We start from the raw sequence: 141,945 nt of genomic DNA, 5'->3' as shown, positions 1-141,945 counted from the left end.
TGTAAGTGGTAAAAATTATATCAAAGACCTAAAAAGTGTCCCCAAATTCTAACTCAATAAATAGATAATATATAAATAGGGCGTGATATCCACACATCACTTTTTACTTCTCTCACATTTTTTTCGACCGTTGGATCAGATGAATTGAACAAGATCAACGGACAAAAATTAACAAAGAGTGTGTGAGAAGTAAAATGGGCTGTGTGGCCACACAACCCTCCACACACCCCTATATACATATGCACAACAAACTTTAATCAGACATTACATTTGTAGCCATCTTTCTTTTTATAACAAATGAATATTTCCTTGTTATCATTTCACAGAGAGTCCACAACTTTTCTTTTTTAAGAAAGTGAATGATTATGGCTCTTACCGTACTATTTTTCAGTACAAAATAGACATTATGGCTCTTACCGTATTATTTTTTAAGAAAGTGAATGATCAAGACCGTGGACAACCCACTTCATTTTCGAGGCTCTTCAATGCATTTGTTCATGGACAATTTCCCTACCCATTTCTTGCAGCAGAATATTCATTTCTATGAGCATGCTTTCTGAAATTGATATGAGGCTAATCAGTTGAGAACTCTAATTCCCACTGTACGAAAACCACAAGCATCTGAACATTCTTTTTACAATATACACAGTCTCCTTTATGAAAACACGCTATATCAAGAAACATCTCTTTCTCGCTTTCTTCAAACCCACTGTAACTTAGTTTCAACTCTTTCTGGATATTTTTCCTTGAAAGTTCTTTCAACGTGATCCATTCATCTAAACAATTGTCTTAGCTCTCACAGCAAAGGATGAGTAACCCAAATTTTTAAGAGCTAATGGAATGCCTTTATATAATATGTTATAGAAGTGTTAAACGTGAAAGCAGGGTGTTTAGTTCCAAGTTCCTTCATCAATGATTTAGGGAATAAATAGGTTTGTGTTTCATGTTGGGGCCTATGGGTTGTGGAATAAATTTCAAGTTTTGACGTACTACAAAAATGGGATGGAACAATTTCTGGTTCAAGTGTCCAATGCATAAATTGGTGAAATTTTTTTCGTAATGTGCATGTGGTGTGCATATGGTGTGCATGACTATATCCTAATATGAGAAGCGGGAATGTTCACTTGTATGATGCACGTATGTTGTGCCTCATAATTTAGCGAGTATGACCACAACCTAGTTGGCCTTGGCGAAAAACCAAATTAAGAAAAAGCTTAGAGGACATTAAGGGTCATGCGTGTCCATGAAATAACGACAACGAGTATCACATTTTCCACTTGCACGGTTAAGTGATAGTTGATATACGTAACAAGACTTTTCAAACTGCCACTGTAACCTTATATATGAAACAATTATGTTTTAATTGTATCCACTATACCAATAGGTTGCCGTTAAAGTTTCTTATTAATGCGAAAAGCAACTCGTTGCTCGATCTCTAGTTCTGTGCATATCATGTACGTACTATACATATGATGCGCATATAATGTATATGGGGGTTACGTCACAAGTGATGAAGTCATTTTTCTGATTAAAAAAAAAAAAAGAAAAAGCTGTGAGCTTTGGGTTTTTGGGTTGGCTCAGATCTGTGAGCCTATCATGTGCATGTCGTGTACATATAGTGAGCATATCTTGGAAAATTCATCCAACAAAACACCAATTTTTAGTAAACACCATCACAACATTCAAACAAGGTAAGGAATCCCAAAATATAGAAGAAGGAGAAATTGATTAAATTTTGTTTTGCTATTACTTCATACAACCTCTGGGTTTATCCTCCCTTTCCCCAAATATGAAAAAGCTCACTTATTTAATCCCACTAATCTGCAAATATTGGAAGGAAAAAAGCAAACAACAAATGGGTTTTCTTATTCTTGGTAAACAACAATGGGTTTTCTTGTTTTGGTGGGTTAATCCTCATGCCCAAGATGTTCGTGGAGAAAGAGAGAGACAAAGCTTTGTTCCTAGCAGACACCGTATGTGGACTAGCAGTTAATGACTGGGTTTTGGTCCCACCCTCGATGCGAGCCCAATGGTGGTGGTCTCGAGCCTCGATTGATTGCCGTGTTGCCGAAAAATGACCGGAAAACTTGCGGCATGCTTGAGTTTCAATCCCAATGATTGGGAATTAGATTCTTGACAAGCTTAGGTATCTTGGACTCATGAGGATGAGATAAAATTGGTGGTGGCTTCATTTTGGAGAGTGTTTGTCGGGACGGCTCTGCACCGTGTGTGCATAGTGAGAACAGGAGAGAGAATGCTTGAGGGAGAAAGTGAGAGAAGAGGGAGGGAGAAAAAGGGTAGAGAGATAGAAATAAGAAAATGAGAGGAAATAATCCATTTATATATGAGGGCAATTAAGTCACTTTAAGTTGTAGAAAAAATCATATTTTTGTCCAATTGTTGTGTATGGTGTGCGTGTCACATCTCAGCCCGGGCCCCCACCACATCCCGGGCTCAACTCCACCGTAGCACGATATTGTCCGCTTTGGGCCCCGACCACGCCCTCACTGTTTTGTTTCTAGGAACTCACATGAGAACTTCCCAGTGGGTCACTAATCCTAGGAATGCTCTTGCCCGAACTCGCTTAACTTCAAAGTTCCGATGGAACCCGAAGCCAGTGAGCTCCTAAAAGGCCTCATGCTAGGTAGAGATGAGAATATACATATAAGGCTTACATGATCCACTCTCCTGGGCGATGTGGGATGTTACAGTGCGCGTACCATATGCATATTCGAAAAATTCTATTTGTATTCCAAGATTAAGAAAATGTCATATTTTTTTCTATTTCCCCAAAAAAAAAAACATTCCTAAAGAAAGTTCTATTGAGTAAGAAAATAATATTTTGGTTGCCGACCATCAGGGCCCTCTCTGAGATTTTGGGGGGCCCGTGCAAAATTTGTAAAAGGGGTCCTCCGTAAGATAGTTTTAAGTTTTAAAAAAGTATGACAATGTATTGATGCTAGAAAACATTCACTTAAATCAAAACAAAGCCACTTAGTACTATGATCTAGTATCATTCATCTTCACTTGTATGTAAGAGGTCTTATATTCAATTCTCGCCAAAAGAGAATTTGAACCACATTATTGTTAGCCCATTGTGAGACTTAGCCCACTCCCCCACCCTCTTAGCGTAGATAATATCGTTTGTTAAACAAAAAAATAAAATCAAACTTTAGTATTCACTGATTGCATGTTTACAAATGTCCTTAATGATAAGTAAAAAGAGCTACAAAAATAACCTTCACTAAATAATCAAAAGCCGTTTTATCTTAAACAGCCAAATATGAAAAGAAAAAAAAAATCAGACCTCTAACTTTAAAGTTCACTTGACTATATAACGTTGTTATATTATACAATTAAGAAACTGTCTCTTTTCAAGGTGTTATTATTGACACTCAAAAAATCTCATTGTATTCCAAGTTTTTATGTTTAGAAAAAAAATTACTTTTATAAGAAGTGCACAATACGGTTTAAAGTGCTAACAAAAACAATTTTATAAATATATAACATTATTACATGATGTCAGATGACAAAAATTTAGGAGCTCCTTCAAATTTGAAGCTATGTGCGACTGAACTTTTCACTCTCCCTCAATGGCTTCTGCAGTCCATGCTGCTGAATTTTTTAGTGTTTACTGTCAGAAAGTTACCTGGTAATTTCATGCCCTTGGAACTTTGTGCATATCATCTTCTTGTAGTCAACGACAGTTGCTATATATATATATATACACGCGCGTGCGTGCGTGCGTATGGTCTTACTGTCACGCGCGTGCGTGCGTGTGTATGGTATGTTTACTGTCCACCGGGTAATTTCATGCGTGTGTGTGCGTATGGTCTGTTTACTGTCCACCGGGTAATTTCATGCGTGTGTGTGCGTATGGTCTGTTTACTGTCTACCGGGTAATTTCATGTCTTTGGAACTTTGTGCATATCATCTTGTGGTCAACGACAGTTGCTATATATATATATATATGTATATATGACTAAATCAGACCATATACGTGTGTGTATACAAATGTCCTTAATGATGAGTAAAAATAGCTACAAACATAATCTTCATTAAATAATCAAAAGCAGTTTTATCTTAAACAGTCAAACATGCCAAAAAAAATTAAAAAATCAGACCTCTAACTTTAAATTTCACTTGACTATATAACGTTGTTATATTATAAAATTAAGAAACTTTCGTTTTTCAAGGTGTTATTATTGACACTCGAAAAATCTTTTTGTACTCCAAGTTTTTATATTTAGAAAGAAAGAAAAAAAATACTCTTATAAGAAGTGCACAATGCAATTTAAAGTGTTAACAAAAACAATTTTATAAAATATATAATATTATTACATGATGTCATATGACAAAAATTTAAAGGTTCCTTCAAATTTGAAGCTACGTGCGATTGCATCTTTTTTTCTTCCTCAACGCCCTTTGCCGGCCGTGCTGCTGAATTTTTTAGTGTTTACTGTCAGAAAGTTACCAGGTAATTTCATGCCCTTGGAACTTTGTGCATCATCTTGGGGTCAACGACAGTTGCTATATATAGACACGCGCGAGCGCGTGCGTGCATGCGTGCGTATGGTCTGTTTACTGTCTACTGGGTAATTTCATGCGTTTGTGTGTGAGTATGGTCTGTTTACTGTCTACCGGGTAATGTCATGCCTTTGAAACTTTGTGCATATCATCTTGTGGTCAACGATAGTTGCTATATATATATATATATATATATATATATGCGTGTGTGTGTATGGTCTGATTTAGTCATATATATATATATACATATATATATATACATACGCGCGTGTGTGTGTATATGGTCTGATTCAGTCTCTGCAACCGCTCAATCTTGTGCTGCTACACTTTCATGGCTTCTTCTTCTTCTTCTTTGTGTTCTGATGCTACCATCTCCCCTCAAGAAAAACATGATGTGTTTCTGAGTTTCAGAGGCGAGGACACCCGCAATAACTTTACTAGCCATCTTTATGCCGCTTTGTGCGGGAAAAAAATCGAAGCTTACAAAGATTACCAGCTCGAGAGAGGAGGAAAAATTGCACCTGCCCTTGTTGAGGCAATTGAAAAATCAAAGCTTTCGGTAATCATTTTCTCAAAAAACTATGCTTCTTCCACTTGGTGTCTCGATGAACTTGCTCATATCTTGCGATGCAAGGAAAGTAAGGGGCAGGTTGTTATACCCATTTTTTACGACATCGATCCAACAGATGTGCGAAAGCAGCAGGGGACTTATGCAGATGCATTTGCTCAACTCGAACAACGTTTCAAGGACAGTTTGGACAAGGTGCACAAGTGGAGGGATGCTTTGAGAGAAGCAGCCAGAATATCTGGGTTTGATAATTCAAACAAAGCCGGGTAAGCAACTAACTCTAAAGCTTGTATTAAAATTTAGGTAAAATTAGTGTTCCATCCCTTGCTACTAATGTTTATAGATAGAAGTCTTATTAGTTTTCAAATTTTGATTGAAATCCCTATTAGTAATGTATTAGTGAATTTAAATGTCAGTTACATAAATTTTTTAGATAAAAATTAGTAGTTAGGATTTTAATACTCACACCTTTATTAAATACCTAATTAATTTTCAATTTAAATTATTTCCACAATAGAAAAAATAAGATTAAAATAATCTTGTACTCATTAATTTTTTATAAAATATTTTTCTCTTTTTAATTATACCCATTCATATAATTTTTCGATTAAAAAATGAATCCATTCATATAATTTTTTCAATATTTAATCTTAAATCTATTTTTTGCTACTAATCTAAAACCAGATTAATGAAACCTTTTTGTCAACCAAAAGAAAGTGAAAAGACATTTTTATCTTTTATCACAATAAAAAAAGTTAAGGACAATAATGTAATTTCATAAAACAAAATTTTTGTTAATTTTTTTAAACCTCACCTACATGTAAGTTTATCATTTTTAATTTAACAAATAAAAAATAAAAAACAACCTCCCTCCCTCCCTCTTCACTCCACGTTTGCTCTCACTCTCTTCCTCTCTCCTTCAATTTTAATAACTAAAGTAAAAAAATTCATACACTTTGTGTGTGGGCATATACTAGTGTTCATTGACAGAGGTATTACTAGTTTTCAAATTTTGATCGAAATCCCTATTATTAATGTATTAGTGAATTTAAATGTCAATTACATATTTTTTTAAAATAAAAATTAGTAATTTATTTATTGTTTTAATACTCACACCTTTATTAAATGCCTAATTAATTTTTAATCCAAAACATTTCCACAATAATAAAAAAAAAAGATTAAAATAATCTTGTACACATTAATTTTTTATAAAAATATTTTTCATTTTTCAATCTTAAATGTACCCATTCATATAATTTATTCAATTTTAATCTTAAATGTACCATTCTTAAATATACCAAAGTAAAATGTATTATTTGTTAATATAAAATGTACCATTTTTTATATAAAATAGTACGTTCAAATTTTTTTTTTCTAATTCATTTTTAAACGTATATGGGTATATTCTTTTTCATTCATTTGAGAATATGTCCATGTCAAGCTTAATGTACCCATGTTTGGATACAACAATTTTTAGTTAATTTTGATGAGTGTAAGTTGTAACCATGTTTATATATATGTACAATATATTGGAGAGTATAATTTAAAATCTCATTAATATAAACAACTACAACTACAAAATTCAAATTGTAATTTAAAAAATATAATAACCTATATAGGGACCGCATCCAAAATCTTTAAAAAAATATAATAACCTACATACGGACTTTATAAAAAAACTAAAAACCAACCTAGGGACTGCATACAAAGTCTTCCTAAAATTTATATGTGATCATTTGATTCATGATAATATCAGTTCAAGTATAAGTACTAATTAACTATCGGTTATCCTCGTAATGATATATGCCAGGCCAGAGTCTGATTTAGTTCAGAAAGTTGTCAAAGATATTTTGACCAAATTGAATCGCGAAGCATCAAGTGATTTAACGGGCTTCGTTGGAATTGAAAGCCGCATCGAGGAAATTGAATCATTATTATGCATTGATTCACTCGACGTTTGCAGTGTAGGTATTTGGGGCATGGGTGGTATTGGCAAGACCGCCCTTGCTGATGCCATATTTCATCGACTCTCATCTAAATTCGAAGTTGCTTGTTTTGTTGCAAATGTCAGGATGAAATCAGAGGAAAAAGATGGACTAATTCACTTGCGAAATACACTTCTTCGTAAGATATCAGACGATAAGAATCTAGATATCGAGACTCCATCTATTGGATCAACTTTTCTACGAGAAAGGCTCAGCCGCACAAAGGTCCTCATTGTTCTTGATGATGTGAGCGACTCAATCCAAATAGAAGTTCTAGCTGGATATCATGCTCGATATGGTCCCGGAAGTAGAATCATTATAACAACTAGAGATAGGAGCCTGCTTAAGAAAATTGTTGAAGATGATAAGATATACAGAGTTAACGCGTTTAAACGCGAGGAAGCTCTTCACCTCTTTCATTTGAATACTTTCAAAAATAACACTCCTAGAACAGATTATACAGAGTTGGTAGAAAAGGTGGTAGATTATGCCGGAGGCAATCCGTTGGCTCTTAAAATTTTGGGTTCGTCATTCGTTTGCTGTGAGAGCAAAGAAGCTTGTCTGGATGAATTGATCACATATAAAAAATTCCTAAGCAAAAACATTCAGAAAGTGTTGAAACTAAGTTACGATGGATTAGGAGAAAACGAGAAGGAGATATTTCTTGATATAGCATGTTTTGGTAAATTGGAAACTATGTACATTGTAAAAAGGATGTCTGAGGCTAGTGGTTCCCGTGCAATGGGAATTAGAGTTCTCAGCAATAAGTCTCTCATATCGATTTCAGACAGCATGCTCATAGAGATGCATGTTCTGCAACAAGAGATGGGGAGGGAAATTGTCTGCGAACAATGCATTGAAGAGCCCGGGAAAAGGAGTAGGTTGTTCACTGCGGAAGATGTCTATCATGTACTGAAAAATAATACGGTAAGAGCCATAATCATTTGCTTTCTTTTTGGTGGAATTCATTCACTCTCTTAAGAAAAATAATGAACTTTCTGTGAATAGATACCAAGGTAAAACGCATTTGTTATAAATCGTGCACACTTCGAAAAGATGTATAACCTAAGATTGCTCATTGTTGATAATTCTAGCTTTGACAATGACTGGGAAAATTTAAGCGTTTCTCTTCCCAATTCTCTTAGTTATCTTTGTTGGGTGAAATATCCTTTGAAATCTTTGCCATCAAAATTTTCTCCAGAAAATCTCGTCGAGTTTCAAATGTCCTACAGCAATTTGGAGTCTTGGAGTGAAGCCAAGGTATATACACGTCAACATATAAAATTATAAATATATATATGTAGATATGTGCTTATTTTAGTTATTGTAGAAACTGTGATGCGGAAAGTTACAGGGTTAGTTGTTAATGCTTGCCATTTCTCCTTAATTTGTTACAGAAGCTTGGAAACTTAAAGGTGATGGATCTTAGTTACTCCATACATCTGACTGAAGTTCCAGATCTCTCTCAAAGTATGAAAATCGAGCATATAAATCTTATGGGATGTACAAGTTTGGTTGAAATTCCTTCGTATTTTCAGTATCTGGACAAGCTTACTGATCTTAACCTGGGACACTGTTCGAATCTCAAATATCTTCCGGAGATGCCAGGAAATATCGAATTCTTAGATTTAAGGAGAACCATGATAGAGGAATTGCCTTCGTCAGTTTGGTCTAACGAAAAAATTTCTTCGTTGCATATTCAATGGTGTGAAAACCTTAAGAATCTTCCAAGGGGCAGTTGTGAGTTGAAGTTACAGGATTTGCGTTTATGGGGCTGCTCGTCTCTCGGCAAGTTTTGGGAGCTTCCTCGGAATATGACAGAGTTAGAGTTGACAGAGACAGCAATAGAAGAACTGCCCTCATCTATTGAGCATCTCTCTTGTCTCCAGAAAATTGATCTGGAAAGTTGCAAAAGGCTCATTCATCTCCCAACGAGCATTTGTAAGTTGAATTCTCTTGAGAGACTTAACCTCACCAGTTGCTCAAAATTTGAATACTTCCCAGAAATATTGGAGCCTATGGAGCACCTTAACTTTCTCTGTTTATCAAAAACCATGATTAAAGAGCTACCCTTGTCGATTAAAAATCTAATTGGGCTTCAGACATTACAGCTCTACCAGTGCAGAAACCTTAAGTCTGTCCCGAATAGCATCTACAACTTAAACTCACTTCAAACTCTCACGTTTGGTGGTTGTTTGAAGCTTAAAATGTTGCCTCCCTTCTCGGTAGGTTTGCGCTCTTTGGAAGAACTGAACCTCAGTTACTGCGGTATATTAGAAATCCCTGATCACCTCGTTTGCTTAACCTCGTTACGAGATTTGGACCTAAGTGGAACCATGATCCGGAGCATACCTGCAAGCATCAAACAAGCTTCTCAGCTGTCTGTCCTACGCTTAACCAACTGCAAGAGGCTGCAATCTTTACCAGAGCTCCCAGGGGTACTAATTCATGAAAGGCAAGGCAGCTCGCCTCAGAATGCAGCACCGACATTAAGGTCTTCGCTCACACAATTGTGCTACGATGAATATGAATTTTTCCAACGCCATCACGAGCAACTTGGTTTCTGTAATTGCCGAGGAGTTTGTGATGCGTTTGTTGCAAGTGGAAGCAAGATTGTTGGCTCTTATATAAGGCACAAGTGGAACAAGTTCCTCATACATGCAAAAGGGAAAGCAAGAAGCTGCTTTATTCACCTGTTTACAAGGTAGAAGTACTATTTCATCTGGATTCATTTGTTTGTTGAGAAAAGCACGGTGTGGAATACAAAAGCACAAACTTGATCTTACAAAAAGCTGCTTCTTTTAAGCTTTGATTCTCTGTTTAGTCTATGAAATCTTTGTAATTCTGTTTCTGTTTTATATCTGTTGTTTTTAAATTTGTATCAATGGCTTGTCTTGGTTCTCTACGTAGTTTTGTAGTTATAGTCAAGGTTGAATGTTGAGATTTGAAGTCGAGAGTGTGAAATTGGAGAATGAAATTCTTCGAAGGACATGTTTATTTGTAAGGAAGGATTTGCAAGAAATTGATATTATTCTCATTTTTTTCTCACACCGAGTTATTGCTTTTGCGTTCCAAATGGACGTGCAGCACCAATTCTTATGCTACTTGTAACCCATTTGTTGCTAACGACCTTCCTTCAACCGTAAATATGCGGATAGTTATGTCAAGTCATCCATCCGTTACAGACATACTTAAAAGAGACCTTTTACATTGGAATCCATCAAAATGAACCCGTGTGAATCCCAAATGCAGAAAGTCCCGTTGTCTGTTAACACAGACAAATAACAAGGCACAGTACTTGTTTAAAAGTGATCAATAAACTCGACCCCTCTGGCTCTCTCCCTCTTCACCTCTCTCCCCAAAAGCCTAACCCTCTCCACAGATCCTCACCCTGCATCTGTGCAACCCTCAAATTCCAAGAGATTGAAATCCACCTTTACAATGAGAGACAGAAGCAACAACCCGAGGCCATTGCAGAAGGGGAGGTTCCTCAGCATCTAAGCCATCCAGACCGTGCAGGCGTTGGAGAGAGCCCAGAAAACCAGAGCTTTTCAAACCATGTTTTCGACCCCGAGTTCTGGCGGTGGCTGAAGCTCAATATGATGGCCGTCCTCCGCAACCTCCTCCGCCATGACAAATGCTTCTTGGCTCTCAAGGTTTGCTTTTGAAGTCTTACTTGCAGTTCAGTTTTGTTTTCAGTTTGTTTTTCCATAAACTTAATTTGAATGTTGAATTGGGTAATCTTCAATTCTAATCCCATTTATATAAGAATTCCAATAAGCCAGTCTGGCTCTATACAACATGTCGACATGATGCGTTGAGAGAACCTCAGTTCTCCCCAAATTCTTCAACTTTGATCCTATTTAATATATATCAACATGGTTGATTGTTTTAATATGTAGAATCATCATTTAGAGCTTAGACTTTATGTTTCTAGCCCTGGTTAACTGCTTCATTTTACGTTTTAAGACTAAAGTTTAATACTTTACAACGTAACACTGCAGCTCTAAAGAACCATTCTATAACCTAGATAATCAACAATGTCAATAAATTTGATAGGACTTACTGTTATATCATTGCTTCGTCATTTGATAGGAGTTACTGTTATATCATTGCTTCGTTGTTTGATACAGGTCTTCGAAGACGTTCATAAGGAACATTGCTACAGGCCACAGGTTTCACTGTATTCCGATGTGATTAAATTAATTGCTAGCAATGGATTGTTTGAACAAGTTGAACTTCTATGCTTGTACTTGAAAAAGGAAACTAATTTACAGCCTGAAACTAATTTACATTGATAAGTTTTAACCTCCCTAAACCTGCGTTCGAGTGTCATTGCTTGATGAAAGAGGCGGGGTGTGAACTCGATAGTCATCCTTTAGAATACTCATTAATGGTCTAGAGTCGATGGGAGAGACAGGTCGTTCGGGTATTGTAAGGCAGGATGCTTAAAAGATTTATGGGGACTCTCTGGGGTTTGTAAAGGAGAATAAAGAAATGACAGTGAACCATCAGTGACTGTTGGATAGATCATATGATGTCTTCGGTCAGGAAATATGTAAGAAACTCTAGTTGCATTTCATGTGATTACCGTTGAGATCAAGTTAGTTCCTTGTAGGACTTTGTTTGGAGAAGCAAGCAATTACCTGCATGTTTTCACTCATTTTTCACTCTGAGTTTCAGTAGTACAGAATAACATATACCTTGGAACATAAGCATTCCAAAACTCATTTTTTCTCCCTACTTTTCAGTTTTATGATCGGTATAATGGATTGCTTTAGCACTTCTTAGTAAATAGTTTGCATACTGACATGGTGCTATTGCATTAGTTGCCTATGTCGGGGTGTTCGCATATTAAAGTAAGTACTTTCCCGAGCAAGAACATAAGACTTATGCTGCACAGTTGGTTAGCTGGACGGATTTAATGACAGTAGAACAGAAAGTGCTAGACAAACTAGAAATAAGGGTGCAACAGCAGAAGCTCGAACTGAAATTTAGAGAACTGCAAGATAATTCAAGCGTATAGAAATTTGAAGACCATGGCTAATGCAACGGAAGTGCCTGCTATTACTAATGTCTGTAAGTGTTTGCATTGTGTAAGTCACTCAAGCTTCAGTACATATGAATGACTTAATTTTCTCTGAATTCCTCTGTTATCTCTAATATTTCTCAACCCGTCTCATATTTCCTTTCGTTTTACTTTTACTGCTTATTTTCCTTCCCTTTCTAATACTCTGCATTTTCACATGTTAATTGGTAATCCATCTCTGAAAACAACTAAAAAAATAAAGCAAATATAACCACTAAAGTCGGATTATACCGAAGAATCGAGGGGCATAACTTTACTTTTAAATAATTACATGTTCCATCAAGTACTACACTTTCTACGCATCATATCCTTAAAGACAAAACTGGGACCTCGTATTCCCATTTTTTCAACTTTCTCCTACAATTTTCCCTTCTTCTTTTTGACCACAAACCTAAACTTTATATAGGAAAGCAGAAAAAACTGAAGTGACAAAGGGACACATGACCATGAGTTGATCTATGTTCTGTTTCAGAACTGTTTCCCTTCAAATGTCTGGCCAAACTGCCAGTTTGCTGGAGCAACATTGTAAGATGTTAGTGTTCTTCCACTACTTACAGTTACCTCGAACGAAAGAGGCTGCCCTTTAAGATTGACATTGCTCTGCCAGTTCTGTCCCCAGTTCCTGGCCATCGGTATCCACCCGGTCCTTGAACCCTTCACTTTCACAGCAAGAACCTCCCCATCTGAACCTACATTGGTGATCAGGACTTGGTAGAAGTGAGAACTCCCACCCACCAGGAACCTTATCCCTCCAATTCTCTCACACTTCACCCTGCACACAAAAAGTCACAGAGCTTCTTGCTTAGTGCAAGATATCGCAATCAGAATCCAAGGAATAAAAGCGCCATTATCAGCACTCCAAAAAAGACATCTTGCACTGATCAAAGTACAATTTTTGCTTATGCTTTATAAGTGCAGTTGGATCATGGATGCCCTTTTTGGAGTACAAATAGCAATTCCTTGAAAAATTCTAACTTTCTCCATTACCTCCTATATTGAACTGGCACAATATCGGCTTTTTTCTTTGCAATTTCACCAAATGCTGCCTCAGACATCTCAAAGTGTTCATTGGGGAAATTGCACCAGCCACCATAATCTTTTGAGAGCCCGAAATTCGGAGGGCAGAAATCTGTAGCAGTGAGAATAACAGAGGGGCTCCCTTGCAGGCACCACAAGATGTGGTCAACACATCTCAGTTCGTAACAAGCGCCGCAGGTACTCCCTTTGTTGAACAAAATGCCACTCAGCCCAGCACTGTGCTTCCCATAGCTGATCCTGTGAAGGTCACCATAACCACACGCACCTTCTGCAACAAATAAAAAAAAAAAGACATTGAAAAACTCTAAATCCAGAGAGAAACAAAAACTTACCTATAACTGGGATGCCAGTGTGGCGATTTCACAAGTCAATCAAGCACTGCAGAAAGTTAGTTTACACGAAATTTGTGTTATTGGCCAGGGATAATGTACTGGCATCCCGGTTGCAGGGACATTCTTCTCAGAAACATGTAGTATTATTCAATCAAAAACGTGTAAAGTTTGCAACTTTTTTGCCCCAGAAGCATAGTTCCGTTGCCGAGCGGGCACCTCGGCAAGTTTGAAAGTACTTAGATTAATTTACATTTCAATAACGCCCAATAAAAACAGTTTTCAGGTAAGCTCAAGCAATTTCACGAAGCAGTTTTCAGGTGTCTTATGCAGTCTAAAACTCGAAAAGTTTACAACCTTTTTGCTCCAGAAGCAAGAAGAGTACCAGTAATGATGCAAAAGACCTTGAAAGACTGCAAATACGGAGAAAAACTTTCCTGTAACTCAACAATTAGGATGCCATTATAGCGGTATCTCAAGTCAATCAAGCAAGGTCATGTATTTGAACTTTCGGCACAACAGTGCTTGATTGATTTAGAATACCGCTACATCGACATCATTCTTCTAGTAAACATGGAGCAAAATTAATCAGTAAAACATTAGAAAAGATTGAAACTTTTTTGCAGCAGAAACAAGGAAAGTACCAGTAATGATGGACCCATCAGTTTCGTTGGAATATGTTGCAGTGGCCGTCTTCCATTCTTCTTCATCCTGGGCAGCAGCAATGCTGCCGCACAGTAAAACCCAGAAGAGAAATGCAGCTGCTTGAAGTTGAAGGGCTCCTCCCATTTGAGAAAACGAGACCTAATAATCTACGGGAAGCAATGGCTTGTACTTGAAATCAAATGGGTTGCTTTTACTTTTCATCTCCTTTTGATGCAACTGGATTGAAGAAGGACGAAGAAGCAACAAGAAAGCTTTCCTCTTTCTGGGGCGAAATGACCAGAATCTCCCTGCTGAGATAAAGGACAAATAGCAGCCTACAATGGCGTCCACAGTTCACATTGGGGGCACATTCTGCGAGGGAGAAAGATAGAGGGGTATGATGGTCAATGAGTCAATAGGGTTTTGGACCCTATTCCATGGAAAAGATGGAAGCTTTAGTTTACTTTCTTGTGCTTTTTAAGCGGGGAATTGAGACTCGAAAGGAAGCTTTGGCGCCAGCATTTGGCTCCTCACTCTTGGTGGCAGACACAGATACGGAAAGCATTGAAACAAATGTTTATAAAGGAAATTGTTATTAGTACTTTAAAATTTTCATTTCGCATTCTAAACTTTTTATAATTAGAAAGAAAAATACATTTATAAGGAGTGTAGAATGAGATTTTTGAAGTACTAATAATAGTTTCCTTTATAAAAATGAAAAACAAATTCCAAAGATTCTTTTAATTTGTTTTTCAAAATCAGATGAAAGGTCTATGAGAACAATTTATGTGAAACGTGTTTACATCAATATTGGTTTCTAAAGCAATATGTATAGAAATTTGTATTTGACACTGTACTATTAGATGTGTATATATAAACTTATACACGACACTATATTGCGGGTGGGCGTGGGTTGAGTCAGATTCATTTTTGGTGGATCCAAAATTTTTATTTTTGATGAGTCCAAGCCAATTCAGGTTTATGCATTTTTATTAGTGAAAACGGCTCATTTGGATCCATTTGATACAATATGATTCTTATGAGTCCAATGTTTTCGTTTTTAATCATATGTCACATAGCAAAACAACTACATGAAAAAATTTCTATGTGTTTCCTTTACGAACAAATTATGTCTAACATATCCAATACCAATAAATGTTCTAAAGAAACAAGTTTCATTGTTTTACTTCTTAGGGTTAAATAGATATAGAGTTATGGATTATGGGCTTCATTGTGCACCACTAATAAAAATGACAAGTATTAAGACAATCCTTAAACAGTCCGGGGCGAGCTACCTGCACATAAATATGGACTCAATTTTGGACTCGTTTTTACAACCGAACAATATAGCCTGGGTCCACGAGTCTAAAGACTCGTATGCCCATACCTACATTGTATTTAGACCAGTCAAACAGGTCGTGTTTGTTGTGTTCGTGTTATACTCGTTATCTTAACAGATCGTATAGTGTCAAACTCGTTGACACGCCCCAACCCAAATATCCAAATGACACTTGGATGACACATGATGGCCGACACTCGAAAGTGACGAAAGCCATGAATATATAAATATGCAAGAACATAAGGGAAACATGTATTCCAAAAGTCATACAACAAACAACAATCATAAGGAATATACAAACGCTAAAGAAACAATAATAATGTTCTGAAGTTAAACATGAACGAAACAGAATGTCCAACAATCACAAATCCAAAAAAAAAAAAATGGAAAAAGAAAAGTGCAAGAATATGTCTAGAGCATACCACTAAACGGAAGTACTAGTGAAAGGTAAGACATCAAGTTACACTTATTCATAAACATTGAAACAAGTATTTATAAAAATGAAAAACAAATTCCAAAGATTCTTTTAATTTGTTTTCCAAAATCAAATGAAGGGTTAGGATTCCTAAGAGTGAATTTATCCTTTATGTGATTTAATGATTCGAAAGAGAGAATTCATCCCTTAACGGTCATTTGATTCGGTAATAGTAATAAAGATAACGAATCCAACAATTGATCCATTTTTTAAAATTGTGTTTAATGGAGAACAATTTATGTGAAACGTGTTTACATCGACGTTGTGTTCTAAAATAATATGTATAGAGATTTATGCTTGACACTATATTATTAGATATGTATATACAGACTTATACATGACATTGTATTAGAGGGGGCGCAGGTTGAGTCGGGTTCATTTTTGGTGAATTCAGACTCGACTTGTTTATTTTGTAAACAAGTTTGAGCTGGTCCGAATTTATGTATTTTAATAGCAGAACCGGCTCATTTGGATTCGTTTAATATGATTGGATTCCTAAGGGTCAAACATTTTCGTTGTCAATCATATGTCATATAACAAAACAATCTCTATGTGTTTCCAATACAAAGGAATTACATCTAACAAAGCCAATACCAACAAATATTTTAAAAGAAGAAGTTTGATCCTTGTTTTACTTCTTAGGGTTAGATAGATTTAGGAGTTATGGATCATTGGCTTCACAACTGTAGACCATTAACAAAATAGCAAGTGTTAAGACAACTCTTAAGTGGTCCGGGCCAAGTTACTTACACATGTGAAACATGGACTCAATTTTGGACTCGTTTTTACACAAGTTGGCATAACATTGTGAAAGTTAGACTGATTTTTGTGCAAATATACTTTTTGCAAATCATGCAATTGTATATTATTTTAAACAAAAAATATACATATAACATCATATTATTAACACAAACGATCACGATGACAGTGAACTTATACCATAAAAATTGTTCTCCTTGACATGGCTTGAATTAGTCGCTAACTTGCTATTTCATCAAGCCGCCATGTGAAACCCACAAGACGATTGCCCTCTTTATCATGTTGCAGGCCTCATTCCGTAAGCCCGTTGCATTAAAGCCCACTTCTATATTCTCTAGGCTCCAATGGAGCTCAAACATTGAAAATGTGATTCTATGGACACCCGGGAACTGTCTAGACTCACAAGTATTGCTTATGACGAACAGAGAATTGTCTTTGAGTTGGTATCCAACGACTAACTCAGATACGATTCTTCGATCGCGAGACCCTCTTCCTCCCCATCTGGAGGAGAAATTTTCTATACATCGTTGCCGGATACAGCAGCTCCTCATTGTGAGTGAGACCCATGAATGTTGACCTCACCCGTTGAGAAGCTGTCACACGCGACAGTCCTAATAATCACTTCTTTATACCTAAACGCGACAGTCCTAATAATCACTTCTTTGGACCTAAACCCTTTAAAACCAAAGAAAAAACAAGCCGAAAATTGGGTGCACACAAAAAAGGAGCGACTAGGGAGCAAAACTTTTGGGTTTATAAAATGAATATCACTGTGAGGTTTTCTGCGTTTCCGTGTTTCCCAAGTTACAACCTTGATGTTGATGGAGTATGAGGCTCACACTATGATATCTTTCAACGGAACAATGCAGCTGACAGGGGTGTTGTTGCCTTTCTCCCGAATGACAATAGAATTGTCGCTGGTAACGGTACTGCCGCTGCTACCATTACTGGCAGTGCTGTTGCTGATGTTCTTATTAGTAGAGTGATACAGATTGAATGTTGCCTGATCTAGTGTTCCTTCTCTGTAAACAAACACACTGTCATCTTCTTCCATTTTGCGCCACTTCCGGTTTCTGTCGCTAATTCGATGGAGATCATGGAGCGGCATGCCTCTGCAATGTACAAGACAAGTAGAATCAAAACCTCAGTTTATACTTTTCAGATAAATATCTTATCTGGCACTTTATGACAATGAAATCGGCAAAAATGCAGGAATATAAAGCTGTTAAATACATCAATTGTAGACTTCGCGAAGATTAATTAAGTCCATAATCTGCAGTTTATTTCAGACATTATAATTAAATTATTGAATAAGAAAACAGTTTTGTAAACATATAAATCACATTATTTCTTATCTTATTTGTTATTTTTTATTAAGTTACATATATTATACGGAAGGAACTCATAACGCAAGTAATTAAGAACGTTTAAACCTACTCCAGAGTTCCTATGTTTAATTCCCCTTCCATAATATCATTTGTATAAAAAATGAGACATGTGCACACGACTACTTGATTACTATCAATATGATTATTAATCAAATAGACCGCAATTTTCGTACCCCTCTTTATTCACAACATTTCAAATCGAACATTTTATCATTTTTATTGGCAACCAAGGAAAACCATTTTGCACCATCTCAACCGAGCATACATTGCATCACGTCCTTCGTAGGATTGAAACAAATGAAACTCACATACGTATCAAAGGAGTGACGCAACACATGGTCATTCTAAAAACAGCATTACTTGATAAGATCAAACAAGTAGCTAAACACAACCCGTTGTTTGATATATCAATCTTATCATACCATAACTTCAATAAAATCATGTATAAGTTTCTAGTTATTTAAACATATATTTTTTATCAAGTGATGCTCACGGCTGGCCCTGAGAACTTGGGGCCTTAAGCGAGCTTTTGAAGTGGGATCCTAATATTCTCTGATCTCCGACCTTTTGTACATTGATATGTAAAATAATAATAATAATATTAATAATAAATAAATAAAAATAAATTGGCAAGATACATGAAAAAGTTTATTTCTACATCAAATATCATTAAAAATTAAGAAAAACTAACAAAAAGTCCAAAAAAACTTCTCTTTTAATGAAAAACCCTCTTTAAAGATATAGTGAATAGTATTTATAAATGTGATTTTTTGTTAAAAGTAAATAGTATCGAAAGTATTTTGTTAAACCTCTCTACAAATTAAAATGTATAAACACCACTTAAATACTACACGCCTTACATTTTTAGACAGAAATGTATAACTGAATTTACGTAATCCAGTTTTTCAACCAATTCATTTTCAATTGCCAATGATTTTATTTTCTGATATTTAAAAAAAAAAATTGGGGACCCTCCGATGTGAGAGCCTTAGGCGGGCCACTGCCTCGGCTACCCTTAGGCCGGCTTGGTGCTACTAAAACACAATCACAAATGAGTGTCTAGTTATATTCCAATTTCAATTATTAAACACGTGTCTATTTATGATTTATGATTTGTTTTTCAGCATCAGCTGCTTTTGAGAGAAGCATGGTTGTATATATTTTTTCAACAAATTTTTGGAGGACTTGGTCAAAAATTGCCCCCACATGTTTTTCGCCGCACAAAATTACAAAGAAGCCCAAATCCTATCTATCAACGTCACACACCCACAAACACTCGCAAACAAAAAAAACACTCATGCACTGCACAAACCCAGCAAAAATAAAATCAGCGAAAAACAAGGAAAAAATAAAATACAATTAATTTAATTAATTAATTAAAATAGAAAATCGGGAAGAGTAAACAAAAGAAACGGCACTTCACTCACCTTACATGGAAGAGATCGGAGATGTCGCTCATCCTGAGGTAAAAGTTAACGGCGTCAATAAACGCCCGGTACGTATAGATATGAAGCCCGTCGATTCTCGGGTACGGCAGCCTCGGCCTCGGTAGCGGCGCCTCCGCGGGGGGAGCCCACTTGCTCCGCCAACCTCCGGCTGAGGAGAACACGTACTCCTTCGTCGCCGCCGCCGACGACGACGGCGGAAGCCCCACGAAGCCGAGGGTCGCCATGATCGGCTCGAGCTCGTCGTGGGTCATGATGGGCTTGAAGGTGCGGGTGTACCAGAGCGCCAGCTTCCGCGTGCAGCCGCGCATGTAGTCCTCCATTTTTGGAAAAATCTGGGGAGGAAGGGAGGAGAGCTTGAAACGTAGGGATTGGGGAATTTGGGAAATGGGAGGAGTTTTGGAGGGGTTTGTGGTGTGTGGGTGTGTGGGTGTGTGGGTGTGGTGTGGTGGGAGAGTATTTGAAAGAGGGGTAGTAACTTGCCACTCAAGTTGGAGGAAATTACGGAACGACGACTGAAGATGCAAGAGTGTCTTGAGGGTGTATCTGGGATTTTGAAGCGGTGCGGTCTGTTTTTTTTAATTTTTTTTAATGTTTTTGGTGCTCAGAAAAAGGTGGCTAAAGATTGGATTTTGTGTTGTGAGATATGGGATGTTATTTGTGAATGAATACGATAATTGATGGGAATTTTTTTTTTTGGTCAAAATAATTGATGGGGGTTGAAGTCTATAACTTTTTTGTAACTTTTTGGAGATTTTGTGCCGTAATGGATGGATGTCTATTTATGGTAAACGAATAGAAAGGTCCTTGATTTAGGAAATTGTCTGGTGGATATTGTCATACCATTCCATTGTATTGTGTTATTAACGTATTTTGTTGTTGACAGTTTTCCATGCCTGCACTAAGCATGTTGAAATAGATTATCAATACATTCGAGAATTGGTTGTTGCCAGTTTAGTTCAAGTGCAATATGTCTGCAGTTAGGATCAAATTGCTGATATACACACTAAAAGTATGTCCAAGAAAAGGTTTCTGTTTCTACATACCAAGCTTTCACTTGGAACCTTAAATTCTTCCCAGTTTGGCTTGAGGGGGTGTAAAGATGAAGATGTCAAATCATGACTATAGTTTGTTACTAGTTTGTTATAAGCTGTTATTATTTGGTTAGTTTGTTATGGGGATTTGTACATAGCCAAAGGCTATATATTAGGTGTGTAAAATTCATTTGGTAATTAATGAAAATATTCCTTTTACTTTTGCTGTGAGAAAACTGCTTTGAGAAGCCTTCATCTTCTATAGAAAATTGAACAATATTTGGCTACTTAAAGATAAGTAGGAACTCCTACTCAAAATTTCTCAAAATTGTTCGTTGTCAATTTATAGAACTTCATTTTTATAATCATAACCGTTCATATTATAAATCACCATATAAAGATCGTCTCTACAAAAAAATCAATTAAAACTAAGGTCATTTAGTCATCAAACTGTTTTAAAAAAAATGAACGGTATTGGTAAAAGCATTACAAACCGTCTATGTATTTGCTACAATAGATTGACTAAACGATCTTATTTTTAATTTATTTTTGTGCAGAGATGATATTTACAATGTAATTCATAGTATGAACGGTTCTGATCATAAGCACAAAGCACTGTGAATAAAATACTAAGGTTTGGTTTGGTACTGAGGTGATTCTGAAAAAAGCTGGCATAAAAAAAAGCTGAGAGCTGTTTTTGTGTTTGGTAAACATTCAGCTTTAGCTTTTTTTCACAGTTTTGGGTAAAAAAAACCAAAAACAAGAAGCTGCAAAACTCAGCTTTGAAAAATCGGTTTTTTTTCACATCTGTTTTACATAAAGTTTACCAAACACTATAATACTATTTTTTTTTTCAAAAGCACTTTTACAAAAAAGTTAACCAAACACTCAGCTGCTTTATTTCACAGCTGCTTATTTTCAAAGCACATCAATACCAAACCAACCCTAAGAGTTTTGAGTAGGAGTTCCTACTCATATTTAAATAGCGAGTATTGTTTTGGAAAAGAGAAATTTTATTTAAACTCATCTAACCTCTTTCTATACCCAACTTAAATTTTAAATGTTAATTATCCATTTTACCCTATTGCATAATTACTATTAAGTACAAAATGAAATTAATAATAAAAATTAAATTTATCAATAGACCCACATACTATAACTAACCCCTAACATCACTCTTTGTTTATTCTACGTTCATTCCGACTAAAACCCTAATAGCTCTGATAGAAAAAAACAAGATTTTCTATTCATGGATGGTGATTTTGAAGTTTTTAATTCTCTAACTAAGGTATGACTCGATTTTTGGATATTTTGTTTGTTTGCTTCTTCTTTGGATTAAATTTCATACTTTTTATATTATATTGTATTTGTTTTTCTATACCGTTTGTATGCGCTCCAAAACACCAGTGCAAGGACTTTTGATTAGTACTGCAAAGACATAAAACTTGATTCTTGGTGCAAATAAAGATTGCTCAACGTTAACCACGAACTAGCGGGTGGCATGTCTTGCACCTTTTTTATTCGAAATAGCTCCAATTTGTTTATTTGTTTATTTGTTTATTAACATAGCAGCAAAACATCTAGCCCTATGTCACTTCAAAGTTTCTTAAAAAGTACATGAAAATGCTCGATTTAAAAAGGACTGAATTGGAGCTTGCATAACATTCTCTTGGCAAATTCAAGTCTATGCAATGATCTCTTGGATCCTAAGTCCATGGATGGGTTGTGGTAATAGAAAGAAAAAAAGCAGCCATGAAAATGCTAATCCTATACGGCAGATGCAATTATAGGGGGCAAAGGACTTCTCTTTGAAGAAAAAAAACATTCAATTAGAGATGTTATTTTATAAAGAGAATGAGCGTAAAGATAATTTTACATTTTGAATTGGATTTGAGATGGTAGTTTATGTAATAAATTTGGGTTTAAAGAGATATTAATTCTTTAATTAAAAAAAATATATAGGTGAATAGAGTAAATTGAGTGTAGAAAGATGTTAGATAGGTTCAAATAAAATTTCCCGATAGAAAATTCTGATCTCTCTCACTTATTCACTCCGAGTCACTACGATGTGTAATGTCACTTGGTCAATCGACCTCCATCTTCGTTGATTTTTGTTTTAAATAAGAATGAATTGCCTTGTCTCTCTTAATTCACGGCAGGGGAGGGGATGCTCGAACTCGGTTCAAGCATCTTTACTATTTAACCCCCTTTGCTGCTTGGTTTTTGGTTGTTTGATGTCGCTTGCCCTGGTGTAGGCTTCTTTGTACTGGTGGGTATCTTTGCCCAGGAAATGTGATTCCTGTTTTCCAAAAAAAAAAAATAAATAAATAAATAAATTCACTCCGAGTCACTGAAACACACTAAACAAGAACAAAAGGAAAAAAAAAAAATGGAGCTTCGTCTCCATCTCTGCATAATCTCTCTGCTACTGCTCTCATCAAAATCAACGGCCATACAATCCGACGACGATCCGATAATCTCGCGGTTCCAACGATACCTCCGAATCAACACGGCCCACCCAAATCCCCAGTACCGTGAAGCAGCGGATTTCATTCTCTCCGAGGCCAAGTCACTCTCCCTTGAATCCCAGACTCTCGAGTTCGTCCCCGGTAAGCCGCTCGTCCTCCTCAAATGGCCCGGCTCCGATCCCTCCCTCCACTCCGTTCTTCTCAATTCCCACACCGACGTCGTTCCGGCCGAGCACGACAAGTGGGTACACCCCCCTTTCTCGGCCAACTTGGACTCAAACGGCGACGTTTACGCCAGGGGGTCCCAGGACATGAAGTGCGTCGGGATGCAGTACCTGGAGGCGATTCGACGGCTCAAGGCTTCTGGGTTTAAGCCCAAGAGGTCTGTTTATTTGTCGTTTGTTCCTGATGAGGAGATTGGGGGACACGACGGTGCCGTGAAGCTGGCTGAATCTGATGTTTTCAAGGGATTGAACGTCGGAATTGTGCTTGATGAAGGTGAGCTAATCAGACATTATGATTCTGCTCACTGTTACTAGTTCTTGTTAATTATTTGTTGTTTGCTTACTATTTGCTAGCCATGTTGTCATCTGGGTAATTGAAAATACTAGTGCTTTTTACGGTTTTTGTTATTGCTAGTGATTTTATCATCTGGGTAAATCAAAAGAGTAGTGCTTTTTAAGTTTTTGTTATTGGTTTGCTATTGGCTAGTGATGTTATTAGCTGGATAATTCCGCCTCCTAATCAGTATCTGGTATTGAGTTGGTAATTGCTAGCCTTTGTGTCATTTGGGCAACTGATTGCATTGGTGATTTCTAAGTTTTATTATTGGTTTGGTTAAGTGGGTGTTCTAGTGCTTTCGTTGTGTTGGTTTGCTGTTTTCTAATGATTTTGCTATTTGGTAAATGGGTGTGCTCGAAAAAAAAACAGGGTTGGCGTCGCCGACTGAGACTTACAGAGCATTTTATGCGGAGAGGCGTCCCATATGGCTGGTGATCAAGGCTACTGGGGCTCCTGGTCATGGGGCTAAGCTCTATGACAACACTGCCATGGAGAATCTCTTGAAAAGCATTGAGAGTGTGAGGCGGTTCCGGGCTGCGCAGTTTGATTTGGTAAAAGCGGGATTGAAGGCTGAAGGCGAGGTCATCTCTGTTAATATGGTGTTTCTGAAAGCTGGCACCCCGACTCCAACTGTAAGTTGAATCACCTTGGTGCTGGTTTCTTCATGACTTGATGCTGGCTTAAATGGAGTTCTTGGTTTAATAGAACTCTTTCTTCTCTTGGATTAACATAAGTTTCAGAACTTAAACTTAAACATCAGTAAGGAATATTCATGTTTAGAATTTAATGTTTGGAGGGACCTAAGGGAATTTTGTTACAATATGCAATACTGCATTGTTGATTCGCCTACGCATGAATGAAACTGGATGTTGTTGTTTGCTCCTTAATCAGCAGAATCACTTGTATGTGCTATTGAACTCATGCCTTCTCATAAATCTCACACTCATCTTCTGGGGCTATAGTGTAGGAAAGGATTTTCATTGGAATTCTTAAATAATATTTTTTTTTATAAAGAGAATTCTTAAACAATTGATTCATAGACACTTGCAACACATTTTAGCGGACGACATTACACTATCACTTCAGACATAAGCGTGTGATGAAATGTGCATGTATCACTTGATATTACAAGAGCAGAACGTAAAATGTTAAGCTTGATTTGGCAAGTGCCGAGATTCATTCTTGCAAAAGTTGGCAATGAAATTATCGTAACCTGGGATCATAATGTTCCTCACTTATGCAGTCATAATAACAACATTTCTGATGAAAAATGCTCTCCCTTTTTGTCTGCCAGGGTTTTGTCATGAATTTGCAGCCATCTGAAGCGGAAGCAGGCTTTGATATTAGGGTCCCACCAATTGCTGATCATGAGTCTTTGGAGAAACGGATAGCTGAAGAATGGGCCCCTACTTCACGCAACATGACATTTAGGGTAATTAGCACATTGATCTTATCTTATCAAGTACAAAATTATTGCATACTTTAAGAACTTAGAAGTTATATATGGTAAATCAGTATGAAAAACACTTCAATATAGTCTTTTAATAAATATTAAATACCGTAATAAATAGGCAGCACTAAGAAACCGATGTAGTGTTTACAATGGTTGCAGTGCACTAATGAGTGATCGTTTAACCTCCTGATCTTGCTTGATCAAATAATGGACACAAAGTTACAAACGTACCAGTGTAACAGTGGTGTAATGTCCTTGTGTTGTTGCTCCTCGCATTGCCAGGAAAAGTCATCAGTGGTCTTTACCTGGTATTCTGTGTTTTAACTATTTAAGATATGTTGTCCATTAAGTTTGTCCGAAGCTCTTAAAATGTTCAGGCTTTAGCCTAGGTGCATTGCGTCAGTGAGAAGTACGGACTACTATGATTACAGAAGACATAATATTTAAAATTTTCGGTCTGATCAGATCAGAAAATACATGTTTCCAATTCCCATTCAAAATGTTTTGAAAATGTATATCCATCCCAATTTCGGAATCGGAATTTGTTGATTTAAAAAATTTGGGAGTTGTATGACTCATCTATACCAAGATCAAAAAAAAAAAAAAAAAAAAAAAAAAAAAAAAAAACTTTTCCATGGCTTTATAGTTCTCCAGTTCCTAGCCAATTTTATTCGGATTTCGGAATTCGGTTTCGGATTTGAATCGAACGGAATATTTTGGAATATTTCTCTACTTATCTTTGTAGCATGGGCAGTTGAAGCAGAAGGTTTCGGTGCTTGATAAGTCGGGGAAGCCAATCCTTACAGCAACTGACAGTTCAAACCCCTGGTGGGCTCTTCTTGAAGATGCTGTCAAAAAAGCTAATGGGAAACTTGGTAAGCCAGAGATTTTTCCCGCTTCAACAGATGCTCACTACTTCCGGAATCTAGGCTTGCCAGCAATCGGATTCTCTCCAATGGCCAACACTCCCATTCTTCTTCATGACCACAATGAGGTGAGTAGCCAGCCTGATATTTTGTTTGTTCTGTTTACATGTGCATCCGTAAGTGTTTATGAACTTGTCTCTCTGTGGTTTTTATTTTGTAAGTTAGTCTGCAACCAATTAGTTTAACCATAAAAGATCATCCTCTTGCAGTTTCTGAACAAAGACGAATACTTGAAAGGAATTGATATTTATGAATCTATTATCAAGGCGTATGCATCTTATGTCGATCATGGGAAAATCGCGGGTTCCCGGGATGAGTTGTAAAATACCACAACGCGTATGGATCTTTACTTGTCTCATGAGACGATGCCTGGTGTTTTTGCATTTTTGTAATATAATGAGATGAGAAATGCTTTGATACTGGATGTAACAATAAGGCGGAAGGGAAGAAGTTTGCCTCACGATGCACAGGGCCTATTATTTACAATACTGGTTGATGTAACTTTTACCCTTTAGAAACATGGTTTTCGGAAAATGTATTGGTTGTATGATATTCCCAATTGGATAATGGTCCTGTTTCCCTTTATGCGGAATCTGATTGTCCCTCTACTTATGATTAATGTATCTGAACCGTGCAAACATTATAATCGGAACTTCATTTTCTGTATCATCAAATAAAGATGGTATGTGCTACAAGTCACTCAATTTGGAGATTTTCAAGCCGTTCATCTGCATCAAACAAGTATTATCCTTCCAAATTTACTATTGGTTAAATATGTTTTGGTACTATGTGGTTTGCTCCATCGGACATGTGTTTACCTGTACTTTTAATTTCACTAATTTAGTACGATTACCTTTCAAAATGTGCTCATTCAGGTGTAGTCGTTAGTGTGCCCGTCCACAAGCCCCCAGGTTCTATTTGTTATTGTATAGTGTTATCTACAGACTTATTTTACTTTTCACTCCTCTTATTTTCGGTCATCGGATCGAACCAATTGAAGAAGATTAGTAACAAAAATTAACAAGTGTTGTTATTATTGCTTCAAAAAAGTAATCTTCTACTCTTTTGTGGCAACAAAAATAACATAGACGTAATTACTATTTTGAAGTGCTAATAACAATATTAAAAAAAAAAAATTCTTAAAACTTAGATTAAGATATGTACAAAAGGTTACAGGGATGATGTGTTGTTGGTGTTGAGTGCGTGAGACATGTTACATGTCATTAGAGTGATTCTAGTTTTTGCATATCTCGTTCATTTTGTTTGTAAGTTTGAATTAAAATTTTGTTGTGCGTAGGCTTTTGTCACCAATGAGACGAGTAAACTAGGTTTATGTTTCGAAACCATAATATCTTTCCTAAATATCTTTTCCTAAAAATTTAAATATTATGGAATTCAATAATATATTGGAGGAAACTCAGAGTTTATTATTGGAAACGTTGAAGCTGATCAGATGCTGGGCAGCTTGCCCGAGAAACCATTGTTTTCAAGAAAAAGTCAAGTGGGACAGGTTGTTGGCAACATACGGAATCGAACCGATGAAGTTGTTGAAGCTGAGATCTAGTCGGTTGAACCGTTCCAACCGGGTCAACACAGTTAGAAACTCACTCGAGCATTGGTTCCTTGAGATAGAGGTTGTGGAGCAGAGTTAGGTTGGAGAAACAAGCAAAGATTGGATTGGAGAGTTTGTTAGACCGAAGTCTTAAAATCCATAATTGAGTTAACCGGCCGAGCGTGTTGTGCGGGACCTATCTTGTGAAATCCCGTTCTCGGATTTCATGATTTAATTAAGTATTTTGTATTTGTGTTCATAGTTACAACACATCTATATTTATGGAGTATAATTTTTTTGATAAGTTAAAAAGACGAAAATGCCCCTAATTGGCTAAACGGAATTATACGAGGACACACTTTATCCTTCCATGTTTCACTGTATTTCTTGGCATATTTGGATAGAACTCGATCCCATGAACGTGCAGGTGAAACTGTTTGTGAATCAGAATTATAATGAAGGAATTATAAACGAGCAAAGATAAGGGCAAAATGGTCATTGGACCATTAATTTCTAGAAGACTTTAACAGTGATCTGGTGTAGAAAAGCTACATGTGTGGCTGTGACTGGGGGAGGAGAGAAAGTAACCAACAAGGAGAGGAGGAAATGAGAGAAATGCGGGAAGTTAAGAAGCAGCAAACCCGAATCATTCCTCAGACCAAACTTGCCCATCGTGACTCGGTTCCAGACCTGTTTTCTGCACAGATTTTCCAAAGCGATTTTGTTGACTTTTTTGGCGAATCGTGACTATCCACCACCACCACCACTCAGCACGCCGACCTTACCTATTCCTTTCCCATCCAAACCCAACTACGTTTAACCCCAGTTCATGAAGAACTCCGAGGGCTTCTTGGTGTCGATTCATTGTTTCTGTGAGCCATATCATCGACCACCACCACCAAAATAATTCTCATGAACCTAAGAACAAGGCCCAATCATTGGATGGGGGCGTTGGAGCACTGGTGAAGGCAAATCAACAATCACCCATTCCAGGGTTTACGGTGAGCCACGTTAGATTTTAGATGTTTTTCGGTTGAATTGGACCTTGGCCCAATTATGAAAACTCTTCCTTATGGTATATTCTACAATCCTGTGAAATTTGGTGATTTTTGGAGTTGGTCCGATAACTAGATGAGGCAGCGCATGGCCAGTGGATTGACTTCATCTTTTTAGATTAAATTCGATACTCTGCTTACAAATTTGACATCTGTCCAATGAAATTCCATTGTTCAAACCTAGTTTTGTTAATGTATGCCACTTGAATATTATAGAAAACAAAACTTCGACTGTTGGAATGTCACCAAACTTTAGTATGTTATTGTTGGTAATAATTAAGAATCTTAGGAACTTACGGATAGGAAATCCGGTGAGCAGATCTTCTAGACTAAATTACTAGGGTTGATTTTGATCAAAATATTCTTAATCATTCTTAAGTACTAAAATTAGCAATTACTAGAGAGCCAGTGTAGCCCAGAAGGCTTATCTTGGTTAGTGAGTTATCCTAGGTGTTGTGCACCTTGATTTACGTGCAAGTGACATCTTATTGTAATATACATATTTATTGAACTTCCAGATGACACAAATGAAATGTATGATTGCTAGTATAGAAATGCGAGCTTGGAATCTTATTAGAAGTATCATGTATAACTTATATGCTTGTATGACAAGATGGATAGTAGTCATAAGAAGTTGATAGAGCAGGTGCTTACAATGTAAATCATAGGGGTTGAGGTAGGGGCAGGTTGTGTGTTGATCTAAATACTCTATGTAGTAGTGGTACATGGATGATCTTGCTTGGTATATCTGTGATAGGGGACCATACATATTTGAGGGGTGATCATGCTTGGTATATCCGCGATGGGTGATCACTGCCTGCATGATTAAACTATGCTTATGGTTCTGCTTGGTTTATTCGCAATAGGGAACCATACGCATTATAGGAGTGATCATGCTTGGTATATTTGGCAATAGGTGATCACTACCTAGAGCTATAGGATACAGTTATGCTTGGTATATCCGCGATGGGGACCTATACATATGTTAGGGGTGATCATACTTGGTATATCCGCGATGGGTGATCACTACCTACATTATTAGACTATGCACATGATTTTGCTTGGTTTAGCCGCAATGGGGGACCATACCCTTTCTAAGAGTGATCATGCTTGGTATATCCGCGATAGGTGATCACTACCTAGAGTTAGGATATGGTCCTGCTTGGTATATCCGCGATGGGGACCATATGTATTTCAAGGGGTGTTCATTGCCTGGACGATTAGATTATGCCCATGGTTCTGCTTGGTATATCTGCAATAGGGGACCATACGCATTCTAGGGGTGATCATGCTTGTTATATCCGTGATGGGTGATCATTGCCTACCTAGGGTTATGAAGATTAGTTGTACTTGGTACATTTCGATAGGTGACCATAATTTAATTGGATTCCGTTGAGTGGTCCGGAATCTTTACTCTTGCTCATTTCCTTAAAGTTGGTCTGGAACCTTAGATTCAAGTGAATGAGAATTATTCATAGTAGACATCGTGTTTATAAATTAGTTTACCATGTTATTACTTGGAATCCAGGTAGGGAGTTATGTAGAGTTCCTTTATTAAATTTTGTGAAATGATATGTGATCTTATTGATTGATTAACATAGTTAAATCATAATACTGTGCATCCTTGATTCAAGGAATTGATTAATGGATGTGGTTATGGAATGATGTTGGAAAGCATGTGATATATGTGAATGACGAAATGACAAATCTTGGTTAGCTTTTGGTTGTTATGTAGTGTGGTACTCTATGTTTTCTGCTAGAAAATGCATTGAGAAAGTTCAGAGTTAACAAAAGGTGAATTACGAATGGCTTGATCCCTATTTAGGGTACGTAGGCAATTTAACCTGAAGGTTAGATGCAGCCATGAAATAAAAGAAAGTGATTGTGTGGTTGAGTCATTGACTGTGTTTTGATCTTGTCTCGGAGGCTAGACACGATAGATAAACATAGGTTGGTGACATCACGTATCGATCATGGACATATCTCGGGATCGGGGCGTGACAGACCACAAGACTTAAGCCAAAGAGGTGAAGGGAGCAGATGTAGGAATGGTTGTCTTCGCAACGAAACCCACAGTAGTAGCACTAAAACTCATTGCCATGACATTTCTACAAAATAAAATAAAATAAGGAATGAGAAGAAGAACAATGGGGTTGTTCTAACAGTGGGTTGGACAACAGCAATTAGTGGTTTGGGAATAATTGTTTCTTCCACAGTGAAATCTGATAAGTGATATTTCGAGTAAGTGTTTACATAATCTTTTTCGCCCGAAGAGATGATTCATCATAATAATGAGTCATCACTGATATCAACACATCTGATATTGCCAAATGTTTGAGAGTACTTCTATTCAATCATTTTCCGCAAATCAAAATGTTTAGCTACTAGTAGCATCTGAGCCAGATCTTAACCAATATATCTTGCAGTTTTTCCGGATTCTCTATTCTGTGCATTAAAATGTTCCGACTCTTGAATGGATTTCTCAATTCAACATTGAGCTGACCCTACTTGTGTCAAGGACTAGAAGACGAACAATCAAATCCATTATATATCAAATAAGAGATAAATAAATCGAAATGTTTTTCCCGAATTTTTGAAGAAAGTATGATATTCATTGATACGAAAACACGTACAAATGGAGAATATGATGCTTATATGGGCCTCGATAAAAACCTTGTCAGAGATTTCAACTCGGTCTAAGGGAAAAATAGTGTCCCGCACTAATAGTTATCCTCACCATAATGTAAAGATTACATTTGATTATCTTCTAACAAAGCATCTAAGATTAAATCTGGGGGAAATGCAACCCACCTATCTTCACTTGAAACACCCAAGCCAGCACGAGCTAGCCTATGAGCTACCTTGTTTGCTTCCTGATGCACGAAGTTCAATGATGTTCCATCCAAGCTTTGTATAACTTCTTTAACGTCGTTAATTATAGGTCCCAAGAAGGAACAATCAATCTCTGAATGACTCACCACTGCAATCACAACACTCGAGTCTCCCTCCAAAACCAAATTTGAATTAGCAGTTTGGAACTCCACTAGAAGCTCTGCTGCTCGTCTAGCCGCAAGCATTTCAGCATGTAGTGGCGAAGCTACATTTCAGAAATGCCCAGAAACTGCAGCAATAATGCTGCCCACCCAGTCACGTATAACCACACCGTATCCTCCCCGTTGTGACCTTTCATTCCACGCTCCATCGAAGTTACACTTCAACCCTCTTGAACTTGGTTTAGTCCACCGTTGTCGTGTCTTATTTTTAGTTGATCCACCTGGGGAGTGGAAGCTTTCCATGCCAAAATAATGCATTTCCATATACTTGACTCCAACATGAGGCTTAATTCAAAAGCCTGTTTGGACATATTTTGTGCAGCACCCAAGATCCATGCTCTGAAACTAGTAAGTGGTGCCTCACGAATTCGTGATTTGTGCAGCACCCGAGGCCACTTCATACGTCCTCAACACTCGTTTAATATTACCACATTCTTCAAGCGTCCCATGAGCAAATTAGAAACTATCATCCACAAAGAGTAAGTGATGAATCATGGGGGCATCTCGGCAAACTCTAGTCCATTTTCCCCTCACAGCTTCCTTCATGAGCAATGCCAATTGACCTTCCGCACAAATCACAAACAGAAATGGCGAAAGTTGATCACCTTGCCGAATACCTCTTTTAGGTTGAACATAGCCCACCGGCTCTCCATTAATCTTGAAAGAATATGATATGGAATTGATAAAACCATAATCAACTGAATCCATTCCGCTAAGAAGCCCAATCTTTGCATCATTTCCTCCAAAAAGTTCCACTCAAGGCGGTCATACGCCTTACTGATGTCAAGTTTTAATGCCATAAGTCCATTCCACCCAGACAGACGTACGTTTATGCATGTAATGAGCAATCTCTGCAGCCACTAAACTATATTTTTCAATCTATTTGTAAGTACCTTGGCCACAATCTTATATAATAAATTGCATAAACTGATAGGCCAAGGATGACTCAGAATTAAAGTCACCTGCGTAAAATTCACTTTCTGTAACATTTCCCTGACTGCAGTAAGGACCTGACTCTATTACAGACATCAACACCAACAATCCCTCAATGTTTCTGACAAAACCCGGAGCCTTCGTAGGGTGCATTTGAAAAATTGTGGACTTGATTTCCTCATCGGTAGCAGGTTGCATAAGGTCTTCATTCATTTCAGGTGTGACTTTAGGGGCAATATTCTCAAGTAGCACAGCCATGTTCTCTCACCCATTTGTATTAAATAATTTTGAGAAATAATCCACCGCAACCTTCTCCATCCCCGGTTTATCATCATGTCAATCTCCATGTTAGTAAGTTAGATATTAGATTAACCATCGATAGGGTTCGAACACTAGCCGTGATACAAGGACACAACACCTTTTCACCAATGTGACAAAGGGCTTTTTTTTTTAAATTTAGAAAAACTTGCATATGTACAAAAAAATCGATAGGAAAATAAACACCGAAACCCAGAACACAAAACATGAGATTCGGCGATCGGATTTCAGGCATTGGTAAACCACCCAAAGCAATTTGATATACAATTCGTAATTGGTTTCCGTTATTTAACAAATAACTTCAGTGGTTATCAATGGATATAAAAGGACAACTAAGATAATTATGAAATCAGGTTTCAAGATAAGTGACAAACCGAGATGAATGTATAAAAAATAAAAGTGAGTCAAAGTTCATGAGTTTCTACCCATTTTTTATTTGGTACCAACTTCCAAAAGGCTTTGTTTGTGCATTACCTAATTGTTGGAATTAAATTCGCACGTTGGTGGAATAGTTGTAAAAGAACGGTAAGTAGCTAAGGACCTGAGGGGGTTTATGCCAAACGCTCTTCCATTATCAAGTTAGTACGTAAATATTTGAGACTCAAACAGCAGGTAAAAGAGTAAGTGTGCTAAAATTGCGTTATCAGAGACGAACTCTAAAAGAGTGTGTTTATATCAGTCGAGATAGAGTCATTTTGAGATATGGAGTCTGTATTAAACTAGGAGAATCACAAAGGATATCTAGAAGTAGATATTGCATCATTTTAGGAGTATAATTACTTTGCATACGCAATCCTTAGATTGTAAGCATTCCAAGAATATAGGAAACATGACTAATTCCTTGTTGAATCAGGTTTTTGTATCTTGCAGAAGAAGCATCTCAACGAAGTTGTTGGACTTCGCTCCATAGCTCTGAAACATGATGATGGTAACATTGCTGCTCTATCTGTGTAGCTTTGATGCAGAAGCGGTTAAATCCATAACCGGACGTCTGAGGTATTCGCATTTTGATCCACTTTACTTCGGCCCTGAAAAGTCATGGTCGCATAATGCCCCTAACTATGCATCTAAAATGAATGTTCTCCTTCAAAATGGATAGTTATCCACAGATCATGACTTTTGGAGTAAATTGGAATACATACCGTCCCAAATCTTTCTAGCAATTTGACGTAACCCTCAAACTTTTGACGTTTTAGATTCCTATGTGCTGCCTCAAAAGCTATGATGCGAAGACATCAACGAAGATAGATCTCATGTTACTTGTGTATAACAAACAAGAGATGTCTCTTTGCATTAACAAGTGGCTTCGTCTTTCGGAAAACCGAATCTTGAGGCGAGGCGTTACAAATTCAACGGCGAGATTACTTAGCAGCTGCTATCTAAATACTTCGAGCACTTATATTTTAATTTCGTTACAATATGCAATTTAGGTTACGCATTGTATTTCAGTTCGTTTAGCTTTACGCAATTTAATTCATCCAATTCTCTACTTTTGTTTAAATTTGCCTTCATGTTCCAATGCACTTGTCTTTAATTTAAGAAGCAATTAGAATCCCTTACATTTTTTTTTTTTTTTAAATTTGTTTACTCTAAACATCTGTTGTTTTGCCAAATTTGATTGAAATGCTTTAATCAATTGCCATCATTTTTTTTATTTATTAAATGGATAATGCTAGGAATACCAAAATTTTAAACTAAATAATATGTCATCAACGAGAAATAAGCACGTTAATCAACACTTGACTAATTATTCAATTATCAACAAGCACATCATTTGATTTACAAGATTTGATTGAAATACTTTGATCAATTGCCATCCTTTTTTTATTTATTAAATAAATAATGCTAGGGAGACTAAATTTTTAAACCAAATGATGTGTTACTAATAAAAAATAAGCACATTAATCAACACTTGACTAATAAGCAAATCATCAACAACCACATCATTTGATGTATAAAATTTGATTTAAAATTTTGATTTTCCTAACATTACCCTTATTAAATATATATCTACTTAAGCAGTTAAGCTAACTAACAACTAATTTTCTACAATCTAGGAATTTTAAATTCATGGCTTTACCAAAAATATTAATTTAACTAATTCCTCATTATTAGTTAAAAAAAATAACTTTTCATTTCTGTTATTGTATTTAAGGGTAAAGTTAGAGAGACTAAATTTGTAAACTAAATAACATGGAAGTTGATGATTTGATTATTACTTTGATGCTGATAGACATGCTCATTGCTATAAGCGAAACATCATTTAGTTTGCAACTTTGGTGTACAAATTTAATCTTACTAGCATTATCCTGTATTTAATTAGTCACTTGCTTCATTGAAAAAAGTCATTAATACATAAGAAAACTTCATTAATTTGTTTAAATTTAACTTATGATACATTTGAAAATAAATGTACCGACTTTTGGTATGTTTAAATTCTAAATGTACCAATAAATAAAATGTGTCATAAATCTAAATGTACCATAAAATCAAACGTACCGATATTATAGGAATCAAATGTATCTCTACAAAAATTCTAGAAAAAATGTTTAATAAAATTCTTAGAAGAAATTTGAAAAACGAGGTATCTATATCAAAATGTCCCTTAATTTAGTTTATTTTCTCACAACTAAATTAATTCAATCTCATTTATTTTTATTTCCTTTCACTTTTTCATTTGATCATCTTTGATTGTTGATTCAAATCCTTGTCTTCATGGCAGAGAAAGAGAAAAGTTTACTTGCTTGCCTGTACAAGTATTGGTTAAAGCCATATTCAAAGTGCAAACACAAGGAATTAGATCTTCTCTAGATTTCCTCACTAGGGATCTTAGAGATCAGTTAATACTAACCGTTCATAAAAAATCGTGTGGCCACAACTTTTTCTTTTTTATATTTTTCACACAAAACAAAGTTACTTTGCTGTTAAAAATAAAAAAAAAAGAGAAAAATTGTAGCCACAGGATTTTTTATGAACAGTTGATATTAATTGATTCCCCGTATATCCAGTGAAAAATCCAGAGAGGATCTAATTTCCAAACGAAATCACTTTCACATCTTTTCTACGTCAGCTAATCATACTATTCGACAACTCGCTCTATGACCATCTCCTTGATGCTTTCATATGGCAATCTTTCCATAATAAGCAACATAAAAAAGCTTGGATCTTCGCTCGAATCCCAGCTTAGGCGGAATAGAACGCATTGTCACATAACATAACGTGGTTATATTTAGCCATGTTACTACATATGAAATTGGACTTTCTTTTTTATGTAACATAAGCTAAACTCCATCAACAATTTGAAATTCACTGAAATAAAAAATCTCTAAAGTTTAATCGATAATATGAATAAAACTACAAACGAAAGCCCAAGACAACCTATTTATAAACCTTTAAGTGTCCTAATAGGAAAAATATGCACAAATAATAAAAAATAGTGAAAACATCTACCGTAAAACCCCATTTTGATTAATTAAACGACGTTAAGCTGCAAAATTCGGACCGCGCTCGCTGCTTTCAACAAGTCTTGTAACTCTCGTTCTCTTTGAATTCATATAATACGGGCCCGAATACGACATGACAAACCAAAGTTACGTTAGTCAACTTATATTTGGATCAAAATCCGTAGAGGTCATTACATTTGAGAAGTTCTTTTTATATCTCGTTAGTATGATCAACTAACATTGGCGATGCTGGAGGACTAAAGGACTCACAAACCACCGTGTGCATAAGCTGCATGTGCCATCGATTTACACATGATCAACCCCAAGGAACGCGCAGTGCGCATCTCCACCGCACCATTCACCATCCCTTCAAGATCAGTAGACCACAGAGGTGTCCAATCCTTCTGAACTAGGATCTTCTCCATCTCGTCATTAGGTTCGTTATGTTTTTGTATCAGCTCTGCAAGACTGCAATCCGGAGTTTACTCCTTTCTTGCCACACTTTCTGAAGGGCCAGGAAAACCGTTCAAATTTCAACCCAACTGGACAAAATGAATATGAAAAAAAGAGAGAAGCATTTTGCAATTCACCCGCTGCTAGAGCTTCAGCGCATTGATGATAAATGAGAATACTGAAGTTCATCATGTCTCGAACTTATGAAACCTCATCTTCTTCTACCAATAATCCCCACAAGAGCACACCCCGTCTTGAAAGTGATGGTACCGGATGGGATCTCTTATCACAATAGTTCTCTCCTCCATCTTTGCTACAAGTTTTGCAAATACATGACAGTCTCCACAAATCCTTAGGTTTTTCCTGATCCTAACAGTCTTCCCCTTTGACAAGCTCATTAAACCAAAGACAATCGCCAATTTCTCGCTGTGGGATAGAAGCGAAACTTCCCTCTGTTCTCCCTCAAGATCTTGCAAAACAAAATTCGTGTCAGGAATGTAACCCACTGCCATTAGTCTATCAATCAACAAGCTCAGCTGCTTATTGATCTCATCTATTTGTGGATGTGAGTCATCTCCCAAGATAAAAGCATGAATCTGTTTGTTCACTTCAATCCAACTGCACCCAGGTTCTTTAGTAACCCCTCTAGCTTTCATGCTCTTCCTAACTTCTGCCACATCTTCCCATCCCTGAGAATTGGCATATATATTCGATAGTAAAATGTAGGTTCCGGCATCATCAGGGTCCGTTTTAAGAATTTGCTTGGCAGCATGTGCTGCTAGATCTACATTCCGGTGAACCCTGCAGGCACCAAGCAACGTCCTCCATGTCACTGCATCCGGTTCACATTCCATTTCTTGTATTAACCTAGCTGCCTCGTCAAGCTTCCCGGCCCTTCCAAGAAGATCAATTACACATCCGTAGTGCTCTCTTCCAGGATCAATCCCGAAAAGCTGCTTCATATTCTGGAAGTAGTACCACCCATCTTCTAAAAGACCAGCATGACTACAAGCAAACATAACCCCAAGAAGCGTGATGTAGTTTGGTTTCATCCCCGAAACTTTCATCTGCTCGAACAATCTCAGGGCCTCTTGGCTGAAACCATTTTGTGCTAGCCCTGCAATCATTGTGCTCCAAGAGATTACATCCTTCTCCTCCATCCTGGTAAAAACAGAGTTTGCATCTTCCAAACTCCCACACTTGCAATACATATCTAGAAGTGCATTGTTCAGAATTAGATCTTGACCATACTTCACAGCATGAACATGAACCTGTCTTCCCAATTCTAAAAGCGCCAACACCGTGCAAGCTCTCAAAACGCTCGTTAGCGTGGCCTCTTCAGCTGAAAAACCAGCCCCTTTCATCCTCTTGAAAAGGTTCAGAGCCTCATCACCATCGCTGTTCTGAGCAAACGCTCCAATGATAGAGTTCCAAACGACCAAATCTCCGGACACCATTTCATTGAAAACACCTAGCGCATTATGCAACTCACCCAATTTCGAGTAAACGTCAATGAGAGCACTCCGAACAAAGACGTCAGATTCCAACCCAGCTTTAAAAATACAACAATGAAGCTGCTTGAGATTTAACAACCCGTCGCAAGCTCTCAAAACCGAAGAATACGTGAAACTATTAGGCGAAACACCTTCTCTGAGCATCAAAACCAAAAACTCCAAGGCCTTGCGGTTGAATTTGTAATTCGAGTATGCCGATATCATAGTCGTCCAGGAAACAACGTTTCTCTCAGGCATTTCGTCGAACAGTTCCTGCGCTTCCTCCAAGAGAGCAAATTTCACGTACATGTTGATGAAAACGTTGATTAAGAAGGTCTTGGGCTGGTACCCATTTGAGAAAACGTGCTTGTGGACGAGCTTACCCTGCTGAACAGCTCGCCGAGCCAAGCAGCACTTGACAAGCTCGGAGTAGACGACGGAGTCGGCCCAAAGTCCGCGCCTTTGCATGGCTTCCATGGCTGTCATGGCTCTCGGGAGGTCTCTCTGGTAGCAGAATTTGGTGAATTGTTGGACCAGAGTGGAGGGTGTTGACTCCGTCACGTTGGGCATGTGAAAGCAAGGACGTGAAAATGGTTGCAGCGCTTTGCATTTCAACTTGGAGATAGGGATGGCTCTCATCCTGAGAACAGGGAACACGAAGGGAGAACCCTACTCTTTGCGTTTGCATTAGCCTAATCCTAAGCTATTTTCCATCTCACTTTCATCACTTTGAGCTAACATCGCTTTGTGACACAAAGTGAGAGAGACAACGTTACTGCAATTTGCAAGAGGTTTAATAACTTATGGTCGATTAAGAATATTTATTTATACGTCTGAAATTATATCACCTGTATCGAACGTAAAAGAAACTTTAGTGGCGTTCCATCTCAATTGTCCGGCTCTACCATTTTATGTGAACTTAATCTTCTAAGAAGTGTCTAGAGTTAGCATGGGTATTCTACATTTTTATAATAAAAGCGTAACTAAACTAAAACGTTTTACATAATAGCATTTTAAAACAAACTTGAAATTAACGACATACTTATTTACTTGGAAAATATTGAAATGAGTATTTTACTCTAATTCATGACTTTTATTGCGTTTAGCAACAAGTACGTGTTATGCGGCATTCATGTTGCAACACATATTAATACCTGAATATTCAAGAATTAGAATCTCCACCCTCATTATGGTTTCTCCTACTCTAAGTAAATATGCTATAACATAATTCAATCTTGACTTCTTCCTATTGAGCAATGAGGAAAATAAACAGTGAAAAACAAAGAAATCATTTTTCAAATCAACATTTATCATTCATTTCTCGAACTATACAGTAAGTCCTCAAATAAGAATATGTCCCAAAAGAAGCATACATGTACGTGTACTACCTCCCTTTCTCTCTCTCTCTCTCTCTCTCTCTCTCTCAAAGAAAAGCCCCAAAAGGAAAACCTTGCTCAGCCGGGCTTCAGGGCCTGTGGCAGCCCTCAAATATTTCCTGCTTCCTTCTACTTTTCCTTATCCTCTTCCTCCCTTTTTCTTTATCTATGATTTCCTCCGAACTTTGTCACAACTATTAGAGCTTATGTCTCAGTTTTGTACCCTCTCCTCACTCAATTGCCGCTCACCACCAACCCTTTCCTCCTTCCACATCACACCTTTCTCTCCTACCTCCCTCTTGCTGCCCCTCATCTTTTCCAACCCATAACCATGAATTAGATCTCGGAGTGGGCTCTATTTTGACACAAGACCCAATTCACACAATCCATTATTTATCTGGCTTGCCCGAAAAATTGGACAAAGTGTGAAACGATTCACGTCAGAACAAGGGTGTTTTACACATCCCCCTTCGCCCTCCCCCTCCTTCTGTTACGTTTTGTGACTTTTCTTGCTCGTGTAACTGTGGAGGCTTTGGTTCTTGGTGGATTGATTATGCATAATACTCTCAAATCTAGTTTTTGGTTCGGGTGCATTGTGTGATGTCTTCCTTCGTGGAGGTAGCGGTGGTAGCAGCAATGGTGACTGGTTTTTGGCTGTTGGAGATTAGAGTTTTATTGTTATCTTTTCTTTTGTTGCATATGGGCCTAAATCTGTGTGGGTCTCCCTTTGTCGCTTGAGTTGTAACTCTCATTTTTTAGCATGTCTTTTATTTTATATGTTGCTTCATTGTATAGAGCTTTATGTTCTGTAAAGGTTTAGGCATTTCTAGTACAAATTGTATTTTCCTTTTCATTAATCAAATTTTATTCTCGAAAAAAAAAAATGTACATATACTACAAGTGGACAAGAGGTTTTATTTTTTGTCTTTCGAAGAATACGCACCGTTTAAGTTGCGAAGGGATGGAGAATGGGCAAGTGCTCACATAAATCACAACCAAAATAGAGACGTGACAGCAAAGCGAAAGAAGTTCTAAATCCTCGTTTGTCTCCTTCTTCGGCAATCGCCGCCCAGCCGGACCGTCGTCCTAAGTCCCGAAACCGAGGTAGAGACCGTGTCGATGACTCAGTGAGCGCGCTAGGGTTCAGCAATTAGACTCGTGCCTTTGGTAATAGGAGATGTCTCTGAGAATCAAACTGGTGGTGGACAAGTTCGTCCAGGAGCTCAAGGAAGCTCTGGATGCCGATATCCAAGATAGAATCATGAAGGAGCGAGAGATGCAGAGCTACATCGAAGAGCGGGAACGCGAGGTCGCCGAGCGCGAAGCTGCTTGGAAGGCGGAGCTCTCTCGCCGTGAGGTCCTATTCGTACTCTATTCTTGTTCTCTTCAATCCAATTTTTTCATTCAGTCCTTTTTTCGAACACCTTGATTGCAATCCCATTTTATGGTCTGAATTCAAGTTTTTCATCATGGGTATCTCTCTTTTATTGCATTATCAATTTCCCATTTTTTGTTTGATTTAAAAACCCAATTCGAAGTTCAATTTTTGGTGTAGCAGAAATGCAGAGGCACACGTTTAAAGTTGAGTTTTTTTTTTTTGTTGGTTTGAGTAGTTAAGCAATCACAAATATGCCTAATTGCCTGCAGTTTCTACTTTGTTTGATGTTTAATGCTACTTGCCAACCTCACCAAGTTCACATTAAACTGGGTTCTCTTCCCAATATCTGATTTCAATGCTATGTGGGTACTAGATAATCAAGGAATGCTGGATTTTTCTGTGACTATCTGTGTATCATTTTGAATGTTTCTTTCTAATCTACACTTGTTCTTATGAAATTCAGCTGAGAGCTATTCGTGTAGTTGCTAATCACTAGTTCTTTCTAGTCACCCTGTAATTAATCACTAGCAAAATGTGTGCTTGTAGATGCTAATTTTTCTAACGTTTAATTCGAGTCTCATGAACATTGTTCGCTCAGTTTTTCCGTCAAACGCCTCGAGTTCGAGTTCGAGTTCGATTTCATTTTCTGGTTTGAATTCAATTTTTTGTTGTCATGAGATTCTTTTTTGTTTGTTTGCACTATCAATTTTGCTACTTTTTTTGTTTATATCTATGAACCCAATTGGAGGTTTAATTTTTGTTGCATCTGAGATGCAGAATAACAGACTTGAAGTTTAGATTTAATTGCTCTGATTAGTTAAGCAAAGCACAAATATGCCCAATTATCTGCATTTTTTTCTTTTTTTAATTGTTATTGCAATATCTGGGAACTTTTCTTACTTTTAAATTTAACTGATTGCAGTGCTGTGTGATCCTCTGTGTAGCGTGTTGTATGTTTATTTCTATCTACACTGGTTCTTGGGAAATTCGGCAGAGAACTATTTGTTTTGTGAGCAATCATCCCTGTAGTAACTAGTTTTTAGCAAAATGCGTGCTTACATTTGCTAAATTTTGGACATGATGCACCGTTGTTTTGTTTTTTTAGCCTTATCAAACATTGTTTTGTTGCAGGCAGAGATAGCCAGACAAGAAGCAAGGCTGAAAATAGAGAAAGAAAACCTCGAAAAGGAGAAAAGTGTTCTAATGGGAACTGCATCAAATCAAGATAACCAAGACGGGGCACTTGAAATCACTGTCAGTGGTGAAAAGTATCGGTGTCTCAGGTTTGCAAAGGCAAAGAAATGAGGCATTTGAAGGGTGGGATAAAAAAAAAGAAGAGTAAAACTACGATTACATCTGATCTTTTACTTGCTTAATTTTGCGAACTTCATTCTTTGTGCTCCAATTCTGTACATCCTGACATCCCATTGCAGCAAGTTAGCGTTGTTATGATTGCTTCTTAACCTTAGAACGCTGATCTCCATATCTGATGCGCTGCATGATTGTTTAATTAATTCCTCTATCATTTGTTGCAACATGCTGCAACCTACATTGTTTGTGATTAAGGTAGTTTAAGGCAATCTTGTTACCCGAACTTTTGAGACCCCAAGCCGGAAATGCATAATGGCAAAAGAGTGAATAAAGTCAACATCGAGACCCCGTTCCATGGGCAACACGAATAGTGCAATTGAGAACGCTATTTTAGACAAAAGCGATGCGGAATTGATGTTAAAATGGTAGAAAATAAGTAGATGAAAGATTTATACTACAGATAGTGAGATTGAGAGAGTTATGTTATCAGGCCATTAATTTACTTTTGGTGTGTCCAACTTTAGAAATGTGTTATATGACCTAAGGATTGACCTAGGATTGTTTATTACATTATACAATAATGTAGTTGTTGTAATACACACATCCGTACCTACTGTTGCCCTATATGCTATTAAAGAGTGGATGACTTTGAAGGAACAAGTGACGTGATCACTAGCCTTCCGCTCTGTCTAACTAAAGAGCTAAATGGGAGACAACCCAATTTTCTAACTCTTTTCTTTTTATTTTTGTTTATTTTCTTTTCTTGCTTTTATTTCAATTACAAAAAACACCCAAAAACAAAATTGAAAAAGCACCAAAAGAGCAATTTTTTTTTATTTTTATTTTTCAGTATTTTATTTTGGGTTTTATTCTAATCCGAGTTTAAATTTGTGATCTTTTGCAGGTTGAATTCCAATCGATCATTCGACTGAATCATGCATTCAGCAACATTCATACATTCAACTCAGCGCATTCATCATCCATTCCTCTACATTCATGAGATTAGGTAGTGATGAAACTGAAGAAAAAAAAATAAAAAAAAAAGGATTCAGGAATGCGTACAATGTGGTTGCTGCGAAGGCCTCTATGCTGCTTGGAAACCCCCTCCACTCAATCACCCCCTCACATTTTATTAAAAGTTTAATTACATGCAAGTTTGGGGGTAGACCAAGCAGCGCAGAGGTAGGCCGATATCCATTCTCAGTACTCAGATTCCTACGAGTGCTTTGCTTAGGCATTCATCACATGGATGGCATTCAAGCACAAAAGAAAAATCGCATCAGTTAGACGCATGCATGTTCACAGACAACATCCACAGATCCGTTTGATTTTCAGAGACATCACACCATGTAGAATTTTAATGCAGTGCAGGAACTTGGTTTACCTTCCATTTTGTAGACCTGAGTTCTTGCAGCCATATTTTCTGTATACAAAATAAAATCCTTCCTAGAAAAAGTCTTCTAAAAATTAGTAAAAAAAAATAGAATAAGATAACTAGAAAATACAAGGTTTCTTATATGAACTGAAATTCGGACTTATCAGAAAATCAAACTTTTGACCAACCAAATCAACTCCGGTTTGGCCCCAGAAGGTGTCTTTGGAAAATTTAAGTCGTCCCCAACAAATCCTTAGAAGGAATCTTCCTCAAAATATGTCATCTTTACCTCCAAAATGCCCAAAACGTCCAAAAACGCCATTCTGAGAAAGCTGCGCACTGGGCCTTTATTTCATTGCCACAGTCAAACGGCTTAGTAGAAAAATCTGAAACTTTGATACAATCATCTTGAAAGACTCACAAACATCCTTCAATTGGAATCACTCCAAATTTATCTGTTTGATCACTTTTCGCTCAAGAGGAATTCAAATATCCTACATTAGAAATATAATTCAAAGATTGAAGCCCCGATTAAGTCGAGTGCATACAACCGAGAAGCTTGTTTGATGCTTGCAGGTATGCTCCTAATTTTGGTTCCACTCAGATTTAAGTCTCGCAATGAGACTAAAATCCCGAAGATATTTCAACTTACAAATGCTCTTGTAGACATCAAAATTTCGGTGAAATAAATGTTGACCAAAAATTAAAATTTCAACGCTCACGTATCACATAAATTTTACATGTAGCGTGTGACTCAACGAAAAATCGAAATAAATTGGAAAAGTCATCAAATAGGACACGTGTCAATACCTGGCAGAAATGATTTATTTCATCTGATTATTTAAATCCAAAAATCAAGTTTTGGAATTCTATAAATAGGAGGCCAAATGCATTCATTTTGAGGGGGGGAGAAAGAGAAGGAAAGAAAGAAAGAAGGAAGAAAGAAAGAAGCCTTGAAACTCTAAAGCTCTCAAGCAAATCCCGAAGAATCAAGAAAGCACTTTTCGTTCATCGTTCATCATCCATCAACCTTCAAGATCAAGCCCCAACGGCCCTTGAAGAACTTCCACCAACTCAAAATCAAGCCCCGACGGCCCTTGAAGAAAGTGTTCATCGTTCATCATCTGTTCATCCTAAGATCAAGCCCCAACGGCCCTTTGGATCAACAACCTCAACAAATCCACACATCCAATCGTTCTTCAAGATTAAGCCCAAAAGCCCTTGAAGATCCACTCATCCATCAACCTTCAAGATCAAGCCTCAACGGCCCTTGAAGAACTTTCACCAGCTCAAGATCAAGCCCCGACGGCCCTTGAGGAAAGTGTTCATCGTTCATCATCCGTTCATCCTAAGATCAAGCCCCAACGGCCCTTTGGATCAATAACCTCAACAAACTCATACACCCATTCTTCAAGATCAAGCCCAACGCCCCTTGAAGATCCATTCATCAACTGTTCATCCTTAGATCAAGCCCCGACGGCCCTTTGGATCAACAACTCATCCACAAACCAACATCCTACGAAGATAGAATCAAAGGACCAAATTACAAAGAGATTGTAACCCCAAAATCTTTAATACAAAAAATATATTTTGTACACGTATTCTTGTCACTTGTTTCAGGAATTTCTCGTGTTTACAAATTTGGCACGCCCAGTGGGACATTCTCTACCTCTCATCTCTATCCTCAAATCATCGAAAAACCCAAATGGCATCAAGAAAGGATCAAGCTGTTCCTGCAATCAAAGCAAAGAACAAAAACATCATCGCCGCAAGTGGTGATATTTCGGGCATCATAACCCGAAGTAAGGCAAGAGATTTTTTTGCCGCGGCTTCCGCCCCTGCATTAACTCTGTCAAAGGAACAAGAGCACCTGAGGTACGAGCCTGTGATCACCCTGGCCTCGCTAAGGGCATCAAGGGGGGAAAGCCCGAGGAAATACTCAGAGTCCCTACTCTCCGACGCTGATTCGAGCAGCAGTACAACCATGCAAGTCATGACCACGGGAGCAACTTCAATCGAGGAGCAGCTATCTCAGATGAATGAAGCAATCGCAAAGCTCACACGAACTGTGGAAGAGAAAGACTTGCAGATTGCCGCACTTGTCAACCAACTAGATGCGCTGCTCGACATGAAAGTCGACCCAATGGTTGGCCTATTAAAGAAAGAAGGCGACGAAGAGGAGGAGCCACCAGTGGAGAAAGTCGAAGAGAAGCCGAAGCTAGACCAAGCCACGACATCCATGGGATCTCTCTCTATCCAGCAACTACAGGAGATGATTGCAAGCACTATCAAGACACAGTACGAAGGAAGCTCGCATGACTCCATACTGTACTCAAAGCCTTACTCCAAGAGGATTGATGCTTTGAAGATGCCAAGGGGTTATCAGCCCCCAAAATTCATGCAGTTCGATGGAAAAGGCAACCCGAAGCAACATGTCGCCCATTTCATTGAAACTTGCAACAATGCTGGGACAGAGGGAGACTACCTCGTTAAACAGTTCGTGCGTTCACTAAAAAGTAACGCTTTTGACTGGTACACTGACCTCGAACCTGAGTCTATCAACAGTTGGGACCAGCTAGAAAGGGAATTCCTCAACCGTTTCTACAGCACTCGTCGTACTGTAAGCATGCTAGAGCTGACCAGCACGAAACAGTGGAAAGATGAACCTGTCGTCAACTACATAAATAGATGGCGTTCTTTAAGTCTGGATTGCAAAGATCGGCTTTCTGAAACCTCTGCCATTGAGATGTGCGTTCAAGGCATGCAGTGGGGACTACACTACATCCTTCAAGGCATCAAACCACGAACATTTGAGGAGTTAGCCACCCGCGCCCATGATATGGAGTTAAGCATCACCCGTCATGGGAAGAAAGAACAAATCGCCGACTACAAGAATGACAAAGTTTTGGGGCCAAAGGTGGATAAGGCTACGTGGAAACCCACCAAGGAAGCAATGACGGTCAACACAACTCCAGTCAAAATCCCTACACGAAGCAAGGCGATTCAAACCGAAGCTTTTCATGATCAAGAGATACGTAGACGCACTTTGAAGGAGCTTGAGGAGAAGATTTATCCATTCCCCGACTCTGACGTGGTTGCCATGTTGAAAGACTTGCTTGACAAAAAGGTGATCGACCTACCTGAGTGCAAACGGCCAGAAGAGATGAACCGTATTGACAGTCCAAGGTACTGTAAATTCCACCGCTTCATTAGTCATCCGACGGAAAAGTGCTTTGTGCTAAAGGATCTCATCATGAAGTTGGCTCAGAAAGGGATCATCGAGCTAGATCTTAATGATGTGGTGAAGTCAAACTATACCACCGTCACTTCTGGCTCTTTGAACTCGAAATCTTCACCTCAACCGCTGGGGGCATGCTCCAAAACCATGTCAGTCAAGTCAAGTGAAGTTGAAGGATGGACTTATGTCACTCCAAAGAAAATGCACAAGAAACATGGGTCTCCTCCACAAGTTCACCAATCGGAAAGGGGGCAAAGCAGCTACCGTCAACCTTCAAAGCTACATGAAAGTATTGAGAATGATGAAGTTATGACACAAAGATCGTCCGTTGGAATCACAATGCGCGATTTCTTCCCCAAAGACTTCTTCAATCACTCAGTCAAGACTCCTTGCTATAAAGATTGCGAGGAATGCTTCTCTAAGATCATTTGACAAATTCACAAAAGCTCCTCGTTCGCACGAGCCTAAAAGGCGACGACCAAAGCTCCTTGTCCGCACGAGCATAAAAGGCGACAACAAACGCTCCTGGCCCGCAAGAGCATAAACTGTGTACGGCAAAATCATCATCAAAATCATCATCAAAACCATCACTCATTTGAACTACGTTATGACTTGATCTCTTCGTTGGAAGAGTACGTAGGCAACTTGAAACTTCAAAACTTCAAGTACAGTCACATCAAAATAAATAAATAAATGTTTCATTAAAGAAAGTCAAATTTATTACATGTTGTTGGTTAAAAAAAGAAAAAAAAAAAAAAAAAAAAAAAAAAAAAAGAAGGAAGGGAATGCATGTATATGTGTTCTCCCAAAATCAGAAAATAAATAAATAAATAAATAAAATAAAATAATGAAATAAAAAATTAAAAATTAAAAAAAAAAAATAGAAATCAGCTAGTCCTTAAAAGTCTAAGCCCAGTGGCCGAATCGGCCTGGTCATTCAAAGCCTTCCAAGCTTTATCAAGAATAGACTGAAGATACTTGCTCTGTGCTTCAATTTGAAGTGGTCGACAACGCCGCCGGGACCGAGCTGACGGTGGAGGAGCACAACCTGCTCAGCGTCGCCTACAAGAACGTCATCGGCTCGCTCCGAGCCGCCTGGCGCATAATCTCGTCCATCGAGCAGAAGGAGGAAAGCCGCCGCAACGAGGAGCACGTGGCGCTCGTCAAGCAGTACAGATCCAAGGTGGAGACCGAACTCTCCGCCATCTGCGCCGGAATCCTGGAGCTCCTGCAGTCGCACCTTGTTCCTTCGGCTACCACCGGAGAGTCCAAGGTCTTCTACTCGAAGATGAAGGGAGATTACCATCGGTACCTCGCCGAGATCAAAAATGGCGACGAGAGAAAGACCGCCGCCGAGGACACCATGGTTGCCTACAAGGCTGCTCAGGATATTACGCTGGCTGATTTGGTGCCTACGCATCCAATAAGATTGGGGCTGGCGCTCAACTTCTCGGTGTTTTACTACGAGATCCTTAACTCCTCGGAGAAAGCTCGTAGCATGGCTAAACAGGCTTTTGAGGAAGCTATTGCTGAACTTGATACACTAGGAGAGGAATCGTACAAGGATAGCACTTTAATTATGCAACTGTTGAGGGACAACCTCACTCTTTGGACTTCAGATTTGCAGCAGGAGCAGATGGACAAAGCTTCCCTTCCTTGAGAAGGTCTGTGGGTGTCCAAGCTGCCGCAGAACACACTACTTTTGAATTGACTGGAAGGGACAGGCCAGGCTTGCTTTCTGAAGTTTTTGCTGTTCTTTCGGACCTTAAATGCAACGTGGTTGCCGGAGAAGTCTGGACTCACAATTCAAGAATGGCATCAGTTGTGTACATCACTGACGAGGCAACTGGGAGACCCATTGATGATCCCGAACACCTTGGCAAGGAATCTTGAACCTGTTGGGTTTAGAGCGTATATTGTGCACAACGCCTTCGACGGAAAACAAATTCGAATCAATCAAGGAGGTGTACGGCGGCCACGTCGGTAAAGGACGACTGTACGATTTGGGGGTGAGAGCCGGTTCGCTCGGCCTTTTGCTAAACTCTGTCATTTTGGGGTTCATGTCTCTCGGGGTCGAGCATCTCGGCCGTTGGGTTGGCGGAGTCAAGAGATTGTGGACTATTATCAACTTCAAGCTCGCCGTCTGCATGGCCTTGACGGTTTTAATCACTAAATTGGCTGAAGCCAGCCGACACGGCCACATCGGAATTGAGCCGTCTCCGCCACCTGCCGGTATCAAGGCCGGCGCATTGTCTCTGTTCACCATAGCTTTCCTGTGCAGGGGAAGTTGGGTGTCTTGAGAAATTCTCCTCGATTTCATCCTTGCCGTCTCTACCGCAACGGATGTGCTTGAAAGGTAGGAGATGGACGCATACTGCGGTGATAGCTGCCATTGGGGTGAATAAGCAGAGAATGTAGAAAGGCTTCAGTGGTGGAGAAGCAAATGGAGATCAAACTCCAACAGTAGCTTGGTCGCTGCCCGTCAACGCCTCCACCGATTGCAGCAGCAACCATCCTTGCCGTCTTTGCCGCTGTCAACTCCTCCCGCGGAGTGTTCCTTCTTCATCTCCACCGATGGAGACATTTGCAGCACTACAAAAAAAAAAAAAAAAAAAAAAAACACAACGGAGATCTCACCAAAACGCAGCGACAAATCCACCAAGCCCCGAGCTGTCTCCGTCTTCGTTGAGCTCTTCGTCCATGCTCTCCATTCTGGCCATCTACCCCAGTAAGATCTTCACGCTGTTGTATGGGCAGTTTGTCTCTCTCTAAGGATGAGCAGCGTGGCCTTCTCCCTTCGATCATCGACCTCCTCCATGGCTGCTGCTGCCTTTGAATGTGATTGACAAAATCAAAGTTTGTCAACTCACACCCAAAGATCTCCTCCGTCTTCTCTCGGACTCGCCTGGGTTTTCACCCACGAACTCAACCTTGCAGATGGCCTTATAAAGAAAAAAAAAAAAAAAAAAAAAAAAAAAAAAAAAGTAGCAATGATTATGCCGGGAAGCATATTTCAAAAGAATAATAATAAAAAAAAAAAGTAGCAATGATTATGCCGGGAAGCATATTTCAAAAGAATAATAAAAAAAAAAAAAAAAAAAAAAAAAAAAGGCAATGATGATGCTGGAAGCATCTTTCAAAAGAATAATAAAAAAAAAAAAATATATATATATATATATGTATAATAAAAACAATGATTGTGCTTCTGGAACCATGTGAAAAAAAATATATATATATAATAAAAAAGAAAGAAAAAAACGATGGTGGTGCTTCTGGCACCATCTGAAATATATATATATATATATATAAATGAATGGTGGATCAGCGCCACCGAAAGCAAAGAAAAGAGAAAAAAAAAAATGGTGATGGACGGTGATGTATATGTTTTATCTGTATAAAACGAAGCATGTTCATTGATTTTCGAGAAATTACAAGTGCGAAAAAAAAAAAAAAAAATGTTTCTAACAAAGAAAGAGAAAGATGGAGCTTTCACAAAGGTTGTTCACGTGAAGCCCCACTACTTGGCCAAACTCCAGGAGCGGGAAGCAACGAAGATAGATCATTCGAGGCCCCAATACTTGGTGGAACGCTTGATGACGCCGGAAAAATGTGCCTCTGGAAGAAAGACGCAAGCCTTTGACGGTCACTTTGAATGCGACCTTGAGATTCTTGCATCTCATCAAGCTTCCTCTTCATGCCCGACGAATAATTGTTGGCAAGCACGTGCAAACTTCGGTTCTCGTACTTAAGCTGTTTGATCTCCTGCTTAAGACTCTCCACCTCCGCCATCAAGGATTCAACCTGACGGGAGCGAGCAAGAAGGCGTTGGCCCATGTTGGACACAGAGCCAGCGCACTGAACACTCAGAGCCAGGGATTCTTGAACGGCCAACTCATCAGACCGTCCTGAAAGCAGCTGACTGTCTTTGGGAGTGAGGAGGTTCCGAGCCACTATTGTAGCTGTTGTGGCGTCCTGCATCACTGAGTCTTCACCTGTAAGAGGACCGTTAGAAGATAAGAAAGAAGGACACCATACATTACCTTGAAGCGGCGCAACCGGATCACTGCTGAGACTCAATTCTAAGCTAAGGTTCGATGGGTTAGCCATTTTTCAAAGGTGTTAAAAGAGATGGGTGGATGGAGTTAAAACTCAAAAGGCCGGAGATGATTTTCAGGAATGAGCAACCTTCGAAGTGTGCATGTTAGAGGTGATCGATACCTCTATAAAAACGAAGAGGCGCTCGTTCAGAAATCGAAGGGGCGCTTGTTCAAAAGTGAAGAGACATCGCTCTGCAAATCTCAAAAGCTGGATTTTCCGGCGTAAGTTAGGCGACGCTTTCTCGGCTTTCCAGAAAACGCGTTCAACTTTGTCAAAAGATCTCCGACAAAGTTGAAAACACGTGGAGGCTGGCGACGCTTTCGCGGCTTTTCAGAGCACGGGTGCCACTTTGTCAAAAGGTCACGTGGAGGTCATCATCGCAGCTACACATCTTTAGCTGACAAGCGCAAAGTTCGGCGACGCTTTCTCTGCTTTTCAGAAAACGCGTGCCACTTTGTCAAAAGAGACGCTCGTTCAGAAATCGAAGAGGCGTCGTTCAGAAATCAAAGAGGCATATTCAAAGATCGAAGAGTCGTCACTATTTCAAAAAGCCGGATTTGCGGGATCAAAACGTTTGTCGACGAGGGTAAAAGAACAGTACCATCACTTGCTATTGGGAAATCCCTATATATGTCGACCTTCATCTTTTATGGCAAGGGAAACCTGCAAACAAGAAAAAAAAAATGCCCAACTCTTCCTCACCTCCGAGAGTACACTCCCAGCAAAACATCTCAAAATACTCAATTTTTTCCTCTTCCCCAAAGATGATACCAGATGCCTGGAGTACAGATGACCCAGGAGGAAACGGTAGATGGAAGCATGTGCTGATTCATTCACCGCTTCTTCAAAAGCAAAAGTATCTCATATCATCAAGGGCGAAAGCAAAGGTATCTCATATCATGCTTTTTCCCTGTCCTTTTCTTTGTCCTTGCTCTTACATGCAGGAGAAGGGGAAATAGAGTTATCAGTCGGAACCTGAAATCAAACTTCCGACCTGGAACTGATTGCCTGGAACCTTTGCCTGGTTGCTTACCTTGCATTGCTCTCGAGTACTCATCGTCGCGGAGAAGTAATGTTTTGAAGCACCATTTAAATGCAAAGGTTGCATTCAACTCCTGCATCAGAGGACAAATACTACACGAGAAGATGCCAAACCTGCATAAGGAAATACCACTTCTGCAAAGGGAGCAAGTAAGACAAGTGAAAATGATACATCAAAGCATGTGGAGACAAGCACAACAAATATATGTGCTGATTCATTCGCTGCTTCTTCAAAAGCAAAGGTATCTTATATCATGCTTTCTCCATGTCCTTTCCTTTGTCCTTGTTATTACTCGCATGGCAAAGTGAAAAGAGCAATCAGACGGCACTTGGAGTCAGTCTTCCGATCTACCCTCTTCAATACGAATTGGAAAGATTGAACAAAGAAACAGGTCATCACTTCCACCTCGTGCTTGCCTGCCATGTGTCCGAATCATGCTACCTAGTTCAAGAGTAGCACAAAGGAAAATCAACGATAGAGGGAGACCAAAAGAATCCTCCAGCCCAGTTCAAGATCAAGCCTCGATGGCCCTTGAAGAAATCACAAGTCCGATTCAAAATCAAGTGTTCACCACCCTTGAATCAAATTCAACTCCAGATAAAAGGAGTAAGTTCAGACCTTCGGAGGAGACCAAAAGAATCCTCCAGCCCAGTTCAAGATCAAGCCTCGATGGCCCTTGAAGAAATCACAAGTCCGATTCAAAATCAAGTGTTCACAACCCTTGAATCAAATTCAACTCCAGATAAAAGGAGTAAGTTCAGACCTTCGGAGGAGACCAAAAGAATCCTCCAGCCCAGTTCAAGATTAAGCCCGCGGAAAATCAACGATTGGAGGAAACCAGAAAATCTTCCAGTCAAGCTCAAGATCAAGCCTCGATGGCCCTTGAAGAAATCTCCAGCTCAATTCAAGATCAAGCCTCGACAGCCCTTGGGTTGACATCTACATTAAGGGACTTCAAAACGCATCTTCTACACGTGACAAGCACATGTCTACGACACGCCTTGAAGTGGGGGCATTTGTAGACATCAAAATTTCGGTGAAATAAATGTTGACCAAAAATTAAAATTTCAACGCTCACGTATCACATAAATTTTACATGTAGCATGTGACTCAACGAAAAATCGAAATAAATTGGAAAAGTCATCAAATAGGACACGTGTCAATACCTGGCAGAAATGATTTATTTCATCTGATTATTTAAATCCAAAAATCAAGTTTTGGAATTCTATAAATAGGAGGCCAAATGCATTGGGGGGAGAAAGAGAAGGAAAGAAAGAAAGAAGGAAGAAAGAAAGAAGCCTTGAAACTCTAAAGCTCTCAAGCAAATCCCGAAGAATCAAGAAAGCACTTTTCGTTCATCGTTCATCATCCATCAACCTTCAAGATCAAGCCCCAACGGCCCTTGAAGAACTTCCACCAACTCAAAATCAAGCCCCGACGGCCCTTGAAGAAAGTGTTCATCGTTCATCATCTGTTCATCCTAAGATCAAGCCCCAACGGCCCTTTGGATCAACAACCTCAACAAATCCACACATCCAATCGTTCTTCAAGATTAAGCCCAAAAGCCCTTGAAGATCCGCTCATCCATCAACCTTCAAGATCAAGCCTCAACGGCCCTTGAAGAACTTTCACCAGCTCAAGATCAAGCCCCGACGGCCCTTGAGGAAAGTGTTCATCGTTCATCATCCGTTCATCCTAAGATCAAGCCCCAACGACCCTTTGGATCAATAACCTCAACAAACTCATACACCCATTCTTCAAGATCAAGCCCAACGCCCCTTGAAGATCCATTCATCAACTGTTCATCCTTAGATCAAGCCCCGACGGCCCTTTGGATCAACAACTCATCCACAAACCAACATCCTACGAAGATAGAATCAGAGGACCAAATTACAAAGAGATTGTAACCCCAAAATCTTTAATACAAAAAATATATTTTGTACACGTATTCTTGTCGCTTGTTTCAGGAATTTCTCGTGTTTACAGCTCTCTGGGATACTCAAAAGCCTTTTGCAAAGGTTCAAGTCTTTTGAGTGCAGGGAGAAACTCGATTGGTGAATGTAGCTCTTCAACCGATGTTCCACTTAAATTTAAGTATTCCAAATGTTCCACCAGCTCCAAGATCTCTGGGAAGTTTCGAAGTTCAAAGCACTGAGAGAGGTCGAGTTCCTCGAGATATTTCAACTTACAAATGCTCTTTGGGATACTTGAAAGCCTTTTGCAACCTTGTAGTTCAAGTCTTTTGAGAGCATGGAGAAACTCAATTGATGTGTGTAGCTCTTCAATCGATGTTCCACTTAAATTTAAGGATTCCAAATGTTCCACCGTCTCCAAGATCTTTGGGAAGTTTCAAAGTTCAACGCACTGAGAGAGGTCGAGTTCCTCAAGATATTTCAACTTACAAATGCTCTTTGGGATGCTTAAAAGCATTTTGCAACCTCGTAGTTCAAGTCTTTTGAGAGAAGGGATTGATGAGTGTAGCTTTTTTACCGCTGTCCACTTAAATAAAAGGACTTCAAAAGTTCCATTGGCTTCAAGATCTCTGGGAAGTTTTCAAGTTTAGAGCACCTAAAGAGATCGAGCTCAAGATATTTCAACTTACAAATGTTAGTTGGTAGACTCACAAGTCTATGGCAAAAATTCAACGATAATTTACTTATATCTCGGGGAAGCTCAGAAAACTCACCAAGAGATGTGCAGCCATATAGATTAAAACTACTAGAGGCTTTCAGCTTACAACTATTGCTTCGAAGTTTCTCAAGGTCCTTGCAATGACTTACTCAAGTAAGAAATCTTTTCGTTATACCAAACTGATTCATGCAACTCCTTTATACCAGTATTTTGTAAACTTAAGTACGTAATATTTCCTGGCATCTTTGGAAGATACTTGAGACTGCTGCAGGCTTCGAGATCAAGACGAGTAAGCTTGTCATGATGTTGAAAATACGAAGGAATTTCAACCAAACTTTTACAGCCCTAGAGATTTATCTCCACAAGTTTTAGACTCCCATAGAGATTTGGAACTTCAGTTAGATATAGAGAGCCCTCCAGATTGATAACTTTTAAGTTGACAAGTATCTGCAACAAATGAAATAGAAATATAAAGAATTAATATAATTTCTACACTTGATTTTATACAAGAATTAAAATAGGCATACAATATAATATGCCTGCTCTTCTTTCCAAAGCTTCTTAACTTTGCTCTCTGGCAAATGAAGCTCAACTACATTTTTCGGAGAAAAATTTGATGGCAAATATTCGAGTGGATATCCCAACCACTCAAGATAACAAAGAGAATCGGGTAGGTTTAGAGGAGCAGTCAATTGGCCAAACAAGCTTAGAATTATTAGGTTAGGCATCTTTTTGAAGTCAACACGATTCAATGGTCGCTCTTGAATCTTAGACCAATTAGCAAATCTGGCTTCAACATTTGGAGTTTCCTGAGAATAAGAAGAAAGTTTAAATGTGAATATAACATGCTAAAATGTAACGCACATTTGGAAAAAGAGTATTTCCGATGGTAATGATGTACAAGTGTCTTAGTCTAGTCAAATATCCAAGATATTTGGTTCATATTCCAAAGACTTCCTAACACAATAAAAATTCAATCAAATTCATCTTTTAACAATCTGAGTTCTTTATTATAAATTAGTTTTACTTTGTTCTTGTTATCATCTAAAATTTGTAATTTTTTTCCTAAAAAAAAAAAAGAAAAAAATTTGAATGCATTTGGCTCTTACCGTGTTACTCTTCAATACATAATAGACATCCTCATTAATGAACAACCTATTCCATTTACAGGGATTTTTAATACATTGTTCCTAAACAGTTGTCCTTCCCATTTCTTGTAGCAAATCGTGCATCTCTATGGTTTCCCTTCCCCATTTTGAATCAATTGATATGAGAGACATATCAATTGAAATTGTCAGTATAGTCCGAGCTACCAAACAAGACCTAATAAATAACTGTATGCCAAAATAATTAAGTAATATTCATATTAATATAAAATAATACCCTAATTTCCTTTTCTTTTCATAATAACCAAATCAAGAGTTGTCCCTTGTTTTAATAGTAACTTATTAAATATAGTCCATTGTGATTGGAACGGCACTTGATGTACCACACCATGTTTTCAGCACACTGAAAAATTTCTCATATCTGTGGAACTGAGTGGCAATATGCCATTGATAACATAGATGGAGATTCCTTTTTTTGAATGGAGAACAAACGTTTTGCACATAAAATTTTCGTTACTAAATGTAGTTGGAAGGATGGTGAAATTTGAGTGATGCGTACAATTTGGTGTATTGATGTACACAAGATAGCCACACAAGCACATAAGAGCATCTCCAAAGAAGATGTCAAAAGATAAATGTCAAATGTTAATTTGATGGCTGACGTGGCAATGTCAGATTTTTTTCTTTTTCCAACCGATATGTTTTTGTTTTTTTTTTTTTGTTATAAATGATATTTGTAAGATTCATTTTAAAAAGAAATCAATTAAAATAAATTTTCAAGATCTATAACGGTGCATTAATGAGACTCGTACAATAAAATAATTAAAAATTATTTGACATCACCGTTTCTCATATGTCAATCCACATAGGATTGACATATCAGTTGGAGCTTATTCTTACCTTCAAATTTGATCAGTTGTAGATGTCAAATCCTAAGTAAAATGTCATGTAATCAAATTTGAAAGTAGGAGCAAACTCCAACCGATATGTCAATCTTATGTAGAATGACATATGAGTTTTCATATGTCAAATTTGACATATAAGAAAATGTGATGTCAAATAATTTTTAATTATTTATTATGTGGGTCCCATTAATGCACAAATTATAGATCTTGAAAATTTATTTTAATTGATTTCTTTTTAAAATGAGTCCTATAAATATCATTTATAACAAAAAAAAAAATCTAATATTGCCACATCAGCTATCAAATTAATATTTGACATTTATCTTTTGACATCTCATTTGAAAACCTTTAACATTAACTTTTACCCGGTCATTGTAAAGATGCTCTGTCCCACCATTGACATAGTTATATTGGCTTCCTTGGAAACTCTTTTCCATGAAAAAAAATCCATTTCATCACACATACTACAGAAATATTGCTCAAATTTAATATCTATGTTGTAACTCCAAATTTCCAATTACAAGTTATGTTTGTACTCATAACTTTCTGTTTACACATAAGCAACTGTTCTTAACATTTGCAAATAAGAAGGTGCAACTATTTATATTAAAAAATAGTTAGGAGCACATAAATTGACATGTACTTTTATAAATTTAAGAAATTCGTCTCGGTGGTCTGGACATTTGCTACAACTGAGAACAAAAGAAGCTCACAAAATAGAGTTGCACACTTCAATGCAGAATGGCCGGCGACATACGCCAAACTAACATATACAATTACAAAAAAATGGAAACTAGACAAGGTTGTAGCTCCAATTAAGAATGCATTACATTATTTGTTGATGTTTTCCAATTACATCAATTACTAGGGCCAGTTCCTTGATTTTGATCCGAAAATTAGTACTACTTCAAAGATCCCTAATCTTTTATTGAATAGACCCTTCCATCCACACATCATGCAATACAAGAAGTTTTATGGACTAATTAAATGGCAAAAATGAGGCTCAAAAGGGATCAATCAAAATGCCTTAATTGTATCAACTAATGAAAGGGTTTATAATCATATTTTAGAATACTAATAATTGATCGTCTCATTAAAGAAGAAGAGGACATGAAACCGATGAAACTCAACATAACACTGTCGTGGACATGAGCTGCTTGTTGGTCATGATAACAATATATAATCTATGGGGTTGTTTAGATTATGAATTAGGTTTCATCTTTAACCGAATTTAGAGAACGATGTGCAACTGCAGTTTATAGTCTGACAATATAACATATCAAATATCTAACAAATCACTCTGATTTCTAAATTGTAGCTTCCTTCTCAATCTCGCATTAATATGTACCTTTCTCTATGTGCACGTTTTTGTTTCCCCACTATGTACAAGTTGACAAATAAAAAAAAAGGTAAATTACACAGAACTACTTCAACCATAAGTCGACTCACTTTCATACCTCATGTTTTAAAAATTACAATGTCATACTTTATCTTACAAATTTGTTGTAATGTTAAACCTCCGTCAGTTTTCTATCAATTACTTTGTTAAATGCTAACGTCACTTGAGACCGACCCCACTTCTTAGTCCAACTAGATTAAAAAACTAATTAAATATTAAAATTAATTAATAAATCATTTAAGTATATTTATTTAAAAATATGGGACCCATACAAACCCATCACCCTCACCAAATTAACCAAACACTCCCCTTTTCATCCACACCAAATTACTCTCTGTAACCAAACACTCCCCACAATCTCCATGCCAATTTCAAACAGAAAAACCCAATTCCCCCCAAACCCTTACTCTAAATTTGAAATTCTTAATCATCCCCACACAAGGTCCACACCACCACCGCCGTCGCCCACGGCCTCAGTCTCCTCCTTGCCCACAGCCTCCGCTAAGCAGCCCCAGCCTCTGCCGCCAACCAGGAGAAGTGGTACGCGATGAGGAGGGGCGAGCTGAAGTCGAGCCAGTGGGAAGAGGTGGCGATGACCATGGCAGTTAGGTGCGGCTACGAGTACGGCGAGCCGTCGAAATTCGCCACGCAGTGCCGCCACAGGATGGAGAAGCTCTGGTAGCGTCACAACGCCGCGAAGAAGCACCTTGGCCAGAGAACCAAGTCCGGCGGTGGCAGCAGAGTTAAAGAGAGGGTGAGAGGCGATGGAGAAGTAGAGGATCAGCACGATCCTGCAGTCACAGCAGAAGATTGTTGACTCCATTACTCCATTAACCGCTTTGGGGTCTCCCAACAAGCTGAGCAGCAGCTGATCATGTGTTCATCCAGCTACTTCGTAACTTAGGTTGATTTTCGATTTTAATATATAATAATATGGTTTTTGTGTTTCAAAGTTTGTTGTTGAAATGGATTTGTATAGCGAAAGTTGAGCCCCAGATTTCATGTCTGTAGGTGGGTCCCACATTTTAAAAATAAATATACTTAAATAATTTTAGTATTTAATTAATTTTTTAATTCAATTGGATATGGAAGTGGTACTATCTCAAACTACGTCAGCATTTAATTGAGAAATTAATAGAAAAACTAATATATATACGATAGTGCAACAAATTTGTTAAATGATGTATGACATTGTAATTTTTAAAACATAAAACATGCAATTGTAGTTCGACCCTTAATTAAGGTAATTTTGTGTAATTAATCCAATCTAAACATAAACTTGCCAAGCAACTTTGATTTCTAAATTGTATTTGTTGTGGTAGTAGTGCTAATGGGCCGGGCTCATAGGACCAGTGGCAGTTTTGAAATATCACAACAAATACAGTACCATTTTTGTCACAAAAAATCAAAACGAAAAAATTGATTAACGACGATCGCTTTTTAACCCAAAACTATTGCCATCTCCGTCGTGTTCTGATTTTCCTCCGAACCGGAGAAGAAAGGCAACCAAATTCCCGTTGTACGTCGTCGTTTTCTAAGGCATCGAAATCTTCATCCTTTGAATTCGTGGTATTCTGATTCTTCTCGGCGCTCCTCAAGCGTATGGCAGCCTGAGCGCGTGGCGCTCTCGATTGATTCCATGGTCTGATCTTCCGCGAATCGCAATCCGACGGTGGCGATGGCGTCGGCGCAGGGCCAATCAGGGGATTTGGATCTCTTCAATGCGTATTTCCGACGAGCCGATATGGACCTGCAGCATAAGATGACTATGGAATAATTAGGATTGTCGCATACAGGGGAAATGTTCTTGGGTCATGATCGTATCGACAAATAGGTTCTTGAATCTGTATACTTGTTTTGCTGAAGGAACTTCCGTATAAAATGATCACCGGGGGCATATTATGTTAAATATTGCTTACATGAATGCACTTTCTCATTATCTTTTTGTAACACAAGTTTGGATCTGTTCGGTTTATATTGGTTGCTTATATTTGTAACAGCTTATTGCAACCTTCTAGCTCAATATTTTTGAGAGTGGGGAGAAATTCAATTGATGATGTGTATAGCTGTTCAACCACTACTCTACTTAAATTTAAGGGCTTCAAATTTTTCATTGGCTCCAAGATCTTTGGGAAGTTTCGAAGTGTAGAGCATCCAGAAAGATCGAGTTCCTCGAAACATTTCAACTTACAAATGCTCTTTGGGGTACTTGAAAGTCGTTTCAATAGCGGAGCAAGGAATTTTTTACCGGGTGGGCTAGTTTAAAATTTTAAATCTTTTTAAATAAAGAAGCTTGATACCCTATTTCTCATAGTATCAGCTAGTTTAAAAAATTTCACAAGATGAGCCAAAAACGTGTTAAAATTAAACAAATTCAAATTTGTACATGTACAAGAAGCGATGAGAAAAATAATGTAAGAAAAAGAGATGATTCGCAAACTGTATTATATAATTGGGTAAAGTACAAAAAAATATCTCAACTATTGATGTCACGACACTTTCATACCTCATCTTTTAAAATTGACAATGTCATACCTTATCTTTAGAATTTGGTCCAATGTTATACCTTCCGTTACTTGGCCGTTTACTTTTCAGTTAAATGCTGACGTGGCTTGATTCGGGATCCACTTTCTATTAAAAAATCATTAAAATATTATTAAAAACTAAAAAAAATTATTTAATATTATTAAAATATTAAAATAATAATAATAAGTTAAAAAAAAAAAAAAAAAAAAAAACACCATCAGTTCGTCGCTCCCCCCTACCCCCTCCTCTCTCTTCTCCCCATCTTCATTTTCTTCCCCCCCACCAGCAAACCCAACAAAAAAAAAAAAATTTGAAAACCCAACAACCTCCCCTGCGGAAGAACAAGAAGGAGAAGGAGGAGGAGGAGGAGGAGAAGGAGAAAGAAGAAGAAGAGGAAAAAAAAAAAATTTGAAAACCCATCAACACCCCCCTGCGGAAGAAGAAGAAGGAGAAGGAGAAGGAGGAAGAAGAAGAGGAAAAAAAAGAAGGAAAAAAAAAAATTTGAAAACCATCAACTCCCCTGCGGAAGAAGAAGAAGAAAAAGAAGGAGGAAGAAGAAGAAGAGGAAAAAAAATAAAAAAATTTTGAAACCTCGTAGTTGGAATTCTTTTGAGAGCAGGGAGAAACTCGATTGATGATGGTAGCTCTTCAACCACTGTTGCACTTAAATTTAAGGACTTCAAATGTTCCATTGGCTCCAAGATCTCTGGGAAGTTTTCAAGTTCAGAGCAACTAGAGAGATCGAGTTTCTCGAGATATTTCAACTTACAAATGTGGGTTGGTAGACTCACAAGTCTCTTGAAACCAACCAATGATAATTTAGTTATATCCCTGGGAAGCTCAGAAAACTCGTCAAGAGATGTGCAGCTCGCAATACCCAAAACATTCGAGACTTTCAGCTCACAGTTGTTGCTTGGAAGTTTCTCAAGGTCTTTGCAATGACTTATATTCAAGTAAGAAATATTTTCATTAGACCAAATTGATTAAGGCAACTCCTTTATACCAGTGTCTTGTAATTCTAAGTATTGAATATTTTCTGACATCTCTAGAAGATACTTGAGAGTCATGCAGTATCCAAGCTCAAGACAAGTAAGCTTGTGGAGATGTTGAAAATACGAAGGAATTTCAACCAAACTAAAACAACCGTTGAGATTTATGTTCACAATTTTTAGACTCCCGGAGAGATTTGGAACTTCAATTACATATAAAGAGTACGACATATCGATAACTTGTAAGTTCACAAGTCTCTGTAATAAGAGTAAAGAGACTTATCAAGAATTAATATAGTTAATTTCTACACTTGATTTTATACAAGAACTAAAATAGGCATATAATATAATATACCTGCTCTTTTTTCCAAAGCTTTTTAACTCGGCTAAATTGTATATGAAGCTCAACTAGATTTCCTGGACAAAAAATTGACAGCAAAGATACCAGTGGATATCCCAGCCAGTAAAGATAATGAAGAGAATCGGGAGGGTCTAGAGAAGCGGTCATTCCGCCCAATTTAACAATTAGCATTATTAGGTTAGACATCTTTTTGAACTCAGAGCGTTTCAATGGTCTAACTTGAATCTTAGACCAATTAACGAATATGGCTTCAACATTTGGAGTTTCCTAAGAAGAAGAAGAAAATTTAAATGTGAATATAAACATGTTGAAATGTAACGCATATTTGGAAAAAAAGTATTTCCAATGGTAATGTGTCTTAGTCTAATTAAATATCCAAGATATTTGGTTCATATTCCAAAGACTCCAAAACACAATAAAAATTCAATCAAATTCATCTTTTAACAATCTGACTTCTTTATTATAAATTAGTTTTATTTTGTTCTGTTATCATCTAAAGTTTGTAATTTTTTTTCCAAAACAAAAAAATGAAAAAAAAATTGAATGCATTTGGCTCTTACCGTGTTACTCTTCAATACACAATAGGCATCCTCATTGGTGAACAACCTATTCCGTTTACAGGGATCTTTAATACATTGTTCCTAAACAATTGTCCTTCCCATTTCTTGTAGCAAATCGTGCATCTCTATGGTTTCCCTTCCCCAATCTGAACCAATTGATATGAGAGACATATCAATGAGAATTCTAATTTCGGCTGTCGCAAAAAATCCAGGAACATCTAACTTTCATTGTACCTTATCCATAGGCCACCCTTTCCAAAAACATGCTATATCCAGAAATATCTCCTTCTCATTTATTTCCAATCTATCATAACTTACTCTCAACACTTTCTGGATACTTTCACTAGGAAATCGTTTTAGTTTGTTGAATTCAGAATTCATCTTCCCAATCTTCTTTGCTCTTGCAATTGAAGAACAATGACCCCAAAACTGTAAGAGCCAAAGGAACGCCTCTGGCATAATGCACAACCTTTTCTGCCGACTCGTTATAATTTGTTCTACGAGTAATGTTATTCTTGAAAGCACGCGAACAGAAAAGCTAAAGAGCGTCATCTGGTTTTAATACCTCAACCTCGTAGATATTATCCTCTTCAATAGTTTGCCCAAGTGTGCCCCTATCTCTAGTTGTGATAATGATTATACTTCCATTGCCATATAGAAGATGATCGCCAGCTAAACGTTTCATTTGCATTGAACTACCCACATCATCAAGAACAATGAGGACCTTTGTGCGGCTAAGCCTTTCTCGAACCAAAGTTGATCCTACGGGCACAACTTATTCCTTTAATATCTCCTTAAGAAGTGTTTTTCCAAGTGATCTAGTCCACTTGCTTGTTATGAGTTCTCTATAACATTCTTAAGAAAACTAGAAGCTTCAAATTTAGAAGAGTATCTGCGAAATACAGCCTCGGCAAGGGTGGTCTTGCCAATACCACCCAAGCCCCAAATACCGATAGTGATGCAAGCATCATGTGAATGAATGCCTAACAGCAATTCGATCTGCTTGATGTGGCTTTCAATTCCAACAAACCCATTTAAATTGCATGATGATTGGCGACACAATTGTATCCAAATATGATTGACAACCTTTTGAATTAGATTTGCCTCCGTCCTGGCATATAGATATATATGATTAGGTAGAAAAACAATAGTTAGTCTTAAATACGCTTTACCAAATCTTAACACAAATCAAATTGTCACAAGTTTAAATAAAATTTATAATATTATAAAAGTTAAAAGGATGAGTTAGTTACCCGGATTTGAGATTGAACAAGATTTGGAATTTTTCTTTCCGAGCACAAGTGACAAATCAATTCATTGAATTATAGAGTCTCATCCCATTTAGTTTGATTTCATTATAAGATATACAAAATCATTACAACTATCAATCTTACCACCATATTATAGTGAAATCAAACTAAACAGATCTTAATAGTTATCCATTAATAAATATTCAACGGGTTAGTTTGTCACTTCTATTTCCGAGGCTATCGAAAGGTCCTAAGAAAGTCCAGAACTCTGCCTGAATATATGTGCCTTGGCCAAAGTAAGAGAGTCATGATTCCCTTCGAATCCTCATTGTGAGGATCCTAGGGATCAATTAATCCTAACCGCTCACCACATATCCTGCAGCTGAAAATTATTATGCCATGTAGAAAAAATTAAAAATTCAAATGATTTCTTGCTGCATGATGTGTGGTGAGTGGCTATGATTGATTGATCTAGGATCCTCACAATCAAGTTCTAGAGGGGATCCTGATCCTTTAGCTTTGATCAGCAGACCATCTAATGAAAAAGATCCTCTTCGGATCCTCTTTGTGAGAATCACAGGGATCCTCACATCCTATCCGTTCATCGTACATTGTGCAACTAAATTTCAAATAAAAAATTCAAAATAATTTATGGTCGTACGATATACGATGAACGGATAGGATGTGAAGATTCCTAGGATCCTCACAAAGAGGTTCCATTTGGGATTCGAATCCCAATAAAACTTAATCTTGACAAAGACAGCTAACCTACACCTGGTAGGTCACCATAGCACTCAGGTTATGTCCTTGTTCATTTATTATAGCCCAATATGTCACAGTATCGTACCAAATGTACACGACTCTTCAATTAAATATAAAAGCGACTAAAACATTTGAAAATGAATGAGCGAACCTTGATATAGAAAATACACAGCTCCCAAATTGGCTTCGGTGAACTAAAGTTTAGCTTGATTATGAAAAAAACAAGTGGTGGATTATCCTTATGGTTAAGGAATATCTCTTCAACTCACTATGTCACGCCCCGATCCTGACATACGTCCAGGATCGAGACGTGACGTCATCAAGTATCCGTATATCTAACATACCCCGCCTCCGGAATATATACAAAGCATAACTCAAGATTCGAATTACGTAGAAATTTGCGTATACTTTATGGTTGCATCTAACCTCCTCGTTAAACTGCCTACATACCCTAAATAGGGATCAAGCCATTTGTAGTTCACCATTCACTACATTCGAACATTCATCACATAAACCATTTGTCCCAACATAATACCACGATTCAGGCATGCAACATCTCAAGGAACATATTATGAAGCACAATTATATTCTCTAGTCATCTTGCCATTCAGGCACACATATGTTTTCCAACACCATTCAATAATCACAGCAATCAATAACACATAGAATACATCAAAATTCAGGGCTAAAGCGACACAGTTCGGCCGAAGCCTACATCTTTGAAGCTGAAATCGAATCCAAGTAACCAATAAGTCAAATGGTGTGATTTCAGACCACTCAATGAAATCCATCAACATCAGGTTCCGGACCACTCAACGGAACCAAAACACCAAGTGGGATTCTGGACCACTCAACAGAATCCAAACCAAGATAAGATTCCAGACCACTCAATGGAATCGCTAAGTATAAGGGATTTCGGACATCTCAAAGGAATCCGAGTGGATACGATTTCAGACCACTCAACGGAATTGTAGAGTACAATGCATAACGAACCACTCAATGAAACCCAAGCTGGATACGATTTCGGACCACTCAACAGAATCGCAGAGCACGAGGGATCCCATACCTCTCAACAGAATCCAGACGAAGCAAAGAACTGGACCACTCAACGAAACCCTAGCGGAACCCAGTTCTGAACCACTCAACGGAATTGAGCGGAAGTCCAAAAAGTATAACAACAGCTCGAAGAAACAAAACATGAATCAGGTTACTTAATTCACAAAGGCTCAACGAAATGAAACAAGCACAAGTACTAAATTCAGAACGGGTCAACAAAGCGAGAAATGAAACAATATCGAAGCAACAAATCCCCATCACAATGGGTTAACGGTCCACTACTAGCCCTCACATTTCACAAGAAATTCAATATGCATTTCCAATACACAAGTCAAATCCACAGTTCTAAAAAATCTCCGCCTAGCACTACCTAGGTCCCACCTAGGTGCTAGGTAGTTGGCCACCACCCCGATTAATGCTTAGGCGTTTGAAAATTTAGAAATGACGCCTAGATTTGCTGAGGCGCCAGCCTAGACCGCCCAGACACACCTAGACACCTGCCTAGTTTGCAACTCACTTAGACAAAAAATAGATAACTTTCATTTTGCATTATTTTTTTTTTAATAAATTGTAAGAAACTTGTTGAATACTAAAATGAACACAAATTATATGCTTGTTTCCCATGTTTTCATTATGTTTCAATAGTTCATAATATATATGTCATTCTATTTTGTAATTTATGATGTAATTATATATATTTTAAGTATAAACAGACACTTATTTACAAGAAATATAACAGATTTACTTAAATCCGCCTAGTTCGCCTAGCCGCCCACCTAGACCCTACCTAGCCGCCTAGGCGCTAGGCCCTAGCTCACCATCCGACTAGAGCCTAGCGTCTTTTAGAACCTTGGTCAAATCACATTTCGTAATAATAGATCGATGGCTAATTGTTATAATGACATTTTCAATAAAAAACACATTTATAAAACCAAGTGATATCCTCATAGGATACTAAATACGAAAACAGGGTAATAACTATACCACATATATTAAAGTCACTCACATTTCACCACATCATACCAATCACTATAGTTTCAACATGATAGCTCAATCCATAGCTTGTAACATATCAAAGAATCACGAAGCACAATATTATTCTCAAGCCACATTGATCAACTAATCTAATCATAATAATAAAAATCATATCCAACGTCATTCCACAATCTTGTCCATTAATCAATTCTGCAAATCAAGGATGCATAATATTAACATTTAACTACGTTAATCAATCAATGAGATAACATATCATTTCACGAATTTAATTAAAGAACTCTACATAATTCCCTACTAGGATTATGATTAATAACATGGCATATCTAATTTATATTCACAAGATCTATTGTGGGTAATTGTCATTCACTCGAATCTAGAGTTCCAGACTAACCTTATGGAAATGAGTAAGAGTAAGGATTCCGGACCACTCAACAAAATCCATCTAAAATATGACACCTACCGAATGTACCAAGTACAACTAAGCCTCATCACCCCTAGAATGCATGTGGTCCTCCGTTCGCGAATATACCAAGCAAGACCATCCATGTACCACTGCTACATGGTGCAGTAATCTAGCAAACAACTTACCACTACCTCAACCCCTATAAATTACAATGTAGGCACCTGCACTATCAACTTCTTATGGCCACCAACTATCATATCATGCAAGCATATAAATTCTACATAATAGTTCTAATAGGATTCTAGGATCACATGGTCATAACCTTTATCATTCATATCATTCATATTATCAAGAAAATAACTAAACACATATATATCACAATATGATGTCCCATACACGTAAACTGAGGTATATATTATATGGGATAACTCACTAACCAATATAGGGCCGTGACTTGAGACGGACCCCATTCCTTAGTCCAACTAGATAAAATATTAATTAAATATTAAAATTAAATAATAAATCATTTAAGTATAGGGCCTTGACTTCCATATTCTCCAGTTGTCATTAAAGGTCATCGAGGCGGTAAACTGAGCATAGGGCCCACGTTTCATTAAGGGCCCACGTGTAATTAAGGGCCGATGTTCCATTAGCTCCATGATCTCTTGGTAGTTTTTAAGTTTAGAGCACTCAGAGAGATCGAGTTCCTTGAGACATTTCAACTTACAAATGTCGTTTGGTAGACTCACAAGTCTCTTGCAACCAACCAATGATAATTTACTTATATCCCTAGGAAGCTCAGAAAACTCGCGAAGAAATGTGCAGCCATCTAGATAAAAACTACCAAAGAATTTCATCTTACATCTGTTGCTTGAAAGTTTCTCAAGGTCTCTGCAATATCTTATATTGAAGTAAGAAATATTTTCGTTAGACCAAACTGATTCAGGCAACTCCTTTATACCACTACTTCCTAAATCCAAGTATTGAATATTTCCGGGCACCTCTGGAAGATACTTGAGACGCTTGCAGTTTCCAAGATTAAGATGAGTAAGCTTGTCAAGATGTTGAAAATACGATGGAACTTCAACCAAACTTTCACAGCCCCAGAGATCTATCTTCACAAGTTTTAGACTCCCAGAGAGATTTGGAACTTCAGTTAGATTTTTAGAGTGATGCAAATCGATCACTTGTAAGTTCACAAGTCTCTGTATCAAGAGTAAATAGAAATATAATTAATTTCTACACTTGATTTTACACAAGAATTAAAATAGGCATATAATATAATATACCTGGTCTCCATTCCAAAGCTTCTTAACTTTGCTCTGTCGCATATGAATCTCAACTAGATTTTCCGGACAAAAATTTGACGGCAAAGATTCCAGTGGATATCTGGGCCACTCAAGATAACGAAGAGAATCAACAAGGTCTAGAGAAGCGGCGAGTTGGTAGCCATCAACCGCAATTAGCATTATAAGATTAGACATCTTTTCGAAGTCTGCACGTTTCAATGCTCGCGTTTCAATGTAAGACCAATCAACCTGTATGGCTTCAACATTTGGAGTTCCTGAGAATAACAAGAAAGTTTAAATGTGAATATAAACATGTTAAAATGTAACACACATTTGGAAAAAGAGTATTTCCGATGGTAATGATGTACAAGTGTCTTATAGTCTAGTCAAATATCCAAGATAATTGGTTCATATTCCAAAGACTTCCTAACACAATAAAAATTCAATCAAATTCATCTTTTAACAATCTGACTTCTTTATTATAGTTTTACTTTGTTCTGTTATCATCTCAAGTTTGTAATATTTTTTCCAAAAAAAAATTAAAGCAAAAAAAAATAAAATAAATTGAATGCATTTGGCTTTTACCGTGTTACTCTTCAATACACGATAGACATCCTCATTAGTGAACAACCTATTCCGTTTACAGGGATCTTTAATACATTGTTCCTGAACAATTGTCTTTCCCATTTCTTGTAGCAAATCGTGCATCTCTATGGTTTCCTTTCCCCATTTTGAATCAATTGATATGAGAGACATATCAATGAGAATTCTAATTCCAACTGTCGTAAAAAATCCACGAAGATCTAACATTTGTTTTACCTCATCCATAGGCCACCTTTTAAAAAAAACATGCTATATCCAGAAATATCTCCTTCTCATTTATTTCCAATCTATCATAACTTATTCTCAATACTTTCTGGATACTTTCACTGGGAAATCGTTTCAATTTGTTGAATTCATCTTCCCATTCTTCTTTGCTCTTGCAATTGAAGAACGACGACCCCAGAACTATAAGAGCTAAAGGAACGCCTTTGGCATAATGCACAACCTTTTTTGCCGACTCCTTATAATCTGTTTTATGAGTACTGTTATTCTTGAAAGCAAGTGAATAGAAGAGCTGAAAAGCGTCATTTGGTTTTAATACCTCAACCTCGTAGATATTACCCTCTTCAACAGTTTGCCCAAGTGTACCTCTATCTCTACTTGTGATAATGATTCTACTTCCAATGCCATACAGAAGACGATCGCCAGCTAAATGTTCCAATTGCATTGAATCACTCACATCATCAAGAACAATGAGGACCTTTGTGCGACTGAGCCTTTCTCCAACATAAGTTGATCCTATGGATGAACTTTCTTCCTTTAATATCTCCTTAACAAGTGTTTTTTGCAACTCTTCTAACCCATCTTTTTGTTCTCTCTCCCTAACATTTCTAAGAAAACAGGAGGCTTCGAATTTAGAAAAGAGTTTGTGAAACACAATTTCAGCAAGGGTGGTCTTGCCAATACCACCCATGCCCCAAATACCTATAGTGATGCAACCATCCGGTGAATGAATGCTTAATAGCGATTCGATCTTCTTAATGCGGCCTTCAATTCCAACAAAGCCCTTTAAATCGTAGGATGATTCACAACACAATTGGGTCCAAATATGATCGACAACTTTCTGAATTAGATCTACCTCCGTCCTGACGTATAGATGTATATGATTAGGTAGAAAAGCAATAGTTAGTCTTAACTACGTTTTACCAAATCTTAGCTCAAATCAAATTGTCACACGTTTAAAGAAAATTTATAACTTTCGGCAAGTTAAAGAATGAGTTAGTTACCCGGATTTATTTGAATGATCAAACCCAGATAGATTGGATGCAGTCGTCAAAGCATCCCTCCACTTGTGCACCTTGTCAATATTGTTAGCGAATCGTTTTTCAAGTTGAGCAAATGCATCTGCATAACTCCCGTGTTGTTTTCGTACATCAGATGGATTGATGTCATAGAATACGGGTATAACCATCCGGCCTTCTCTGTTGTTGCATTTGAGTATATGCACAAGCTCATCCAGACACCATGTGGAAGAAGCATAGTTTTGTGAGAAAATGATCACCGAAATGGTGGATTTCTCGATTGCTTCTAGAAGGGCAGGTCCGATTTCTTCTCCTCTCTGAAGTCTGTTATCGATGTAGGTTTCAATTTTCTTCTGAAGTAAGGCAGCATGAAGATGGCTGGTAATACCAAGGCGGGTGTCCTCACCTCTGAAACTGATAAACACATCATACTTTTCTCGACGTGGGGGGTTATCATCAGCGGATGAAGAAGAAGAAGAAGCAACGTCCATTACCTCTAGTTTTCAGATCCAGCAAAAAGATGTAGTTGCAGACAGATTAATTTTTAAATAAGGATATATAATATTATGACGTTGCAAGAATTAAGGAGAATTTACTTAGAATTGGCACAAAGTTTGAATGAGAGAGAGATGAACGAAAGTAGAAAATGGGCTAAGACTAGAGTGAGCAGGCTTCAGGCCTGGTTCCCTTTTGTTTCCCTTTTTTTTTTTTTTTTTTCAAATTTTGTTAAGGTTTAAGAAACCCTAGAATTGTTTCTAATTTGATTTTATACTTTGACTCACATATTCCACATAGCAATTTAATTGCGTAATGCATGAAACAAATACATAAACATATACAATCAATATATATATATATATATATATATCGTAAGGAAAATATAAACATAAAGGAGTTCGTGTATCATGAAGAATGTTTTCATGCTTCATGGACGTTTCAAATATCTTACTTTATTTTAAGCGTACCAGATTAGCATAAAACAAATATAAGCCTTTGAATTTTATAGAAGATAGCATCCTCCTACGATACGTCAAATTCCTCAGCTTCTGTTAAGAGCGTGCTGATTACGTGTTGTAAGCCTATTTGATTGAACTAATCTAGGGGATTAGGGAGAGAGGGGGCTGACCACAATTAGAGAGAAGAGAGAGTGATTTAATTGTGAGGTGTGTTTGTATCACCCCATTGTGCCTTTATTTATAGTAGTATGATAAGTAAAAACCTTTCCCTTTAGGATTACAACATTTAATAGATAATCAACTCCTGATAGGAATATAAGATACTTTTCCATATTCTCTAGGATTTACATAATCACGTTCCTATTCTAAATATGACTGCAACAATATGATGATTATAAAAATAAGAAAAGTTTGCAACATTTAGAGAGAAATCACGATTTGAATTTCCAATCCCATATAATTCCCACCACTCAATTATATCAATAGGCAGACAAATGCAAATTTCGAATTTGTTTCTTCTAAAAGGTAGCATAACTAAGACTCCGAATCCGGTTATGCTTGCGTCCACGAGTTCCTGCCGTCGAGTACTACAAGGATACGCTAAAAAATGTTTCATACGTCTCACTATATGCTGGTCAACGAAGGTCAACAATCTCGCCTCTAGAGACATTTTCGTCAATTCGCTGCCTTAAATTTAATAAAGCCGTATAATTGGGGACGGGTTTTTACATATTGTGTGGGTCCCATTAATGCACTAATTATAGATCTTGAAAATTTATTTTAATTGATTTCTTTTTAAAATGAGACCTACAAATATCATTTAACAAAAAAAACGTATCGGTTGGAAAAAGAAAAAAATCTGACATTGTCACGTCAACTATCAAATTAACATTTGACATTTACCTTTTGACATATCCTTTGAAAAACCTTTAACGTTAACTTTTACCCCAGTCATTGTAAAGATGCTCTGACCCACCATTGACATAGTTATATTGGCTTCCTTGGAAACTCTTTTCCATGAAAAAAAAAAAAATTCCATTTTGTCACACATACCACATGAATATTGCTCAAATTTAATATCGATGTTGTAACTCCAAATTTCCAAATACAAGTTATGTCCGTACTCATAACTTACAGTTTACACGTAAGCAACTGTTCTTAGCATTTGCAAATAAGAAGGTGCAGCTATTTGTATTAAAAAATAGTTAGGAGCATATAAATTGACATGTACTTTTATAAAATTCAATAAATTTATCTCGGTTGTCGAGACATTTGCTACAATTGAGAACAAAAGAAACTCCCACAACAAAGTTGCACACTTCAATGCAGAATGGCCGGCTAACATATACAATTACAAAAAAAATGGAAGACAAGGTTGTAGCTCCAATTAAGAATGCATTACATTATTTGTCAATGTTTACCAATTACATCAATTACTAGGGCCGGTTCTTTGGTTTTGATTACTTCAAAGATCCCTAATCTTTTATTGAATGGACCTTTCCATGCACATCATGCAATACAAGAAGTTTGGGGACTAATTAAATAGCGAAAATGATGCTCAAAAGGAATCAATCCAAATGCCTTAATTGTGCCAACTAATGGAGTTATTTAAAGGGTTCATAATCATATTTTAGAATACTAATAATTGATCATCTCGTTAAAGAAGAAGAGGATGTGAAACCGACGAAAAGCAACACAACACCGTCGTGAACATGAGCTGCTTATTGGTCATGATAACTGTATATAATCTATAGGGGTGTTTAGATTATGAATTAGATTTCCTCTTTAACTAAATTTACAAAACGATGTGCAGTTGCAGTTTACAATTTGACAATATAACATATCAAATATTTGGCAAACAAATCACTATGATTTCTAAATTGTAGCTTCCTTCTCAATCTCGCATTAATTTGTACCTTTCTCTGTGTGCACGCTTTTGTATCCCCACCATGTACAAGTTGACAAATCGAAAACATAAACTTGCCAATCAACTCTGACGTCAAAATATTGGCATCTCCTTCGTGTTCTGATTTTCCTCCGAATCGGAGAAGAAAGGCAACCAAATTCCCGTTGTACGTCTTTGTTTTCTAGGGCATCGGAATCTTGGTCCTCAGAATTCGTGGTTTTCTGATTCTTACCGGCGCTCCTCAAGCGTACGGCAGCCTGAGCGCGGCGCTAAGTCCATGGTCTGATCTTCCGCGAATCGCAATCCGACGGTGGCGATGGCGTCGGCGCAGGGCCAATAATAGAATTTGGATCTCTTTGATGCATATTTCCGACGAGGCGTTTTGGATCACAATGGACAGATTAGTGGCAATGAAGCCGTCGCTTTCTTCCAGGGCTCCGGTCTCCCCAAACGGGTCCTTCTATATATATGTATACGCTTGTGATTTATGTATTATATTTGTGTAATTATAGCGGTTGATTGGGATTTGATGCTGGTGGAAATGTGTTCCGAATGAGATTGATTTTGAATTTTCAGTCTAATTGTAGTTGAAGTGGTAAATGTGAGCTCTTGGGATGTCTTAATTCTTTTATCTAAGTTGAGATTTGTATTTCGTGTTAGTATAAATGCGGAATTGATGTTCAAACGGTAGAAAATAAGTAGATGAAGGATTTATAGTTAGTGAGGTTGAGAGAGTTATGCAATCACTTATATTCAAGCAAGAAATATTTTCGTTAGCCCAAATTGATTCAGGCAACTCCTTTATACAAGGCCTTGTAAATCTAAGTATTGAATTCTTCCTGGCATCTCTGGAAGATACTTGAGACTCCTGCAGTACCCCAGATCAAGATGAGTAAGCTTCTCAAGATGTTGAAAATACAAAGGAATTTCAACCAAACTTTGACAGTGCCCGAGATTTATCTCCACAATTTTTAGACTCCCAGAGAGATTTGGAACTTCAGTTAGACAGTTAGAGTCCGACAGATCGATAACTTGCAAGTTGACAAGTATCTGCAACAAATGAAATAGAAATATAAAGAATTAATATAATTTCTACACTTGATTTTATACAAGAATTAAAATAGGCATATAATATAATATACCTGCTCTTCTTTCCAAAGCTCCTTAAATTTGCTAAATGGCATATGAATCCAGTGGATATCTCCACCACTCAAGATAACGAAGTGAATCGGGAAGGTCCAGAGAAGCGTTGAATGTGGCGTTGAATGTGTAGCACCATAGACAATTAGCAATCTTAGGTTAGACATCAGTTTGAAGTCTGCACGTTTCAATGGTCGCTCTGCAATGTAATGCCAATTAAGGACTATGGCTTCAACATTTGGAGTTTCCTGACAATAAGAAGAAAGTTTAAATGTGAATATAAACATTTGGAAAAAGAGTATTTCTGATGGTAATGATGTACAAGTGTCTTAGTCTATTAAATATCCAAGATATTTGGTTCATATTCCAAAGACTTCCTAACACAACAAAAATTCGATCAAATTCATCTTTTAACAATCTAACATATTTATTATAAATTAGTTTTACTTTGCTCTGTTAATCTAAAGTTTGTAATTTTTTTTTTCCTAAAGGAAAGAAAAGAAAAAAATTGAATGCATTTGGCTCTTACCATGTTACTCTCCAACACATGATAGACATCCTCATCAGTGAACAACCTATTCCGTTTAGAGGGATCTTTAATACATTGTTCCTGAACAATTGTCCTTCCCATTTGTTGTAGCAAATCGTGCATCTGTATGGTTTCAACTTTCCGTGTTGAATCAATTGATATGAGAGACATATCAATAAGAATTCTAATTCCGGATGGCCAAAACAATTCATGAACATGTATCATTCGTCTTACCTTATCCACACACCACCCTTTAAAAAAACATGCTATATCCAGAAATATCTCCTTCGCATTTCTATCCAATCTATCATAACTTATTCTCAACACTTCCTGGATACTTTCACTGGGATATCGTTTCATTTTGTTGAATTCATCTTCCCATTCTTCTTTGCTCTTGCAATTGAAGAACAAAGACCCCAGAATTGTAAGAGCTAAAGGAACGCCTCTGGCATAATGCACAACATTTTTTGCCGACTGCATATAATCTGTTCTACGAGTACTGTTATTCTTGAAAGCACGCGAACAGAAGAGCTGAAGAGCGTCATCTGGTTTTAATACCTTAACCTCGTAGATATTATCCTCTTCAACAGTTGGCCCAAGTGTGCCCCTATCTCTAGTTGTGATAATGATTCTACTTCCAGTGCCATATCGATCGCCAGCTAAACATTCCACTTGCATTGAACTACTCACATCGTCAAGAACAATGAGGACCCTTGTGCGGCTGAGCCTTTCTCGAACCGAAGTTGATCCTATGGGCAGAACTTCTTCCTTTAATATCACCTTAAGAAGTGTTTTTTCCAAGTGACCTAGTCCACCTGCTTGTTTTGAGTTCTCCGTAACATTCTTAAGAAAACAAGAAGCTTCGAATTTAGAAGAGTGTTTGTGAAATACAGCCTCGGCAAGGGTGGTCTTGCCAATTCCACCCATGCCCCAAATACCGACAGTGATGCAAGCGTCCTGTGGATGAATGCTTAATAGCGATTCAATCTTCTTAATGCGGCCTTCAATTCCAACAAAGCCCTTTAAATCGTAGGATGATTCACGACACAATTGGGTCCAAATATGATCGACAACTTTCTGAATTAGATCTGCCTCCGTCCTGACGTATAGATGTATATGATTAGGTAGAAAAGCAATAGTTAGCCTTAAATACGTTTTACCAAATGTTAGCTCAAATCAAATTGTCACACGTTTAAAGAAAATTTATAACTTTCGGCAAGTTAAAGAATGAGTTAGTTACCCGGATTTGTTTGAATGATCAAACCCAGATAGATTGGCTGCAGTCGACAAAGCATCCCTCCACTTGTGCACCTTGTCAATATTGTTAGCGAATCGTTTTTCAAGTTGAACAAATGCATCTGCATAACTCCCGTGTTGTTTTCGTACATCAGATGGATTGATGTCATAGAATACGGGTATAACCATCCGGCCTTCTCTGTTGTTGCATTTGAGTATATGCACAAGCTCATCCAAACACCATGTGGAAGAAGCATAGTTTTGTGAGAAAATGATCACCGAAATGGTGGATTTCTCGATTGCTTCTAGAAGGGCAGGTCCGATTTCTTCTCCTCTCTGAAGTCTGTTATCGATGTAGGTTTCAATTTTCTTCTGAAGTAAGGCAGCATGAAGATGGCTGGTAATACCAAGGCGGGTGTCCTCACCTCTGAAACTGATAAACACATCATACTTTTCTCGACGTGGGGGGTTATCAGCAGCGGATGAAGAAGAAGAAGAAGCAACGTCCATTACCTCTAGTTTTCAGATCCAGCAAAAAGATGTAGTTGCAGACAGATTAATTTTTAAATAAGGATATATAATATTATGACGTTGCAAGAATTAAGGATAATTTACTTAGAATTGGCACAAAGTTTGAATGAGAGAGAGATGAACGAAAGTAGAAAATGGGGCACATATTTTCTTTGAAACAAAACTATAATTTAAAGAAAGATATTCATATATTTGGAATCTTAATATGAACAACGTCATCTCAGCATGTAAAGGAAGACAATTGATCACGATGCAAACAAAACAAAGTGACATCCGGTGACAGGTCACCAGAGAAGAAATAACAGCAGACATAACAAAAATTAATTAGCAAATTAAATGCCAACATAACATAACAACTAAACTTATTAATTAAAAAGAAACGACAAAAAATATAGAAAGAGCCTTAAACAGTGTCAACAAACATTAAACACTGACTAACCTCTGACAAGTTACCAATTTGACAATGGCTTGTTTGTTTTCACCACCTTCAAAATAAGAAAACTTCACCTTCAAAATAATATATCCAAAACAATTAGTTTTTTTGTATCATCAGCACGAGCAGCAGCGGATGACGACGAAGAAGAAGAAGAAGGCATATCCATAACCTCTAGTTTTCAGATCCAGGAGTAGTAGTTGCAGAGAGATTAATTGTGAATAGAGGGAAAGAGAGACTGGTTCAAAATTAAGGAGGATCCAATAATGCGAGAGAGAGAGAGAGAGAGAGTAGTTCAGAAAAGAGAGAGGGGGAGAGGGAGACTAGTTCAGATTTTACTTGAAATGGTTTTTTACTAGATGCACAAAGTTTCAAAGGCTCTTCTGGAAAAGCTATGACTAAGAGATGACCAGTTACAAAAGCATAAAAAGGGGCACACAGGATGGGGCCCTCCCTTTACTTGCTTTGCCCACACGGTTTTGAGTTTTCCTTGATTAGTAAGTCACCAATTTCTTTCAAGAAATTTCCAAACAATTTCCAAGCAGTTTTAATTGAGGACATTTCTAGAATTTCCAAAAGAAAATATCTGAATTTCATGCTACAAAATCGTAGAGGGCCGAGAATGTAGTTGTTCACCAATGGAGATGGACAAGATTTGGAATCTATATTTCTGAGCACAAATAACAAATCAACTCATTAAATTATTAATGAACAATCTTTACAGTTACAAACTCAATTTGTTTGATTTCATCATAAGATATTACACAATCGTTATAACTATCAATTTCTGTTGAAAATAATGAGTTCCTTGTTTTAAGGAATGTTTTATTCCTTGTTTTAAGGAATGTTTTAAGGAATGTTTTATTCCATGTTTTAAGGAATGTTTTATTCCTTGTTTTATTCCTTGTTTTAAGGGGAATGTTTTTTTGTTTTTTCTTAGTCTTCTTCCTTATATATATCCGAACCATTGTACATTGCAATTCATGAAATATACATCACAAATTAAAGCTATAATTTCTATATGGTATCAGAGCAGGTTCATTTGTAACCTGTCTCTACAATTCTTGCTGCTGCGATTTTTTCTTTCTTTCAAAGTCTAAGCCATGACTGAAGAAAGTTCTGTCAACCATGATAAGGAAACCCGGCACAATCTCTCTCCAAACTCCTCAGACGTTGAGGTTAACACCAATCAACGTTTATGTTCAGTTCTCTTGAACGAGTTCAATTATCTTCCTTGGTCCCGAGCTGTTTCACTAGCTCTCGGAGGCAAAGGGAAGTTAGGGTTTGTAAATGGAAGCGTGGAAGCTCCAGATCGTTCTTCCTCTACATACAATGCATGGCTCTGCAAAGATCAACTTGTCATGTCCTTGCTGCTCAACACCATGGAGAAACATGTTGCTGAAATTTTTAGCTACTCCAACTCCGCCCATGATCTTTGGAAAGCTTTGCAGGATATGTATGGAAATCAAAACAACTATGCACGGGTCTTCCAATTAAAGAAGGACATTGCCAGTGCTCAACAAGAAGGGAAAGCATTTGTTCAACACCTTGGGAGTCTCAAAGCCATGTGGAATGAGTTGGATGTATATCTCCCTCATACCACAGATCCTACCATTCTCCTAAAACGAGCTGAGGAAGACAAAATTTATCAGCTGCTAGGGAGTCTGAGCTCTGAGTACGAGGACCTAAGGAGTCACATCTTGATGAGTCAAGATCTGCCTACCTTCAACAATGTTTGTGCAACTATCCAACGAGAAGAAGCAAGGAAGAAGGTTATGAATGTTGATCACAATCCTAGATTAACGGAGACTCGGGCATATGCATCAAATTACAAGAACTCAGAAGCCAAGGTATACAAGGGAAGAAACACACATCTAAAATGCAAATATTGCAATGGTGTTGGTCATGAGGAAGACAAGTGTTGGGAACTTCATCCTGAACTCAAGCCTAAGTTCAGCAAAGATGGAAGGATGATACCAAGGTCCTCACAACAATTTCAACCTCATTTCAAGGCAAAACTTGCTAATGCTCAAGCTCCTACTATCTCACAAGGATCCATGGAGTTCACTGCCAATCCATTGTCATTGATCAATGAATTTGCAGCTTACCTACAAAGTAAGGGGCACGGAGGAGGCTCACATGGTCAAGGCAATGAAGAGGGTAGTCACACAGCTATGTTGGGACAATTTGCCGGATTTCTTGCTGGAAATGAGAAAGTTCCAAAGGGAGAAGCATCAGGTATACTCAAAGCCTTTACTACTGCCCTATTAACTAGTACTGAAACAGATTGTTGGATAATTGATTCAGGCGCCACAGATCATATGACAAACAAAGTTACAAATTTACATCATTTCAAAAAATTTTCAAGCCCCTCACATGTGTCTGTTGCAAATGGAAAAAATGTCTTAGTTTTGGGAAAAGGAGAAATAAACTTACTCTCTCAAAAAACACCTTCCACTGCCCTCTATGTACCAACCTTTCCTTTTCAAATTTTGTCAATTGGAAAGATCACCAACACCCTAAACTGCCGTGCTATTTTCTCACCAAATAAAGTGATGTTTCAGGATGTTCTCACCATGAAGATGATTGGTGAAGGGGTCTTCATAAATGGCCTTTACTACCTGTGCAAGAATGCATGTTTCACTCAGGCTCTTCAAGCTCAATCAAAGTCCATAGATGAAAACCAACTTTGGCATAGAAGATTAGCTCATCCCTCTGAACTTGTCTTGTCGAAACTGTTTCCAAATTTTTGTAACCCTTATCCTACTTGTGATACTTGTCAATTTTCTAAGTTTACTAGGCTACCTTTTGGTAATTCAATGTCTAGGACAAGTAAACCTTTTGAAATGGTACACACCGATGTATGGGGACCTGCAACTGAATCAATGGAAGGTTTTAAATATTTTGTTCTATTTGTTGATGATTTCTCTCGAACAAGTTTTCTATATCTTATGAAATCAAAAAGTGAAGTCCCTACCATTTTCAAAGACTTTCACATGCATGTTAAAACGCAATTTCAATCAAACATTAAGGTTTTAAGGTCAGATAATGGCACTGAATTTCTATCCAACAATATGCTTCAATACATAAGTTCTCAGGGTATCATACATCAAACCAGCTGTGTGGGGACTCCCCAACAAAATGGAGTAGCCGAGAGGAAAAATAGAGATCTCTTGGAAAAAACTCGTGCTCTCATGGTTCACATGCACGTTCCAAAGAAATTTTGGTCGTTTGCCATCCTTACTGCCACTTATCTCATCAATCGACTTCCAAGTCGTGTGCTAGGGTTTAAATCTCCATATGAAGTTCTTAAGGGGAGGAAAATAGATTTGACACATCTCAAGGTGTTTGGTTGTGTGTGTTTTGTTCACATCCAAACCTTGAACCGTGACAAACTAGATGCCAGGGCAGCCAAGTGTGTGTTTATGGGATACTCGACCACTCAAAAGGGATACAAGTGCTTCAATCCAGTCACTAAGAAGTGCACAGTTTCAAGAGATGTGAAGTTCGAAGAAGACTATCCCTATTTTACAAGTCAGGGGGAGGATTTAGTTGACATGTTCCCACTTCCTCAAAACTTTAATTATCCGATGTTGGAAAATAGATCAGTCAGTGTAAGTCCAGATTGTGAAGAAGTTCAAACTAACCAAATTACTGCCAGTGAGAGTGAAGACGAGCCCTACTCTGATCATTCTCCGCCCTCTACAGAGTCTCAGGTGATTAAAAGAAATCCTCCTCGAATCAGAAAACCTCCAGTTAGGTTGCAGGACTATGTTACATATGCCTCACGACATCCAATCAATGAATGTATCAGCTTTAGTAAGTTCTCAACATCTCATGCTACATTTCTCAGTGAAATTGATAAGCACTATGAACCAAGAAGCTTTCAAGAAGCTTTTCTTCTCCCACAATGGAACCAAGCCATGAAAGAAGAGCTTCGTGCACTGGAAGAGAATTGCACCTGGAGCCTAGTTCAACTACCACCAGGAAAGAAGGCTGTTGGAAGTCGTTGGATTTACAAGACTAAATTCAAAGCTGATGGATCTATCGAGAGACACAAGGCTAGACTTGTTGCTCGAGGTTTCACCCAAACCTTTGGTGTAGATTATAAGGAAACATTTGCACCGGTGGCCAAGATGAACTCAGTCAGGGTTTTACTGTCAGTTGCAATCAATTGTGGGTGGTCACTCTACCAAATGGACGTGAAGAATGCTTTCCTTCACGGCGAGCTGCAGGAAGAAGTGTATATGCAACCTCCTCCAGGCTATGATGGTATTAAAGGCAACATGGTTTGTAAATTGCACAAGGCAATATACGGATTGAAACAATCACCAAGAGCTTGGTATGCCAAGCTCAGTCCTGTTCTGGAAAAGGCTGGATTCATGCGAAGTAATGCTGATTCTTCGCTATTTGTAAGAACTGGCACCAAAGGGAAGTTGGTGGTCCTCATCTATGTTGATGATCTTATCATCACTGGAGATAATACCGTGGAGATTGAGGCACTAAAACTCTCACTACATCAAGTTTTCGCTATCAAGGATTTGGGAAGGTTAAAGTATTTTTTGGGGATCGAAATGGCAACATCTTCAAAAGGACTGTTTCTACATCAACGGAAATATGTATTGGACCTCCTTCAAGAAGCAAAAATGCTTGACTGCAAGCCTGCTATCACTCCTGTTGATTGTAAACTGAAGCTCAGCATAGATGGAGAAGCCATGCATGATGTAAGCTACTATCAACGATTAGTAGGTAAGCTCATATACCTCACTATCACTCGTCCAGATATCACATATGCAGTGAGCTTGGCTAGTCAGTTCATGCACTCTCCCACTGTTGATCACCTTAACCTTGTTAAGAGAATCCTTCGTTATCTTAAGGGTTCAATTGGGCAAGGAATTACAATGCATAACAATCAGTCCACTGTCATTAGTGGCTACACAGATGCAGACTGGGCAGGTAATGCAATTGATAGGAAATCAATCACAGGCTATTGCACATTTGTTGGTGGAAACCTTGTCACATGGAAGAGTAAGAAGCAACAGGTAATTGCTCGTTCCAGCGCAGAGGCTGAGTATCGAGCCATGGCAGCCACTGCTTGTGAACTCATTTGGCTTAAAGGGCTTCTTTCAGACTTAGGGTTTCCTAGTTCTACTCCTATGACGCTTATGTGTGATAATCAGGCAGCCATGCACATTGCTGCCAATCCTGTGTTCCATGAAAGAACCAAACATATTGAAGTGGATTGTCATTTCATCAGAGCTCAAGTTCAAACGCAAATCATCCGGACCATGTTCACACGAAGCCATGATCAACTAGCAGATCTTTTTACAAAGGCACTAGCATCATCTCAGTTTCATCGGTTATTGGGCAAGCTTGGCTCAGTGAACCTCCTCGATCCAGCTTGAGGGGGAGTGTTGAAAATAATGAGTTCCTTGTTTTAAGGAATGTTTTATTCCTTGTTTTAAGGAATGTTTTAAGGAATGTTTTATTCCATGTTTTAAGGAATGTTTTATTCCTTGTTTTATTCCTTGTTTTAAGGGGAATGTTTTTTTGTTTTTTCTTAGTCTTCTTCCTTATATATATCCGAACCATTGTACATTGCAATTCATGAAATATACATCACAAATTAAAGCTATAATTTCTATAATTTCTCTACCATATTATAATCAATTCAAACAAAACGAATCTTAACAGTTCAAAGAAAACTAATGAAAATGTTAAATACATGCAGCACATGTAGAACAGAATCCCGATGATGATGACGATGATGTTGAAAACTTGAAAGAACCCAATCAACTCCATCTCTCTATTTCTTGGATCAGAGAGCAGAAAGAGAATCTGAACTACAGTCGCACCTGAGCCTAGATTAGAGTTTACTAAAGAAAAATTGAAATTGTAGTCTGTGCACAAATTTACAAAGGCTCCATGGAGGACAAAAATTGAAAATTTGGAGAAACAAGGATTAGTCACTTTCACATACTTAAAAATACTTTATAATTGATAATGCTGCTGCTTTAAAATTTTCTTCTAAATATGCTTAATTAAAAGAAAAGTTTGTCCAAAAGCATTTTCTGTAAAGCATCTTTCAATAAAATGTACGCATGTTCCAAAAAAATCATCAGAGTTAAACAATACAAAACATAAAAAATATAAAGACGAAATTGCGCACACTTTCAGCGCAGAAACAATCTGCATTCAAACGGAAGAAAGGTTATAAATATATCCCTAGCGGAGGACTTGAAAGAGTGAGGTGGAATTTCCTCCCGATGGAGGAAGTTTGCTAGTGCTAGTGGAGGACAATGGTAAATGGTCATAAAAGGGACAAATGGGATGGGACCTCCCTCTGCGCACTTAGACACGGCTAAATAAAAGAAAAAGTGGGAGGGATTGAGATAGTGGTGCGGTGGGGGTGGGGTGAGTTCCAAATTTTTGGATTAAAAATTGAAAGAGTGGGGGACGGTGGGGTCAGGTACAAACACTAGTGTTTAGAGAGAGAAGTGACCAAACCTACTTCCAAGCGCGACCCTTTCTTTTTGAGAATTTCCAGAATCATTACAAAAAATATTCGAGGAGAATTCTCATATATGATTACCACATCTATTTTTCGAGTTCAAATATTCTACATTCAAAACTTTCTTAGGCCTCTCTCATATTTTGACACTTGTTTACCACTAACTTCCCTTTAAACTCTGTTAACTCACCTAACAACACTAAAAATAAAATATAAAAATAAAAATAAATATGGAACGTGAAGAACTAGATCACCACCATCGCACCGCAACCATCCCTCTCCTCCTCCTCCTCCTCCTCTCTCTCTCTCTCTCTATCTATCTCTCTCTCTCTCTCTCTCTCTCTCTCTCTTTCACCCTTCTAATTTGAATTCCTATGTTTTGGGTGAAACCCACTTCACATTGAATATCCTTAATCCCCAACGACTTTTCTAACGAGACACTGGAGCACTGTATCCCCCTCATCACCAGCATCACCAGCCGCTTTCTCATGTTTTCTTTACTTTTAGTGTCCTTGCTCATACAGCCTAATAACAATTCGGCGCATTTATATTTGTACAAATATAGACTATAGTTGAAGCAGCTGAACTAAAGCAGAAGATCCTGAACTTTGCAGTGAATTAAGCAACCTTGTCTTCAGGTTTTAGAAGCCTAGGCTGAGAGGTGTTCCTTCCTCGGCCGTAGTTGCTCAAGTGCAAAAGTCAATAGCGCATTCGAAACAACCACAATTTCTATTTTACTCGGCCAACCGAGCTTGGTCGTGAGCTAGCACGCCCACATTCACAAGAAGGATGTAGTTAGCATAGTAGTTACTCGGCTTGCATACCATGTAGGCCTAGTAGTTTTTATGGTCAACATTTTGGCATGCCCTGTGAGACCTAGTGCAAAAACTACAAATTTTATAACTATTGAAACTCGCACTGTCAAGAAGAAAACAATGATGGGAAAAACATTGAAAATCAAACATCTACAAATCAGAAAATTGTGCTTTCAAGCGCAGAACTGGCATAGGACCCTCTAGTTGCCGTCACGCCAATCCAACAACATGCCGAGAAGTGGAAATCAATCTTGATGGCTAGAAATTAACAGCGATTGTCACATCCCAACCCGAGCTCAATGCCGCCGTAACACGATATTGCTCGCTTTGGGCCCCAACCACGCCCTCATGTTTTTGTTTCTAGGAACTCACGAGAAACTTCCCAAAGGGTCACCCATTTTGGGATTGCTCTAGCTCAAACTCACTCAACTTCGGAGTTCCTACGGAACTCAAAGCCAGTGAGCTCCCAAAAGACCTCGTGCTAATGGAGGTGGGCATGTACTGGGCGATGTGGGATCTAATAGCGAAGGCTATCGCAAAGACTACTAAGCCCGTCAATTTTTGACCTCCAGAAGGGATGGTCAAGGAAGACGAGGACAAGGACAATGAGGCCTCGGACGTCCTTCCTAAAACCTATCTAACTCCATTTCAAGATTTTGAGAGCATAAATAGTCTCTGGTGGTCAACAAAGAGAAAAAAAATTGTGGTAAGGACGAGAGTGTCAATTGGCTTATCCGATGCTTAGTGCCTGAATTTAAGAGTTAACCTAATCGAGATTAGATGATGCAAGGATCGGATTTGATAAACTTTTTGGCAATTCACCTCTTTTGGGATCTTTTGTTACTTTATTAGCTTCTTTCTTCCAATGTCCAACGGAGGTGACTTTGCTCGCGTGTTTACAATCTATCCCAAACTACCTAGACAGAATAGGAGCACCTTTTCATCTTTTCTGCTAATGTGATATGCGATCTCAACCTTTGAATCCCCGGAATAATGTTCGAACGGTGTCGCACCCTAGCGACATATGAACTATTTCACCTTGATCCTACCTTTCGTTAAACCTTTGCAATCACAAATACTTATTTCTAACGGGAAAAAGTCCTTGATGGGCGTTGGAAATTGTCTCATTGGAAATACTTTTTTTCAGACTAGCCATCGAAAATACTTTATTATCGACGCACAAGACTTGTCGTTAATAGTTAGTTTTTCATCATAAATGAATTTTCAAAATGACAAAGTTATTTTATTTTTGACATGGAAATGTGGTTGCAAATACTTATATAGTTGTCAAAATTACTTTTCAAAAGACGACATATGTTTTTTGCGATGATGGTGTTCTGACCAAACAATTGTGTTGGAAAATCATTTTCGAACAAAATAATCTATAATTATGATACAAATATCAGAACGATTAAAAGCATTCATAATGTGTGTACGTGCGAAAACAAATGGCAAATTAAAGATGATAGGGTGTATATCAGGCCTGTCCTTGTCTATGGAATGCATCAGTTTTGGATCACAATTCTATCACAATGAGATACGCTTGTAGCAAACAAAAGCAAATTAAGGTAGTTAAAATTTTTGCATATTATTGTACTAGTAAACCAGTGAAGAGAAGCAGCATCGTCCCATGTACCCCCATGCTCATATTATTGTTAAATTAATGTTTTTCTATTGTTAGTCATCATTGTGTTTTCTCCACTATGTATAGTGGAAAATGACAGCTCCTTTCCCTCCGTCCAAGCGCGTTTCTTTATTATCGCATACCGCTTTCCTCACGTTTTCACCACGCGTTTCTTTATCATTTCATTCTGCTCTCCTCACGCTTTCACCGTGCTCCAAGCCTCCCACAATGATATAAACCATTTACTTGGGATGAATTTTTAAAACTTTATGTTTTCTCATCTTTTCTTTAATCTCATCAAAAATACAAGTATATAACGAAAATAACAACCCTTATTTTTCAGTATATACTATATTAGTACATGTTAGTTCATTTGATATTGTCTTCATTTTTTATAATTTCTAGAAAAAATAAGAACAAACACAACAAAATCATGGAATGCTAAGAATGTAGTCCTACACTAATGGAGATTGCCTAAAGATTTGGAATTGTCTTTTTGAGCACAAGTGACAAATTAACCTGTTAGCGTGTTGTATGTTTATTTCTAATCTACACATGTTCTTGGGAAATTCAGCAGAGACCTGTAAGCTATTCGTGTCATGAGCAATGGCCCTTGTAATAACTAGTTTTTAGAAAAATACGTGCTTACATTTACTAAATTTTGGACATTTAATTTAAGGTGATGCACCATTATTTTGTGTTTTAGCCTTATCGAACATTGTTTTGTTGCCGACAGAGATAGCCAGACAAGAAGCAAGGCTGAAAATAGAGAAAGACAACCTCGAAAAAGAGAAAAGCTTTCTAATGGGAACTACATCGAATCAAGATAATCAAGACAGAGCAATTGAAATCACTGTCAGTGCTGTAAAGTATCAGTGTCTCAGGTTTGTAAAGGCAAGGAAATGAGGCATTTGAACTTTGAAGGGTGGCATAAAAAAAATAAAAAATAAAATAAAAAAAGCGTATAGCCTCGATTACATCTGATCTTTTTACCTGCTTAATTTTGCAAACTTCATTCTTTGTATGAATGCTCCAATCCTGTGCATCCTGACATCCTATTGCAACAAGTTAGCGTTGTTATGATTGCTTCTTAAACTCAAAACCCTCATCTCCATACCGACAGAGCTGCATGATTGTTTAATTAATTCCTCTATAATTTGTTGTAACATGCTGCAACCTCCATTGTTTCTGATTAAGGTGGTTTAAGACAATCATTTTAATCAAAATTGTGTTCGCAAACATTGTTTCGATCCATTTTGATCTCAATCTTGGTTGTGTGATTTTGTTTATACTTGGTAAATGTCTTGATTTGAACAAGAGATTTTATCATTTTGGTAAAAGTTCATTCTTGTGTGGCACAGAACTGAGCGCAATGGCGTTTTAGGATTCATACAGCTGACCTCACTTACTAGAAAAAGGCTTTGTTGTTGTTGGTAAAAGTTCATTCTTGATAATAAGAATATGAAGTTTGCGTCGCGTATGGACCTCGTAGAATAAACGCATTCGGTTGCTTGGTCACGATGAGATTGCTCAATGGTAATGTACTATGCTCTAGCTTGTGTTTGGTGAACGTATAATTGCAGGAACAGAAATTATTAAATTGGATTAACAACATATTGTGTCTTACAAGTCTCCTCTATGCGAATCCATAGGACTGTATTTGGCTGCAGACAAAAAAAAACCCCTAGAAAATAGGGAAAAACCAACTAAATCCATAGCATACCCACGTTCCTTTTTCTCCCCGAGATAATTTGCAGGTTGTCCACTTCAGTTTGGTTGTACTGTTTTTAGAGGTAGTGGGTGTTACAGTCGCATGTTAAGGAGAAAGTATAGGGACCAATAACAACAAGCCACCTAAGCATGGATTGATGGGAAGACAAGCGCATCTTGATTTAAGGTAACCGTCTGATGGGTTAATGGGCCAATCAAACGGTTGACTAGTGATGTAGTGGGAGAGGGAGGGAGTTAACAACAGTTACTCTTCATCCAAAATCCCGCCCTTTTTCAATTACTTCGGAAGTTTTCTCCCACAAAACACTCACACTCACGACTCACAACTGCAAATTCTCATAGTTCGAGTGAAAGAGAAGATCAATCGCTTCGTTCTGAAAAAATGGGCACTTCGAGCCTCGAGTTCTTGGACGTCAGACTGCTCTTTTTGCTGTCCATGTTTTGCATGGCAAGTGGTTTCGGGCAGAGGAGTCAAGACAGACGGAAGATGCCTCTTGCAGCATCACAACAAAAAAACTTGAAATTGTTAAAGCTACACGTACGATGATACGCCGAAAAAAACTTGAAATTGTGAAAGCTTTTTTTCCAAATGAAATTCCAATGAGACAAAGGATTGTGACAATTCTTTAGAATTATGGCAGGAAGAATTGCAATCATAAGATGCCACTGCAATGATTCTCATTTAATTCGTGAAACTGAAAAGTAGGAGTATAGGAATTCTTCTCTATTCTTGGACGGTCCCACAGATGGCGACAACTGTTGGAGTGGAAAAATTCGGATCCTCCAATCTTCCAACAAGTAAATCCTGCAACCGTGATGAGAAGCCCACGACACCATCTTCGCTCGCCATCAATGAGGGAGGATGGAACCTGCAAGAAAACACTCCTACGCTCAAGTCAATCTTTGTTCAAAATAATTGCAAGACATTGTAAAGCTGTCTGATACTTCCCTCTGCCCCATGCTGGTGGAGTTGTTTGGCCCTTTATAGCCATTCAAGTCCTAGGCTCCAAGCCTCACTTTCCTTATATTTCTCCATGTTCCACATTCATGTATATATTTCTCCATGTTTAGCATGCTAGTTTGCTTGTTTAGTGGAGGAATAATTTTTGGCTGCCACAAATGGTAACATAATGGTATGATCATTCATAGAATGTAGGTTTATGAAGATTTGTTGACAAGTTGTGTTTAGATTTTATATTATTGTCCCCTTGACTGCCATTGCATGTATTGAGACCAATTATTTTCTTGGTGATTTTTTTTTTTTTTTCAACCTTGGTGATTTGTGTGGTTTAATATTATATGTTATTTTTTTGGAGTATAGCGAGTTGGGAAACCTTTTCTTTTTAAATTAATATCTTTCGCTTTGTTTCATCTTACAGGTGCAGCTTGAGGGGTCTCTATTGTGGACTAAGAGTGCAGATATAGGTGGTAGTTTCAGAATTGTAGGATTAATTTGAATGCTTTTCTTGGTAACAAGAAATTTGGGGTTTTTCATGATGGCACTACCATAGTTCTGTGAAATAAAGTAAAGGAGATAACTAAAGATGGAAAATTGTACTTGTGAAATGTTTGTTGTAAAGCAATAGAAACAAATTTTTTATACATATTATCAAAGTTTATAACTACATAAGATTTATGAAAGTTTATAAAAAGTAAAGATATAAGCACTAACTGAATTATAAAAAAAATTTAACTCCCTTTAAAAATATTGTTCACAAAATTTTGGAGTTGAATCTTTCACGAAATTTGTAGGCCTTGTTCTTACGAGCGTTTATATCTTTTTTTTTTTTCTTTTTTTTTTTACATTTTTCACACTTGTAAATTAATTTCTACTAATTTTTTATTATTTTAATTCACAGGAAAAATATTATTAACGAGAGTTTGTATGGTTTTAAAAATTCAAAAGATGATATAACCATGGCAAAAGTGTAAAGGATGTGAACACGAGCGTTGTCATATTTTTTTTTTTTTCACATTTTTTGCACTCGAAAAATAATTATGAATTATTCCACATTTTTAACTTCCTTAAAACACTATTCACGAGGATTTTTATGGTTTTAAAAGCCAAACGACTACATAATCATTTCCAAAGTGTAGATCATGCAATAAGGAACGTTACCATAGTTTTTCACATTTTTCACACTTATAAATTAATTATTATGGTTTTCTTCATATAATTTGATTTTCCTACAAAATACTAAAGCACGATTAAAAATATAAAAAAATAGGACAACGTTCGTGGTTGCATCCTTTACGCTTTGATGATTACTTCATCATCATTTGAAATTTTAAAACTCTCCAGACCCTTGCGAACAATGATTTTAGGGGGAGTGATTATCAATAAAAATTCATTATAATTAACGTAAAAATGAGAAAAATGTGAAAAAATATACCAACATTCAGGACTGCATACTCTACACCCTTGCGAGGGTTAGACCGTCATTGTATTTTTTTAAACCCTCTAAACCGTTGTGAATAGTGTTTTCCCTATGACTTCAAAACAATTTAAAAAATAGTAATAATTAATTTACAAGTGTGAAAAAATACAAAAAAAAAAATATATATATATATATATATATATATATATAAACGCTCGTAATGACATGGCCTACAATTTTTACGAAGGAATTAACTCCAAAGCTCGACACAATAGTCCATAACCTTAGTGACAAACTCTAACCGCCCAATTGTCGTTTACGTTTACCCTTTAATTTTTCATCACTGGGAACCATTTTTTGGAATTTCTTTTTTGAAAACATGATCTCATAGTAAATTGGAAAAGATGAACAGTTTGGATCGTTAATATTACATTTTGATTTTTAAGGTTATACGAATATTGCTCAATGTTTATAAACTCTCTAGATATTATAGAATTGGTTCAAGCAATATTTGAACAAATTTAAATTTTTTCTAAAGGTGACATCAACGATCCCAACCGTCCATCTTTTTCATTCCACGAAAAGATTATGTTTTGAAAAAAGAAACGCCGAAAAAGGGTGCCGGTGATGAAAAACCCAAGATCCACATCCCAATCAGCAAGCTAAAATTAGCTATGCTAAAAAAATGAAATCAAACAAAAATTTACAGTTTATTTTCTAGTATTACAACTATGAAACTAGATCTTCTTCGAAATCAAATTCCACACAGACCACAAATCCTAGCAAATTTCAATTTATACATCTGTTATATGAATATACCAACGGCGAGAGAATTTGATTCCCAGAGATGGATGTCCAGAACCGCGGGACGGAAAGGAAGATTGAAACCAAATGAACAAAAATACATAAATTGAAAATTTTCCCGTAAATTACCGAGAGACCGAAAGTTTGCAATTGCAGTGGAGGGCGAGTGGTGGTTTTACCTGGCAGTGGTGGCGTGAAGGCTGACGACGGGAGTCGAGAAAACCCTGTCACGTCGTGGCTCCTATGGCCATGGAAACCATAGTCGAGGAAGTTGGACTGGGAGATGGAGAGGTATCGAGATAAGCAGAGCGAGAAAGGGAAGAGGTGAGAACGAAGAGAGAGGATGACGACGCTGGACTTGAGCTTGCGTCGGTGATGGAGACGACGACGGCGTGAACGGAATTTGAGATTTCCAGTTGTAAGGGTGCGATGTAGAGCAGAGAGTTAACAGAGAAAGACGAGAGAGGGAGGGATATCCCAAAAATTCTGAGGTTTACCCGCGAACTATACGGGCTTTTAGGACCCGAAACTCAGTTTTATTGTGAGGTGGTTTCACACTAAGCTTGCTTTGATAAATTTGTTTTCAACCGTTGCAATCAGATTCAACGGCCCAGATTTTGTACTCTCGCAAGGTCGGAAAAGTACGTCCGCAACTTAGAAATTGTGACATTACAATAGCATTTTGGTCACGAAACTTTAACGGAAAGCCCTTAATAGTGTTTGTCATGGTTTCTAAGGCATCGAAATATACGTCCCCCGAATTTGTGGTTTCCTGATCATAAATGTTCTTAGAAGCCCAAAATTGTAGCCTGAGCGCGCGGCACTCTCGATTGATTCCATGGTCTGGTCTTCTGCGAATCGCAATCCGACGGTGGCGATGGCATCGGCGCAGAACCAATCGGCAATGTGGATCTCTTCGACGAATATTTCCAACGAGCCGATTTGGACCGCAATGGCCGGATTAGTGGCAATGACGCTATGGCTTTCTTCCAAGGCTCCGGTCTCCCCAAACAGGTCCTTGCTAAGGTACTCTCTCTCTCTATGTATATATATTTGTATAGTTGGATGTGTATTGGTAGTGTGTGTGATTATAATTGTGTAATTATAGTGGGGATCGGGATTTGATGCCTGTGGAAATGTGTTCAAAATCAGATTGATTTGGAATTTTTAGTCTGATTGTAGTTGAAGTGCTTAATGTGAGCTCGAGATGTTGTTATTCTCTGATCTAAGCTGAGATTTTTATTTCGTGTAAGTATAATGCTGAATTGGTGTTCAAATGGTAGAAAATAAGTAGATGAGGGTTTTATACCACATTTAGTGAGGTTGAGATAGTTATGTTATCAGGTCATTAATTTACTTTTTGGTGTATCCGTTTGACCTTAGGTGGTAAGCAGACTTTAGAAATGTGGTATATGACCCAAGGATTGTTTATTACATTACAATTGTGTAGTACTGAAAACCTGCAGCATACAATGACTACGGAATACTTAGGATTGTAGCATACAAGGGAAATGTTGTTGGGTCATGATCATATCAACAAATAGGTTCTTGAAGCTGTATATGTGTTTTGCTAAAGGAATTTCCGAAGATAAAATGATAACCGGGGGCATAATATGTTAAATATTGATTATATGACTGCACTTTCTCGTTATCTATTTGTAACAGAAGTTTAGATCTGTTCTAGTTTCTATTGGTTGCTTATATTTATTGGCAGATATGCACATGCAGACCAGAGGGAGACTGGTTTACTTGGCCGGGCAGAGTTTTACAATGCCCTTAGACTAGACACTGTGGCACAAAGTGAGAGAGAACTTACGCTAGAAATGTTGAAGGCATCATTATATGGCCCGGCTGCAGCTAAAATACCTGCACCCAAGATAAATCTTGCAGCAACTCCTGCCCCTCAGTTCAATTCTGCTGCAGCAGCACCTGCCACCCAGGGTGGTGCTGTGACTCCGACATCCTCGTAAAATCTTGGGTTTAGGGGACCGCAAGTACCACCTCAGTATAGTTCTTTTGGAGAAGCACCTGCCACTCGGGGTGGTGCTGTCACTCCAACATCCTCCCAAAATCTTGGGTTCAGGGACCACAAATACAATCTCAGTGTAATTCTGCTCCAACAGCTCATGAGGGTGGTGCTGTTACTCTAACATCCTCCCATAATCTTGGGTTCAGGGTATTACCTCCAAGTGTGAGTGTGAACCAGAAAATTTTCATTTCTCAAGATGGCAAGTCATTTAGGTCTCCAGTGCCTCCATCTAGTCCTGATTCCCAGCCCACACAGGGTGTTGCTGCCCAAAGCTTTCCCGGGGGAGGTTCAGTGGGTGGTCCTCAACCACAAAACTCAAGCATGGTGAACGATTAGGTTAGTGGAAGGGCAGATGGTGCAACGACCTTGATACCCTCGCAAGTTGTAAACAAAAGGATCACTCCTGCAACAGAGGATGTATTTGGGCTGGAAACATCAGGGCCAACAGCTTCCCTACCAACTAGGCCACAGGCAGGTTCTAGGATCAGACCACCAGGACCACTGGCTAAGGATTCCAAACCATCAAATATATCTGGGAATGGCTATGCTCCCGACTCATCTTTTGGAGATGATGTGTTTTCTACAACCCCACCTCAACCAAAGCAGAATTTTCCTCCTGGCAGCATACCCGTCTCTTCAACCATTGCGCCAGTATTTGGTGGAACCCAGTCTTCAACTAGCCCAAGTACCCAGGTTGATGGCTAGCCTCAGCAGGCCCAGTCATTTGCAAAAGCCAACCAGCAGGCCTCAGCTCAGACTAGTGCTACTGGAGTTTCACCTAGAGCTGGGAACTCTGCTTCTAGTCAGTCCCATATATCATGGCCTAGGATGACTCAAACTGATGTTCAAAAGTACACCAATATTTTTGTGAAAGTTGACACAAACAGAGACCTGCATCTGGTATTCATCCATCAGACAAAATTGAATAAACATCTTGTAAATCAAATGCGTACAGAGGAGGTTAACTCGCTGAGCTCAAAGTTCAAAGAAGCAACCGAAGCTGATAAAAAGGTACTTTTCCCCAATTTTTTCAGCTTGAGCAGCAAAGTTATGTGTGCATGTTACTTCCTGATAAGTGTCAAATCATAACAAATATCCCAAAGACTTGGAGAAAGAAATTTTGGATGATAGTGAGCAAAATTGAATATTTCTAGGTCAAAATGTAGTTCAGCCATCAAACTCGTTTTGTATTTCATTTCTTTTTGTATGCATCTCACTTTTTCTTCATTCTTTTTTTTTGTTTAGTTTGTTGCGCGACATATAATATTTCTCCTTAATTTTGGAATGTTTCTAGTACCATTGAAGCACGGACCCCAATTTTTCTTTGCTGATCTTTGCTTGGTTCAAACAAGAACACTGAGTTTTGCCGGTGTTAGTCCAATCAGACCATTCATATTTATCGCTCATTGCAGTTCAGCCATCAAACTATTGCATATTTTTGTTGTGTCGAATGTTCAAACTATTGTTTAATTTCTAAGTTTATGATATAAAGGCAAATTTCAAGATCCGCTGGACTTGTAAATCAAGTTTTGTCCATAACTTGTGCTTTATAATGTATAAACAATACTAAGATAATAAAACCCTTGCCTGTTAATCATCTTGTTTCTTGGACAGACAAGTGAGCTATCAAAGTACATATTTGCCATAAAGTTTTTCCTAATTCTATTGGATACTGATGCTTAAGATTGTTGGATTAAAAGTCCGAATCATCTTCAGTTCCACTGGCTTCAGACCCATGATCATCACTTTCATTTGCTTCGGACTCATCACTTGATCCACTAGCTTCAGGCTCATCTCATGATCCACCACCTTCGGAATCGTCATCTTGTCTTGTTTTTTCTACTTTTGGTTCCCTCGACATGAAGACATGATAATTTGAATTTCTCAGCATCTTCGGTATACAATGGGCATATACCACAGCTTTCCACCTTCATATGGGAAGCAGAATCAGGTCATTCTTCTAAATCCACAGGGTAGAAGACAACACAGGCCTCTTTGGCAAGTTTGTAAACATCAGGGGAGCAACTTTTTCCTACCTCTTCACTTCTAAAGGCCTCATTCCACACATGCACGTGATGTTGGTTGTTCCTCGGGATAAGGTACATAGAACTGAACAGTTCATGGCATTCACCCATGAATGTGACAATGAAATTAGCTCTTACCCTCCTCAAGTCATACCGCTCATGTGAAACCTCAGAAACAACAACAGAGAGAGCGAAACCAAATAAGCCTGTTCGAAACCAATCTGGAGGAAGATCGATGTTTACTGAAGATCCCTCATTTTGATAGCTGAACCAATTTGGAATTTCTTTTCCTGGACATACAACGTTAATCTGAGGCCTGGGATTCTGAGGCAGAGTTGGGTACTTTAATGGCGCAATAGATGCCATTCGCATAACTGTAATCTGTGCTTCATCCATTATGTTGCTCCTTGAATTATTACATAGCACTGGGAGCTCTGGAAGATACTTGAGACTCCTACAGCCTCCAAGATCAAGATGAGTAAGCTTGTCAAGATGTTGAAAATACTAAGGAATTTCAACCAACCTTTCGGTCCGATTTTCGGTTTTCGATTTTTTGAACCCACCCCTATGCTTTGTCCCACCATTGACATAGTTATATTGGCTTCCTTGGAAACTCTTTTCCATGAAAAAAAAATCCATTTCGTCACACATACCACAGGAATATTGCTCAAATTTAATATCTATGTTGTAACTCCAAATTTCCAATTACAAGTTATGTTCGTACTCATAACTTACAGTTTACACGTAAGCAACCGTTCTTAGCATTTGCAAATAAGAAGGTGCAACTATTTATATTAAAAAATAGTTAGCAGCACATAAATTGACATGTACTTTTATAAAATTCGAGAAATTTGTCTCGGTGGTCGAGACATTTGCTACAACTAAGAACAAAAGAAGCTCCCACAACACAGTTGCACACTTCAATGCAGAATGGCCGGCGACATATGCCAAACTAACATATACAATTACAAAAAAATGGAAACTAGACAAGGCTGTAGCTCCAATTAAGAATGAATTACATTATTTGTCGATGTTTACCAATTACATCAATTACTAGGGCCAGTTCTTTGATTTTGATTACTTCAAAGATCCCTAATCTTTTATTGAATGGACCTTTCCATGCACATCATGCAATACGAGAAGTTTGGGGACTAATTAAATAGTAAAAATGATGCTAAAAAAGGATCAATCAAAATGCCTTAATTGTACCAACTAATAGAGTTATTTAAAGGGTTCATAATCATATTTTAGAATACTAATCATTGATCGTCTCGTTAAAGAAGAAGAGGACGTGAAACCGACGAAACGCAGCACAACACCGTCGTGGACATGAGCTGCTTATTGGTCATGATAACAGTATATAATCTATGGGGGTGTTTAGATTATGAATTAGGTTTCCTCTTTAACCGAATTTACAAAACGATGTGCAGCTGCAGTTTACAATCTGACAATATAACATATCAAATATATGGCAAACAAATCACTATGATTTCTAAATTGTAACTTCCTTCTCAATCTTGCATTAATTTGTACCTTTCTCTATGTGCATGCTTTTGTTTCCCCGTTATGTACAGGTTGACAAATCGAAAACATAGACTTGCCAATCAACTCTGATTTCTAATTGTATTTGGTGTAGTAATGCCTAATGGGCCGGGCTTATTAGAACCAGTGGCAGTTTTGAAATATCACAACAAATACAGTACCATTTTTGTAACAAAAAATCAAAACAAAACAATCGATTAACGACGGTCGCTTTTTTACCTCAAAATATTGGCATCTCCGTCGTGTTCTGATTTTCCTCCGAATCGGAGAAGAAAGGCAACCAAATTCCCTGTACGTCATCGTTTTCTAGGGCATCGAAATCTTGGTCCTCTGAATTCGTGGTTTTGTGATTCTTCCCGACGCTCCTCAAGCGTACGGCAGCCTGAGCGCGGCGCTCTCGATTGATTCCATAGTCTGATCTTCCTCGAATCGCAATCGGACGGTGGCGATGGCGTCGGCGCAGGGCCAGATTAGTGGCATTGAAGCCGTCGCTTTCTCCCAGGCTCCGGTGTCCCCAAACAGGTCCTTCTATATATATGTATATGCTTGTGGTTTATGTATAATTGGACGTGTATTATATTTGTGTAATTAATTTACTTTCTGGTAGAAAATAAGTAGATGAAGGATTTATAGTTAGTGAGGTTGAGAGAGTTATGTTATCAGGTCATTAATTTACTTTCTGGTGTATCCGTTCAACCTGAGGTGGTAAGCAGACTTTAGAAATGTGTTATATGACCCAAGGAATGACCAAGTATTGTGTATTACATTACAATTGTGTAGTAGTGAAAACCTGCAGCATAAGATGACTATGGAATAATTAGGATTGTCGCATACAGGGTAAGTGTTCTTGGGTCATGATCGTATCGACGAATGGGTTCTTGAAGCAGTATGCTCGTTTTGCTGAAGGAACTTCCGTAACAGAAGTTTCTCATTATCTTTTTGTAACAGAAGTTTGGATCTGTTCTGTTTATATTGGCTGCTTATATTTATTGGCAGACATGGGCACATGCAGACCAGAGGCAGACTGGTTTCCTTGGTCGGGCAGATTTTATACTACAGTTAGTAAGGAAAAGCAGCAGGCCAATCAGCAGACACCCAGAGTACCAGAATTGGAGAAATGTCATGTAAATCAACCGAGTACAGAGGAGGTTAACTCACTGAACTCAAGTTCAAACAAGCAACCGAAGCTGATAATAAGGTACTAGAACTTTAATGTTTCCCCAATTTTTTCATCTTGGGCAGCAAAGTTATGTGTGCATGTTACTTCCTGATAAGTTTCAAATCATAACAAATATGCCAAACTTGGAGAAAGAAATTTTGGATGCTAGAGAGAAAATTGAATATTTCTGGGTCAAAGTTCAGCCATCAAACTTGTAATGTATTGTTTGTTTTTCATTTCCTTGTGTATGCAACTCACTTTTTCTTCATTCTTTTTTTTCCTTTAGCTTTAGCGCGACGTATAATTTTTCTCCTTAATTTTGGAATGTTCCTAGTCCTATTGAAGCGAAGGCCCCTATAGTTTTATCGTTGTTACAAAATTGATGATTGTACTATTAAATTGGGGCTGTGCTTCTTTTTTTTTTCAGCCTTAATTTGCTGTAATTTTTTACCCTCTCTAATAAAATTTGTTTCGCTGATCTTTGTTTGGTTCAAACAAGAACACTGAGTTTGCCGGTGTTAGTCCAATCGGGCCATTCATATTTTTTGCTCATTATAGTTCAGCCATCGAACTATCACGTATTAATTAATGTCTAATGATATAAAAGCGAATTTCAAGATGCCACTGGACTTGTAAATCAAGTTTTAAAAGATAACAAATAGGATATTACACATTTGTCCATAACTTGCGCTTTGTAATGTATAAAGCCTTGCCTATTTTTCATCTTATTTCTTGGACAGACAAGTGAGCTCTCAAAGAACAAAATTTGCCGTAAAGTTTTTCCTAATTCTATTGGATAACAATGTTTAAAGATTGTCGGATTATAAGTCCGCATCATCTTCAATTTCACTGGCTTCAGACCCATGATCATCACTTTCACTTGTTTTCATACTCATCAGGTCTTTTAACATATTTCAACATGCTTTTTGAGATACATGAAAGCATATTGCAACCTTCTAGCTCAATATTTTCGAGAGCGGGAAGAAATTCAATTGATGATGTGTATAGCTGTTCAACCGATGTTCTGCTTATATTTAAGGACTTCAAATTATCCATTGGCTCCAAGATCTCAGGGAAGTTTCGTATACCGGATGCAGATATATCGAGTTCCTCAAGACATTTCAACTTACAAATGCTCTTTGGGATACTTGACAGCCTATAGCAACCTTTTAGTTGAATTATTTTGAGACCAGGGAGAAACTCGATTGGTGATGGTAGCTCTTTAACCGCTGTTCCACTTAAATTTAAGACCTTCAAATGTTCCATTGGTTCCAAGATCTCCGGGAAGTTTTCAAGTTCAGAGCACCTAGAGAGATCGAGTTCCTCGAGATATTTCAACTTACAAATGTCGTTCGATAGACTCACAAGCCTCTCGCAACCAGCCAATGATAATTTAGTTATATCCCGGGGAAGCTCAAAAAACTCGCCAAGAGATGTGCAGCCGTATAGATTAAAACTACCAGAGGCTTTCAGCTTACAACTGTTGCTTGGAAGTTTCTCAAGGTCTCTGCAATAACTTATATTCAAGTAAGAAATATTTTCGTTAGACCAAACTGATTCAGGCAACTTCTTTATACCACTGCTTTTTAAATCTAAGTATTGAATATTTCCTGGCATCTCTGGAAGGTACTTGAGACTTGTGCAGCCTGCAAGATTAAGGTGAGTAAGCTTGTCAAGATGTTGAAAATACGATGGAATTTCAAGCAAACTTCTACAGAAACAGAGATGTATCTTGAAATGGTTTTTGAATAATGCGAGAGAGAGAGAGAGAGAGAGTAGTTCAGAATTAAGGAGGATCTAAAGAACCAGAAAAGAGAGGGGGAGAGGGAGACTAGTTCAGATTTTACTTGAAATGGTTTTTTACTAGATGCACAAAGTTTCAAAGGCTCTTCTGGAAAAGCTATGACTAAGAGATGACCAGTTACAAAAACATAAAAAGGGGCACACAGGATGGGGCCCTCCCTTTACTTGCTTTGCCCACACGGTTTTGAATTTTTCTTGATTAGTAAGTCACCAATTTCTTTCAAGAAATTTCCAAACAATTTCCAAGCAGTTTTAATTGAGGACATTTCTAGAATTTCCTAAAGAAAATATGTGAATTTCATGCTACAAAATCGTAGAGGGCCGAGAATGTAGTTGTTCACCAATGGAGATGGACAAGATTTGGAATCTATATTTCTGAGCACAAATAACAAATTAACTCATTAAATTATTAATGAACAATCTTTAGAGTTACAAACTCATTTTGTTTGATTTCATCATAAGATATCACACAATCGTTATAACTATCAATTTCTCTACCATATTATAATCAATTCAAACAAAACGAATCTTAACAGTTAAAAGAAAACTAATGAAAATGTTAAAAGACATGCAGCACATGTAGAACAGAATCCCGATGATGATGACGATGACGTTGAAAACTTGAATGAACCCAATCAACTCCATCTCTCTATTTCTTGGATCAGATAGCAGAAAGAGAATCTGAACTACAGTCGCACCTGAGCCTAGATTAGAGTTTACTACAGAAAAATTGAAATTGTAGTCTGTGCACAAACTTACAAACGCTCCATGGAGGACAAAAATTGAAAATTTGGAGAAACAAGGATTAGTCACTTTCACATACTTAAAAATACTTTATAATTGATAATGCTGCTGCTTCAAAATTTTCTTCTAAATATGCTTAATTAAAAGAAAAGTTTGTCCAAAAGCATTTTCTGTAAAGCATCTTTCAATAAAATGTACGCATGTTCCAAGAAAATCATCAGAGTTAAACAATACAAAACATAAAAAATATAAAGACGAAATTGCGCACACTTTCAGCGCAGAAACAATCTGCATTCAAACGGAAGAAGGGTTATAAATATATCCCTAGTGGAGGACTTAAAAGAGAGAGGTGGAATTTCCTCCTGATGGAGGAAGTTTGCTAGTGCTAGTGGAGGACAATGGTAAATGGTCATAAAAGGGACAAATGGGATGGGACCTCCCTCTCCGCACTTAGACACGGCTAAGTAAAAGAAAAAGTGGGAGGGATTGAGATAGTGGTGCGGTGGGGTGGGGTGAGTTCCAAATTTTTGGATTAAAAATTGAAAGAGTGGGGGATTGTGGGGTCGGGTACAAACACTAGTGTTTAGAGAGAGAAGTGACCAAACCTACTTCCGACCCTTTCTTTTTGAAAATTTCCAGAATCATTACACAGAAAATTCGAGGAGAATTCTCATATATGCTTACCACCTCTATTTTTCGAGTTCAAATATTCTACGTTCAAAACTTTGGGCTTCTCTCATATTTTGACACTTATTTACCACTAATTTCCCTTTAAACTCTGTTAACTCACCTAACAACACTAAAAATAAAATATAAAAATAAAAATAAATATGGAACGTGAACAACCAGATCACCACCATCGCACCGCAACCATCCCTCTCCTCCTCCTCCTCCTCCTCTCTCTCTCTCTCTCTCTCTCTCTCTCTCTCTCTCTCTCTCTCTCTTCCAAATTGAACTCCTGTGTTTTGGGCGAAACCCACTTCACATTGAATATCCTTAATCCCCAACGACTTCGCTAACGAGACACTGGAGCACCGTATCCCCCTCATCACCGGCATCACCAGCCGCTTTCTCATGTTTTCTTTAATTTTAGTGTCCTTGCTCGTACAACCTGATACCAATTCGGCGCATTTATATTTGTACAAACATAGACTATAGTTGAAGCAGTTGAACTATTGCAGAAGATCCTGAACTTTGCAGTGAATTAAGCAACCTTGTCTTCAGGTTTTAGAAGCCTAGGCTGAGAGGTGTTCCTTCCTCGGGCGCAGTTGCTCAAGTGCAAAAGTCAATAGCGCATTCGAAACGACCACCATATCTATTTTACTCGTCCAACCGAGCTTGGTCGTGAGTTAGCACGCCCACATTCACAAGAAGGATGTAGTTAGCATAGTAGTTACTCGGCTTGCATACCATGTAGGCCTAGTAGTTTTTATGGTCAACATTTTGGCATGACCTATGAGACCTAGTGCAAAAACTACAAATTTTATAACTATTGAAACTCGCACTGTCAAGAAGAAAACAACGATGGGAAAAACATTGAAAATCAGACATCTACAAATCAGAAAATTGGGTTTTCAAGCGCAGAACTGGCATAGGACCCTCTAGTTGCCGTCACGCCAATCCGGCAGCATGCCGAGAAGTGGAAATCAATCTTGAGGACAAGAAATTAACAGCGATTGTCACATCCCAACCCGGGCTCGACGTTGCCGTAACACGATATTGCTCACTTTGGGCCCCAACCACGCCCTTATGGTTTGGTTTCTGGGAACTCACGAGAAACTTCCCAATGGGTCACCCATCTTGGGATTGCTCTTGCCCAAACTCGCTTAACTTCGGAGTTCCTAGGGAACCCAAAGCCAGTGAGCTCCCAAAAGGCCACGTGCTAATGGAGCTGGGCATGTACTGGGCGATGTGGGATCTAACAGCGATGGCTATCACAAAGACTACTAACCCCATCGATTTTTGACCTCCAGAAGGGATGGTCAAGGAAAACGAGGACAAAGACGATGAGGCCTCGGACGTCCTTCCTAAAACCTATCTAACTCCATTTCAAGATTTTGAGAGCATAAATAGTCTCTGGTGGTCAACAATGAGAAAAAAAAAATTGTGGTAAGGACGAGAGTGTCAATTGGCTTATCCGATGCTTAGTGCCTAAATTTAAGAGTTAACCTAATCGAGATTAGATGATGCCAGGATCGGATTTGATAAACTTTTTGGCAATTCGCCTCTTTTGGGATCTTTTGTTACTCTATTAGCTTCTTTCTTCCAACGTCCAACGGAGGTGACTTTGCTCGCGTGTTTACAATCTATCCCAAGCTACCTAGACAGAACAGGAGCACCTTTTCATCTTTTCTGCTAATGTGATATGCGATCTCAACCTTTGAATCCCCGGCATAATGTTCGAACGGTGTCGCACCCTAGCGACATGTGAACTATTTCACCTTGATCCTACCTTTCGTTAAACCATTGCAAAACGAACTGTCATTAGTGAGGGTCAAATGTTGTGGGAAGAGACATTTTGCAATCACAAATACTTATTTCTAACGGGAAAAAGTCCTTGATGGGCGTAGGAAATTGTCTCATTGGAAATATTTTTTTTCAGACTAGCCATCGAAAATACTTTATTATCGACGCACAGGACTTGTCGTTAATAGTTAGTTTTTCATCATAAATGAATTTTCAAAATGACAAAGTTATTTTATTTTTGACATGAAAATGTGGTTGCAAATACTTATATAGTTGTCAAAATTACTTTTCAAAAGACGACATATGTTTTTTGCGATGATGTTGTTCTGACCAAACAATTGTGTTGAAAAATCATTTTCGAACAAAATAATCTATAATTATGATACAAATATCAGAACAATTAAATGCATTCATAATGTGTGTACATGCGAAAACAAATGGCAAATTAAAGATGATAGGGTGTATATCAGGCCTGTCCTTGTCTATGGAATGCATCAGTTTTGGATCACAATTCTATCACAATGAGATACACTTGTAGTAAACAAAAGCAAATTAAGGTATGTTAAAAAATTTGCATATTATTGTACTAGTAAACCAGGGAAGAGAAGCAGCATCGTCCCATGTACCCCCATGCTCATATTATTGTTAAATTAATGTTTTTCTATTGTTAGTCATCATTGTGTTTTCTCCACTATGTATCGTGGAAAATGACAGCTCATTTCCCTCCGTCGGAGCTCTCTCAGCTATCAAAGTACGTAGTGTTTTGAAAGAGAGAGGGAGAGAGAGAGAGAGAGAGAGAGAGCTTCCCGTTCACGACTTGAGGGGCTTGGTTGGGCACCAGGAAAAGTGGCCAACGGCCACCTCCAAGTGCGTTTCTTTATTATCGCATACCGCTTTCCTCACGTTTTCACCACGCGTTTCTTTATTATTTCATTCTGCTCACCTCACGCTTTCACCGTGCTCCAAGCCTCCCACAATGATACAAACCATTTACTTGGGACGAATTTTTAAAACTTTATGTTTTCTCATCTTTTCTTTAATCTCATAAAAAATACAAGTATATAACGAAAACAACCACCCTCATTTTCAGTATATACTATATTAGTACATGTTAGTTCATTTGATATTGTCTTCATATTTTATAATTTCTAGAAAAAATAAGAACAAACACTACAAAATCATGGAATGCTAAGAATGTAGTCCTACACTATAGGAGATTGCCTAAAGATTTGGAATTGTCTTTTTGAGCACAAGTGACAAATTAACCTCTTAGCGTGTTGTATGTTTATTTCTAATCTACACGTGTTCTTGGGAAATTCAGCAGAGACCTATAACCTATTCGTGTCATGAGCAATGATCCTCGTAATAACTAGTTTTTAGAAAAATACGTGCTTACATTTACTAAATTTTGGACATTTAATTTAAGGTGATGCACCATTATTTTGTGTTTTAGCCTAATCAAACATTGTTTTGTTGCAGGCAGAGATAGCCAGACAAGAAGCAAGGCTGAAAATAGAGAAAGAAAACCCCGAAAAGGAGAAAAGCTTTCTGATGGGAACTGCATCGAATCAAGATAACCAAGACGGAGCACTTGAAATCACTGTCAGCGGTGAAAAGTATCAGTGTCTCAGGTTTGCAATGGCAAAGAAATGAGGCATTTGAAGGGTGGGATAAAAACAAAGGCAAAAAAAAAAAAAGAAGCGGATAGCCTCGATTACATCTGATCTTCTACTTGCTTAATTTTGCAAACTTCATTATTTGTATGAATGCTCCAATTGTGTATATCCTGGCATCCCATTGCAACAAGTTAGCGTTGTTATGATTGCTTCTTAGCCTCAAAACCCCGATCCCCACATCCGATGAGCTGCATGATTGTTTAACTAATTCCTCTATAATTTGTAGTAACATGCTGCAACCTACATTGTTTCCTGAAGGTAGTTTAAGACAAAAATTGAAAATTTGGAGAAACAAGGATTAGTCACTTTCACATACTTAAAAATACTTTATAATTGATAATGCTGCTGCTTTAAAATTTTCTTCTAAATATGCTTAATTAAAAGAAAAGTTTGTCCAAAAGCATTTTCTGTAAAGCATCTTTCAATAAAATGTACGCATGTTCCAAGAAAATCATCAGAGTTAAACAATACAAAACATAAAAAAATATAAAGACGAAATTGCGCACACTTTCAGCGCAGAAACAATCTGCATTCAAACGGAAGAAAGGTTATAAATATATCCCTAGTGGAGGACTTAAAAGAGAGAGGTGGAATTTCCTCCTGATTGAGGAAGTTTTCTAGTGCTAGTGGAGGACAATGGTAAATGGTCATAAAAGGGACAAATGGGATGGGACCTCCCTCTGCGCACTTAGACACGGCTAAATAAAAGAAAAAGTGGGAGGGATTGAGATAGTGGTGCGGTGGGGTGGGGTGAGTTCCAAATTTTTGGATTAAAAATTGAAAGAGTGGGGGATGGTGGGGTCGGGTACAAACACTAGTGTTTAGAGAGAGAAGTGACCAAACCTACTTCCAAGCGCGACCCTTTCTTTTTGAGAATTTCCAGAATCATTACAAAAAAAATTCGAGGAGAATTCTCATATATTATTACACATCTATTTTTCGAGTTCAAATATTCTACATTCAAAACTTTCTTGGGCCTCTCTCATATTTTGACACTTGTTTACCACTAACTTCCCTTTAAACTTTGTTAACTCACCTAACAACACTAAAAATAAAATATAAAAATAAAAATAAATATGGAACGTGAAGAACAAGATCACCACCATCGCACCTCAACCATCCCTCTCCTCCTCCTCCTCCACCTCCTCCTCCTCCTCCTCCTCCTCCTCTCTCTCTCTCTCTCTCTCTCTCTCTCTCTCTCTCTCTCTCTCTCTTTCACCCTTCCCATTTGAACTCCTGTGTTTTGGGCGAAACCCACTTCACATTGAATATCCTTAATCCCCAACGACTTTTCTAACGAGACACTGGAGCACTGTATCCCCCTCATCACCAGCCGCTTTCTCATGTTTTCTTTAATTTTAGTGTCCTTGCTCGTACAGCCTGATACCAATTCGGCGCATTTATATTTGTACAAATATAGACTATAGTTGAAGCAGCTGAACTAGAGCAGAAGATCCTAAACTTTGCAGTGAATTAAGCAACCTTGTCTTCAGGTTTTAGAAGCCTAGGCTGAGAGGTGTTCCTTCCTCGGCCACAGTTGCTCAAGTGCAAAAGTCAATAGCGCATTCGAAACAACCACCATATCTATTTTACTCGGCCAACCGAGCTTGGTCGTGAGCTAGCACGCCCACATTCACAAGAAGGATGTAGTTAGCATGGTAGTTACTTGGCTTGCATACCATGTAGGCCTAGTAGTTTATATGATCAACATTTTGGCATGCCCTGTGAGACCTAGTGCAAAAACTACAAATTTTATAACTATTGAAACTCGCACTGTCAAGAAGAAAACAAGGATAAGAAAAACATTGAAAATCAGACATCTAAAAATTAGAAAATTGTGCTTTCAAGCGCAGAACTGGCATAGGACCCTCTCGTTGCCATCACGCCAATCCAGCAACACATGCCGAGAAGTGGAAATCAATATTGACGGCTAGAAATTAATAGCGATTGTCACATCTCAACCCGAGCTCGATGCCGCCGTAACACGATATTGCTCGCTTTGGGCCCCAACCACGTCCTTATGGTTTGGTTTCTGGGAACTCACAAGAAACTTCCCAATGGGTCACCCATCTTGGGATTGCTCTTGCCCATACTCGCTTAACTACGGAGTTCCTGCAGAACCCAAAGCCAGTGAGCTTCCAAAAGGCCTCGTGCTAATGGAGGTGGGCATGTACTGGGCGATGTGGGATCTAACAGCGATGGCTATCACAAAGACTACTAACCCCATCAAATTTTTACCTCCAAAAGGGATGGTCAAGGAAAACGAGGACAAAGACGATGAGGCCTCGGACGTCTTTCCTAAAACCTATCTAACTCCATTTCAAGATTTTGAGAGCATAAATAGTCTCTGGTGGTCAACAATGAGAAAAAAAAAATTGTGGTAAGGACGAGAGTGTCAATTGGCTTATCCGATGCTTAGTGCCTAAATTTAAGAGTTAACCTAATCGAGATTAGATGATGCAAGGATCGGATTTGATAAACTTTTTGGCAATTCGCCTCTTTTGGGATCTTTTGTTACTCTATTAGCTTCTTTCTTCCAACGTCCAACGGAGGTGACTTTGCTCGCGTGTTTACAATCTATCCCAAGCTACCTAGACAGAACAGGAGCACCTTTTCATCTTTTCTGCTAATGTGATATGCGATCTCAACCTTTGAATCCCCGGCATAATGTTCGAACAGTGTCGCACCCTAGCGACATGTGAACTATTTCACCTTGATTCTACCTTTCGTTAAACCATTGCAAAACGAACTGTCATTAGTGAGGGTCAAATGTTGTGGGAAGAGACATTTTGCAATCACAAATACTTATTTCTAACGGGAAAAAGTCTTTGATGGGCGTTGGAAATTGTCTCATTGGAAATACTTTTTTTCAGACTAGCCATCGAAAATACTTTATTATCGACGCACAAGACTTGTCGTTAGTAGTTAGTTTTCCATCATAAATGAATTTTCAAAATGGCAAAGTTATTTTATTTTTGACATGGAAATGTGGTTGCAAATACTTATATAATTGTCAAAATTACTTTTCAAAAGACGACATATGTTTTTTGTGATGATGTTGTTCTGACCAAACAATTGTGTTGAAAAATCATTTTCGAACAAAATAATCTAGAATTATGATACAAATATCAGAACAATTAAATGCATTCATAATGTGTGTACATGCGAAAACAAATGGCAAATTAAAGATGATAGGGTGTATATCAGGCCTGTCCTTGTCTATGGAATGCGTCAGTTTTGGATCACAATTCTATCACAATGAGATACACTTGTAGTAAACAAAAGCAAATTAAGGTATGTTAAAAAATTTGCATATTATTGTACTAGTAAACCAGTGAAGAGAAGCAGCATCGTCCCATGTACCCCCATGCTCATATTATTGTTAAATTAATGTTTTTCTATTGTTAGTCATCATTGTGTTTTCTCCACTATGTATCGTGGAAAATGACAGCTCATTTCCCTCCGTCGGAGCTCTCTCAGCTATCAAAGTACGTAGTGTTTTGAAAGAGAGAGGGGGAGAGAGAGAGAGAGAGAGAGAGAGAGAGAGAGAGAGAGAGAGAGAGAGCTTCTCGTTCACGACTTGAGGGGCTTGGTTGGGCACCAGGAAAAGTGACCAACCGCTACCTCCAACTCCAAGTGCGTTTCTTTATTATCGCATACCACTTTCCTCACGTTTTCACCACGCGTTTCTTTATTATTTCATTATGCTCTCCTCACGCTTTCACCGTGCTCCAAGCCTCCCACAATGATACAAACCATTTACTTGGGACGAATTTTTAAAACTTTATGTTTTCTCATCTTTTCTTTAATCTCATCAAAAATACAAGTATATAACGAAAATAACAACCCTCATTTTTCAGTATATACTATATTAGTACATGTTAGTTCATTTGATATTGTCTTCATATTTTATAATTTCTAGAAAAAATAAGAACAAACACTACAAAATCATGGAATGCCAAGAATGTAGTCCTACACTATTGGAGATTGCCTAAAGATTTGGAATTGTCTTTTTGAGCACAAGTGACAAATTAACCTCTTAGAGTGTTGTATGTTTATTTCTAATCTACACGTGTTCTTAGGAAATTCAGCAGAGACCTATAACCTATTCGTGTCATGAGCAATGATCCTCGTAATAACTAGTTTTTAGAAAAATACGTGCTTACATTTACTAAATTTTGGACATTTAATTTAAGGTGATGCACCATTATTTTGTGTTTTAGCCTAATCGAACATTGTTTTGTTGCAGGCAGAGATAGCCAGACAAGAAGCAAGGCTGGAAATAGAGAAAGAAAACCTCGAAAAGGAGAAAAGCTTTCTAATGGGAACTGCATCGAATCAAGATAATCAAGACGGAGCACTTGAAATCACTGTCAGTGCTGAAAAGTATCGGTGTCTCAGGTTTGTAAAGGCAAGGAAATGAGGCATTTGAAGGGTGGGATAAAAAAAAAACAAAGAAGCGTATAGCCTCGATTACATCTGATCTTTTTACTTGCTTAATTTTGCAAACTTCATTCTTTGTATGAATGCTCCAATCCTGTGCATCCTGACATCCTATTGCAACAAGTTAGCGTTGTTATGATTGCTTCTTAAACTCAAAACCCTCATCTCCATACCGAATGAGCTGCATGATTGTTTAATTAATTCCTCTATAATTTGTTGTAACATGCTGCAACCTCCATTGTTTCTTATTAAGGTGGTTTAAGACAATCATTTTAATCAAAATTGTGTTCGCAAACATTGTTTCAATCCATTTTGATCTCAATCTTGGTTGTGTGATTTTGTTTATACTTGGTAAATGTCTCGATTTGAACAAGAGATTTTATCATTTTGGTAAAAGTTCATTCTTGTGTGGCACAGAACTGAGTGCAATAGCGTTTTAGGATTCATATGAAGTTTGTGTCGCGTATGGACCTCGTAGAGTAAACGCGTTCGGTTGCTTGGTCACGATGAGATTGCTCAATGGTAATGTGCTATGCTCTAACTTGTGTTTCGTGAACGTATAATTGCAGGAACAGAAATTATTAAATTGGATTAACAACATATTGTGTCTTACAAGTCTCGTCTATGCGAATCCATAGGACTGTATTTGGCTGCAGACAAAAAAAAACCCTAGAAAATAGGGAAAAACCAACTAAATCCATAGCATACCCACGTTCCTTGTTCTCCCCGAGATAATTTGCAGGTTGTCCACTTCAGTTTGGTTGTACCGTTTTTAAAAGAGGTAGTGGGTGTTACAGTCGCATGTTAAGGAGAAAGTATAGGGAACAATAACAAGGAGGCACCTAAGCATGGATGGATGGGAAGACAAGCGCATCTTGATTTAAGGTAACCGTTTGATGGGTTAATGGGCCAATCAAACGGTTGACTAGTGATGTAGTGGGAGAGGGAGGGAGTTAACAAAAGTTACTCTTCATCCAAAATCCCGCCCTTTTTCAATTGCTTCGGAAGTTTTCCCCCACAAACACTCACACTCACAACTCACAACTGCAAACTAGCATAGTTCGAGTGAAAGAGAAGATCAATCGCTTCGTTCTGAAAAAATGGGCACTTCGAGCCTAGAGTTCTTGGACGTCAGACTGCTCTTTTTGCTGTCCATGTTTTGCATGGCAAGTGGTTTCGGTAGAGGAGTCAAAGCAGACGGTAGAAGCCTCTTGCAGCATCACAACAAAAAAACTTGAAATTGTGAAAGCTACACGTACGATGATACGCCTAAAAAAACTTGAAACTGTGGAAGCTTTTTTTCCAAATGAAATTCCAATGTGACAAAGGATTGTGACAATTCTTTAGAATTATGGCAGGAAGAATTGCAATCATAAGAAGCCACTGCAACGATTCTCATTTAATTCGTGAAACTGAAAAGTAGGAGTATAGGAATTCTTCTCTATTCTTGGACGGTTCCATGGCTTCTCAAGACAGCTTTTTGTAAGTTTCCCACAGATGGCGCCAACTGTTGGATTGGAAAATTTCGGATCCTCCAATCTTCCAACAAGTAAATCCTGTAACTGTGATCAGAAGCCCATGACACCATCTTTGTTTGCCATCAATGAGGGAGGATGGAACCTGCAAAAAAACATTCCGGCGCTCAAGTCAATCTTTGTTCAAAATAATTGCAATACATTGTAAAGCTATCTGATACTTCCCTCTACCCCCATGCTGGTGGAGTTGTTTGGCCCTATATAGCCATTCAAGTCCTAGGCTCCAAGCCTCACTTTCCTTATATTTCTCCATGTTCCACATTCATGTATGTATTTGATCATGCTCCTTTACTTTACCCCCACTCTCCATGTTTAGCATGCTGGTGACTTGTTTAGTGGAGAAGTAATTTTTGGCTGCCACAAATGGTAACATAATGGTATGATCATTCATAGAATGTAGGCTTATGAAGATTTGTTGACAAGTTGTGTTTAGATTTTATATTATTGTCCCCTTGACTGCCATTGCATGTATTGAGACCAATTATTTTCTTGGTGATTTTTTTTTTTCAACCTTGGTGATTTGTGCGGTTTAATATTATATGTTATGTTTTTGGAGTATAGCGAGTTGGGAAACCTTTTCTTTTTGAATTAATATCTTTCGCTTTGTTTCATCTTACAGGTGCAGCTTGAGGGGTCTCTATTGTGGACTAAGAGTGCAGATATAGGTGGTAGTTTCAGAATTGTAGGATTAATTTGAATGCTTTTCTTGGTAACAAGAAATTTGGGGTTTTTCATGATGGCACTACCATAGTTCTGTGAAATAAAGTAAAGGAGATAACTAAAGATGGAAAATTGTACTTGTGAAATGTGTTTTCCTTATTAAATGTTTGTTGTAAAGCAATAGAAACATTTTTTTATACATATTATCAAAGTTTATGACTACATATGATTCGTTATGAAAGTTTATAAAAAGTAAAGATATAAGCACTAACTGAATTATAAAAAAAATTTAACTCCCTTTAAAAATACTGTTCACAAAATTTTGGAGTTGAATCTTTCACGAAATTCGTAGGCCTTGTTATTACGAGCGTTTATAAATGTTTTTTTTTTTTTTTTACATTTTTCACACTTGTAAATTAATTTCTACTAATTTTTTATTATTTTAATTCAAAGGGAAAATATTATTAACGAGAGTTTGTATGGTTTTAAAAATTCAAAGGATGATATAACCATGGTAAAAGTGTAGAGGAAGTGATCACAAGCGTTGTCATATTTTTTTTTTTCACATTTTTTGCACTCGAAAAATAATTATTATGAATTATTCCACATTTTTAACTTCCTTAAAACACTATTCACGAGGATTTTTATGGTTTTAAAAGCCAAATGACTAAATAATCATGTCCAAAGTGTAGATAATGCAATAAGGAACGTTACCATAGTTTTTCACATTTTTCAATATGGTTTTCTTCGTATAATTTGATTTTCCTACAAAATACTAAAGCACGATTAAAAATTTATAATAATTAGCTTACAAGTGTTAAAAATATGAAAAAAAAATATGACAACGTTCGTGGTTGCATCCTCTACGCATTGATGCTTACTTCATCATCATTTGAAATTTTATAACTCTCCAGACCCTCGTGAACAATGATTTTAGGGGGAGTGATTATCAATAAAAATTCATTATAATTAACGTAGAAATGAGAAAAATGTGAAAAAATATACCAACATTCAGGACTTCATACTCTACTCTTTTGCGATGGTTAGACCGTCATTGTATTTTTTTAAACCCTCTAAACCATTGTGAATAGTGTTTTTCCTATGACTTCAAAACAATTTAAAAAATAGTAATAATTAATTTACAAGTGTGAAAAAAAATACAAAAAAAATATAGAAACGCTCGTAATGACATGGCCTACAATTTTTACAAAGGAATTAACTCCAAACCTCGACACAATAGTCCATAAACCTTAGTGACAAACTCTAACCATCCAATTGTCGTTTACGTTTACCCTTTAATTTTTCATCATCGGGAACCATTTTTTGGAATTTCTTTTTCGAAAACATGATCTCATAGTAAATTGAAAAAGATGAACGGTTTGGATCATTAATATTACATTTTGATTTTTAAGGTTAGTATGAATATTGCTCGATGTTTATAAACTCTCTAGATATTATAGAATTTCAAGCAATATTTGCACAAATCTTAATTTTTCAAAGGTGATATCAACGATCCAAACCATCCATCTTTTTCATTCCACGAAAAAGATTATGTTTTGAAAAAAGAAACGCCGAAAAAGGGTGCCAGTGATGAAAAATCAAAGTATAAATGTAAATGACAATCCAACGATTGAAATAGTTTTAGCATCAGACACAATTGCTAATTAAAATGCAGTTTAAAACAAGGAAAACCTAAGACGTTAACTTAATTGAAGGAAATTGCGATTACCAGCAGACTTGTTCAACAGAGGTCAAGGATTGCATATCGAGGAACTTGTTCACCACCTTGAGAATGTTGGATAACGATGCTTAAGAATGTTGGATTATAAGTCCGCATAATCTTCAATTTCACTGGCTTCAAACCCATGATCATCACTTTCACTTGTTTCATACTCATCAGGTCTTTTAACATATTTCAACATGCTTTTTGAGATACATGAAAGCTTATTGCAACCTTCTAGCTCAATATTTTCGAGAGCGGGGAGAAATTCAATTGATGATGTGTATAGCTCTTTAACCGCTGTTCCACTTAAATTTAAGAACTTCAAATGTTCCATTGGCTCCAAGATCTCCGGGAAGTTTTCAAGTTTAAAGCACCAACAGAGATCGAGTTCCTCGAGATATTTCAACTTACAAATGCTCTTTGGGATACTTGACAGCCTATAGCAACCTTTTAGTTGAATTATTTTGAGACCAGGGAAAAACTCGATTGATGATGGTAGCTCTTTAACCGCTGTTCCACTTAAATTTAAGAACTTCAAATGTTCCATTGGCTCCAAGATCTCCGGGAAGTTTTCAAGTTTAGAGCACCAACAGAGATCGAGTTCCTCGAGATATTTCAACTTACAAATGTAGTTCGGTAGACTCACAAGTCTCTTGCAACCAACCCATGATAATTTAGTTATATCCCGGTGAAGCTCAGAAAACTCGCCAAGAGATGTGCAGCTCGCAATACCAAAAACATTAGAGGCTTTCAGCTTACAACTGTTGCTTGGAAGTTTCTCAAGGTCTCTGCAATCACTTATATTCAAGTAAGAAATATTTTCGTTAGACCAAACTGATTCAGGCAACTCCTTTATACCAGTGACTCGTAAATCTAAGTATCGAATACTTCCTGGCATCTTTGGAAGATACTTGAGACTCGTGCAGACCCCCAGATCAAGATGAATAAGCTTGTCAAGATGTTGAAAATACGAAGGAATTTCAACCAAACTTTTACAGCCCCAGAGATTTATCTCCACAAGTTTTAGACTCCTAGAGAGATTTGGAACTTCAGTTAGACAGTTAGAGTACGACAGATCGATAACTTGCAAGTTGACAAGTATCTGCAACAAATGAAATAGAAATATAAAGAATTAATATAATTTCTACACTTGATTTTATACAAGAATTAAAATAGGCATATAATATAATATACCTGCGCTTCTTTCCAAAGCTCCTTAACTCTGCTATATGGCATATGAAGCTCAACTAGATTTTCCGGAGAAAAATTTGACGGCAAAGATTCCAGTGGATATCCCCACCACTTAAGATAACGAAGAGAATCGGGAAGGTCTAGAGAAGCGTTGAATGTGGAGCCACAACTGACAATTAGCAATATAAGGTTAGACATCACTTTGAAGTCTACACATTTCAATGGTCGCTTTGCAATGTTAAACCCATTAAGGACTATGGCTTCAACATTTGGAGTTTCCTGACAATAAGAAGAAAGTTTGAATGTGAACATAAACATTTGGAAAAAGAGTATTTCTGATGGTAACGATGTAGAAGTGTCATAGTCTATTAAATATCCAAGATATTTGGTTCATATTCCAAAGACTTCCTAACACAATAAAAATTCAATCAACTTCATCTTTTAACAATCTAACTTCTTTCTTATAAATTAGTTTTACTTTGTTCTGTTATCATCTAAAGTTTGCAATTTTTTTTCCTAAAGGAAAGAAAAGAAAAAAAATTGAATGCATTTGGCTCTTACCATGTTACTCTTCAATACACGATAGACATCCTCATCATTGAACAACCTATTCCGTTTACAAGGATCTTTAATACATTGTTCCTGAACAATTGTCCTTCCCATTTCTTGTAGCAAATCGTGTATCTCTATGGATTCCTCTTCTGAATCAATTGATATGAGAGACATATTACTGAGAATTCTAATGCCGGATTCCGCAAACAATCCACGAACATTTAACATTCGTTTTACCTCATCCACATCCCACCCTCTAAAAAAACATGCTATATCCAGAAATATCTCCTTCTCATGGTCTCCCAATTTATCATAACTTATTCTCAACACTTTCTGGATACTTTCACTGGGATATTGTTTCAGTTTGTTGAATTCACCTTCCCAGTCTCCTTTGCTCTTGCAATTGAAGAACAATGACCCCAGAACTGTAAGAGCTAGAGGAACGCCTTTGGCATATTGCACAACATTTTCTGCCGACTCCTTATAATCTGTTGTATGAGTACTGTTATTCTTGAAAGCACGCGAACAGAAGAGCTGAAGAGCGTCATCTGGTTTTAATACCTCAACCTCGTAGATGTAATCCTCTTCAACAGTTTGCCCAAGTGTGCTCCTATCTCTAGTCGTGATAATGATTCTACTTCCAGTGCCATACCGAAGACGATCGCCAGCTAAACGTTCCATTTGCATTGAACTACTCACATCATCAAGAACAATGAGGACCCTTGTGCGGCTGAGCCTTTCTCGAACCAAAGTTGATCCTATGGGCAGAACTTCTTCCCTTAATATCTCCTTAAGAAGTGTTTTTTCCAAGCGATCTAGTCCACCTGCTTGTTCTGAGTTCTCCGTAACATTCTTAAGAAAACAAGAAGCTTCGAATTTAGAAGAGTGTTTGTGAAATACAGCCTCGGCAAGGGTGGTCTTTCCAATACCACCCATGCCCCAAATACCGACAGTGATGCAAGCGTCCTGTGAATGAATGCCCAACAGCAATTCGATCTGCTTGATGCGGCTTTCAATTCCAACAAGCCCATTTAAATCGCAGGATGATTCGCGACACAGTTGTATCCAAATATGATCGACAACCTTTTGAATTAGATCTGCCTCAGTCCTGGCATGTAGATATATATATATATGATTAGGTAGAAAAGCAATAGTTAGTCTTAAATACGGTTTACCGAATCTTAGCACAAATCAAATCGTCACAAGTTTAAAGAAAATTTATAATTTTATACAAGTTAAAAGGATGAGTTAGTTACCCGGATTTGTTTGAATAATCAAACCCAGATAGATTGGCCGCAGTCGTCAAAGCATCCCTCCACTTGTGCACCTTGTGGATACTGTTCTCGAAACGTTTTTCAAGTTGAGCAAATGCATCTGCATAACTCCCGTGTTGTTTTCGTACATGAGATGGGTTGATGTCGTAGAATACGGGTATAACCATCTGGCCATATCTTTTCTTGCACTCGAGTAAATGCACGAGTTCATCTAAACACCATGTGGAAGAAGCATAGTTTTGAGAGAAAATGATCACCGAAATCGTGGATTTCTCGATTGCCTGTCGAAGGGCAGGACCGATTTCTTCTCCACTCTGAAGTCTGTTATCGATGTATGTTTCAATTTTCTTCTGATGTAGGGCAGCATGAAGATGGCTGGTAAAACCAAGGCGGGTGTCGTCACCTCTGAAACTGATAAACACATCATACTTTTCTCGACGTGGGGGGATATCAGCATCCTCGTCATCAGCAACAGCAGCACAATCAGCTACAGCAGAATCAACAGCAGAAGAGGAAGAAGAAGAAAATGTCAAAGACCTGCAGCACATGTAGAACAGAGTCCCGATGCCGATTACGATGCCGATGATGTTGAAAACTTGAATGAACGCAATCAACTCCATCTCTCAATTTCTTGGATCAGAGAGCAGAAAGAGAATCTGAACTAGAGTCGCAGCTGAGACTAGGTTAGAGTTTACTACAGAAAAATTGAAATTGTAGTCTGTGCACAAACTTACAAAGGCTCCATGGAGGACAAAAATTGAAAATTAAATATGCTTAATTAAAAGAAAAGCATTTTCTGTAAAACATCTTTCAATAAAATGTACGCACGTTCCAAGAAAGTCATTAGAGATTAAACAATAAAAAAACATAAAGACGAAATTGCGAAAGCTTTCAGCGCAGAAACAAACTGCGTTCAAACGGAAGAAAGGTTATAGTATATCCCTAGTGGAGGACCTAAAAGAGAGAGAGAGAGGTGGAATTTCCTCCTGCTGCTAGTGCTAGTGGAGGACAACGGTAAATGGTCATAAAGGATGGGACCTCCCTCTGCGCCCTTAGACACGGCCAAATAAAAGAAATAAGGGGGCGTTTGTTACGCCAGACTATCTCGGACTAGATTAGCTTCAAGGACTAAGCTGGACTGGCTTAGACTAGACTAAACTGGACTAACTTAGTGAAGCGTTTGGTGCAATATTGGACTAAGAAGCTGGTTAATAACAAATTATAATATTATATTATTTAATATATAAATTATTAATATTTTATTATGATCTTATCTTTTTCTTCATTTTTTCCTACCATTTCCTCGTTAAATTGGATGAAGTTAGCACTGTCGAAAAATTCATCACCATCCCTAAACCCTAAACCCGGGACCGAGATCTTAGCTTTGAATGCTCAAATCTATCATGGATTTGAAGAAGCCCAAACAAGCCGAGACTTCCAGGCCATTTTCCAGCCACATTCGACCACATTTTGGCCTCGATTCAGGTAAAATAGTAATCTTGTCACTCCCAGCTTTAATTTGGTATATTTTATATGAAAGTTGGTTGTGAAATGGATCTGAAAGAGAGTCGGAAAGTTAATGATTGATTTAGGTGACCGGAGATGACGAGGAGTCTGTCGAGAGTGGTCATTGAGCATGACGAGAACGAGAAAGAAAAGATAGTCTTAGCTAGTCCTATGGTTATTGGGGGGTCTCGCTAAGACCTCTTAATGAAGGGTTTTGTCCATGCTAGTCCCCTTTAGTCTCATTAATATTAGTCCCAGCATGGAACAAATACAGTATTGGACTAATAGCTAGTCCAGTCCAACTTAGTGAGGGCAAACAAACGCCCCCTAAAGGTTTATATTTTGGAGACGATTTCTCCGTTAAAAGCTGGGAGGGATTGAGATGGTGGTGGGATGTGAGTGGGTGCGGTGGGTCCCACAACCGTGGGAGGGTGGAGTTTCAAACTTTTAATAAAATGTACGCATGTTCCAAGAAAGTGATCAGAGATTAAACAAGCGCGTTTCTTTTATTATCCCATATCTACTCACCTCGCTCACCTTCCATTCGAGTTCAAATCTTTTGCATTACGTGGCCTCTCTCATATTTTGACGCCTGTTTACCACTAACTTCCCTTTAAACTCCGTTAACCCACCTAAAAACACTAAAAATAAAATATAAAAATATAAAAATAAATTAAGTTTCCATCTCTTTTTTTTTCAACTTCATTAATTAAAATCTTATTTCTTTTTAATTTTTAATCAAGATCTCTTGATTTTAATAAACATCATTAATTATCTCAATAATAAAATATTTTACATATCAAGATAATTAAATTTTATTTCTAAATTATTCATTTATTAATGTTACAAATGATACATTTGATATATTTATATTTATGGTTAAATTTTGTATCATATATTTTTATTTTTAGTTTGTACTCATTTTAATTTGCAACCCTTTTTTTAAATTATGCCAATTTTCTATTCAGTTTTAGTTTGTACTTATATATTAATTTCTTTTTATGTTCATATTTTTCAAATTTTATTTGTACTCATATTTTTTGACCTTTTATTTGTATCCATAATTTATTAATAATGTACCCATTTGTCTTTTAAAATGTACTACTTTATTATATATAAATTGTACCTATTTTTTTTTGTAAGTACCATGACACACCCGACGGAATAATGATGACCGACATCCCAAGGTGACGTAACCATTTAATGAGTGAACGGTGCTATGTAAACTAGCCATGGCCCTGGGGCTAGTACATACACCTTTGTAGCATGCTTGAGCAGTAACATACATGTGATTTTGCCATGACAATTCCTATATCTCAATCATATAATATCACATTTAATCGAATTAAATCATGGTATAATAGGCATAATATTAATTCTTAAAAGCATATGTGAAACCTATAGAACTTTATATATAATATATAAAAACAAATGCCCACTCACAAATATATAATCGGATCGTAGCCTTCTTGCCTCTTGTTTAACCTTGTACGTCACTAGAATAATTAATTCCTATAAAAAGAATTAACTTTAATAACTAATTAATTAACGTATACAAAATACTAGGAAAAACCCTTTATATTTTGCTCAAACTGGGAGTTTAAATATACGAAAACATTTTACACGACGTCACAGATCCATACGTGTCAACCACTCGCCACCAAGGTCACGCGCCGTCAACGGAATATTTTATTAATAGCAACGACATCAATTACCTTAACCGCGTCAGAATATTCCGTTAACTTAACGGAATATTCAGTCTTCTTCACCGGTTAACCTCCAGCACCGTCACCACCCTCCTTTGCTGTCCGCTGGAAAACTGAAAAATTTTCAAAAATTCATATCTTGCTCATTTCTCAACCATTTTCGACGTACCTTATATGGAATTGAAGCTTATGAAGAGTAGAACAAGTTTATACCTTTTAAAATTGCAAACAGTGGATGAAAATTGATTGAAAATGGCTTGGAAGCTCACGGCACAAACTTTAATTTATCGAACTCGTGCTTTTTCACATTAGCTTGTCTTCAAACTTGTACTAGGGACCTTGGGGAGTTGTGTGGTGACTTCTAAACCTTCTAAAACCCTGTAACTCGCCCGGAAATTCGTCGGGAAAATTTCGAACCGAGTCGGAGCTTCCGAGTTCGACGTCCAAAACTCACTTGTTCTTGATTCCGTTTATATGGTTGAGTTCGTAAGGATGAAAGGAGTACAATGGTGGTAATTTGAACGTCGGTTCGTCGACTTTGGTGATTTGTCTTAGGTTGCAGAGGAGAAGTGAGAGCATCGGTTTGAGGGAGAAGATGAGATAGAGTGTGTGTGAAGGAGAGAGATGTGGAAAATAATTGAGATAGATCAAGACAGAAAATAATTGAGAAGAAAAAGGAAAGAGAGAGGCCACGCGGAAAAGAAAAGCAGAAAACGTGTGGGTTCCCTCCGAGATCGAGACAGAAAATAATTGAGAGAGAGATCGAGAGAGAAAATAAATTAATAATTGAGAAGAAAAAGGAAAGAGAAAGGAAAGAAAGAGGTCACGCGGAAAAGAAAGGGAGAAAACGTGTGGGTCCTCTCTGAATTTTAAATAAAGATCACTAAAGACGAAAAAATATTCGAAAAATGTTCTATAAAAATATAAAATACAACAAAATAAGGATGGGTGGTCATATACCTTCTCTTTTGTGTAAAATGTACCCGTTATTTTATTATGTTCAATCATCTAACTTAGTCTTTTTGCACCCACCCATTGTACACAAAAAATGAAATTTATGAATTGCACACTAACCATTCCAGCTCTTTTTTTTTTTTTTTTTGACTAATAGAAATTGATTTCACAAACTGAGCTATGCTTGATCATTATTATGACTTTGGTAATTAAGTTACTCAGTGTAGTTAGAATTCTGTTATATCCATCAGTACCGTTTTACCCTTATATATTGTACAGAAGAAGATCAAGAGTTAGGTTCCTTTAACTTTCGTATCTAAAAAAAATATGCTTAATTATTTAATGCTGTATATAAAATATGAACCGATCAATATATTTTGTAGCATGAGGATTAGTGGTTGTATTAAAAAGGTGCACAACGACATTTTTATGTTATTAGTGGCGTCATTCGAGCAGGTGGCAGATTATCTGTTCAATGGCTGTGTGAATGGGATAGTTGATGCGGTTAGAGGAGTGAGTACATAATAATGGGTGTGCCATTTTGGGTTGGGACTGAGATGTTCAACATTAGAGTATGAGCCAGGCTACGTAGTTCCAATTGCTTGAGTTGAAGAAAGATTGATGAGATAGTGGTGTTACCGTACAATCATCCCATTATTCCAAAGTGATAATGGTGTTATAGCATGCCATATTGTCATATTGCCGCGTTCGTTGAAGAATTTAGGAGCATATATTCCATCCAATGTGCACATATGTGATTAATCTCTCATACAATTTTTACTATTTTTCCTTTAAACCAACAACAAAGATAAAATGGGAAAACATATACTATTTAAAAAAAAATCTGAAAATATGACATGTAATTTCATTTCTAAATACATACTGACAACACTTAATGTCCTTAAATCAAAATGTTTCAGATTCATAAGTTTTCAGTCAAAGTTATAGGCTAGCTAGGGATGAACTCCTAATATATGAAGCAAAGCAAAATATGGACTTCATGTACATATGTAAACATAGCGCCTACATGTGAAATCAAAGCCATGCTTGCCATTGCACTTGATGCTTTAGATTTTTATGGTTAATCTGCAAGCAATGATGATAAAATAAGAAGTCTAACTATAATGCACAATCTCCACTACAAAGATTGTAAGCAACTTAACCTAAATACCTTTAAGTTTGACAATTTTCTCATGGCAATACTTTTACTCCAGTTACTTGTAGAATACTAAAAGATGAATAATTTGTCAAGTTTGAGGTAACAAACTGTAATCATATTTACAAAATTAAATAGTAAGAAATATTACCTTAATCTTGTACTTCAACCTTTGTACTTTGAGACGGGTGTGATGCTTATAAAACAGACAAAAAATGCAATTTTATTTCTATTTGAAAATTGAATGCAATTTGAATTTATAGTATACTTTCGTATGAAAATAAGAGAAGGCTTACCGTATTTAGAAAAGTTGTTTGGTCACTATTAATATTTTTCCTACACCCATAAATTGTTTTTTTTTTAATTTGAAATAATTAATTTGTAGAATTTTTTTTATTTTATAATTTGAGATAATTAATTTGTAGAATGATATAGAGAATGCCATTAAAAATAAATGGGTAAGAAATTGTGTTGTACCTAATTTGTTGGACCTTATTCCAAATAAAGTATGATTTGAGGAGTTGTTGAAGGTTTTAATTCTTCTACAGCCTTTTTCATGCGCCACCTATATATTAAAGGTATATATGATGTTAGATTTCTTGTAACAAATTTAGTGTAGAATTTAGGATATATACTACTCATGCTTCTTCTTTTTCCACTCCTTGAGAATCAGTTGGCTTAAATCAGTAGTTTTTACTCCGACAGATATCTCCCAACCAGGTGTAAAAATAGAGACATGTATGTTTGGGATCTTATCAATAGGTAGTTCCTTCTTCATTTTTTGTGGGTATTCTTGTAAATATCCTAAGAATGAAAACAAATAATTTTTAAATTTACCATAGCACATTAGATAATCAAAATTGAAACTCATAATCTGACCAAAATTTAAAAAAATGCACAATGAAGATTTCAAAGGAAGAAGTTAAAAAAGACCCCATATGAAGCTAAACCTGGGAATTCATACAATTACATATTATGTGTACATGAAAATGTGTAAAATGAGTACAACCATGCAGGAAAAAGAAGTGAAAAAAAGAAGCTTACACCTAAATTAATTTCCTTTTTATACCTGGGGAGATGGAGTGGGAGAAGAATGGCAAAGCAAAAAAGCGAAAAAATTGAAATAAAGAAGAATGATGACTCGGGGCATTGCTTAATACCCATTTTATCCCACGTTGGAGTGTGAGAGTTTGTAAAACCAAGCAACAACTATTGATAGCAGTTGCATAACTGAGGGGAAAATTAGAACATTTGAATTTGGATATAGGAAAATGAGTAGGAACGGAAAAAATAGGATTATACAAACTGGGAAGTTAGCACTTGTAGTGGGCAGCTTCACGGTTTTTTGAAAACCCACGGCAACCTCTGCCCCTTTCTTTCTCCCACTTTTGTTTCGTTTATTTATTTTTTTATCTATATATAATTTTATAAGATATTAGTATCTCCTCCTAAAATGGATAGAAATTTGTTGGAGACATCCTAATCCGTTTAATTGTGGAGCACATGCAGATATTAGTATAATTTATTAGATATTTTTTTGATATAGACATTAATATTTTCTCCTAAAATGGAGGAGAAGTTATTCCGTTCTTGTTGTTTTATTTGTTTTTTTTTCTTACCAATATAACAAATTTGAATTTTTCTGTTTAATATCTCTCTCCTAAAATGGAGAGCAGTTATTCACCATGTAGCCTTTTTTATTAACTTTATTTTTTAATATTTATCTCCTAAAATGATGTTCTCGACTTTATTTTTTTAATTTGTTTTTGTTGCCCTTATCATTTATCTCTCTCCTCTCCATAACTGCTAACTTTTAGAGGATAATTATCATGATTTTTTATCTCCTCCTAAAATGGATAGAAATTAGTTGACATCATAATCCATCTAAATTAGTCGGACCACATGCAGATATTAGTATAATTATTAGATATTATTTTTAACATAGATATTAATATTTTCTCCTAAAATGGAGGAGAAGTTATTCCGTTCTTATTGTTTTATTTTGTTTTATTTTTTTCCAATATAACAAATTTGAATTTTTCTGTTTAATATCTCTCTCCTAAAATGGAGAGCAATTATTCACCATGTGGCCTTTTTTTTACTTTATTTTTTAATATTTCTTTCCTAAAACGATGTTCTTGACTTTATTTTTAAATTGATTTGTTTTTATTAAAGTGCTGATTTTTGTTTTTAATTAAATTGTTGTATTTTAGGGTCTTAAAAGAAAATGAGGAACTGGACGCACTTTTTTCTTTGTTTATTGTCTAAACCGCAATACTGCTAAATTTTAGAGGATAACTATAATGTTTTTTTTTTTTTAATTTTTTTGAATTTTTTTCTTTTGCAATGCAGTTTTTTTGTTCGGTTATGATTTTTTTACCATTTTGTCCTAGTTTTTTGATCAATAACATTTGGAAAGATGTTAGGGTAGAGGAACTATAATGTTGGCATCAAATGAAACCTTTCTCATCAGACCAACAAAGTACATTACACGCCATATGCCATCATCATGGATGCAAAAACCATTTCGGTTAACACTCATAAACATGAAACAGACTCCGGAAAGTAAAAATTTCACAAATAGTCAAATAGGTTTAAAAAAATTTTGAACTTTCAGTCAAATAGTCTACCTTGTCATTTTTTTTTTTTTTTTTTGCATTACTGAAGGGGCAGATTTTTCTGTTTCTTTTGTCCTTTGCAGTGTTTGTTGGAATAAGAGTGTGTGCACGTAATGGAATCACCAACAAAGCGATTCAAACTTTTGCAGAGCCTGCAGTTACTCTCTAGAGGCCCCATCATTGTTCGTAATTCTGCAAAGAAAGAAGAAAATGAGGATGGTGATTGAAGTACTCACCAATTCAAAAATGACCTTCAGAAAATTTAGATGATGATTGAAGTACTCACCAATTAAATCGTACCTTTGCATTGCCTGCTTATCCATGGGAACAGAACATAGTAACCTCGCACTGGAATTTTCAGAAGGCATCCTCATCCGCCGGAACAACGCATAGAACCCTCGCCCTGGTATTTCCTTAAGGCATATGAATTAATAAAGTTTAAGTTTCTCAGTTGCAATTGCTCAAACATTCACTTTTTTAATAAAACTGGGTCTTCATATTTTCTACATAAACAATCACTTGCATTTGCAATTTAAAATAAATAAATAAAAAAGGGATAGAGTTTACCTGGGATAAGGGAACATATCAAGAAGATAGTATTTGGGCTTCGAGGTATCAATTTCATCTGGGGTTCGAAAAAGTCCGATTTCCTCCCAATGACACTGCCATTTGAGCTCGATTTCGTGGAAAGGATAGGGCCTCACCACCTGTTGCTGGTCGGCTTCTGGTCCACCACCCCATTGGCTTTCTCAGCCATCGAGTTTATGAAAACAGAACAATGGAAAAATTGGATTAACATAACCAATAGTTCCTTGGAAGCTAAAATTAAAGCACATGATAGAGAAAAAAAAATTAAACACCAAAAATACCAAAGAAGAGAGAAAAAAGTGAAGAAAAATACCTAAGAAACCGACGAATCAGTTTTTGCGTGACCGAAGAAAGAGATAAACCAAACACAACTGCTCAGAGCAGTTTCAAACAACACCACGTTCTTTTTCTCTCCTATGAAGTCGCAGATTTTTATCTTTTATCTATTTATTTTATCTTTTTTCCTTTAATTATCTGATACTTTTTTGTCCCAAAATGCCCTTGCAGATTATAACATTTTTTTATGTTGGTAGTTGTAATTTTTTTTGTTTGGGGGGCTTTTTAGTCTAAAAATTTTTGGTGAAGTCTTGAGACACCAAACTTGACTTCTAGCTTTCTAATGTTAGAGATGTACCCAATATATAAAATGTATCACCTTTTTTCCTTGTAAAATGTACTAACTTTTTGTATGTAAAATGTATTGTATAAAATTACCAATTTTTTGTATGTAAAATATTATTAATATAAATAACAACAAATCATAGGTTTTATTTAAGTATAATTTTTTTAAATATTTTATTTAAAATCTTATTAATATAAATAACTATAAATATTAATTTTTAATTTAAAAATTATAATAAGCTACGTAGAAATATATTGTTGCATTAATTTCAAGGATTTCAATAAAAAACCAAACAACAAAGTTTTAATCAAAGAACGTTGATAAATAGGGATCGGATTTAAAATTATCCAAAATAAAAATAAATTTGGAACTTGAAACGAGATCACCACCATCGCACCACAACCATCGCTCTCCTCCTTCTTTCTCTCTTACCCTTCCAATTTGAACTCTGCATTTTGAACTCCTGTATTTTAGGCGAAACCCACTTCACATTAAATATCCTTAATCCCTAACGACTTTGCTAACGAGACACCGAAACACCGTATCCCCCTCATCACCGGCATCACCAACCGCGACAATGGGTTGACAAAGGTCCCAGTCAAAGATACAAGGGAAAAGGCCTCTCTCACGAGTACATGCGTGACACGTGATTTAGAAGCTTCAGTGATTCAGCCATGGCACTTTGTGAAATTGGGGAAGGAATTGAAGGGATTTAAGAGAAGGAAGCAAAAGAGACACAGACACAGAAGAGAGGGGGAAAGATAATTGACAGAGAGAGGGATCGAAAGTTCTTCATGTTTCTTTTTTTTATAAGTCTTTCGTAGGTGATTTAACAGTGTTTACAACGGAGTTAATGATGGACAGAACAGGTGCATATTTTCATCTTTTCTACTAATCTGATATGTGATCTCAACCTTTGAATCCCCGGAGTAATGTTCAAACGGTGCCAAACCCTAGCAGCTTGTGAACTATTTGACCTTGATCCTACCTTTCGTTAAACTATTACAAAACGAATTGTCATTAGTGAGGGTCAAATGTCGTCGGAAGAGACATTTTGATGGGTGTCGGAAATTGTCCCATTGAAAATACTTTTTTTTTCTTCAGAATAGACGTCGAAAATACTTTATTATCGACACACAAAACTTGTCGTCAAAAATGGATTTTCAAAATAGCAAAATTATTTTATTTCTGACATGGAAATGTGGTCGCAAATACTTATATAGTAGTCATAATTACTTTCCAAAAGACAACATATGTTTTTTGCGATGATGTCCCGACCAAACAATTGTGTCAAAAAAAAAAAATTTCAAACAAAATAATCTATATTTGCTAGAGTGCACAATCGCAATTACAATTTTTGACCCTAAAATACTACTCCAGTGGAAATATTATTTTCTGTACAATAGGGTTATCATTAAGACAGCTTATCGAAAAAGATAAAAAAATAATAAAAAAAGGCATTTCCAATGGGAATTGTGGTAAAAAATTAATGATTTCTAGTAAAAATTCCACTGAGCATTGTTCAAATAATATTTTGTCTTATCATTAATAAAACAAATATATATAAGATCAATGTGGTAAGGTCAATACATTCATTACAAACCTAATATATGTGTTTGAACATACTAACACTAGTCCTCAAACTCTGAAATGCAAACTTGAATTGTTTTGAAGACGTGTTGATAAAAACATCTTCTTTTGTACATACAACGCATGTAGCTCCTTCATCACTCCTCCTATATCTCACTAAGCCAAAACCACATAACCACAAGTTTAATTAATTATTATACAAATATCAGAAGAAATCAAAGCATACATATGTGTGTATGGGTGAAAACAAATATCATCAGATTAAAGATGATAGGGTGCAACCAGGCCCGTCCTTGTCTATGGAATGCTTCAGTTTTGGATCACAATTCTAGCACAATGAGATACGCTTGTTGTAAACAAAGGAATTGGATCACCTCCGAGGCAAAGTCTCGGGATCCTCTTGATCCAATAACATGGGCTATTAGATTTTAATCCTAAAGTTATAACCTCTCTAAAGTTATAATACTTGTAGTCGTTGGATCAAAATCCAACGGCCTGTGTTATTGGAGCAGGAGAATTCCGAGGTTTTGCTGCGAAGAGAATCCAATTCCGTAAACAAAAGCAAAGGCATGTTAAATTTTTTTGCATATTATTGTCCTAGTGAGGGAGGAGGATTCTTTCTCCTCCTAATCTCTTTTTCTTTTCCTTCCCTCTACTTGAATCGTTATGATTAAATCAAGTTAACATCTTATATTAATTTTTTATAAAAATAATAAGACAAAAAATAAAATACTATAGAAAAAGAGAGAAAAAAAATATAAATATGAAAAGAGAAAATCCTACTTCACTAGTGAAACCTGAAAACCAGTGAAGAGAAGCGGCATCGTCCCATGTGCACCCATGTGCATATATTACTGTCAAATGTTTTTCTACTGTTTGTCATCATTGTGTATTCTCCACTATGTGTAGTGGACAATGACAGCTCTTTTCTTGGAAACTGACAGCTCCTTTCCCTATGTCTGAGCTCTCTCAGCTATCAAAGTATGTAGTGTAGAGAGAGAGAGGGAGAGAGAGAGGACTTCTCATTCACGGGAAAAGGAAAAGTGACGAACCGCTACTCTCCCAAGCACCTTTTTTTTTATTTTTTATTATCTCATACCGCTTTCCTCACGCTTTCACCATGCGTTTCTTCGTTACCTCATGCCGCTCCCCTGGCGCTTTCACTGCGCTCCAAGCCTCCCACAATGAATCAAACCATTTACTTGGCACAAATTTTAAAAACTATTGCTTGTTTGGTAGCTTGGACTGTATTGATTATTTCTATCGGATGAAATAAATAATTATCGGATAGTACTGACTAAATTAATCAAACATTTAATGCAATATCAAACTAATGATCGTATTATTTATATTGTGTTTAGTATTATACCGGATAAGAAGAATCAAACTTAAAATAAAAAATAACTAAAATAATCTCTTTTGTTCACCAGATCTCTCCGCCGCACCCCCCCCCCCCCCCCAAAAACTCCCTCCCTCTCTCTCCCTTCTTCTTCCCCGACTAATTTCCGACTCCGAAGCTCTGCAATCAACACCCACACTCAGTTTTTCTTCACTACAATTTCAATCAAGAACCTCTCTGCAAACTTGAATGAACCCAATCAACTCCATCTGTCTATTTCTTGGATCAGAGAGCAGAAAGAGAATCTGAACTAGAGTCGCAGCTGAGACTAGATTAGAGTATAGTACAGAAAAATTGAAATTGTAGTCTGTGCACAAACTTACAAAGGCTTCATGGAGGACAAAAATTGAAAATTAAATATGCTTAATTAAAAGAAAAGCATTTTCTGTAAAGCATCTTTCAATAAAATGTACGCATGTCCCAAGAAAGTCATCAGAGATTAAACAATAATAAATATAAAGACAAAATTGCGCACGCTTTCAGCGCAGAAACAAACTGCGTTCAAACGGAAGAAAGGTTATAGTATTTCCCTAAGGACCTAAAAGAGAGAGAGAGAGAGAGAGAGAGAGAGAGAGAGAGGTGCAATTTCCTCCTGATGGAGGAAGTTTGCTAGAATGCTAGTGCTAGTGGAGGACAATGGTAAATGGTCAAAAATGGACACATGGGATGGGACCTCCCTCTGCGCCCTTAGACACGGCCAAAAATAAATGAAATAAAGCTTTAGATTTTGGAGGGTCAAATGTCGTCAGGAAAAGACATTTTAATGAATGTTGGAAATTGTTCTATTGAAAATACTTTTTTTATCAGATTAGATGTCGAAAATACTTTATTATCGGCACAAAAAACTTGTCGTCAAAAATGAATTTTTGAAATAGCAAAATTATTTTATTTTTGACATGAAAATGTGGTCGTAAATACTTATATGGCAGTTATAATTACTTTCCAAAAGACAATATATGTTTTTTGCGATGATGTCCCGACCAAACAATTGTGTCAAAAAAAAAAAAAATTCAAACAAAATAATCTATATTTGCTAGAGTGCACAATCGTCGCAATTAAAATTTTCGACCCTAAAATACTACTCTAGTATGTCGCAAATATTATTTTCTATACAATAGGGTTATCATTAAAACACCTTATCAAAAAAGAGAAAAAAAAAAAAAAAAGACATTTCCAATGGGAGTTGTGGTAAAAAAAATGAATGCTTTTTAGTAAAAATTCCACCGAGCATTGTTCAAATAATATTTTGTATTATCATTTATAAAACAAATATATATATATGATCAATGTGGTAAGGCCAATAATTCATTACAAACCTAAAATATGTGTTTGAACATACTCACACTAGTCCTCAAACTTTGAAATGCAAACTTGAATTGTTTCGAAGACGTGTTGATAAAAACATCTTCTTTTGTACATACAACGCATGTAGCTCTTTCATCACTCCTCATATATCTCACTAAGCCAAAACCACATAACCACAAGTTTAATTAATTATTATACAAATATCAGAAGAAATCAAAGCATACATATGTGTGTGTGGGTGAAAACAAATATCATCAAATTAAAGATGATAGGGTGCAACCAGGCCTGTCCTTGTCTACGGAATGCATCAGTTTTGGATCACAATTCTAGCACAATGAGATACACTTGTTGTAAACAAAGGAATTGGATCATCTCCGAGGTAAAGCTTTGGGATCCTCCTGATCTATTAATACGGGCCATTAGATTTTGATTCAACAACTATAAACAGGAGATCTCTCTAAAGTTATAATACTTGTAGTCGTTGGATCAAAATTTAACGGTCTGTGTTATTGGATCAGGAGGATCCCAAGGCTTTGCCACGGAGAGAATCCAATTTTGTAAACAAAAGCAAAGGCATGTTAAAATTTTTTGCATATTATTATACTAGTTAAGGAGGATGATTATTTCCCCTCTAATCTCTCTTTCCTTTTCTCTTCTCTGCTTGAGAAAAAGAGAGAAAAAAATAGAAATATGAAAAAAAGAAAATCCTATTCACTAGTGAAACCTGCAAACCAGTGAAGAGAAGCGGCATCGTCCCATGTGCCCCCATGTGCATATCACTGTCAAATGTTTTTCTATTGTTAGTCATCATTGTGTATTCTCCACCATGTGTAGTGGAAAATGACAGCTCCTTTCCCTATGTCTGAGCTCTCTCAGCTATCAAAGTACGTAGTGTAGAGAGAGAGAGAGAGAGAGAGAGAGAGAGAGGGAGAGAGGGAGAGAGGACGTCTCATTCACGAGATTTTTCATATGATCGACATATGAGATGATGCATCAAGTATCAATATATAAATAATAAGATATATATATATTAAAAAATTAATAACTAAAAAATAAAATTTTTGATCACTTATATAAAAATATATAATCTACCATACAAAAGTTTCCTCTCATTCACGATAAAAGTTTTCTTGATTAAAAGAAAAACATTTTCTGTAAAGCGTCTTTCAATAAAATGTACGCATGTTCCAAGAAAGTCATCAGAGATTAAACAATAAAAAATATAAAGACAAAATTGCGCACGCTTTCAGCGCACAAACAAACTGCGTTCAAACGGAAGAAAGGTTATAGTATATCCCTAGTGGAGGACCAAAAAGAGAGAGGTGGAATTTCCTCCTGATGGAGGAAGTTTGCCAGAATGCTAGTGCTAGTGGAGGACAATGGTAAACGGTCGTAAAATGGACACATGCGATGGGACCTCCTTACACGGCCAAATAAAAGAAATAAAGTTTTAGATTTTGGAGACGATTTTTCTGTAAGCTGGGAGGGATTGAGATAACTGTGCAATCAATGAGAGTGGATGGGATGTGAGAGATCTTCAGTGTCATCAGTGCACGATATAATATTGTTATCATATAAATTGTAAGATATGTATGTTAAAAAATTAATAATTTAAAAAATAAAATTTCTTATCATTTATATAAAAATACGTGATATATTATTTGTATTTCGATCATAATGAAAAATATGAAAAAGGAGAAGTTTCAAACTTTAGTATTAAAATTTGAAAATGTGGTGGATGGTGGGGTCAGGTACAAACACTAGTGTTTAAGAGAGAGAAGTGACCAAACCTACTTCCTAGCGCGTTTCTCGTTTCTTTTTTTTTTTAGTCCAAAGCGCGGTTCTTTTATTATCCCCATACCTGCTCACCTCAACTTCCTTTTAAGTTCGAATCTTCTGCATTCAAAACTGTATGTGGCCTCTCTTATATTTTGACGCCTGTTTACCACTCACTTCTCTTTAAAATCTGTTAACTCGCCTAACAACCCTAAAACTAAAATATAAAAATAAAAGAAGAAATTAGATTCTCATTTTTTTTATTCTATTAATTAAAATCTTAATTTTTTAAAATTTTGAATTAAAGTCATTTGGTTTTAATAAACATCATTAATTATTTAAATAATAAAATATTTTACATATTAAGATAATTAAATTTTATTTCTAAATTGTTCATTTAGTATTAGAAACGTTACATTTGATATATTTATATTGATGGCTAAATTTTGTATCATATATTTTTATTTTTAGTTTTACCTATTTTAATTTGCAACTTTTTTTTTTCTTTCTAAATTGTGCTAATTTTCTATTCAATTTTAGTTTCTACCCATGACACATCCCGACTCCAAATCGAGCTGTGCTGGCCGACACCTAGGAGGTGACGAAGCCATAAAGTGTGATGATGTGGAAAAATGTGAATAAATTTAAACCTAAAAGTGCCTAAATATCAGAGTGCGCTGGTAAGCAGGAACGAACCCACTTCACACGTGACATTAGAGCATAAGTAAGTACAGTCGAGTGGATAAGAACTATACCCTCAAAAGTAACCACCTATCATGAGATTTGCCAAGAATCCTCGTCGATATGAACTTTCAGCAATTAAAACCTGGAGGGGCGCAAAATATAAAGTGTGAGTGGGCAAAAACAAAGTTTTTTAAAAACCATTTCAATTATCAAAGGTAGTAACCCCTCGCCGTAAAACCTGTATAATTTCCCAGAAAATAGAATATATACATATATCGAAACCATACTCGAATTAGCAAAATCCACATATATGCTATGTCAAATATCTCAGCATTAAATATGTAAGCCAGGTGATATCAATCAATGCAAATGATATGTTAGCCGGAGTTACCTAATGTGACTTGTACGGCTAAATCTAGAGCTCATCCATCTAGCCGGAGTCACCTAACGTGACCTGTACGGTTCAAATCCACATCTCAACAATTATACTAGCACACGAGTCGGAACCACCTAAAGTGGCCTGTACAACAGGACTTGGTGTAAATAAATACGCTCAAGTGCTACGCTCACGTGAAGACTGTGCGGATAATCGTGGGTCACCTACGAGTCGGAATCACCTATAGTGGTCTGCACGACAGGACTATGCACCTAACTTGGATCCAAGGTAAGCGTATGGTGCGAGAAGTGAACATCACGTGAAGGATTGTGCCCTAACCACGGACGGGAGCACTAACACCGGGGGTGCAGGTTTATGAGCTCTTAACACATCTCACATAATCATCAATTCACATAAACAATCTACAACTCACCTGGTACTTACCTAAGCGTCGACTGTGTCAAATGACAATATGCACACTATACTAACTCATAATCTAAGTATAAATCATGAGGCATGGCATTTCAAAACATAATTCCATTTAAAAGCATTTTCTGGGAAAAATACCAAGCATACATATATATATTGAAAACAAAAGCCCACTCACCTGGAGTTCACGCTACAACTCCCTAGCACAACCATAGAGGCGTCACGAACGATTGGCGCCTAGAACAATTATCAAATCACAACTCAGAATCCTTATCAATAAAATATGTAACTTACATAACACACAACAAAACACTTATAAAGACAACTAAGATAGAAGTGGGACGCTGTTAACTTCTCCATGATATTGTCATATCCCGGCCCAGGCCCCCACCACATCCCGGGCTCAACACCACCATAGCATGATATTGTCCGCTTTGGGGCCCAACCACGCCCTCACGGTTTTGTTTCTAGGAACTCACATAAGAACTTCCCAGTAGGTCACCCATCATAGGATTGCTTTCGTGCGAACTCGCTTAACTTTGGAATTCCGATGGAATCCAAAGCCAATGAGCTCCCAAAAGGCCTCGTGCTAGGTAGAGATGAGAATATACATATAAGGCTTACAGGATCCACTCCCCTGAGTAATGTGGAATGTTATAATCTATTTGGTATCAGAGCCTAACCTTGGTCGTGATCTGCCGACGAGGACGTTGGGCCCCTAAGGGGGATGGATTGTAAGATCCCACATCGCCCAGGGAGTGATCCTTGTATGTATATTCTCATCCCTACCTAGCACGAGGCCTTTTGGGAGCTCATTGGCTTCGGGTTCCATCGGAACTTCGAAGTTAAGTGAGTAGCGCGTGAGAGCACTCCCATGATGGATGACCCACTACGGTGGAGTCGGTCCTGGGATGTGACAACCCATATATTAATTTCTTTATGTGTCTATATTTTTCACACTTTTATTTGTACTCATATTTTTTTTTATCTTTTATTTGTACCCATAATTTATTAATAATGTAACCATTTGTTTAAAAAAAATGTACCACTTTATTATATGTAAAATTTACCTTTTTTTTTTTTTTGTAAGTACCATCTCTTTCGTGTAAAATGTACCCATTATATAAAATGTATCACCTTTTTTTTTGTAGAAAATATTGTAGACATCGAAATTTCAGTAAAACAAATGTTCACCAATGCATTAAAGTTTTGACGGTCAAGGCATACATGGCATACGCCACGTGTTGTACAAATTATACACGTGGCGTGTGACTCAACAAAATAGGGAGAAATACCCTTGAAGGATTAAACAAGTTTTTCTTCTCATTTTGGGCAATGACAAGGCAAGTACATTTCAATCCATTGAGGATCAAAACAAGTTTTTCTTCTCATGTTGGGCAATGACAAGGCAAGCATACTTCAATCCATTACGGATCAAAGCAAGTTTTTTCTCATTTGGGCAATGACAAAGCATACACATTTCAAGTTTAAAATGGTGTTAAGTGGGAAATTAAGCCATAAGTTACACCACTTCAAGTTTAAAATGGTATTAAGTGGGAAATTAGGCCATAAGTTACACCACTTCAAGTTTAAAATGGTATTAAGTGGGAAATTAGGCCATAAATTACACCACTTCAAGTTTTAAATGGTATTAAGTGGGAAATTAGGCAATAAGTTACACCACTTCAATTTCAATATTGCATTAAGTGGGAAAATTAGGCAATGGTGCTTGGAAAAGAAAAAAATATTTTGTGGTGGTGATTCATTCTCAAAGCCTATAAATAGGCTTCTCTATCAAGGTATCAAGCATCAAGGAATTCACAAATACATTTCTCTACTCCAAAATTAGAAGAGGAATTCCCCAAATCCTTGAAGCTTTGAAACTCCAAAGCTTCCAACCATCCAAATTCCCAAGAATTCCGAAGGATCAAGAAAGCTCTCTTCGTTCTTCGTTAAATCCTCTTTCAAGATCAAGCCCCGACGGCCCTTGAAGAAAGTGTTCATCCGTTCATCCTAAGCATAAGCCCCCAACGGCCCTTTGGATCAACAACCTCAACAAATCCACACATCCAATCGTTCTTCAAGATTAAGCCCAAAAGCCCTTGAAGATCCGCTTATCCATCAACCTTCAAGATCAAGCCCAAAAGCCCTTGAAGAAATCCACACAACCATTATTCAAGATCAAGCCCCGACGGCCCTTGAAGAAAGTGTTCATCCGTTCATCAACTGTTCATCCTTAGATCAAGCCCCGACGGCCCCTTGGATCAACAAACAAATCCACACATCTATTCTTCAAGATCAAGCCCAAAAGCCCTTGAAGAAAACCAACTGTTCATTCAAGATCAAGCCTCGACGGCCCTTGAAGAAAACCAACCGTTCTTCAAGATCAAGCTCAAAAACCCTTGAAGAAATCCACACAACCATTATTCAAGATCAAGCCCCGACGGCCCTTGAAGAAAGTGTTCATCCGTTCATCAACTGTTCATCCTTAGATCAAGCCCCGACGGCCCTTTGGATCAACAACTCATCCACAAACCTACACCCTACGAAGATAGAATCAGAGGACCAAATTTGAGAGAGATCGTAACCCCAAAATCATCAAACAAAAAATATTATTTTGTACACTGTGAACACGAAAGTTCCTTGAAACAAGAAACAAGAATAACGTGTACAAAATAATATTTTTTGGTTTGATGATTTTGGGGTTACGATCTCTTTGTAATTTGATCCTCTGATTCTATCTCCGTAAGATGTAGATTTGTTGATCCAAGGGCCGTCGAGGCTTGATCTTGGATGAACAGTTGTAAGTTTCTTCAAGGGCCTTCGTGGCTTTGATCTTGAAGGTTGATGGAAGTTTGATCCAAGGGCCGTCGGGGCTTGATCTTGGATGAACGGTTGTATGTGTGGATTTGTTGAGGTTGTTGATCCAAAGGGCCGTTGGGGCTTAATCTTAGGATGAACGGATGAACACTTTCTTCAAGGGCCGTCGGGCTTGATCTTGAAGAATGGGTGTATGGGTTTGTGGATGAGTTGTTGATCCAAAGGGCCGTCGGGGCTTGATCTAAGGATGAACAGTTGATGAATGATGAACACTTTCTTCAAGGGCCGTCGGGGCTTGATCTTGAATAATGGTTGTGTGGATTTCTTCAAGGGCCGTTGGGGCTTGATCTTGAAGGAAGATTTGACGAAGAACGAAGAGTGATTTCTTGATCCTTCGGAATTCTTGGGAATTTGGATGCTTGAGAGCTTTGGAGTTTCAAAGCTTCAAGGATTTGGGGAATTCTCTCCCAATTTTGGAGTAGAGAAATGTATTTGTGAATTCCTTGATGCTTGATACCTTGATGGAGAAGCCTATTTATAGGCTTTGAGAATGAATCACCACCACAAAAATATTTTTTTTCTTTCCAAGCACCATTGCCTAATTTTCCCACTTAATGCAATATTGAAATTGAAGTGGTGTAACTTATGGCCTAATTTCCCACTTAATACCATTTTAAACTTGAAGTGGTGTAACTTATGGCCTAATTTCCCACTTAATACCATTTTAAACTTGAAGTGGTGTAACTTATGGCCTAAATTCCCACTTAATACCATTTTAAACTTGAAGTGGTGTAACTTATGGCCTAATTTCCCACTTAATACCATTTTAAACTTGAAGTGGTGTAACTTATGGCCTAAATTCCCACTTAATACCATTTTAAACTTGAAGTGGTGTAACTTATGGCCTAATTTCCCACTTAACACCATTTTAAACTTGAAATGTGTATGCTTTGTCATTGCCCAAATGAGAAAAACTTACTTTGATCCGTAATGGATTGAAGTGTGCTTGTCTTGTCATTGCCCAACATGAGAAGAAAAACTTGTTTTGATCCTCAATGGATTGAAATGTACTTGCCTTGTCATTGCCCAAAATGAGAAGAAAAACTTGTTTAATCCTTCAAGGGTATTTCTTCCTATTTTGTTGAGTCACACGCCATGTGTACAATTTGTACAACACGTGGCGTATGCCATGTATGCCTTGACCCGTCAAAACTTTAATGCGTTGGTGAACATTTGTTTCACCGAAATTTCGATGTCTACAAATGCCCCCACTTCAAGGCGCGTCGTAGACATGTGCTTGTCACGTGTAGAAGATGCGTTTTGAAGTCCCTTAATGTAGATGTCAACCCAAGGGCCGTCGAGGCTTGATCTTGAATTGGGCTGGAAATTTCTTCAAGGGCCATTGAGGCTTGATCTTGAGTTCGACTAGAAGATTTTCTGGTTTCCTCCAATCGTTGATTTTCCACAGGCTTAGTCTTGAACTGGACTGGAAATTTCTTCAAGGGCCATTGAGGCTTGATCTTGAGTTCGATTGGAAGATTTTCTGGTTTCCTCCAATCGTTGATTTTCCTTTGTGCTACTCTTGAACTGGGCAGCAGGATTCTTTTGGTCTCCCCCGAAGGTCTGAGCTTACTCCCTTTTTTCTGTTTCTTTGTTCAATCTCTCCAATTCGTATTGAAGAGGGTTAGAGGATAGCTCAGCATATGCAGTTGTAGCTTGTCTCCACATGCTTCAATGTATCATTTTCACTTGCCTTACTTGCTCCCCTTTGCAGAAGTGGTATTTCCTTATGCAGGTTTAGCATCTTCTCTTGTAGTATTTGTTCCTGATGCAGGAGTTGAATGCAAACCTTGCATTTGAATGGACCATCACTTCTTGGTGGCAGCGCAAGTTTGAGTGGAGGTTCCGACATATTGCTTTCTCTGTCCTTGTCTTGGCAGGTGAGAGCAAGGGCAAAGGAAAAGATAGGGGAAAAACATGATATGAGATACCTTTGCTTTCGCCCTTGATGATATGAGATACTTTTGCCTTGGTGTCATTTGTTTGCAAGGGCATTCCCGGTGAGGAAGAAAACTGAGCATTTTGAGATGCTTTGCTGGGAGTGTACTCTCGGAGGTGAGGAAGAGTTGGGCATTTTTTATTTTTTATTTTTTGTTTGCAGGTCTGCCTTGCCATAAAAGATGAAGGTTGACATATATAGGGATTTCCCAATAGCAAGTGGTGGTACTGTTCTTTTACCCTTGTCGACAAACGTTTTGATCCCGCAAATCCGGCTTTTTGAAATAGTGACGACTCTTCGATCTTTGAATACGCCTTTTTGATTTCTGAACGACGCCTCTTCGATTTCTGAACGAGCGCCTCTTTTGACAAAGCTGCACGCGTTTTCTGAAAAGCAGAGAAAGCGCCACCGAACTTTGCGCTTGTCGGCTAAAGATGTGTAGCTGCGATGATGACCTCCACGTGATCTTTTGACAAAGTGGCACCCGTGCTCTGAAAAGCCGAGAAAGCGGCTGTCTCCACTCTTCAGCATCGACTGGAAGTACTGAGATGACATTTGTATCATCTAGTGACATTTCATTAACGAGCGGAATCACCCATCTTTGGAAAACTGGCACGTCTGCAACTTCATCTTTTCCTAGTGTCATACTCGAGGCTAGATTGGCGAGAGCGTCTGCCATTTGATTTTCCTTTCTTGGCACATGTTCCAGTGTCACAGCTTCGAACTTTTGTAGCAGTTGGGTCGCTAGCCGGAAGTATGGGACAAGATCATCTTTCCTCACCTCATATTCAGTTAAGAGTTGATTGATTATGAGCTTGGAATCGCCATATACCTCAAGAGCTGTGATTTCCATGTTGATCGCCATTTAGAGCCCGATGATCAATGCTTGGTACTCAGCAACATTGTTGGAGTATAGCTCATTCAGTTGGAAGGAGTAAGGTAGTATTTGCCTTTGTGGCCACATGAATACTACTCCTGCCCCCGCTCCGTCTGCTCGTGCGGATCCGTCGAAGAACATCGTCCATGTTGGGAAGATGTCGATGTAGAACACCCCCTCGTCAGGAAAGTCGTCTGAGATTTTCCAATCAGCCAAGATTGGATGATCGGCAAGGAGCGTTTGGTGCCGTTTGCAGTTTCAGCTCGTGCAAGCAAGGAGCGTTTGGTGCCGTTTGCAGTTTCAGCTCGTGCAGGCAAGGAGCGTTTGGTGCCGTTTGCAGTTTCAGCTCGGTGCAGGCAAGGAGCGTTTGATGCCGTTTGCAATTTCAGCTCATGCACGCAAGGAGCGTTTGGTGCCGTTTGCAGTTTCAGCTCGTGCAGGCAAGGAGCGTTTGGTGTCGTTTGCAGGCTCGTGCGAACGAGGAGCTTGGTTGTCACCTTTTAGGCTCGTGCGAACGAGGAGCTTGGTTGTCGCCTTTTAGGCTCATGCGAACGAGGAACTTGGTTGTCACCTTTTAGGCTCGTGCGAACGAGGAGCTTGGTTGTCACCTTTTAGGCTCGTGCGAACGAGGAGCTTGGTTGTCGCCTTTTAGGCTCGTGCGAACGAGGAGCTTGGTTGTCACCTTTTAGGCTCGTGCGAACGAGGAGCTTGGTTGTCACCTTTTAGGCTCGTGCGAAGGAGGAGCTTGGTTGTCGCCTTTTAGGCTCGTGCGAACGAGGAGCTTGGTTGTCACCTTTTAGGCTCGTGCGAACGAGGAGCTTGGTTGTCGCCTTTTAGGCTCATGCGAACGAGGAACTTTTGTTGTTGTTGTGGATTTGTCAAGCGATCTGGGAGAGGCGTTCCTCGCAATCTTCATAGGAAGGAGCCTTGACCGAGTAATTGAAGAAGTCTTCTGGGAAGAGGTCGCACATTGTGATGGGGATGGACGATCTTTGTGTCGAAATTTCATTATCTCCAACACTTTCACATTGTTCTGGAGGTTGACAAGAGCTATTTTGCCCCCTTTCTGATTGGTGCACTTGTGGAGAAGACATATGTTTCTCGTGCAGTTTCTTCGAAGCGACATGAGTCCATCCTTCAATTTCACTTGACTTAGAGCATGCCCCCAACAGTCGAGGTGAAGACTTTGAGTCGAAAGAGCCAGAAGTGACATCTTTCTTAGGGATTTCATCTTCAGTGCCGTCCTCTTGGGTTTGTTGGCATGAAGATTTGCCAGTGTGGACGATGATGCGCCTCCTTACCTTCAGTGGTCATTTTGTGTCGACCTCTAGGATTGCTTGGCGCTTCATCCTTGAAGGAATCAAGCTTCGAACGTCGCCTTTTTCTGCTAACCCATCGAACTTTTCTTCCTTTGGTGTTGTCTTCCTCTTTCCAAAAGGCTTCTCATTATCTTCAAATCTTTCTGAAGCTGATCGTCGCAGAGGAGAGATAGCTGTGTTGCTTTGTTTCTTAGGCTTTAACAACCTTTCAAAAACAGAGCTTTGGGATGTTGGTGCGCTAAGCCTCTTGAAGACAGAGGTTCGGCCTTGACTACCAATGCGATTAAGCGCTGAAATTCTGGAGCTTGAATGGCTCATCCTATCGAAGACCGACGTCCGAGGGGCGGGTTTAGGCTCTTTTTGGTCTTGTTCAATGCTCACGCTGATGTGTTGAGCGCTAGCTTTCTTCACTTTGCTTGAAATCTTCACGGGTGCATTTGGTGTGAAGCCAAGTCCGACTTTGTTGTTGTCAACTCCGTAACCATGCTCCTTCAACTTCTTTTGAGTTTTTGTGAGGTTACGTTCTTTGTCATTGACGGTGTTTGAAACCTTCTTTCCAAGATTTGAAGAGGAAGCAAAGTCATGCCTAGCCTTTGACATGGGTTCGTAGGCATTTGGGCTAAAGCCTTCTTCGGTCTTCTTAGTTGGAAGAGAGCTTGGTTTCATTTTGACGCCATGCTGTGCCTCCAGACGGTTGATGAGTCCGGCGGTTTGCAAGTTTTTCTCCTCTGCAGTCCGTGTGAGCTTTGCAATTGCTTCATTCATCTGAGCTAGCTGCTTTTCAATAGAGGTAGTGCCGATGGTCATGACTTGTTCTTTGTTTGAAGCCAAGAAGTGTGCTTGAATATCTTGAACGAAGACAGAGATGAGAGGTAGAGATTATCCCACCGGGCGTGCCAAATTTGTGAACACGAAAGTTCCTTGAAACAAGAAACAAGAATAACGTGTACAAAATAATATTTTTTGGTTTGATGATTTTGGGGTTACGATCTCTTTGTAATTTGATCCTCTGATTCTATCTCCGTAAGATGTAGATTTGTTGATCCAAGGGCCGTCGAGGCTTGATCTTGGATGAACAGTTGTAAGTTTCTTCAAGGGCCTTCGTGGCTTTGATCTTGAAGGTTGATGGAAGTTTCTTCAAGGGCCTTCGGGGCTTGATCTTGAATGTTGATGGATGAGCAGATCTTCAAGAGCTTTTGGGCTTGATCTTGAAGAACGGTTGGTTTTCTTCAAGGGCCGTTGAGGCTTGATCTTGAATGAACAGTTGGTTTTCTTCAAGGGGGGATTTTGGGCTTGATCTTGAAGAATAGATGTGTGGATTTGTTTGTTGATCCAAGGGCCGTCGGGGCTTGATCTTGGATGAACGGTTGTATGTGTGGATTTGTTGAGGTTGTTGATCCAAAGGGCCGTTGGGGCTTAATCTTAGGATGAACGGATGAACACTTTCTTCAAGGGCCGTCGGGCTTGATCTTGAAGAATGGGTGTATGGGTTTGTGGATGAGTTGTTGATCCAAAGGGCCGTCGGGGCTTGATCTAAGGATGAACAGTTGATGAATGATGAACACTTTCTTCAAGGGCCGTCGGGGCTTGATCTTGAATAATGGTTGTGTGGATTTCTTCAAGGGCCGTTGGGGCTTGATCTTGAAGGAAGATTTGACGAAGAACGAAGAGTGATTTCTTGATCCTTCGGAATTCTTGGGAATTTGGATGCTTGAGAGCTTTGGAGTTTCAAAGCTTCAAGGATTTGGGGAATTCTCTCCCAATTTTGGAGTAGAGAAATGTATTTGTGAATTCCTTGATGCTTGATACCTTGATGGAGAAGCCTATTTATAGGCTTTGAGAATGAATCACCACCACAAAAATATTTTTTTTCTTTCCAAGCACCATTGCCTAATTTTCCCACTTAATGCAATATTGAAATTGAAGTGGTGTAACTTATGGCCTAATTTCCCACTTAATACCATTTTAAACTTGAAGTGGTGTAACTTATGGCCTAATTTCCCACTTAATACCATTTTAAACTTGAAGTGGTGTAACTTATGGCCTAAATTCCCACTTAATACCATTTTAAACTTGAAGTGGTGTAACTTATGGCCTAAATTCCCACTTAATACCATTTTAAACTTGAAGTGGTGTAACTTATGGCCTAATTTCCCACTTAACACCATTTTAAACTTGAAATGTGTATGCTTTGTCATTGCCCAAATGAGAAAAACTTACTTTGATCCGTAATGGATTGAAGTGTGCTTGTCTTGTCATTGCCCAACATGAGAAGAAAAACTTGTTTTGATCCTCAATGGATTGAAATGTACTTGCCTTGTCATTGCCCAAAATGAGAAGAAAAACTTGTTTAATCCTTCAAGGGTATTTCTTCCTATTTTGTTGAGTCACACGCCATGTGTACAATTTGTACAACACGTGGCGTATGCCATGTATGCCTTGACCCGTCAAAACTTTAATGCGTTGGTGAACATTTGTTTCACCGAAATTTCGATGTCTACATACACGTTATTCTTGTTTCTTGTTTCAAGGAACTTTCGTGTTCACAAATTTGGCACGCCCAGTGGGACATCTCTACCTTT

The 141,945-nt window shown here is 37.6% G+C and overlaps 13 protein-coding genes, 2 long non-coding RNA genes and 1 pseudogene across 41 annotated transcripts; 7 read left to right on the top strand and 9 right to left on the bottom strand.

Moving 5' to 3' along the window:
• Positions 1-4,843: 4,843 nt before the first annotated feature.
• Positions 4,844-10,009, top strand: LOC103949607 (disease resistance protein RPV1-like). Its single transcript, XM_048569301.1, has 4 exons — positions 4,844-5,361; positions 6,897-8,007; positions 8,116-8,340; positions 8,478-10,009. The coding sequence occupies exons 1-4, from the start codon at positions 4,859-4,861 to the stop codon at positions 9,786-9,788; spliced, it is 3,150 nt and encodes a 1,049-aa protein (XP_048425258.1). The 5' UTR covers positions 4,844-4,858; the 3' UTR covers positions 9,789-10,009.
• Positions 10,010-10,395: 386 nt separating this feature from the next.
• Positions 10,396-12,269, top strand: LOC108865361 (annotated as a pseudogene).
• Positions 12,270-12,366: 97 nt separating this feature from the next.
• Positions 12,367-14,636, bottom strand: LOC103949510 (expansin-A20). Its single transcript, XM_009360624.3, has 3 exons — positions 14,181-14,636; positions 13,157-13,475; positions 12,367-12,941 (listed from the first exon to the last, which is right to left on the bottom strand). The coding sequence occupies exons 1-3, from the start codon at positions 14,323-14,325 to the stop codon at positions 12,638-12,640; spliced, it is 768 nt and encodes a 255-aa protein (XP_009358899.1). The 5' UTR covers positions 14,326-14,636; the 3' UTR covers positions 12,367-12,637.
• Positions 14,637-16,879: 2,243 nt separating this feature from the next.
• On the bottom strand, positions 16,880-20,020 carry LOC103949606. The gene is made up of 2 exons (XM_048566025.1): positions 19,570-20,020; positions 16,880-17,866 (listed from the first exon to the last, which is right to left on the bottom strand). Exons 1-2 carry the CDS (start codon positions 19,908-19,910, stop codon positions 17,590-17,592), a joined length of 618 nt encoding a protein of 205 aa, XP_048421982.1. The 5' UTR covers positions 19,911-20,020; the 3' UTR covers positions 16,880-17,589.
• Positions 20,021-22,878: 2,858 nt separating this feature from the next.
• On the top strand, positions 22,879-26,637 carry LOC103949509 (aminoacylase-1). Of its 2 annotated transcripts, none has more exons than XM_009360621.3 (5): positions 22,879-23,587; positions 24,020-24,282; positions 24,945-25,082; positions 25,849-26,097; positions 26,239-26,637. In XM_009360621.3, the coding sequence occupies exons 1-5, from the start codon at positions 23,011-23,013 to the stop codon at positions 26,350-26,352; spliced, it is 1,341 nt and encodes a 446-aa protein (XP_009358896.2). In that variant the 5' UTR covers positions 22,879-23,010; the 3' UTR covers positions 26,353-26,637. The 2 variants fall into 2 exon arrangements, with proteins under 2 accessions (XP_009358896.2, XP_009358898.2); XM_009360623.3 differs by having other exon boundaries at positions 22,885-23,587; positions 25,858-26,097.
• A 9,825-nt stretch (positions 26,638-36,462) lies between these two features.
• Positions 36,463-39,192, bottom strand: LOC103949508 (pentatricopeptide repeat-containing protein At2g03880, mitochondrial). Its single transcript, XM_009360620.3, has one exon. The coding sequence runs from the start codon at positions 38,966-38,968 to the stop codon at positions 37,058-37,060; it is 1,911 nt and encodes a 636-aa protein (XP_009358895.2). The 5' UTR covers positions 38,969-39,192; the 3' UTR covers positions 36,463-37,057.
• Positions 39,193-40,670: 1,478 nt separating this feature from the next.
• On the top strand, positions 40,671-42,632 carry LOC103949507. The gene is made up of 2 exons (XM_009360619.3): positions 40,671-41,062; positions 42,215-42,632. Exons 1-2 carry the CDS (start codon positions 40,883-40,885, stop codon positions 42,386-42,388), a joined length of 354 nt encoding a protein of 117 aa, XP_009358894.1. The 5' UTR covers positions 40,671-40,882; the 3' UTR covers positions 42,389-42,632.
• Positions 42,633-47,792: 5,160 nt separating this feature from the next.
• On the top strand, positions 47,793-48,678 carry LOC125470342 (14-3-3-like protein GF14 kappa). Its single transcript, XM_048569290.1, has 2 exons — positions 47,793-47,798; positions 47,975-48,678. Exons 1-2 carry the CDS (start codon positions 47,793-47,795, stop codon positions 48,665-48,667), a joined length of 699 nt encoding a protein of 232 aa, XP_048425247.1. The 3' UTR covers positions 48,668-48,678.
• An 11,061-nt stretch (positions 48,679-59,739) lies between these two features.
• On the bottom strand, positions 59,740-62,211 carry LOC125470341 (probable disease resistance protein RPP1). Its single transcript, XM_048569285.1, has 4 exons — positions 62,059-62,211; positions 61,718-61,961; positions 61,306-61,645; positions 59,740-59,938 (listed from the first exon to the last, which is right to left on the bottom strand). Exons 1-4 carry the CDS (start codon positions 62,209-62,211, stop codon positions 59,740-59,742), a joined length of 936 nt encoding a protein of 311 aa, XP_048425242.1.
• Positions 62,212-67,448: 5,237 nt separating this feature from the next.
• Positions 67,449-70,869, bottom strand: LOC103949493 (disease resistance protein RUN1). Its single transcript, XM_048565922.1, has 3 exons — positions 70,210-70,869; positions 68,966-70,068; positions 67,449-68,655 (listed from the first exon to the last, which is right to left on the bottom strand). Exons 1-2 carry the CDS (start codon positions 70,713-70,715, stop codon positions 69,219-69,221), a joined length of 1,356 nt encoding a protein of 451 aa, XP_048421879.1. The 5' UTR covers positions 70,716-70,869; the 3' UTR covers positions 67,449-68,655; positions 68,966-69,218.
• A 2,170-nt stretch (positions 70,870-73,039) lies between these two features.
• Positions 73,040-98,050, top strand: LOC103949494. 2 transcript variants are annotated; one of them, XR_007251367.1, is made up of 2 exons: positions 73,040-73,540; positions 97,410-98,050. It is a non-coding gene; the product is annotated as an uncharacterized LOC103949494 (long non-coding RNA). The 2 variants fall into 2 exon arrangements; XR_007251366.1 differs by lacking the exon at positions 73,040-73,540 and adding an exon at positions 95,329-96,935.
• LOC103926717 (TMV resistance protein N-like) lies at positions 73,808-119,467 on the bottom strand. Of its 12 annotated transcripts, none has more exons than XM_048565889.1 (7): positions 119,065-119,467; positions 118,861-118,964; positions 118,589-118,657; positions 115,622-116,300; positions 74,756-75,854; positions 74,229-74,474; positions 73,808-74,136 (listed from the first exon to the last, which is right to left on the bottom strand). In XM_048565889.1, the coding sequence occupies exons 4-7, from the start codon at positions 116,257-116,259 to the stop codon at positions 73,888-73,890; spliced, it is 2,232 nt and encodes a 743-aa protein (XP_048421846.1). In that variant the 5' UTR covers positions 116,260-116,300; positions 118,589-118,657; positions 118,861-118,964; positions 119,065-119,467; the 3' UTR covers positions 73,808-73,887. The 12 variants fall into 12 exon arrangements, 8 of the variants coding, with proteins under 8 accessions (XP_048421846.1, XP_048421845.1, XP_048421856.1 ...); XM_048565888.1 differs by having other exon boundaries at positions 115,622-116,295; XM_048565899.1 differs by having other exon boundaries at positions 115,622-116,295; positions 118,861-118,956.
• Positions 88,184-91,324, bottom strand: LOC125469080. Its single transcript, XR_007251368.1, has 2 exons — positions 90,998-91,324; positions 88,184-88,505 (listed from the first exon to the last, which is right to left on the bottom strand). It is a non-coding gene; the product is annotated as an uncharacterized LOC125469080 (long non-coding RNA).
• LOC108866849 lies at positions 91,544-94,597 on the top strand. Of its 3 annotated transcripts, none has more exons than XR_007251353.1 (3): positions 91,544-91,844; positions 92,533-93,858; positions 94,462-94,597. XR_007251353.1 is itself a non-coding variant. In XM_048565938.1 (2 exons), exons 1-2 carry the CDS (start codon positions 91,657-91,659, stop codon positions 92,786-92,788), a joined length of 444 nt encoding a protein of 147 aa, XP_048421895.1. In that variant the 5' UTR covers positions 91,544-91,656; the 3' UTR covers positions 92,789-94,154. The 3 variants fall into 3 exon arrangements, 1 of the variants encoding a protein (XP_048421895.1); XR_007251354.1 differs by lacking the exon at positions 94,462-94,597 and adding an exon at positions 94,142-94,444; XM_048565938.1 differs by lacking the exon at positions 94,462-94,597 and having other exon boundaries at positions 92,533-94,154.
• Positions 98,198-114,331, bottom strand: LOC108865505 (probable WRKY transcription factor 19). 2 transcript variants are annotated; one of them, XM_048565933.1, is made up of 3 exons: positions 113,817-114,331; positions 113,024-113,724; positions 98,198-98,692 (listed from the first exon to the last, which is right to left on the bottom strand). In XM_048565933.1, the coding sequence occupies exons 1-3, from the start codon at positions 114,129-114,131 to the stop codon at positions 98,449-98,451; spliced, it is 1,260 nt and encodes a 419-aa protein (XP_048421890.1). In that variant the 5' UTR covers positions 114,132-114,331; the 3' UTR covers positions 98,198-98,448. The 2 variants fall into 2 exon arrangements, with proteins under 2 accessions (XP_048421890.1, XP_048421885.1); XM_048565928.1 differs by lacking the exon at positions 98,198-98,692 and having other exon boundaries at positions 111,980-113,724; positions 113,817-114,328.
• Positions 119,468-120,614: 1,147 nt separating the features above from the next.
• LOC108867545 lies at positions 120,615-125,877 on the bottom strand. Of its 11 annotated transcripts, none has more exons than XR_007251357.1 (7): positions 124,147-125,877; positions 123,880-123,992; positions 123,592-123,771; positions 121,258-121,526; positions 121,113-121,157; positions 120,977-121,033; positions 120,615-120,891 (listed from the first exon to the last, which is right to left on the bottom strand). XR_007251357.1 is itself a non-coding variant. In XM_048565948.1 (3 exons), the coding sequence occupies exons 1-3, from the start codon at positions 124,202-124,204 to the stop codon at positions 123,620-123,622; spliced, it is 327 nt and encodes a 108-aa protein (XP_048421905.1). In that variant the 5' UTR covers positions 124,205-124,862; the 3' UTR covers positions 123,589-123,619. The 11 variants fall into 11 exon arrangements, 1 of the variants encoding a protein (XP_048421905.1); XR_007251358.1 differs by having other exon boundaries at positions 121,439-121,526; positions 124,147-124,876; XR_007251360.1 differs by having other exon boundaries at positions 120,615-121,033; positions 121,258-121,297; positions 121,439-121,526; positions 124,147-124,873.
• Positions 125,878-141,945: the final 16,068 nt, after the last annotated feature.

The sequence above is a fragment of a genome, unplaced genomic scaffold (assembly GCF_019419815.1).
Source record: "Pyrus x bretschneideri cultivar Hongxiangsu unplaced genomic scaffold, Pyrus_bretschneideri_v1 Contig10, whole genome shotgun sequence".
Classification (NCBI taxonomy): domain Eukaryota; kingdom Viridiplantae; phylum Streptophyta; class Magnoliopsida; order Rosales; family Rosaceae; genus Pyrus; species Pyrus x bretschneideri.
This window is presented reverse-complemented; position numbering and strand designations above follow the sequence as displayed.

Coding starts and splice junctions, on each gene's coding strand:
- LOC103949607 (XM_048569301.1), top strand. CDS start 4,859: ATGGCTTCTTCTTCTTCTTCTTTGTGTTCTGATGCTACCATCTCCCCT. Junction 8,008..8,115: donor ATGTACTGAAAAATAATACG/GTAAGAGCCATA, acceptor GCATTTGTTATA/AATCGTGCACACTTCGAAAA. Junction 8,341..8,477: donor AGTCTTGGAGTGAAGCCAAG/GTATATACACGT, acceptor AATTTGTTACAG/AAGCTTGGAAACTTAAAGGT.
- LOC103949510 (XM_009360624.3), bottom strand. CDS start 14,325: ATGGGAGGAGCCCTTCAACTTCAAGCAGCTGCATTTCTCTTCTGGGTT. Junction 13,476..14,180: donor TGATGGGTCCATCATTACTG/GTACTTTCCTTG, acceptor TATTTGTTGCAG/AAGGTGCGTGTGGTTATGGT. Junction 12,942..13,156: donor GTGCCAGTTCAATATAGGAG/GTAATGGAGAAA, acceptor TTTTGTGTGCAG/GGTGAAGTGTGAGAGAATTG.
- LOC103949606 (XM_048566025.1), bottom strand. CDS start 19,910: ATGGAGGACTACATGCGCGGCTGCACGCGGAAGCTGGCGCTCTGGTAC. Junction 17,867..19,569: donor TCCGATCTCTTCCATGTAAG/GTGAGTGAAGTG, acceptor TGTACATTGCAG/AGGCATGCCGCTCCATGATC.
- LOC103949509 (XM_009360621.3), top strand. CDS start 23,011: ATGGAGCTTCGTCTCCATCTCTGCATAATCTCTCTGCTACTGCTCTCA. Junction 23,588..24,019: donor CGGAATTGTGCTTGATGAAG/GTGAGCTAATCA, acceptor AAAAAAAAACAG/GGTTGGCGTCGCCGACTGAG. Junction 24,283..24,944: donor CTGGCACCCCGACTCCAACT/GTAAGTTGAATC, acceptor TTTGTCTGCCAG/GGTTTTGTCATGAATTTGCA.
- LOC103949508 (XM_009360620.3), bottom strand. CDS start 38,968: ATGAGAGCCATCCCTATCTCCAAGTTGAAATGCAAAGCGCTGCAACCA.
- LOC103949507 (XM_009360619.3), top strand. CDS start 40,883: ATGTCTCTGAGAATCAAACTGGTGGTGGACAAGTTCGTCCAGGAGCTC. Junction 41,063..42,214: donor CGGAGCTCTCTCGCCGTGAG/GTCCTATTCGTA, acceptor GTTTTGTTGCAG/GCAGAGATAGCCAGACAAGA.
- LOC125470341 (XM_048569285.1), bottom strand. CDS start 62,211: ATGACCGCTTCTCTAGACCCTCCCGATTCTCTTCATTATCTTTACTGG. Junction 61,962..62,058: donor AGCTTTGGAAAAAAGAGCAG/GTATATTATATT, acceptor CTCTTATTACAG/AGACTTGTGAACTTACAAGT. Junction 61,646..61,717: donor CTTAGAATTACAAGACACTG/GTATAAAGGAGT, acceptor GTCATTGCAAAG/ACCTTGAGAAACTTCCAAGC.
- LOC103949493 (XM_048565922.1), bottom strand. CDS start 70,715: ATGGACGTTGCTTCTTCTTCTTCTTCATCCGCTGATGATAACCCCCCA. Junction 70,069..70,209: donor GATCATTCAAATAAATCCGG/GTAACTAACTCA, acceptor TCTATACGTCAG/GACGGAGGTAGATCTAATTC.
- LOC108866849 (XM_048565938.1), top strand. CDS start 91,657: ATGGTCTGGTCTTCTGCGAATCGCAATCCGACGGTGGCGATGGCATCG. Junction 91,845..92,532: donor CCAAACAGGTCCTTGCTAAG/GTACTCTCTCTC, acceptor ATTTATTGGCAG/ATATGCACATGCAGACCAGA.
- LOC108865505 (XM_048565928.1), bottom strand. CDS start 114,131: ATGTTTATGTTCACATTCAAACTTTCTTCTTATTGTCAGGAAACTCCA. Junction 113,725..113,816: donor AGCTTTGGAAAGAAGCGCAG/GTATATTATATT, acceptor CATTTGTTGCAG/ATACTTGTCAACTTGCAAGT.
- LOC103926717 (XM_048565890.1), bottom strand. CDS start 116,259: ATGGAGTTGATTGCGTTCATTCAAGTTTTCAACATCATCGGCATCGTA. Junction 75,855..115,621: donor GATTATTCAAACAAATCCGG/GTAACTAACTCA, acceptor TCTATACGTCAG/GACGGAGGCAGATCTAATTC. Junction 74,475..74,755: donor ATGTGTTGGAGAGTAACATG/GTAAGAGCCAAA, acceptor TCTTATTGTCAG/GAAACTCCAAATGTTGAAGC.
- LOC108867545 (XM_048565948.1), bottom strand. CDS start 124,204: ATGAAATTGATACCTCGAAGCCCAAATACTATCTTCTTGATATGTTCC. Junction 123,983..124,146: donor GATATGTTCCCTTATCCCAG/GTAAACTCTATC, acceptor AGGAAATACCAG/GGCGAGGGTTCTATGCGTTG. Junction 123,772..123,865: donor GCAAAGGTACGATTTAATTG/GTGAGTACTTCA, acceptor CTTTCTTTGCAG/AATTACGAACAATGATGGGG.